Below are 111,312 nucleotides of genomic sequence, written 5' to 3'. Positions count from 1 at the left end.
GCGACTGGCAGAAAAGATGGAACAAGTGTCTTGACTCACAAGCGGACTATGTTGAAAAATAAATGTGGTTCATACCAATATTTTGTGTTTTTCTATGCAAGGCTCAAAACTTATTGACATCAACTCGTATGTATGTATGTACGTATGTATGTATGTATGTATGTATGTATGTATGTATGTATGTATGTATGTATGTATGTATGTATGTATGTATGTATGTATGTATGTATGTATGTATGTATGTATGTATGTGTATGTATGTGTGTGTGTGTGTGTGTGTGTGTGTGTGTATGGTTTGATTCAAACCTGAATCCTGTGTGGATGAGAGGAGATTACTCTTAACAAACATTTTGATGTGAACAACCCTCCAAATAATCTGTTCAATATATACATGTGCATGTGTGCGTGCGTGCTTGCGTGCGTGCGTTTGTGTGTGTGTGTGTGTGTGTTGAACAGATTATTTGGAGGTTTGTTCACATCAAAACGTTTAGTAAGAGTCATCACCCTTCATCCACACTGGATTCAGGCTTGTTAATATGGTGTTGTCTGTTCTGAGAAATATCTAGCATGGTAGTAGATAGTAGATACGTCACCCAGTCTTCATAGAAACTGTATTATTTCAGAACGCACGAAAGGACGAATGAATAATTGGCTGATATTTTTTATCCTCAAATGGTAAAGGAGAGTAATATCAGCGTCAATAATCAAAATATTCAGAAGCTATGTTAAACATCGACTACTTCTGGTTTCAAGTCTTCGAAGACTTGTTCAGCATGCTGAAATGCATGGTAATTATGACACAAAGACGTATTTTAGAAATATTTTATTGAAATATTGAAATATTATTCATACAGTTGAAGAACAAGAACTTAAATACGTTAAAACAAGTTCCAACATTGAGTAGAGAAGACAGAGGAGATCATTGTCGTGATTAACTAAATTTTTTAGACAGTGAACAACAAACCAGAAGTTTTATATAATGTTTTGAAAAAACAATAAATGACTCGAACACATTTGTGATGACATGAAAATGTATAAAATTAATCATCAACCAACAAAATAAATAATTGAAACAACGAAGAAGACTATCAAATGTAACGAGTGAAAACATCATGTAAGATATGATAAAACTGAAATTGGTCCGTAACACAAGACACGAAATGGTGATGTCAAAAAGTTTTCCTTGCAGATATATACTTACAATTGTACATAATAATTGATAACTAAAAATACGTTCCTAAACGAATATTATTGAAAGACAAGCTTTGTGTTTTGTCTACTTATGTAGCAAACAATATATTGTGTGATCATGGCTACGGTAGTGTGCATGTATCTCTTCATCGAGGAACAGGCCTTCACCTTAAAAACAAAAAGATGCCTACTGTCCGGCTGTTGCATGACAACATGTATCCTCGAGTAAGGAAGACACTAAGCACTGTTAATGCTGAGTAACCTTGAACAGGGGATCGCCAGGATGGCTAATATCACAGTGAAATGTTTAAAAGTATGTACAATTTTACTGTCAGAAAGACACTGACAAACTGAAATCACAAGATCTATTCATTACACTAAAACAGAACTCGAACGAACAGGTAAAATAGATTTTACTTGTATCCGATCACCGACAGACTAACAGGCAAAAATGTCTCACACATTTTGAGTGTATCTGTGTGTACCTGCGCTTGTTTGTCTGTGTGTGTGTGCGTGCGTGTACGCGCGCGCGTGTTTGTGTGTGTATGTGTTTGTGTGTGTGTGTTTGTGTGTGTACACATGCTTACAAGTGATACCTTTTATACTGCCGTTCAATAATGTTTTACAAGGTTGTCCCAAATATCTTGATACTGCAAGTGAGTGGCATGTTTTCGATTCTGTTACAGTATTTCAGCATCCCAACTTAATGTAGTTGAAAAGACCGACGTGAAGCAGATATCAGATCTTTCTCTTTTTAATATGCCCACGATCCCTGTTATGGTAAAACCCAGAACTCTCTTCAGGACAAACTGGGAATAGAACCCACATGGGTGTGCCCAAGGGCCACAACTCTTCATAGCTGAATGTGCTTGAGAACACAAATGGCTCACACTTAGATGGCAATACTTTATGTAACTGGTGCCAATATGACAGTAAAAATCTATACATTCTGAAAAGAAATGGTTGGTTTAGAAACACAAGCATATTTTTGTAGGGTGTTTTGACATCATGACATAAAACAACTGCATTAATATCCTTCATTAACAGCGTACCTTCATTAACTATGAACAAGGATAGGTGGGAGTGAAGTAACAACGTATTCGTGTTCCATTTGCATTCACACGTGGATGTACGTAACGCATATATTTATAAACTGATGCATGGTATCATTTAAGAAAACTTTTCGGCCATATTTAACCAACATTTAACTTTGTTTCGAATAGAGTAATGACATACAGTTTTTATAATCGATGTCAGAAACTGATTTGAAATATGAACACGTTTTTGTGTTAGGAACTTAAGAAATAAAAACATCCGTCACTGCAAATTTGAAGACAGACTTTGCTTTTAAAAATCAGCCTGTACTTCACATAGAATATAAAGTGTACAGAACCATTAAAGGATTTGTGAAGCAGATAAAAATTGTCTGTACAATGACTGATTCGCAACGACGAAAGTCGAAAGGCTGATTACACTTTTTCATCACCTCGTTTGCACAGACAGGCTGCAATGATGATCCCGATTATCTGAAAAGAATGACGTGCAAAGGTTGAACATCATTATTACTTGTCATTATTTTCTTATTTTAATCATGAATAATTAGTAATAACAATAGAAATAAACTTTAAGTTTGCTGTGATACAGGAAAATGACATAGTGCAGAGATTTTCCAGGGCGTAATCATCCATATATAGACGAACAATTTAGGTCAGATAAGTCTGTCACGGCAACATGCAGTGAATAGACTCGAATGGCATGTGCTTTAAACTATATTCTAGTTACAGTCGATGGCAGTTGCGGCCATGAAAATATATCCAGTTATCCGATGTTCGAGACATCGAGTTAAACTTTGCTTATAGGGACCGTAAATGTCTATCGAGATATCCGAAAAAATCGAGACATCCATATCGAGCTAAAAGAGATTGAATGATGATACATTATGAAGGATATTCCGGGACCGAGATGTTACATCGAGACAACGAGTTATAAGAGCCCCACACAACTGTGCTCGACTGCGTGTCAACCACCAGAAGTGTGGCTGGCGTTATACGTTCGGTGCGCTGGAGAAACCAGCCAGGAAGGGTGGGTTTTACGCCGCACTCAGCAATATTCCAACTATATGGCGGCAGTCTGTAAATAATCGAGTGGGTCTGGACCAAACAATCCAGTGATCAACAACATGAGCATCGATCTGCGCAGTTGGTAACCGATGACGTGTCAAACAAGTCATACTTATCATGAGTCAAAAAATTACCTCGTTGACAATGACTTAAAGTATGAAGAGCATAGTGGTTTCAAAATTCAAAGATAGTCAAGGTGACCTGAATGACGATGATTCCAAATGCATACATTAAGAGCTCAATTTTCGTAGAATTCAACGATAACTATTATATAACTTCGATTACGTAAGATTACATAAAGGGAGCAGTGCTGCCAAACTACAAAGATGCTTACTGCATCCTGAATGACTTCGAGAACTCCTATTTTCCTGAACAGTGATGGTTTCAAACACGAACAGAGCAGTGGTGTTAGAATTGGTGGTGTTACTTACCGTGATCTCATTAACAATCAACACCTCGAATGTGAACAGCGTGGGGCTTTTAGAATTAAAAATAATACCGTAGATGCAAACTGTACATTACTGTCAAAATTCTGTGACCTGAAAGAACCCAGTGTTGTGAAAACACCACGATTCTTACGGTGATGACTCCTGCTTAGATCCGGGTTAGAACTGGTCTTCAGCAACCCATGCTTGTCGGAAAAGGCGACTAACGGGATCGGGTGGTCAGGCTTGCTGACTTGGTTCACCCTTGTCATCGTGTCCCAGTTGCTTAAAACGATGCTCATGGTGTTGCTCTCTGGTTTGTGTGGTCCAGACTCGTTTAATTACAACCCGCTGTCCTCCAGCTGAAATATTGCTACGGACGGCGTTAAACAACAACCAACCAACCAACGACGGTTTCAGATAAGAAAGAACGACGTGCTGGAAGAACAGAGAATACTCTCGGCGACGACAATTACGAGTGGCTAAAATATAACAGAACGCAGAACACCAAGAGCACAATACTTACCGAGACCGCCATTACGATTGCCTCAAATATGAAGAGCGCATCGCTGTACTCATGCACCTTGTCCTTCAGAAGTGCAAAGCATCCCTTAAAGATAATAAATTTAATCGAATTAATTTCATGCTGATGCGGTATTCCGCACCTCAGTTCAAAATGAATGAGATTGTAACGAATCGACAGAGAAAACGAAGTGTCTTTTTGATTCCGGTCCTTTTTTTGTATTTCTTTGTTTCGGTAAGTTTTAAAGTGTGTTTGGTTATGAATATTTGTGGTGGCTTTGAGTTCGTGAGTGAGTTTAGTGTTACGCCGCACTCAGCAATATTCCAGCTATATGGTGACGCTCTGAAAATAATCGACTCTGGAGCAGAGAATCCAGTGACCAACAGCATGATCATCGATCTGTGCATTTGGGAACCGATGACATGTGTCAACCAAGTCAGCGAGCCTGACCACCCGATCCCGTTAGTCGCCTCTTACGACAAGCATAGTCGCCTCTCATGCAAGCATGGGTTGTTGAAGACCTATTCTACCCCGGACCTTCACGGGTCTTGAGTTCGTTGTAAGCATACCTCACTGCACATTAATACAGATTTTAACACTTTATGCATATGCTGGACTGGAGACTGGCCCATACGTACTTCATATATACATACTGGAAATGTAGATATGTACGTTGACATATGTGGAATAAGTATCCCTGTTCTGTATGCCGACAAGTCTTTATATATACACTATTTGACCCTCGAATTTATCTTTTGGGTGAGGGGGTTAGTCAGTGAGTTTAGGTTTACGCCCGAGTCAGCAATATTCCAGCTATACAATTGTGGTCTGTAAATAATCAAGTCTGGACCAGACAATGATGAACATCATAAGCATCGTTGTACCCAAATGGTACATGGTGATATGTGCCAACCAAGTCAGCGAGCTTGACCTCTTGATCACTTTAGTCGCTTCTTACGACAAGCATTGACTGCTGAAGATCCGGATCGTCACGGGTGTTTTACCTTTTGGTGCGTAGATTTGCAGTTGTTTTTGGAGTTTGCAGCCATTCCGCTAGTGGAATTTGGAGTTGTCGCCATTCCGCTAGTGGAATTTGGAGTTGTCGCCATTCCGTTGGATGAAGTTGTCATTCCACCCACGCAACAACTCGCCGGCACCTGAAATGTCAGTATGCTGTTTTAAAGTAGTGCTAAGGCTGGATGCCTTATTTTAGTGAATTTACCTGTTACGTTCTATCAAAGTCGTATGCTGAAATTGTACCTCCAACAGTTCGGAGGTTCCAAATACAATTTCAATGCATTTACAAAAAAGATTTCGTCAAGCATTTAGCTTGCTAACTTCAACACATTCCGTGTACCCATAGAATTAACTCATTTGAAAAAAATGCAGTGAATTCTGCATGTATACATAGTACATACCATTTCGAAATCCGTGTAATTGGCGACACCACAGCATTTGAACTGTTCAAGAACAATTAGGAGCATGTGTCAGAGAAGATAAATACTCTTCACGAGACTGAAAACGTTCCCCCTCTCCCCTCACGCACACACACACACTCTCTCTCTCTCTGAATTTTGACTTAAGTTTGAGTTTTTACTCAAATTTGAGTAAACACAGGAAACTTCATTTAACAGAAAGAACACAAATCAATATTAAACTCAAAGACAGTAGACAATTTCAGTTTGGTAGATAGATTAATTAAATTTGTATGGGCTTTTTATTTTAAAAAGTGAAAGAAAGGAATCGGACCCGTTTCTTCAGCATGACGAGAGAACACGTTAATCGCCGTACCATTGACGACGATGGCATGTAAGCTGTGATTTGTTTCTATTATAGATATGAAAGGAAAATGAATGAAAAAACCCCAACAAATTATACATACATCTGTGTCTGTGTGTCATATATCTTTACCGTTTTTTGAAGGTAGTCCCACGACTGTGTGAACTTGCCATCGCTGGATGTGTTCAGGTTCTTATATTCTGTCTGAACCTTATCTGTCAGGTTTCTTTGGAAAGTGTTGACGTCATCAATCTGACAACACGTAGACAACGGAACATGAGCTCATTCCGCAAGACAACATGATTGAGGGACATATTTTGACAATGAATTCCTCATTGTTTAGGGGTAAAAGGTTTAGACAAGAAGTAGGCATCCCCTTGGTTATAGATGATGTTCCCATTCTTTCGAATATGTTTCTTCACGTCCATGAATCAGAATGCCTTCTGGGTTTGGCAGTTGACACCACCGTACTTTGGCCAAGAAGTTAAGTTCGTGCGTGATATATATCGATGACTTAATATCATTCAATTACCACCAAACAATCATTTGCCTTTCAATGATTTACCCGCCTGATATTCATATTTCGTAAAATTCATATCACTCGCGTGGTATTCATATTTAGATCTATGCATAACGTTTCAGACTGACAAAAAGTCGTCCACAAATCTGTAAGTCAAAAGAGCAGATTTTCAATATTTTCATTTCATGTTGGGCAATATATTAGTCACTACAACCTTTGGTGTTTCTCAGCTTGTCATGTACAACGAAGTATGTTTCGTTTACGAGGATTTGTAAGTGTTACTCAGTTGTGCGACCAAGGTTACAACAATAAAGCTTTCAAACGAAATTTACCTTAGACATTTCCTTGTTATCCTTGTTATTTCAAGTGTCTTTTCAAACACGGATAAGCTTGGATTTTTTTCTCGTTATTTAGAGTTTTGTAATTAAACTTGAACGAATAAGTGTATAATCGAAACAACGAACATATAAATAAAGTAACGAGATAAAAACTCGAAATGACTGGAAATTAATTCAAATAACTGGAAACATTAAACAGATCGCATTCAAGCCAGAAAACTGTTTATAGTTTATGGCATTATCCATGTTATCAGATTTCATCAAATACGCAACTGTCCCGGGTGGCGACAGTATGAAGGTCAGACGTACCCGCACAACCATTATGATTGTGATAGCTAAGGCCGCTATTTCGCCGATGACGATTATCACGGAAAAGCAGATGTACTGAAACATAAATAGTACACAATCATGATACGATTCGGTTTTTATACTGAATATTTGATATTGAATAATTGTTTGTTTTATCTGTTTGCTGTATAACGCCGCCGTCAGCAGTATTTTGGCCAAATGGCGACGGTCTGTAAATAATCGAGTTTGGACCAGATATCCCAATGATCAACATCATGAGCATCGACGAACGCAATGGGAGTACCATGAGATGTGGCACCAAGTCAGCGAGTCTGACCACTCGATCCCCTTAGCCGCTTCTAGTTAGACAAGTTGCTGTTAGTTAGACATGCATTGGTTGCTGCACGCCAACGCTTACCAGGCCATATTGGTTTTACAATTAAACCAACAGGTTCACTCTGTACTACAGTTCTAAATGTATGCCGTGAAATCAACGTCACAGTGGGAACCAAACCGACACCTGTGCCCCATGCCATCGGCATCGCTTCCTTTGTATACTGGATACACCAACTGCAGTGTGTGCGGAGGTTTGTAGAATACCAAAAGACGTTAAATGACGGTATTTTTTATTATTCCTGGAAGCCAGACCCCCCAAATGGTAAAAATGTTGTGCAGTTATGGCGAACGAATGGGGCGTGTTTTTTTCACAATCAGGAAATTTAGCTTCGACTGAAAGCCAGTTGTTATTAGCTATCGTGCTTGAGTACAATGCAGGGGCCCTTTTAAGGTTCAGCAATGGTAATATTGTAAATATTTGAATGAAAGATCATCTTTAATAGAAATGCATTTTGACGAGGAAAATATGTGTTAAACTTTACAATTAAAGTGTAGTTATGTTACTATTTTCTAATTCAGTTATATCATTTGAAGATCATGTATGCATTGGTGTTCATAATTATGCAGGACTTTAATATAAAAAAAAATATGCAGGATAATTTCCGCTCCATGCGTTGCAAAATGTATGGAAGAATACAGTTGACTACAGTCGACTTGATAATGTTTGTTTGAGTCAGGTCACTTACTATTTTAGGACCGATGAAGACGGTCATTCACGTGAGCCAATTCCACGATGTACTATTATCAGATCATTAACTCTCGGTTTGACCGACAAGGTAGTCACGAGGCATACTGCAATCGATAAATGATCGGCAGTTAGTCTTCTAGTACCTACTGCTGTCAATGCGCAAAATCGAACTCATCTGCCAATGTCTATACCAACTGAATAGATGATAATGATTAAATGTAACTTGATAAGTCTCTGTCTGACGTACGACATGTTGAGATATTGGTGACATACATTGTCTTGTCTATAGTAGTGACCCTGACTATGCATATATTCATAAACCATATTCACAGGCCAGCAAATGTGTTGGATGCCTTCCCTTGCGCTGAGATCGATACTCACAGCGTCATGACCGTGTTATGTGTAACAGGTGTGTACACATCGATATCATTTGATATTACTGAAACTAGGGCCTGTATGTTTCGAGGAACCTCATAGAAGAAGCACAGTATTTTTGTAAATATTATCCAGTAGTATCTTTGTGTTGTCCATAAAAGTGGTCACTTAATGTTTTGTATTCAAAGCAAAACGTTTCTATCGTAAAAAATCTTCATCAAATATTCCTCTGTAATAAAGTTACAAATAAGTTTTAGCTGAATCTTCCTTCTTCAGCTTCATGTCTGTAATGTAATGTCCAATGTACAGGAATGTGTGGCTGCAATAGGTTGACCGTGTTGATCGTGTTGACCGTGTACTTCAGCATGTGAATGTGGACCTGAAACATGTTCCCATTATCTCGACAATGTTAGCATTGACTAACATGTCAACTGGGAATACACTATGCCTATTAAGAACAATAGGTACAGATTATAATGAAGGAAATGTTGCTTGCATTATTATGACTTGACTAACTCGCCATCCATTGATGAGCAAAGAGAGATGTCTAGAAAAACAGAATTAAACATTTAAGAGCTTTGTGTTATATTGTGTGACTGTAATACCCACACAGTATCGTCGGTATATTTGGTATCGTTGATGCGATGTAAAGCATGGAAATGTTAACGTTGAAGAGAAATACTTGAAAAAAATAGTTAGGGATATATGCACATTTTGAAATCTTGAATAATGATCTATATATTCATTGACACACTGATAAAATATCAATCATGAAAAGACCAATATGCATACCTTATTTTGTCCAGTATATTATGTAACATTTTTACGATCTCAGGACAAAGTACCAACCTTTATTTCCTTATAATGTTGTGCCAATCAAACGTAAATATGACGTTCACGTGATATAGTTAAATTAAAAAAAACATAATTTGGGTAAACGTACCTTTAATTTGTAATCTTTAAGTTATATTTTGCTCATCAAATGCACTTTTATAAAATTTACATTTTCCATAACCTAAATAGTTTTGCGTTGAGCACATGTACAACACTATTGTCCCACATTTATTGGACATTCTAAATCTACTGTTTTGAAAAAAAAAAATCGGTTAATCCAAAACAGTGTTATTAGAATAGACCATCCGGTTATCGATTACAATTTTACCACAATTGAAATTAACGGTTGCGCTTTACAAGGGTCCCTGCACTGCAGTCAAGTACGGTAGCTGATGACAACCGGATTTATCACAGTCATATCATTCGTGATTGTGGAAAATCATATCCCATTCGGTCACCAGAGGTGCACCACATATTCACCTTTGGGGATGAGGTTTGTAGACCATTCTAGGCCATGAGCCAGACCATGTGATATCCTGTGTCACGGACAAATCTTACGGGCGTGGACGTTGTTGACAGTAACTCACTTGAACGTAGTTCACCGTTGGGCCAATTCGGTGAAGTAGGTTGGAAGTTGAACTAGTAAACCGTGGTTTCATCGCAGTGGCATGTTACCACGGTTAATATGTTACGTTAATATGTCTGACTACGCTTAACAAAGATCAAATACGGTCCACTGTGCTCCGTCTCTTCATCCCCCACTACGGTCTACTCTGGTCTACTAACGTTCATCCCCCACTACGGTCTACTCTGGTCTACTACGTTCATCACCCACTCTGGTCTACTCTGGTTTACCATGTTTATCACCCACTATGATCTACTCTGGTCTACTAACGTTCATTACCCACTACGGTCTACTCTGGTTTACTACGTTCATCCCCCACTACTATCTACTCCGGTCTACTACGTTCATCCCACACCACAGTCTCCTCCGGTCTACTATGTTCATCACCCACTACGGTCTACTCTGGTCATCCCCCACTACGGTCTACGCTGGTCTACGACGTTCATCCCCCACTACGGTCTACTCCAGTTTACTATGTTCATCCCCCACTAAGGTCTACTGTGGTCTCCTATATTCATCCCCTACTACGGTCTACTCCGGTCTACTCCGGTCATCCCCCACTACGGTCTACTCCGGTCTACTACGTTCATCACCCACTACGGTCTACTCTGGTCTACTACTTCATCACCCCCTACGATCTACTCCGACCGGTTTACTATGTTCATCACCCACTTCGGTCTACTCCTGTCTATACAGTTTGTACCCACATCTACGGTCTACTTCGTCAAATTGCCTTACCCGAAGATGATAACGCCAATAACCAAACTTTACCCACCCCATTCAACCATGTGATCCTTAGTTTAGTCCAATATTGTTGGAAGATATTTTGAAAAAAAACCCCAAACGTTATCCTTACTTAGGTACGATTGTTACAATATTCAGTGCATTCAAATTAGTATTTTACCTACCAGTCCCAGCAAGCACTTGCTCTTAGTCGCAGCTCCAACACAACCACAGCAGCAGACAAGCAATACGAAAGCACCAAAGCCAATGATGACCCAGGCACCATTGGTGAGGTAGTGTGCTCCATCGTCTATCTCCACTAGCTTTATTAGTTCAGAAGCATCAGGTTCAACCTTGAGATAGATTCCCAAAGCTAACGTGGCCAGGCCAAAAACCTGAACAAATGTGAAAATTTCAGGAATTCAGTCATACATTCTTCAAATGTAAATGCACATGAATAGGTTAAGAAAAACTCCCAAAACGCCCATACTTTCTCTCGATGAACGCCGGGAATCACAATGTAGCTATATATTTACCAACATTGCAAGTAATATATTCTACTGTTAAGTGTTGAATAACAAGGACACTTCTGCATTGCTTACCATTATAAATTCAATATATAAGTTGATGTCCTAATGTACTTACCGAAAAGACGACATTGAAGAAGATGAAGAGACAACTGAATGTCTTTTCACAACAGTTAAACGCCATGTTTATCGACTGAAAAGAAGAGAACATCACATCAGAGTGTGTGTACAGCTTGTTCAGTTGACCTGAGCTACTCTACATATGTATGCCCCCGTGGGTCAATTGGCTTTAACGGCAGGTCGAGTTAACTTCATTAAATAGTGGAACAGGGAATGTTAAACGACTATCTTGTCATGGCTGTTCGGCAATGTTGACAATCAACTGACAAAGGTGCACGCCTTAACCATAATAGACCTAATTAGTTATGACACGGACACGCAGTGCATTAGTATTCACTTGTTCAGGTCAAGGTGTAGCCTTGAACAAGGTGTAGCCTTGAACAAAGACGCAACGTGGTCACAACGACGGACAGTATACAAATAAAGTGCCCTTTTCAATGAGTGAGTGAGTTGGGATTTACACCGGCTTTAGCAATATTCCAGCAATATCACGGCGGAAACTCCAAAAATGGGCTCCAGACATTATGCCAGTGTGGAGAATCGAACTGGGGCTCAGAAAAATATACCATAGTCTAGAACTAATATTTATTGACACCGAGTGTTCATAAACTAAATACGTGTTCAGACGAAGGTCGGGGCAACATGACACGTCACCAATACACTTTCAGTACTCTCATGGCAAAACATATTTCTGTAAAATGCACAAACAAATCAATTTTGATTCCAACAAACAACGGTACGCTCCCCAGTATGGAATTGAAGTACACTGGCCCAAAAAAGAAACGCATAGGTGAAAATCCAATGTTATGAGAGATGATTTATTAACTTAAATTGCACAAAAAGTTATGGAACTTGAGCAATGATAATTCACACGGGTATTAACAAATGTGTGTCAAGACATATACAATTCACAGTGGTATTAAGCGTCTCTATTTTCCATGGCATAGTGAGAAAGTCAGTATCTGGTGTGACCACCACGGGCATCAATCACTGCTCTGCATCGCCTGGGCATTGACTGTATAAGACGTCGTATCCGCCTTTGTGGGATTCTTCTCCACTCATCTCGCAACGCATTCACCAACTGTAGACGTGTCTGTGGCTGCGGCTGTCGACGTCGTAACCGTTTACCCAATTGGTCCCATAAATGTTCAATTGGGTTCAAATCCGGCGATTTTGAGGGCCATGGAAGAACTGTAATGTTGTTGTTGGCAAGAAAATCCGTGGTAATGCGTGCTGTGTGCGATCTTGCATTGTCGTGCTGGAAAATTTCCCTTCTAGCGTCAATTGTAGGAACAACATGACGGTTCAGAATTTCATCCCGGTAGCGTACAGCATTGAGATTCCCTTGCACATGCACCAACTGTGTCCTGCCGTTCATAGATATGCTTCCCCACATCATTACACCTCCACCACCGTGTCTGTTGACCTCACGAACGCACTGTCGAGCATATCTCTCATTTCGACGTCTGTAAACACGCATCCTTCCATCATGTCTGTACAGCAGAAAACGTGACTCATCGCTGAACCAGATCCTCCTCCAATTCAAGAGGTTCCATGCCCGAACGTTCCTGCACCACTGAAGACGTGCACGACGGTGATGGGTATGCAGAACAGGTCCTGCATGAGGTCGCATAGGTCGAATTCCATGCTCTCTTAGGCGATACCTGATGGTTTGTGGAGAGACTCTACGCAGCCCAGGAACGTGATCAGCGGTATACGTAGCAGTGACGGCCCGATTACGCAGATGAAGCACCCGGATGTAGCGGTCTTGTGCTGGAGTTGTCACCCTTGGTCTCCCACTCCTTGGACGGTCTCTGGTCGAGTTGTGTTGCGTGTATCGTTGCCAGAGACGGGAAATCGTGCTCTGCCTCACATTCAGACGTCTGGCAACTGATGACTGACTTTCCCCAGCTTCCAGACGTCCAATGGCTCTATTTCTGTTTTCTTCATTTAACCTTGGCATTTTTCGCGTCGCATAGAAAGAAATATGAAGAATGAATCGCAACAGGACCTGTCCCCTTTTATAGCCATCATAATCAAGATTGAGATCCTGCATTTGCACGTGCATAATGCTTTCAGATTTTCCCACGTGCAGATTATACAAAGCGTTTTCAAGGTGCTGTGGTGTGGCGAATAATCACCAGAGGTTGTGTTTGTTTGTCTGTTTTGGTTGTATTGACTATAAAAACACTTAATATTTACATTAATTGTCATTCCATTCCATATTTTCCGAAACAATCTACTTTAAAAATGAGATTTCAGCTATGCGTTTCTTTTTTGGGTCAGTGTACATTGTAGACCCATGGATATCCGGGGTTAGAATATATCTTCCACATGCAATGTTTGTTGAAGCCTAATGGGGTCTGGTGTGACTCATGTTGCTCACCACTGGATTGTCTTACCCAGACTCGATTATTTACACCCTGCAGCCATATCGCTAGAATATTTTTGAGCGCGACATTATACAACAAACAAACAGATACATTATGGAAAATATTTCCAGTCTGAAACCTGACGCCTACGGGATGAGGCATCTCGCCGAGCACACATATCACAGTTTGCATAATTTAGACGAGTGACGAGCGAGTTTAGTTTTACGCCACTTTTAGTAACACTACGCCTCTGGACACCAGAAATGGGCGTTCATATATTGAATCTATTTTGGGAATCGAACATGTGACTTCGGCATGACGAGCGAACGCTTTAACCAGCTGGCCTCCACATACTGGTTATTTGCTGTAGATTGATGATGGCGAAACAAGCTGTGATTTGTTTGTACTATAATTGTGATGACAAAGGTTTATGACAAATAAACAGTGCAGAAATATCTGACCCTTTGAAAAGGCACATGCACATGTAGGTTTTATCGGTGTGATGGAGGAAAACTGTCCCTTCATATGTTATAAGAGGCGAAGTAGGGTGGTCATGCTCGCTGGCGTGGTTAATGCATGTCATCGTATCACAGCTGTGCAGATTGAGGACGAAAATGTCAATCGCTGGGGTGTTTTGTTATGACTCAACTATTGACAGACCACCGCCATATAGCTTGAAATGTATTGAGTCCGCCATCCATCCATCCACCCATCCATCCATCCGTCCGTCCGTCCGTCCATCCACTTCCATCCATTCACCATCTGTCCATATTCGCTCATCCACCCACCTTCCATCAATTCACATCCGCACATCCATTCATCCGCACATCAATCCGCATCCATCCATTCATTCAACGAACCAACTAACCAGCAAACCAACCTACCAGCCAACATTATGTTCACCCATCCATCCACATCCACCCATTCATTCATCCATCCAATTCACCCATCCATCCATCCATCATCCAACCAGCCATCATCCATTCATCCATCCAACAACCATCCATCCTTCCGTCCATCCATCCACTGGCCCAGAGCCAGCCAGTCAATATGCCATGCAACCAACACACTGTGATATTACAATGATCAAACACGAAATAAAATATACAGGGCAAACGACAAGCATGAAAGTCATCATTCCAAATAATATTTCTCTGCCTCACGTCAGTCTGTACACCTAAACACGATTGAAAACACTTCTGTCATAACACATCTGTGTGACAAGTCTTGGTAGATTGTTGTGTAACAATTAGGGTAATATTTATGTCCTCCCCCGAAGAATACATCCGCAATTACAATTCAAAGGTAGTCATTCGTAAATGGTATTTTCATTTCAAATGCTAAAATTAATGTGACCATAAACAATAATCACGAATAACGTTACCATCCACAAATGACTATCCCGCAAGCTTAAAGTTTGAGAGATTATTAACACTGTAATCTTGCAGGCAGTAAACACTATTAAACTTTCCCATTCGGTGTCATTGATAACACATTGACCACAGTCATTGATAACATCTGCTCCTGTATAAATAATATAGCACTGAATCAATATTTTGCGACAATTGGTTTAATGCGGCTTTTCGACAAGAATGATCACATCAATAATATCTAGTGTATACTTGTATTTATCTACGTCATACGTCCATTATGCAAAAACGCCTGAATAAACGCATAAAGCGAACAAAGATAGCCAGACAGGCGGCGGTAACTGTCCTTGTGCCAGACAACTGGTTCTGAAATGTTTAATAGGACGAATTATCTGCATTTGGGGACCTAAAGCAACTCTATTGGGGTTGCAGACTGAATGTTCTTGTCAACCAATGATTCCCTTTGCATTCGTAACTATCATATTTAGCGTTCCTTCATCATGCTCGTATTGTCAGTATTCTTTCCATGAACATTTTTATTTTGAATATTACGGTTTAATATTTTATATGAAATACCAGATAAATTAAGGTCTATACGCGCGTTTGATATTTTGGCATCGACGTGAACGCGTTTATGATTGTCTATACTAGACAGTTGTATTGAGCTATACATCTCATAATGCTGATAATTACTGTGCTGTGTTGTTCAAATCATGATGACAGTCCATTAATATTCGAAAATCGAATTCCATATAACCTAATTTCATGACCTAATTTCACTCTGAACGAATGTAGATACGATAATATCTGCAATGCAAGTACCAGTGTAACCAATTTAAATGTGAGGATTCATAATACTTTGCAAACGAAATATTTTGTTCTGGAAATGCAAAAAAGATCGGTAAAAAATTAGATGTCCTCATGGTGTGTAGCTTCACGAAATACACCCGGAAACATTTATCATGATGGCCATAAATATATTAATTCATTTTGCTTCCACGCGAAACATTTGAGACATCTATCATAGGCGCATTATGGTGTAAAGAGGTCTTGTCTGTGCTAACATACACTACTATCATTCATTGGTTATTTCTACGTTATCAGATCCACAGTGTATTTATCCACTGTACCTGTCCGGGAAAATATTTCACGGAAAAAGTGGTATCAAAAAACACCCATTTATCAGGAAAGAGTATTCACTCAACAAAGTCCGTTTGACGTAAATGTATATGAACATTTTCCTTCCACCGAGAAGATTTGACTACGCTGGGCCTGGTTGCAAAAACATTCATTATTGCACTTTAATAATCTCAACCTTGCCTTTAAATACACCGCTCCGTAGGATAATGTGTGTAACATGGATATAAATGTACAAGGGTGTGTTATATGAACTGCAGATACACGTTTCTTTACAAATTCATGGGTGAACTTTTGATTATGACTGTGCCAGACATGAGATGAACAAATCAGTGTCAACACTTTTTTCGTTCAAAAGAATTCGTTTTGAGGAATGAATATGGCTTCCAAGAATGAATGACTAAATTTATTCATGTCTGTTTAAACCAAGTTATCATTTGCGATACATTTCCACATTCTTGAAAAGTCCTTGCATGGGAATGGCTAGTTTGAAATAACAGCGTTCTGACATGTGAAGCCGAGTTCACATTTTCAGCTTCGTCCTGGGCTTGTAGGATAATGCGAACCCTTTCAGTAATGTATATAATGACCTACCCCTCTAATTGATAATGCCTGACGATTGGAATATCTATAAACGATACGTTCACTAGAATTTCGATCTTACCTGTTTTGTGCTTCCAGTATATTCCGTTCTCTGGCAGCAGGTATTAATACTTGCGCACGACTGTGGATGTTAAGTAGAGCGCAATAGCTTTATAGAGCGGTTTCACCACATATGTCGTCATGGTATATTGCAGGGCGTGTATGAACCATCACGATATTAAGCGAGGTAGGATATATAATGTTGACTAATCAATAATCAGCTGTTCATGAACAGAGCAAATATGACAATTGTGTAAAATAAATCAATAACATGCTTTCAGTTGAATATTACAGGAGACGTCGATGCCCTATAGGGAAAACAGCTATTTTTTCCTAATGTATTCAGTAATGTAAACATTATATTTAAATGTTATCACTGTAACCATTTGCAAAGGATTTAGATATTTGTGAGGTTTGTCATGAAATTGTTTAGGGAATGGTTAGGGAAATATTATACTTTTTCATAAAAGATTGTCATGAAAAAGTGTTTACACATTTCTTTAACATGTACGCCATGAAGGAAAGTTGTTTTTACCTGAACAGATTCAGTAAATAGCTACCAAAAGGATGGGGTGGTGAGTTGGGGTTAGGGGTTTGGGTGTTTGAATCTTAATTCATGTGCCGTACATTGTATAGAATGATAATGGATCATATTAAGAATTTTTGCTCGAAATATTTTATTGTGAACATGTCTAGCACGACCCATTTACAATAAATTACGATTGAAACAATAATTTACGACTGAACCACGATTATTCTTCATGGAGATGTCAACTATATCCCACACAAGAACGCCCACGCACATTTCTTTAGTGTGTGTATTTGTATGTGTTTGTGCCGGGAAATGAGGGACCATTCTGTCTTCATTATCTAAAAGAAGACAATTAGTACTATTTTGTTACACAGTTTTAAGTACAGAGATCATATTGTTTCCATAGTTATGTATATATGTATATCTACAAACGCTCACGTCCTTAGTGACAATAGAAACTTCATGTTAAACTGAGCGACTTATAATCAAAGTCACTCTGTGTTCTGCGACGGTGTTGAAGCATAAAATTAATATAGGACCTACCTTCCAACAAAGTGGTTTCCGGAAGTCTTTAAACGAATATATATAAAGTCAGAAAATCTGTCTAATTATAAATTAAATAATAGCACATAGGTATATTAATTTACTTGCTCCTGGTGTGTACAAATATTGCCATCTAGTGAAGAGTTCTGCAGAACCGTGTGCACTCATTTCATATTACAACTTTTAAGTGATCCGGTATGCTTGATGATCTTGGGAGGCACTCATGAACAGTTGACACAGGTACTTTAAGGTTAATGTTTCTTTTGTGTGATAATGTATAGGCAGTCATTTTGTGAGGAACCGTGCTGTCTACACATACAGTAGAAGCTGTCAAAACCGACATCTATCCAATCCGAAGAGTTGTCAACACCAGCATAAAATGTCAGTTCCGTCAATGGCATGTACATTTATCATCAGCGCTGCAATCTGGCATGTTGTCTTAACCGGATCATTTTTTCAGTCCCGATGAGTGCCGGTTTAGACAGCTTCCACTTTAGTACATCCCAAAGTGGTTCCTGTAATGGATACAATATACACCATCATATGAATGTTACACTCACTCACTCACTCACTCAGTGTTTGGGTACAATAAACAATTTATATATTGTTATCCCTTTTCTTACAGGAATGGGTTTCACAGACATGATGTAGTGGATAAAATGTAAACTCTCTCTCTCTCTCTCTCTCTCTCTGTCTCTCTCGCTCTCACACACACACACACACACACACAAGCCGGTTTGATCAGTAATAACAGATATATAGTATAAACCTTTTTATTTTTGTCACACATATTTGAATTCTCACACATGTGTTACTTTTGCTGGTTGTGTGTTTTACTAAGCATTGTATGTGTTGTATTTGCAGGATGATGCAGAGTGTGTGTGACGACGAGGGCGGCAACGATGTAGTGCCAGTCATCAACCAGGACTCGTCTCATTCACCTCCAGGCATCTAAAGCAGAACAAAAACCATGTTTGCCGTTGTGGACTGGTTCAACTTGGTTATATATTGGTTTCTCAGTGTGGCAAATCAAATGTCTGAACTCAGGTCCTGCGTCATATGTACCAGTTCTGCCTGTTCAGTATGAGGGCAACAGGAGCTTCATGATTTTGAGGGAATTGAAATGTCTTTGCTTATGAGATCGTTACTGTGTAAGTGTGTTAAGACACATTAAAGTAGCTTCAAATCTGCTTAATAAATACCATAGCAAGTATCTTATATTTGCATGAGGAGACCTCATGTCTTCGCATGCATTTAAGTTTGATATAACGTTTTGATATAACGCTTTTTCCATATTCACACAGAAGTTGTGTTCTCACATGTTGAAGATTCCCACTTGATGCACCTTCTCGTGCACGCACCCACCCAAACCGTGGTGACAGACACACATTCACAATTGCTTCTGACTATAGACAGACTATAGAAGTAAATATTGTCCCCAATGGAACAGCACAAAGCTAAGCTTGTCATATAATATGAGCCGAAAGATGGTTTGTTAGTTTCAACGTACATAAACTTACATATTTGGGATTTTACTTTCTTAGAAAAGTACAAATTGTAGTACTTTTTGGGGTTGAGATCCATCCGGGAAACGAACCCGCACCCTCAGAATCAGGCACTTAATCGCCAGCACACAACGTCACCCACCTAGCCCGCTCATCCACCGTGACAAACGGTAATCTAGACTGCGTACTTTGTGTACCCCTCTGATAGGTGTAAATTGGCACGGCTCCCGAAAGCTATGATTGTAATCATACAGAAGCCTACATTACCCAGTATCCAACGGAAACTAGTTATCTTTGCTAGGAATGGTTAAGCAAACTAAAAGCAAAATCCCATCTGTGGTTTAAGTTGTGGAAACATGACGGAAACCAAGACTTATTAGTTTCAGTTGTGGAAACTATGCGGAAACCGGTAGTTTCTGGATACTGAAACCTAGCGGAACATAAGGTTTTTTGCTGTGACAAACACAGACAGAAAGAGGGATACGGAGACACACATGCATACAATGTATACGTATGTATGCCTACCTGTCTGTGTAAGCAGACGATGCTTTAGACACTAACTTGGGGACGAAAAGGGATATTCAAAAGGAGGGATTATCAAAGAACAATACAGCAGGGCTGTATTTGATGACAATAATTACAACAAGAACAGACTATGGTAAAGATTTATTTGGAGAAAGTTTATCCTCGTAACATTACTTCGCGATGCAGCCGAAAGACGTATCTCAAGAGAGGATGTTTGTGAGAAATAAATATTGTTAACACCAACCCGGGCATTGTGATGGACGAAAGAGATTCATACTCAGGGTGGATTTGGGATTCGAAGACTCGACCATTAACTTTATGATCCCCAGGAATGCATTCTGTTATTATTGGTTTCATTTCTGTCGGCATGTTCTTGTTTGTAAAATAAACGTTTCATTATGTACAATGATATGCAAATTTCCACATCGGTGTATAAAAATAGATACAAAGACGTAAGATAAATACGATTTTCCAATACAGAAATCAAGCAAATTCAAACAAATCAAACAGTGGCAATGAAAATAATATTTCCCTATTTAAACAATGTTTCTGTGTGCAAAATAATGAATGTGCAGGTTGTCCAGCTTGACCTGAGCTACTCTACATATGCATGACCTGGGAGGTCAAATGGTACAAATGGCTGGTCAAGTTAATTTCATGAAATAGGGGAGCAAAGAATGGTGTTATTGTTGCATTATTCCGAAACATGCATACGTGGATTCGTTACAGTTCCGGAAGACAACTCTTCTGAAAAAACCCCAATAATTTCATGTCTTAATTGAATTTTGTTTTACAGTCATAAGCTATGTAGTTTGTTTTACTAACTTTAGTCAGTTACTTTCAGAATCCGATTCACTGCTTCTTCTCGCTGCTTAAACGCCCGAATAGGAAACATTAAACCATTGTTTAAAGAGAGTTTAGACATTACTGTCGATTTCTCGACACAGAGATATCAAACGGAGACCTTGAATTGACTGTTCGAACATGTTGACAATCACATGACAAATGCACTCCCCTTCACAATAATAGACCCAACCAGTTGTAACACGGTCTCGCAATGCATTAGTATTCACTAGATCAGGTTACGATAAATAACCTGTAATTGTGTGTGATCTAATTTCAACAAGAATAATACAATGAACCACGTGAATTCACAATTTACAATAATGCCTAAAGTAAGAGTTATATAAGCTGTACGCGGATGTAGACAGCATGCAGACCGGTTTTGAGGTATATCCATCTAGAAACTGCTAAAAGGTATTGGCTTTGCACGTATATTCACAAATGATCTCGAAAACACATACTAATCTTTGGTCTCACATGTGTGTGTGTATGTGTGTGTGTGTGTGTGTGTGTGTGTGTGTGTGTGTGTGTGTGTAAACATTATATTCGTCGTACGGAAATCCTTGCCCAATGAATAGAAACCTGAAAGTAACGTGGAAAGCGTCACGAGCTTATATCACCTCACACATGCTATATCACTCCATGCCACGTCGTATTCCACCATAACGTCATATCACTTAATACACGTTATACCACGTCATGTTACGTCGTACTACGTCATAACGTCATATCACGCCATACACGTTATATCACGTCATATCACGTCCTATCACATCACGTGACATCGTGTCACGTCATATCACGTCATATGTCAGCGTTGCTGTTTCTGCAGAGACACGCAGCAATAGTGATACCGATTATCTGAAAAAAAGAACAAAACCAAAAGAGTTACACTGTGTAACCAACTTCTTTGCAATGGTTTAAAATTCACTTATTAGGGACTGAGCAGATATTGTTTCATTAACGCCGCTCTCAGCAAAATTCCAAGCATATGGCGGCGATCTGTAAATAATCAAGTTTGGAAATATCAAAGATCAAACATCATGAGCGTCGATCCATATAGTGGTATACTATGGCATGCATTAAATATGTACGTATTCAAGGACATGTATTCTTCCCTTTTACCGTATACGTGTTCCAGTTGTCACTTTATGAATAACTAACAAGGTCCAGGTTTTTTCGTGGGTGATAGATATACTCGCATTATTTTTAATACATCACGATGATGCCTCGTTGGATCGCAGCAAACTTGAAGTGCGGCGTTGAAGGATAGTCACTTACATACGCATCGGTAACAGACATTTCCAAAGCTGCGAAAGCGTTGACTTGTGTGTTCTTGGAAAAGATGTCCACAGATACTTACTGTGACGGCAATGATGACTGCCTCCACGATGAGGAGCACCACACTGTACTGCTCAATAGTAGCCTTCAGCTTCTTGAAACACCCCTGTCAGATTCAAAACCATCCTGTTATGGAATATTTGAGTAACTTGCCACAGTGTCGACAATGTAAGTTCAATAATATATGTATGGTGACACCGAGACCTTTGAAATTACAGTACTCCATCTCTTACGAGTTAGTGATTGAGTATGCTCCAGCAACATCACGAAGGGGACACCAGAAACGGGCTTCACACTTTGTACCAGTGTGGGGAATCGAACTGCGATCTTTGGCGTGACACTTTGACTATCCCACAGTAAGCTACCCCACAGCCCCCGCCTCGGACGAAGTGACGTTTCAATATTCCTATTGATGACTAGAAGAAACAAATGCAGAATTGTCAGTTGAGCTTGTACAAAGCTGTACGGATTTATTCATCGTCTTAGTACAGAAAGACCTCAAACGTCTGTGTTCTTGTCGACCCATCAACCCAGTGACGAAAGCTGAATACAATCAGCTGCTTCAAAGGGAGGCAACTCTGTATGGCGAGTCCCTCAGTATGACTGTCACACACACCAAACATCAATTCTCCACACCGAAAATGACTGCTTCAACCAAAATACGTTCTACTGACATCAGTGTACTCTAAACACATGATTCCAACAAGATCAGTATCTGCGGGACTGACATCCAACTAGTGGTGCTTCTGTGGGCGGTGGATATCTCCTTCATAATGTAGCCTTAAAGTGTATATGCTTTGCAATGTAGTTGACAGTGTGTATATGCTTTTTAACGTTAGTAAATGTGTAGCTGATAGTTTACGTATGTTTTATCTCCAGTGTGAGACACAATTGATATATGGTCTTAAAACTTCATAACGTGTTTGCAAGTGCGAACATCTTTCATAACCGTTTGTTAGTGTACAATAATTACTATACACATAGTATGCTTTATATGGTGTTCCAGAAGGTCATATCAATTATCATTATGTTGTCGATATAATGTATGATCCTTACTATCGGTTGGACAGTGTCTAGAGGCTTCGCGACGTGTTTGCTATTGTGCACTTTCTTCATGTTTTACGAAGTACGAAGGCATATATGCCGGTTTAGTTAATATATTCCAATATCTTACCTGGGTATTCAAATATTCACTTTTAGTGCTCTTTGTCTGTGAATCCTTCATGCACTGGTCCTTGTTTTTAGGCACAGGGTCTTCTGGATTTCTATCTCCTTTCAATACGCAGCAGGTTATGGGTACGTTCTCCTGAAATGTAAGGATGGCAATTCTTGTCAACCAACCCGATCGCTGGTGACCTGTGGTAGGTTAAAAGACCGTTGACCTAGGCATCTAAACATTTGTGACTCAAGACCAGGCACAGACTTATTTCTTGCAGATGAGCAAAAGTAGATCTAAATTGGACTGTTCCATTCCAACAATATTAATAGGCATTGTCTATTCAGCATCACATCCTTTTTGTTACAACGGACGGAGACGGAGTATAATACAGACAGCATATGGAAATAGTTATTTAAACATTTTATTTGTGTACATTGGATGATAGAATGAAATGGCTGAAGTGGTGTTGTAACATGTCATTGACTAGTGAGTGTAGGATAGAAGAGGGAGGGCTCTCGTTATTACGTTTGAAATTTTGAACAAACATAATCTGAACTGAAATATACTGGACAAATATAGTTAGGGATATTTGTAAATTTTGAAATTATGAATAATGGTGTATTTCTTCATTATTCCTGTTAAAATATCAGTCATAAAAATACCAATATCCCTAGTTTATTTTGTGCAGTATATATAACATTTCTGTAAAGCCGTATGCCACCGGTGATATATTTATGATTCATTTCTTCATATTTCGTAATTCTGCATGTACAATCATGAATCGTGGATCGTGGATCGTGGATCGTGGATCTTTGGGTTAAGCGTTTTAGATTCCATCAATATCAGCTGACGTCTATGTGAAGTATTAAGCAATCAACACATGCTCAAGCCTAACGCAAATCAACAGCTCTCCTGTGATATGTTCTGATAAGGAACAGAGAACGCGATATATTGATCGTGACATAAGTTAGCACAGCTGCGGAAGCGATGACAATACAATTGCACTTTAAACCAGCCATGTCACAGAAGGTACAACAGCCATGCAAGACTTACCTCAGTGTTATTCGCGAAGACTGGCCAGTAGTCTGTGTGGTTGGAAACCCCACAACAGCCGAACTATAAAGACAAAAAATGTGAAAACGCATTAACGAATTAAAGTCAAAGGAGGACTGCCGAAGACCTTTTCTTGGTAGGAACATGGGCAGATCAACAATCCATTCCACTTGAGTACGACGGGACAAAATCGGCCAACACTTTTGTTGTTGTAATGGGTATTTTGGAACTAAACATTAGCAGGAAAAGAACAAATGGGATATTCAGTGAGGAGTGGGATATACGGCCCTTCAATGAATATACATGCAGGATATATCCATATCTGTATATCAAAACGATCAAAGCAGCATGGACTAAAGATGATTTCACTATTTGCGTTCTTGAAGACAAAGTGTGCTCAGGTGGACACCACAGGCAATGTCTGAATGCCTGAATGCAAAGAACATACCGTGACCTGAGCATAATCCCACGGCACTGTGATCATCGTTCTGTCTTTCTTGTATTTGTTCTGCAAGGTTTTGGTCAGTGCGTCTTCAAACTGCTTCACGTCTTCAGACTCGAAACACATAAAGTAGCATGCATCAAGTATATTCGTCATCATCTCCAATGATTCAAAGAAAGTTGATCTTTGATTTATTCATCTGTAAATTAGCGCTACAAGACACTTTACATAATGATCTCTGATAATCATCAAGATCATCTTGAAAACATTGGAACAGAGGTACAAGGATAGGAAATACCTGTCAAAAGGAGACTTATTTAACCAGACTATTCATTCAGACATTACTATTTAATCATGCAGTGTCAGCGTAGTGCGATGAAGTCAGAGAGTGTATTGGATGGCTCATGAATCTTTAGATACACGTATGTCTGGAAGGAAATGCAATTTTCTACAATGCCAATCATCATCACTCAATTCATCACATCATTCAATTACGATTTTCTTTTGCCATACCTGCACGACGAACATAATTGTGACAACAAAGGCTCCGACTTCTCCGATCACAATGATTACAGAAAATATGATGTACTGAAATAAAACACATGTTAATGATACGATTCCGAACAAAAAAGACAAATGTAACAACGATAAACCTGTATCAACTAGGCTGACGGACCACGAAAAATTAAGAAAATGAAATGTGGTTTGTACAGAAATCTTTGTGTAGTCGTGGCTTCATATTTCTTCACAGCTGCATCACAAAAGATGTAAGTTTAGCTTTTTTTGTTCGGCCTGAAGAATTTGGAACATATCACCAACAGAAATTGGCAATGTGTCGATTCGTACTGTTGCTTAGACTCCCGAAGTACCAATGTGTATTATGGCTGACCATTACCCTGGCTCGGAAATGGGTGTATGTTAAGGTGATTCAGTATCATTGGTTTAGTTTCAAAGAGGCGACAGGGTAAGTTGCTGTGAGCCATCATCTATGTTGGGTTACTAGAGTGTCAAGCTGTGTTACCGCCGATCATTAATTATCATTGCTGTGGACAATTACCCTTCTAATAGGTTGGGCTTATTCGGAGTAACTTGAAATTTCACAATTTGTAAGAGATACTAGTTTCAGGTTATAGTTGTGTGATGATGATTAACAAACTATGAGCTCTTTATAAGCTCATGTGAGGTATGGCAGCAGATCCACCACAACATTTGTCGTAGAGGGTTAGTACATGGTACATGGGAATATGTCACATGTAATCGATTTCGTAATTTCCACGACCAAACACGTGCCCTTCAGCATGGCAATGTACGTGACACTTTGGATCGTCGTATGAACCCCACATTGTAGAAACCTGTTTGAGGTCAATTGACTGAATGCTCTTGTTGACCTGTGACCACCCGGGGTCGGTGTCAACATTTCTGGTGAGTTGGTGTTAGTGATTATGGTGTTGGTGATATAGCAATATTCCAACTATATCACCAGAAATGGGCTTCACACAAAGTACCCAACGTGACGAGCGAACGCTTTAACCACTAGGCTGGTCCAACGCGCCTCGATATATCTGGTTTGTTGGTACATATTTCGCAGCTTGCTATACAAACACTAAAATTAAGAACGTAATGACAAACATATCTGTCTGTATCCTGTTTGGCTACAGCCCACAGCCTCTTCATGCGTTGCAGATGCCCCATCGTTAGTAAGAACATGAATGAAATCGAGAAGATCACGAAAGAATAGAAGAATAAGGTTCAGTGAGAGAAACCTTTCGAACTTTCTTGAAGGTGTCACCACATGGAGCAGACTTTGAATGCGAGCAATTAGGACTTTGAGGATGTGGGTTTGAATTGTGGATGGGACTCAACCCATGAAAAGCACTAAAATCTGTACTTACGGAGAAAATGAAATCCTATGTAAAACATATGTTACATTTGACCACTTTTAAATTACATCGCGTAGTCATATGCTTGTTTTGATACCTGATATAAACACTGATACCCAGCGATCCCGAACTCGATGCAATAGTACATCACGTCATTCACGTCTTTAGAAGATGACCTCATAATTAATTTTGATCTTTGTGTCATCCGTAGTGGTACGAACAGAAAGCCATTTGTATCCGTTACATAAACACGTACGATTACGGTTTGACATGAAAACAGTTCCACGTATCTTCCGTACACGCAGTCGTGTTCACTGTCGTGGACCGTGGACCATAATGTTTCCTGAATAGGGGTGATTCGGTAGCAGAATGGTGAAAGCGTTGGCTCGTCACATCGTAGACCGGTTCGATGTCTTACAAAGCCCATTTATGGTGTTCCCTGGAATATTGTTACAATCAGCATAAATCACCCTTTCACATTTGAATGCATCATTGTCAACGTGTAGAACTAATAAGAAAACCGTTCCATTTCTTACCAATCCCAGTAACCACCTGTTCCTGGCAGCAGCCCCGACACACCCGAAGAAGCAGACCAGCAACACAAATGCCCCGAAGCCAATGATGATCCAGGCACTGTTGGTAAGATAGTACCCCTCTTGCTCTAATTCAACGAGATTCAGGAGTTGTGCCGTTGGTGGGTGAACTTTTAAAAAGATTCCAAATCCAATTGTGGTCATTCCCACAATCTGGAAACAGAGACAAGATCCAAAGTTACTTTTTTGCAACATTGATTACTTTAGAGGTTGGGTTTGATGTAATTTGAGAGAGCAAAGGTTTTAAAAAGTGTTTTCGCCTCGTGTGCCGATTAAATGGGTTTGGAGTGTTTCCATTAGCGAGATAAATAAATAGTAACGTTTTAACTCGATCCTGGACTATTCTAGCAGAGAAAGGTTTAACTTCCGTTTTGGTTTCGAAACAATCACGTTTCCAGAAAAAAGGCTGCTATTGCCTAACCAGAACTCATATAATAGGTTTAGGGAATATATACTCCTACTGTTTCAGGCAAAATATCAATAATACATGCGGGATGTGTTCAATTGTAGGGTGAAGTTGTCAGGAAATGTGAGATAAAATGACACGAACTTACCGCAAAGACAACATTGAAGAAGATGAAAAGGCAACTGAAGGTCTTTCCGCAGCAGCCGTACCCCATCTTTGTTACATGTACAGAAACGGTGGGTCGTAATGCTGGTTCAGCTGCCATGAAAGAAGTATTAAATATTAGACTCCGGCCAACGGCGCCATAGTGAGCGAATGGTAGCGATCATTTTGATTGACTATGGTAAGGACTACGGAAAGGACGTTCTTCCAAACTATATCTGAGCCAAAGATTAAATAGCGAGCGTGTTTCTATGAGATGTGTAACAACAATAACTATTGATATCTCTTAATATTTTGTGACTTGGATCGTTGATCGTACAACAGTACTTGCAAAGGTTCCGTTAATTATATTTTTTTTAGTCACGATGTTTCCGAAATATTGACGACTCACTCACTCCGTTAACTATTAACCAGACATGTTTTGTTTTTTTTCACAAATATGACAATTACCATATGAGACAAAGGCATGTTTGTCTTATTAACATGAATAACTGGCATCAATCTCAATATTCCTTCTTATCCGTAACTGTACATAGAATAGAAAGGAAAAAAGTCATGTTTTCTGGAGTGTTTAAATCAGACCCTCAAAGGCATGATAATGAATCACTATGACATAGTGACGACACCCGCTGTTCACCAGTATGTGCTATACTGGTATATATGTATTTCCTATCCCGTCAGTGGCACCCTCCGGAGCAAAATCCCAAAATAGAAATCCGGATCGAAACAGTTACAGACAGCAACGAGGCGGAAAATTTTCATGAGCGTTCTTAAATCACAACATGTTATTGTGCTCGTGTTATTGAGACACGCCTATGGCCTCGTCACAAAGCCATTAATTGAGTGCATGCTACATATTCGAATGTTTCTGTGATCAAGTATATGCTAATGCATAACAATGATTAAACCAACATTATAAGAGGATACGTTTATCTATTTGCTGTACGCAAAACCTCTTTTTATGAACACAAATATACATTACCAGGAAATATTTTTTTTACGGTAATGTGGGTAATAGAACCCGAAAGAACGTTTTAACCACTAGGTTACCCAACCGCCCTCTAAAACGACTGAAGATAAAATATATAAACAAGAAAAAACTTACCTGTTTTATTTATACCCTCGGGATGCCTAAACCCTCCGTCACATATACTTCTGTAGACTGAATAGTTTCCGAGGAATTCTGGGTAAAGCAACAATCATTTATACATCCCTGTTGAGCTGACGCATATGTCATTCATAGCGTAATGGTATAAACAAGGAAAAGATAAGTGAGACTTGCTGAACTACTTCCTTATTTTCCCTTGAATTGTGTCAACATTTTAAACTTGAATAGTTAAGAATATTGTCACTCAATATCTGCTTCGTTGGGCAGGGGGTTTCCCGACGACTCATACTCTTTTATCAGCAGTCAAGTGATACAATAAAATCTGATATCACGTAGTTCATCGCTAATATGTTATGACAAATGACCCACCTTAGAGTTCTGTAATTTATCAATGACCCTTCAAAAGACACATTTCCCGAGAGGTATCGTTTAGACTGTTGACTGTTGTTTGCTTATACATCTCCGTCAGAGATTCATACTTAAGATCCGGTTAGATCCGTTTGGAACTGGTGTATAGAAACCCATGCTTATCGTAAGAGGCGACGGAAGAGAGTGAGTGAGTGAGTTTAGTTTTACGCCGCACTCAGCAATATTCCAGCTATATGGCGGCGGTCTGTAAAATAATCGAGTCTGGACCAGACAATCCAATGATCAACAACATGAGCATCGATCTGCGCAATTGGGAACCGATGACATGTGTCAACCAAGTCAGCAAGCCTGACCACCCGATCCCGTTAGTCACCTCTTACAAACAAGCATAGTCGCCTGTTATGGCAAGCATGGGTTGCTGAAGGCCTTCACGGGTAGGCGACTAAAGATATCGGGTGGTCAATCTTGCTGACTTGGTTTATACATGTCATCGTATCCCAGTTGCCTAGATCGATGCTCATGATGTTGATCACCGCCTTGTCGGGTTCTGACTCGATTACTTACTGACCACAAGCATATAGCTGGCATATTGTTGAGTACAACGTTATGCAGGAAGGAAAACGCATTCACACTAAACACTTTGTACATATGGACACTAAACTTGCGACTCGATGGTTTGGCTGATTCTATACAATGGTGCGGGTAATCAGTGAACATTCTGCAGTCGACGCCGTTCACCACACAGCGATACGGTTTTATGGGCGTAGGGAAATACACCCCAAATCTCAGTGTGAACGGTGATTTAGGTTGGAGACCCCCAGTGGTGAGACAGTGGACAGCAGTAACCAGAATATACACGGTTGGTCAACATGAACGAAAGAAGGGGCAATATGAAGCTGAGAACTACCTCACTAACCCTTAACCCACATCACATAGAACCGCTGGTGTGGGGTAACGCGACAGAAGGTTTAAACAGGGCGAACAGGAGAACCTGCATTTTAACCATGGATGTTGTTTTAATTGTGTCAGAATTATAGAATATGAAATGCACGTTTTACTCACCTGTCCCTTATTCGACACCGTTAGGTCTAAATAATTTCTCCACTGCTGTAGCAAGCTGGAGGGTTTTGAAAGTTTATCTTCACGCGAACAGGTTTATGCTTTTCTTAGAAACCCGTTCCTGACCTTCAATAGAACCAAGGGCTGCAATAATAATTCTTAATATACGTCGTGATATTTTATACAAATAACGTGTATATGTATGTATATTTTGAATCTTTTATATCATATTTGTGTGTATTTTATGTGCAATAGTATCTGACATTAATCGCTCAGTGATTGGCTGTCTAAACTTAGGCGGCGGGTCTTTTGATCATGCCATCGACAAAAACTACACAAATACTCGAGGAGACGCACACGGCGCGGTGGGTGTCGGTGGGCGTGGTTGGCGAGCTGTCTGAGCCAGGCTACTAATCCAGCGAGCTTGGAGGTACTGGGATCGAGCCCACCTGTGACCGGGTGTGAGTCAACTTTGTGTGTAGACTCTTTCAGTGTTGTCACAATCCCCAGTGCACAGTTAAAAGAACCCACGAATCCGTTGGTAGATGTACAGGTGGTGACCAGGCGAATACGTGCAAACACCTAGTTGCGTTTACAGCAACGTGCAGTAAACATGGACAAAGTACTGTGACTATCTGTCCCAGTCCACCCAGCTGTGAATGCGATGGTAAAGCCACATTAACTTGGTGCGCCTGGTGGCTGCAAGAGTTGTATGATCCCCAGGGAGTTGAGATTGAAAATATTATGTGTCGTTGTGATGGACATCGAATGAGCGAGGGGAAAAACTGGATATTGCCGCTATACAAATATCGAGTAGCATAAGTGTAAACCTACAGTGTGGACGGTTTGGATGTGAAATGAATGCCTGTTGACACAATACCTATTGTGTTTGCAGCAGAAATAACTGAATCACAGTCAGCGAAATATATAGTATATTTCTACTTCCCGAATGTAAGTTTCCTCATGAACAGTACAGTGCAAGCGTATTTGTTACTCGACATTTTATTGACGTGGAGTCATATAATTCCTATTTTTATACTTGATGTGTGTTTAGTGTCCCTATTCACCGGGCTCAGATGGTCCGTTTATGGAATGTATTGCACCTGTCACACGATCTGTAGAAGTGTTGAATGGCACCTGTCTCTGGTAAAAAGAACACTTCATATGTGAACCTGTCCTTTGATTACATGATCTCCACATGTGTTGAATGCCTCATGTCCCTGATCATACGATCCCCTAAGGGGTTAAATATCCCCTAACCCCAGATTATTCGATCTGTACACGACTGTTCAGGTTGAATGTCCCCTGTCCCTGATTACACGACCTCAACATCTGTTGAATGTCACGTAACACTTTTTTCTGTGTTGTTTTGTCCCATTCGCCGATTGGATTGATCTTTACATAAGTTGAATTGCATCCCAACATTTACAACTTTGCATTATATATTTTCACCTACATAATTCGCTTTCATACACATTTATAGTATATATCTAGAGAGAAACTATTGTCTGAACTTCAAGCTTTTGTTAGACGTGGCGTGACGCATGTGTATGGGTTACACACCAACGACTTTAGAAAGTAAGTTACCAGTGGAGCAATCGATTGTCTGTCAATGCACATACAATGTCAGAACTTTGTGTGTGAGAAACTCTAACACGTACAGAGTTATTCCCCTTAGAATGTTCGACCAAATTCAATTTGACTCTTCGAAGAGACAATTCACTGAGTTTACACTTTGGGCATTTGTATGGATAACGCATTTATCTTACCTAACACCGCGGGAATTTAATTAATTTAGTTAATTTTGAATTGTTTGAAGCATGGGTATCGGATCGTGCACAACAAAGTACTGAATGAGTTGCCATTGGCAGCGGGGTGTACTGCAATGTACCTCGCCTATAAGCGTGAGGTAAGATACACACACACACAGACACACAGACACAGACACAGACACACAGACACACACACAGACACACACAGACACAGACACACACACATTAACACGTTCACATCCATCCATCCATCAATACATACATACATACATACATACATACATACATACATACATACATACATACATACATACATACATACATACATACATACATACATACATACATACATACATACATGCTAAAATATATCCATCTATATGATGTTACGCTTTCACACGTTAACTAACCTAAAGCAGCTTCGTGAACTCTCCGTAATAGAATTAAAAGCATACAAAGCATTTCCATTCACCCTTATAAAATAACAAACAAACAAAAAACGACAGAAAAAACCCAAAGAAGATGCAATTGTAATTAGTGTTAACTAAATCCATAGGCACACAATGAGTGATCCGAATGTAATGGTAAGCAAAAAGGTAGTGGAGATTTTTTTTATATACATGCAGGCAATAGATTCACTACATTGTCCCATTGGCGCTGATTGTCACTTCCACGTCCTCTCAAAACACTGGCATGGAAGCTGCTTTTAGAACTGGGAACAATATAACATGAATTGGTAAGCCGATATCTTGGGACGTGTTTGAGGGTCGTAAGAATAATTTCCACACAGTGTTGATCGTTTTATAAACCAGTTATCAACTTGATATTTTGATTTTGCACATTTTCATGCCAAGTAAATCAAACACCCCTCCCCCCAACTTCCCACCCCTTGAGTTCGTTATAACCGAAGTTTACTGTACTGTAGTTTCTGTATTTGCTGTTTGAAGGTCCGGGGTAGAATAGGTCTTCAGCAATCCATGCTTGCCATAAAAGGCGACTACGCTTGTCGTAACAGGCGACTAACAAGATCGGGTGGTCAGGCTCACTAACTTCGTTGACACATAAATACAGGTGTTATAGATGTTACAGCTATATGTTATATAGATGCTATAGATATATGTTATAGATGTTATAGATATATGTTATAGATGTTATAGGTATATATATGCCGTAGGGATTTTATATTTATACCAAGTACATAATAATTCATATATTTTTAAAATCACTACGACATATATATATACCTATAACATCTATAACATATATCTATACCATCTATATAACATATATCTACAACATCTCTATAACATATATCTATAACATCTATATAACATATATCTATAACATCTATAACACCTGTATATCTAAAACATCTAAGTCATCACTACGATATTTCCCACTGCGCAGATCTATGCTGCTGATGTTGATCACCGGGTTGTCTGGTCCAGACTCGATTATTTACAGACCATGCTGTCAACAGTGAGAGCATGGACACGATCGTGGACATGAAGTCCAATAATGATGTATACATGATACGTTATACAAGTCACAAGCACACCGTGTAAGAAACATATTTTATTTGTAAATATAAAAACACTATATACACGTGTGTTTTATAGACGTAAATGTTATATATAGGAAATAGAGCTCTAGAATATTCCCCGAAGCCGTGTTCAGCGTTTTGTGTCACGAAAGCATTTGCATAGTAAGGAAACGATACAACCAAGTTCTGCTTGGGAAATATTTCTGCGACTTCATTGAATTTGATCGAATTATGTTTGTCTTTGCATATGAATACAAGGTACCAGAAACCGAAGATTGGTGTTTTTGACAATATTAATCATTACAAAACTATTAATCTTAAAATCATTTTCAAAATAAATAAGATACAATTCACAAAGGTTTCAAAACCGTAATGAGCAAACCATCTTCATGCAATAAAGTCCACAAGATCTAATTTATGAGTATTTGCAGAATAGAAACGATAACGTAAAAATAAAATGTGCATAAAACACATAACATATATTTTGTTTAAATATTGTAACATTCATGTGATTCGGTCAAGGAAAAAATAGAATTTATCTTCAAATGTTTCTAAAAATAATTAATGTAGCATAATGTAAATAAAACAAGCAATAAAACACAAAACAATTCATACAAGTACATATACAAGTACACGTGTGAACATATTGTTCCGTTGGAAATGTGATAATAATGTGATGTTGCAAATGTTGATTATACGATAAGCTTAAGGTACCGTTAAAAATAAGTTACAGTTTTGAAATGAGTGGCTTTGTGAAATTACGAAAATATCGCCTACATAAACGAATTGTACATAAGAGTCTGTAGTTCAAGAAATGTCTGTTTTTGTGTAAATAAATACAATTGGATCTACAAATAGAATTGGCTGACGCTAATATATGAATTGTATTTTCGAAGAGAATAGGTTTACTAGATACAAAAAATATAATCAATAAAATTCTTGTGATGTCCCATATCAATTCTCACTGTCATTCAATAGTTTCGCATCATGGACATACCTGCAGTTAGCGCGGCGTGTGCATTCTCAAACATAAACAGGTGAAATTTATTCAACTATAGCTGTTCTTCTGAAATATAGTGGAGAGTTTCATAGTATTTCTACATCGTTCTGTGTCGTTTAAGTACCTCGTACTTCAACTGAAAACCTTCATTTCTTGTTCATGGTTGGAAACGTATTGAACATCCATCGAGATAATTGAAGACAGGACCAAGTTCAATGAAGTTCGTGGCCCGTCCCTCAGCTACCTCTTGGCGAGACGCAGTATGTTACATTGTGTGAGATGTTGTCGACACAAATATATTGTGTCTACGAAAGTGATTTGAAGAGATCAGACCTTTTCTTCTTCTCTTCTGCAGATACACGCAGCAATAATGATCCCAATTATCTGAAAAGAATAGTTATGAACAGAATGTTTATTACACACATCTTCTGGATATCGGTTTAAAACATGTATTGTGTAACCATTTGAAAGTTACAAATTTTGTGTAGTCAACCTAGGCTATTCAACGATAGTGACGCCACAATGCCGAACTTCCTAGTGTCACCTCGATGTTTAAAATTAACATTGTAACTCCATACAAGCAGTTCTTTACCAACAATACCAACCAAACGAAATATTATGTTTGTGGATAACTGAAATTCAATGCTGGTGTCCTGGGGATAGGTATTTGTTTCAACTCAGTATATTTAGTTGTTTATTTTCATCGATAAAGTAGTCGTATCAGAGTATCTCCCTTTTGTGTTGTTTACATATTGCATCGCCTGCTTGAGTTTTCCTCATGGATCGCACACTTTTGTGTAGAATAAATGGATCATAAAACGAGTGGGTGTTAAATATGAAAATATTCCAAACGAAATATTTTAAGACGTTTTGATTTATTCACCCGCTTTATAAATCAAAACGTTTACAAATATCTGGTTTGAATACTAAGTTCTTCCATATTCCACTCATTTTGAAATCCACTCATTTTGAAATCTCTATTTCTTTCATGCACAGCACTATTCACATGGGTGGTTTTGTATCAAAATGTAAATGCGTAATGTAGATAAATGAGACAAATCCCAGACAGTGAATGCCCATCTATGGTACAGGCCGCGTGAAAATGTGGTTTCGTCCTTCTGTTATTGCCTTCACCGTGCTTATTGTTTTGACTCCAACCACTGTACGACCAAAACGTGTAGAGGAGTCATGGAAACTTGAAATCGCTAAATTCCCCGTCACCCTAGATACGAAAGGTAATGACTAAGAAAGTTACGGACCTCGCTTGGGAAATGGCATGTCTCCATCTCAAGTACCATGGTATAAGACTCCCAGTTCTTCTCACTACCGTAATTGCTATCGCCAAATCCTTCTGATGTGATTGGAAGATTACTTTTGTTTCCTGTCAGAAACACGCACCTTGTGACATTCTCGGTAATCTAGAAAGATGCCACTCTCAGTAATGTTCTTATAGGGCTCGACATGGCAGCACTTGGAGGAATACCATTTTGTGTTTGGTCTGCGTCTAAAGGGGAGCATAATGTCTTAACCGGTAAACCTAACCTGACATACTGTGCCAGGAATCACCGGAACCCTCTTGCAATGTGTACTTACTTCTGAATGAGTGAGTGAGTTTAGTTTTATGCCGAACTCAGCAATGTTCCAACTACATGGCGGCGGTCTATAAATATTCGAGTCTGGACCTGACAATCCAGTGATCTACAACATGAGCGTCGATCTGCGCAAGTGGAAACCGATAATATGTGTCAACTAAGTCAGCGAGCCTGATCCCGTTGGTCGCCTCTTACGACAAACCTGGGCTACAAAAGGCCACTGTTCTAGCCCGGACCTCCATGGGTGAACTTCCGCATGATAAATTAATAAAGATTGTTGTGTAGATAATACATGCACTACAGGCACTATATATATATGTGTATGTGTGTGTGTGTGTGTGTGTGTGTGTGTGTGTGTGTGTGTGTGTGTGTGTGTGTGTGTGTGTGTGTGTACTTACCGTGATGGCAATGACGACTGCCTCAACAATGAGAAGCACAATGCCGTAATCATCCACCGTTTGCCTCAACAACTGGAAGCAGCCCTGTAATGATCATAGAGATGTTAGTATCGACACTCTAAACACATCGCTGTGCAGAGCAATATCAGTAAAATGTCCCAGAAAGATATTATCTTCGAATTCCACAACGATTCACCCAACTTAGGTCTCTAGCTTTTAAGACACCATTCATTGTTCTTGCGTTCTGAGAAATTAGTAAACGCTTGAGTGAGTGAGTGAGATGGGTTTTGCGCCGCCTTTAGCAATATCGAGGGTAAGAGATCCCTACTGTACATCTGAACTTGTACTATGTGAGTGAGTAGGTGAGTTTAGTTGCATTCCGCATTTAGCATTATTCCAACAATATGGGACATCAAGAACGACCTTCACACCTTGTATGACGAGGCGTGCATATGCACATTCGCTCATTTTGTTCTATCTGTAGTAAATGGTGGATGTGTTGTTTCGTTCACAGAGACCATGACACAAATCAACGTTGCCCACGGGAGTCAATGGATCGGTGACCGTGCTTTTTGCAGGGATGTACGTAGCATCAATCAAGTTTCTACCGAAAAGAATCTCTAAAGATGTCTTACCCTCACATGAAGATGATCACTTTTCTCCAGGCCCATTTTCCTTGAGTCTGCCATGCAGGCACCTCTGTTCACTGGCATTGGGTCATCCGGGTCTTTATCTCCTCCCAGCTTACAGCAGGTAACTGGTACCTTCTCCTGAAAAAAAACATGGGAACGAAACATATTACGTCTGTCGTATGTGCCCGTAGCTGATTTAACCGTGAAGGCTACTAACAGGACCAGGTAGATGATCGGTGATCGCACCCCAACAACGTGGATCCATGCGTCTTTTCCAGATTCGAATATTTACAGACCGCCTTCATATAGCAGGAATACTGCTGTATGCTGCATAAAACTAAAGTCACTCAGTGTATATATTTTCATAATTTGTTATATCATTATATATTTGAGAAAATAGAGTTATAAAACATATTGCCGTTACATAGACATGGCGACATTTTGATAATGTAAGGCATTATGGTTGTGACCAAAGGAGGCAGCATAAATTCTGTTAGCCTGTCCTATGATTGTCTTCCACAATTTACCAGAGCAGTAACTCCTGCACTGAATTCAAATGGAATGATTATGATTTATGTACAACATGTAAACATGATTCCTATTTACTCATACAATAAGAAGGGTCACCAACCTGTCCAAAAAATTCGTGAGGTACAAGCAAAGAGGTTATCCATAAGATTTGTTTTGTATTACCTTACTATTTGATATATCCCCAATACCAAGGGGTATATTTATATTTAAAAAATGGGGGAAATATTTTAATATTTTTGCAATGCTTTAATATTCAAGCCTTCACATGTTCCAAATCCAAACTCCATGTTTGATTTTGGTGCATCCACGCGTTGGTGTCTCATTGCTCAAACAGCATGGCACACGCGCTGTGTAAGAAAACCGAAAAACAAAAACCAAAAGCAGTAATTCAGCTTGCTCTCAACGACTTACGATAGAGTTATTCACGTAGACAGGGGCATAGTCACTGTAGTTGGAAACGGCACAGCATTCAAACTGTAAAGGACAAAAGTACGGACTGTAAATACAACTTTCAAACATCATACGGCGGTAAATGAGGAAGAGGTACGCGAGCGCGTTACGATGGAATAATTGGTCCAAAATTTGACTGATGTTATTCACGAGACATGAATTCAACCAGGAAGAAGGAAACAAATTAAAAGCTTATGTTACTCATTCACATTATGATTACTTGAACCTACTACTGGAACCTCAATCTTTGTTTGTGTAAGAAATGTGACAAACAGAATATGTCATTATCTGACAGACACTGTTCAACGTGACCTCTACACATCCAAATACCATTAACAAAGATTGATCTGTGATCCAAAGTCATATATCGTGCTGTAGCTGAAAATGCCCCTGACAACTCAGGATGATCTCACCGTTGCCTGAACGTAGTCCCAGGGTTGTGTGTACTTGGTTCTTCCAGGTCGGTACTCTTTGGCCAAGGTTTTCGCTATGAAGCTTTGGAATGCGTTTACGTCATCGACCTGAGATGAACGACGTTACCTATAAATCTTGGGTTAACATTTTTGCAGTTTATAGTCTAAACTGACACAAGCGGACACAGATGCATGGGACACATACATACATACATACGTACGTACGTACGTACGTACGTACGTACGTACGTACGTACGTACGTACGTACATACATGCAATGCATCCATCCGTCATTCTAACTACACACGTTGACACGTTCACATACATACATACATACATACATACATACATACATACATACATACATACATACATACATACATACATACATACATACATACATACATACATACATACATACATACATACATGCAATGCATCCATCCGTCATTCTAACTACACACGTTAACACGTTCACATACATACATACACACATACATACATACATACATGCATGCATACATACATACATACATACATACATACATACATACACACACATACATACATACAGACAGACAGGCATACATACATACATACATACACACACATACATACATACAGACAGACAGGCATACAGACATACATACATACATACATACATACATACATACATACACACACACACACAGACATACATACATACATACATACATACATACATACATACATACATACATACATACACACACATACATACATACAGACAGACAGGCATACATACATACATACATACACACACATACATACATACAGACAGACAGGCATACAGACATACATACATACATACATACATACATACATGCATACATACATACATACATACATACATACACACACACATACATACAGACAGACGGACAGACATACAGACATACATACAGACATACAGACATACATACAGACATACAGGCATATGTTAAAATATATCCATCATGTTAAGTAACCTAAAGCAGCTTTGCATTTGAATTAAATTGACACGCTGTCTCTAATGGAGGATGTTTGCAACACATACCCGTACAACGAACAAGATAGTCACAACAAAAGCTCCTATTTCTCCGATGACGATGATGACAGCAAAGATGATGTACTGAAACATAACACATATACCATTATCATCAGATGAGGGACATGGAAATTATCATCTCACCACGTCCAGCATGATCATCTTGCCACATGAGTGATAGGTTACTTGTTTGAGGTACCACTTTTAACATATCTCTCTTACAGCAGGTACGTGAGTATTATATACCCACACATTATTTCTAATATTCTTCTAAGTCGAAGTTTAATATTTTTATGATTGCCAGCGAGTGTACTCTAATTAAGAATCTTGCAACAAATATTGATCGCACAATGTCAGTGCGTTGAACACGAATTTGAACTTCAATTTCTGTAAGGCATTTAGAAGCTGTATGATGAAGAGGAACACTTTCTTTGATAAGACAGCTTCATTATTACAAACGAATTATTACGTGTTATTACAGACGTGATGTTGGGTGTAGATCTTAACACCGTTGTCACGCAAAGTGTTCTTCTTAAATAGCAGCATCTGATCGACTTGAAACATATCTATATATGTAGGTACACGTTGACGTTAACGTACATTAAGGAATATAGAACTGAATTAACTTGATATTTGACCAGAGACCATATAATAGATATATTATATGGGCTCTGATTTGACGCATCAAAACAGTCACCAGATCTGCTGATGTCTCATTAGTTAATTCCAAGTTAATACCACAGGGTGAACTATGAACTTGAATATGAATATATACGGACCAAGCTTTTGCTTGGCAACAACGCTATTTGTATACTTTTATGTATTGTACACTTGTATGATAATGCATAAGTTATTGCGTTATAACTTGTAACTCGTTTCAGATATTCTTTACGGTAGTCAAACACCATGTGCTATTATGACACATGTAACATTATTCTCTCTTTACTGAATATGTTAATGTGCAATATTTGCAGACAAAGCTCTTTTCTTCGTACCAATCCCAGCATGCACTTGTTCCTGGCAGCAGCTCCGACACATCCACAGAAACCGACCAGCAACACAAGAGCACCAAAGCCAATGATGATCCAGGCACTGTTGGCGACGTACACGGATGTATTCTCACCAAGTTCAACAAGGTCTAGCAGTTTGGCAGTTGATGGGTGAACCTTCAGGAAGATTCCGAACCCAACAGTCGCTAAACCGACAATCTGTAAAATGAAATGTTGGCAAGTAAGAGAGAAAACAGAGCTGTTGAGTACAACATTTCTGGAATATGACACCTGACCTAACAAGTATTATGTCGAGGATATCGCACCAGAAGATAAGAAACACCCGTTGTGGAGTTACAGACATAATCCTGCTGATAATATCAATCAAGTATTTCAACAAAAAATATTGTTGTTGACACTTCAGAACTTGATAGTGAGTGAGTGAGTTAATATTTAACGTCACATCGGCAATATCTCAGCATTATCGTGACGAAAACAATTCATATGAGAAAAATGAAAACATTTTGAAGAATGAAACCTGTCACGATAGACAGTAAACTACTAGGTTATCACAGATATGGGTATGAAGCTAGCATGGAACCGTAAAACATTCTAGTAATTAAAGTAGACAATGCAACATAAAACACGGGCTATAGATCGCCAACAACTGAAGGTAAATCACCATACTAAGGACCATAGGGACTTGCAGTACCTTTGCTACCCGCATGGACTCAGAACTTGATACGTTTTCGACACTGAGCTGAGCCAAAAACTCCAAGGCGTCATGCATAGTTTGGGACACGTGTTTTCGTGAAAATTACGCTTATTTTATCAAACAAACATCCTCAAGTAAATTGGAATGCCATTTACGTGAATGCTAGGTCAAAGGAGACGAATTCCATGAAGATACAGATTGTTCAATACATTGAGTACAACGTTTTGGTTTAAAACCTAAAACAGTTATCAACCAAGTAGCCATCAGTTTCCAATACACCAAATTTTGAATTTCGTTTAAAGAAAATATTTTTGAACTTACCGAAAATATGACATTGAAGAAGATGAACAAACAAGTGAAGGTCTTCCCACAACAGCCTAGCGCCATTTTGGTGAGCTGTAATCATGACAAAAATATACATAACACATCACTGTATCCTGAAAAGAATAATATAAAGTGTTTAAAAGCTTTAAAAGCCGACGAGCCGGGTTCAATTCCCCACATGGGTACAATGCGTGAACGCCATTTCAGTTGTCTCCCACTGCGATATTTCCTGGAATATTTACTAAAAGCGACGTAAAACCAAACTCACTGTCCCACTTTATAAAAGCATTTCTTATACTGTACGTGTAATATCCAACACATAAACGCGTAAAGGTCGTAGATATTGAAGTGCAGTAGTAATAGACTTGGAAAGAGTGACCTAGTTCGGCACATGAATGTTTCTTAAATGCAATGTTGTCGCCAGGTCAACCATTCAGTGTTAAGCTGATTGTCATTTAAATTTTAAATTTTATAGACATCCTCATTAACAAACAAACCAAAACATAATGTTCAGCGTTACTATACAAAGGTACATTTGTGGGATGAAGGCCTGATAGCGACGTGAGTCAGAAGGCAGTCTCTGTAAAGCAGGACGTACAGCTGATAGGGCACGGCCACCTCCGAACTGGGCGTGAATGTGCTGTAAAGGTTTTGTGCAGTCTTATGAGTTCATCTAAAGCCTATTTGGATCGGATGTGGCAAGCTGCACTCGGAATATCCCCCTTTATGCTGTTCCTGTATACCTTAAGAACCCATTAGTGTCACATCGAATATAATAGAGACAACGTGCTGGTGATTGTTTGTTCAAAAACAGCTTTTTCTTGACGAAATATGCGATAAATGTCACTCTTGTGCTCGCTCAAGCAGCTGGTTGCTGTAGCAACGCAATATGAGTATTGCTGGTTGGACCTAAGTACCACTTAAGAACATATAAAAGTACAGTCAAATTATCGCCTACGCCCATGACCTGAAATGCTTATTCAGCTAAAGTTCTTTGAATAGTCGTTTTGCAAGGTAAAAGTGTAGTGTATGCAACTGTTGTTTGAAATGTGTTGGTTTGTCCAAAGGCGACAAATCCGCACATGTAAGTATTATCTTTGAATTGGATAACATACAAAACCTGCAAATAGCTTTCCAAAATTTGACAAAAATACTACTTGCAAACCAGAGATGGCGTGACTCTTTACAGTCATGGCACCAATAGCGTATAACATATGCTTAATATGACAGTACAATTAGTCATTATATTAGGTAGCAGTAGGGGTAGCTTAGTAGTTAAAGCGCTCACTTGGCACTATGAAAATCCGGGTTTGATTTCACACATGAGCAAAACTTACATAGCCCGTTCCTTATATCACTGGAGTATAACCAAAAAGGCGTAAAACCATATTCACTCAGTCATTATTGTATAAGCTATTGTTGATGACAAACTACCACCATTATCTTCCTGGTTGGACGCTGTAGTCGTCTTGTACTGATCTTCCTAATAATATACATGATACCTTCGTATCATTATTTGCTACAGCCATTGTTGGCTTAGCAAGATTGCTAAGAAATCGTAGGCTGAACGACTGCAAAGGAATTCTGACTAAAACCAACTCGTGTCTTAACAGGTGTCAAATATATCAGCAAATACTCCATACAGCAATTGGAACAAAAGGTATGGCATCTGAAATATGTGACTGATTTCGCAATTCGACCTTCGAAAGACCTGTTATACCATCTGACACAAACGTAAAGAAATTCACATCTGGACATTCGAGACGCATCTTATCCTATCCGACACAGACGTAAATGATTTCACGATAGGACAATCGAAACACCTGTTACACCATCTGATAAAGACATAAATGATTTCACAATAGGACATTCGGAACACCTGTTACACCATCTGATACAGACGTAAATGATTTCACAATAGGACATTCGGAACACCTGTTACACCATCTGATACAGACGTAAATGATTTCACAATAGGACATTCGGAACACCTGTTATACCATCTGATACAGACGTAAATGATTTCACAATAGGACATTCGAACCACCTGTTACACCATCTGATAGAAATGTCAATGTTTTCACAATACGAATTTGAAACACGTACGTCTTACCAGTGAGTCCCCTTGACACTGAGACAGGGGTGAAACTTTAAAAGGGTTATATAAATGGTAAGAACATATATTGGTAATACCTGTGTATTATACTGACGAGTTGTTTGAACCAAAGACAACAGATGATCGTCTCAGACTCTCCAGAAACAATGAATTTACTGATGAAGAAGAGCGAAAGGATATTCTATATTCTATATTCCTCGTCGCAGTGTGTAAACACGATAAATAAATATTAAGTCACATGTACTCAGCATATGCACACACAAGACTTCCTGGGATGGATAGCTTGGCATTATGTGTACCTGAACGAAATTCTTTAACAGGAAATCATACAATTATGATCATATGTATATGATAGTTCTCCCTGCAGAGTATACAGGAGTTTCAAGGCATTAGAAGGCCAAACCAAGCCCAAACATGTCCTCAAAATTCGATATTCACTGATTTGTTTACCAGTTTTTCTGTATGTGTATTTGCGTATAAAGTTTCTTTTGTATAATGCGATTACAATAAACGAAAAGTCTGTGTTTGATTTACACTTGAGTTAAAGTTGTTTTTTATGGAAATTATGATTGGGAAATTGCAGTGCTAACAGATGATAAATCAGTGAACTGACGTATGATTTGACTAAACCCTTTGCTGTTGAAAGAGTCAAATGTACTGTTTCTTCTATGGCATAATCACGTTTATGAATCACTAAGTAGTGTTGACTAGTAGTGACTGTCACGATAACGGGTGGCATATCCAACCCCCATTCGGGACTCGTCAATAACACAAGCCACATCTTTTGTTCCCTGAAAACACACAGGAACACATGTGGCTAGTGGACATTCTTGACGGCATGAGAAATCATTTTTACGTCATGGATGTTTTAAATCTGGAAATGTATCCGATGTATGTACAACAAAACGTTTTGAAACTTTTCTATTGTATAACATAATCAATGAACTTCGATGTACAAATACTACGACGCTCGTTGTATATTCGCAGAAAGTGTTTCATCATAAATTGTGAACTGGAGCAATATTTGACGCGAAGTTGACATGCATTCTTTCAATTTTCCAAAGTGCTTTGTGAAAGGGGGTCTTGGTCAACTTCACAGACGTTGCAAGTCTGTTAACGACTCATATGAAATAACCGATGTATCCAAACATGTATCTATGTGTGAGCATAAATAATGTTTCAAACAAAGCCCTGAACGTTAAAATGTATAATATGTATTATATAGATCACCGACTCTCGCCCCCAAGGTAATATACAATGTATACCACATTTTCTGTATGATATCAACATCTACAATGCATAAATGTACACACGAACAGTAGTCCATATTGATTCCATGGCGACTGTTTGCTATACATGCTTGGTATATTCAAACACAGCACAAAACACCTTTATCTAAATATAAAACGACGGTCTGTTTCATAGGACACCATATGCCCGCAAGGCACAGATCTGTTCAGTCTTTACCTTTTGTAAATATTGAACTGGTGTGATCCATATGTAAATAGGTCACCAGCACGTTCGGCTAACGCAGGTCATCGTCTTTAGGTACAGTAACATGAGTTCAATGTTACCACTACACTGTATAAACCCGAACTGATATACTGTATGAATAATACACAAAAACACACTAAGAGTGAAATGAAAGTGGTATGAAATGGAAAGTAGTAGTTATTAAAATGATAATTTATTGTTATGATATAATACATGATCATAAAGTAAAATGAATCCGTCATATTGATGGGATATCTGAGTGTGAGAGTGAGTGAGTTAGTATTTATAGTCACTTTGGCAATATATCAGGCACATCGCGACCAAACGAAGCTATAGACAAAAAATAATTTAAAAGTAGTTCATAAAACAAAAAATGAAAAAATGTTGCCAACGATAGGCAGTAACACAAGTAGAATATCACAGATAGCAATGTAAGTGTCGAAAATAAATCTAAAGTAAGTTAACCATAGAAGACAATATTAAAATATGATATAAGGGCAGGCTATTGATCGCCAACAACAGAAGGTAAATCACCATACTAATGACGATGGGAAATCTGTTTATCGACAACATGAAGTGAGCTGAACATTGAAGTACAATTACAATACATTACAAGCACTTGGTGAAGTTTCCCTCATTCTTGTGAATGGTATAACTTGCTCATTAATTTTTATCGGTATGATTTGATAACAGATATATTACAAATGGCCCTAAGGGTAATAAAGTGCAAAACAAGCCTTTATGAATACTTGATGGTCTGATATTGTGGAGGAGTATTCTGACCAAAACACCTGTACACAGAGGACTCATGTTATAACCGACAACGCCCTTGCGTTACTGATGTTACACACCCATATATAATGAGTACATATTGTGTGACGGAACACGCCCGTGCCTCCCCCGCTTACGTACAATAATGGTGTCCGCGAACACATATCAAATTCAAGTAAACAACGTTTGTATCTATATAGAGTATTGAATGTATCATTCAGTTGGGATGTTCCGGCTTAAAGTTGACAACGACGACTTTTATTGCTTTGAAACCATCCACAACCATTGGCACGGCTGGCATTCTGTTGACTAAAGATCACTATCGAGGCATCTCCAGTGCCTCTTTAAATATATGAATGTGGATTTGATTTTCTTGGAGAGTACAAACTATAGTTCCTTCTAAGCACAACAAAGTTAACTATCATTTTACTATCTCATCCTACCGGGTAACCATTCGCCGGTGGGTAAAGATAAATTTATTCTTAAGCGTAGTAACTGAGGAGACACAACGTCTGTAAAGAACAGGCTTCACAGTTGTCTAATTCAGTTCAAATTCACATGAAGGCTGCCATGTATTTTGCAGAACATCTGGTCTCCAGGACGGTCTTTGTCATCCGTTTACACTGGACTAATCATAACTCCACACATCCTGGGTATCTTGTATCCTCGAACCCATTGTGCTGTAAGTACTTTTCTCTTTTTATGTATCCAATCAAGGTCGGGACTACACTTTAGCTATGGCGTAAAGTATGAGTTGGCTCAAGTAAATAATATTATTGTTTTGCCTTTATAAACACTACTCAAATGGTGGCGCGGGAATAAAAGAAAACGCCCTTCTTCGTCTCACGTTTCTGTTCTATAAAGATGGTGCATGTATCCGGATAAACCCACAAGTTATTTTGGTATCCACGTCGTCGCTTTCACTTGGACATGATCATGGGTCATTCCTAGATTCTACTCAACGGGAAAGGTGAAGGTATAATACACCTGTATCGGGGATAAAAATACGAATAACAGAAAATAATTAATGAATATGGCATCACCAATCGTCTCCTTTCAATCATTGAAGAGCTGAGTACTGAATAGGGTGTATCCTAGGTATATATGGGCCTGTCTGTTAAATAAATAAACATCGACCACAGGAAAATGTACGTGAACTCACATTGACACTGACTCTCGAATTCAGTCACGTCACTCCCTTGGGATGAAAGGAAGAATAGCAGATATTGCGCAATGTGTTAGTGGTTTCTTTACGGTGTGTAAACATTCAGCTTGTTGACTCAATACTTGCTACTTGACGTGGACCTAATAGTAGTTCCTGATGCAAATTCCAGTATCCATGTCTCTCGTTTGATCTGACTTAACACCACAGTATCATACAATAATGCTGTTACATGCAAACTATCTACTTCATACTTTATTTACTATGTAGTAAATATCATCAAGATAATATTTCAATAGTTACTGAATTCTGAAAATGATTAGAAACATTATGATATAACATTGTATTCAGCTTGGTTTGACATGGGCTAAAACAAACTTCAGAATAGTTGTGCTTTCACTGGAATATGCTTAAAATAACTTCAGTTTTGAATATATACCTGTAAAACCTTACAAACATGCTCATAGACGTGACGTAATGTTGGCAGAGCTTGGAATAAAGTTTCTAACGAGGTTAGCCGAAATATCAAAGCCATACTCTACAATATGGAGAGGATGCATCTTGTTTGGTCTGATTAACGATTAATATGAGAAATATCCAACAGATATATCCTGATGTAAGTGTGAGTGAGTGAATATAGTTTTGAGCCGCACTCAGCAATATTCCAGCTATATGGCGGTGGTCTGTAAATAATCGAGTCTGGACCAGACAATACAGTAATTAACAGCATGGGCATCGATCTGCGCAATTGGGAACCGATGACACGTGTCAACCAAGTTAGCGAGTCTGACCACCCGATCCCGTTCGTCGCCTTTCACGACAAGCATAGTCGCCTTTTATTGCATGCGTGGGTTGCTGAAGACCTCGTCTACCCCGGAACTTCAGGGGACTGGTGTAAGTTTTCTTATCACTTCACGAGTGAGTTTAGTGTCTGGCAATAGTCAATCAATTTCACGGCCTGGACACAAGAAATGCACTTGTGTGGGGAATCGAACCCGACTTCACGACGTGACGAGCAAACGCTTTAACCCCTAGACTACCCCACCACCCGTTTATGAAATATCATCTTTATATGACAGTGATTTATAAACAGAACCATACGTTATGTTCGGAATGGCGTGATCTGCTTTAGTAGATATTTCATGTGAATATCAAATATACAGAAACGATTAGGCTGCTCTGAAATATACAAATATTTCACGCTTTGACGCATCTGCTTGTCAATTACTAGACAAGAATGCGACTAAATAAGTGCCTCAAAATCAGTCAAGTGGGCCTGCAGACTTTATACAATGATATGTGTAACATTAGCTTCTGTGTATTGACTTCCACAACAAATCAACTAATCCCTCATGGATCATTGTGGGATTACACTCATCTGAAGAAACACGTCACGGATGTGACCCGTCAGTGACATAACTACATTTGAATCTGGACATGAACTGAACTGATCTGATTGCACCACATCAACCTCCCAACCATTGTTTGTGGGAGCTACGCCAGAATCAATGATCGAAAATCGATCACGTATTCGGCTTAAGGATATTGTTATCGATATTTGACGTGCAGCACTTGGACGACGGTCTTCAGGATACCCAGTCAAGCCTTGCGACTATTTCCTTATACACCCGAGGGACATTAGCGTTTTTTTTATTTATATCGCAGAGGATATTTTAAAAACGAAAATGTATCAACATATTTAGGTTAATATTGGCACACCCGGGTGAATCAAGACACATTGTACGGATTGCATGGCGAAAGGATCAACACACACTTCCTGGTTGATATTTCCAATGAAGAATGCAAATAAACTCATCTATTATTACAGATGTTTGGTTGCTGTAGTTCAACACATATTATTCACTGTTTATATTTCTCATAAAGAATACAAATTAACTCATGAAAGGGCGGATGGAATTTTGTCTGCGTGCCCATCTCGTATACGATGATATGGCAAATGAAATGTATACAATTTACCCAATAAGGTTACGTGAAAAGATAATCAACGATATGTGACAGATCAACACATGTATTTACTGGTAGATGATCGAAGAATTGTATTCCTGGTAAAATCAGTCTGCTGCAAAATTTTAACTGACATCCTCCATATGCACATGAATAGTGTTTGGTGTGATTACTTACCTCGAAAGATTAGCTTATAATGCCGTGAAAATATCTGTTTGTCTGTGTGTCTGTCTGACTGAAAGACGAGCCTCCTTTTAGACAAATATGTGTCTGGGAATGGTCTTGGTTAACGACGTACTGCTTGTTGAACTAGGTCGCGTTAACGCTGTAATAACGTGGATGTGTGATAAATGGAGAACGAACATAATGATAAGGTAGAAAGTGACAACACAAGCTATTTCTGACCTGATCCCTGTAATGATACAGCCAGTTGTGGAAAAACATCATGACACAATTACGTCCGGAATTTAATTGTTCCAGTACTTTATTCCTCGTTGGTTTCGGAACCGTTGATAATGTATCTTAAGTATAAGGTTATCTTTTATAATGATAACTTAGATGATGCTGCGTGATGTTTGTTCGACACGGTTACCTGACGAAATGTGTCTCAACACATCACTTATCTCTGCTCATGCTTTTGGAATGTTGTATATAATAGGCGGTCGTTGAGTACAACGGCCAAAGTAGCGATACTATATGACGTATTTTAACTTCTATCCTCGGACATTTTTTTCCAATTTGTCGAATTACGAGTGTCCGGTACTCATAATACTCACGCGGTTCGCAACATCTTCTGTCTTCAATGATTTTAGTCATCCATTCAAGTAATTGTCACCACTATTTGTCTCTTACACGTAAATAGGAATGTGAAAAGAAGTTATTTCGTGGCGTTGGTCAACATACACGTACACACGCTGTAGTGCGTGTATAGACAAAGTCATGTTTCACAGGGACACTTAAATACGCTCGAACTTGCTTTAAGGTGGCACACATCCGGACTGAAGAAATGATCCAGTTTAGACAGCGTGCCAGATTGTAGAGATGATGCTAAATGTACAAGACACGGAAGGGGCTGAGATTTTATGCCGCTGTTGACAACTTGTCGGAATGGACAGCTGCCGGTTTTGGCAACTCCCACTGAATATACATAGAGAAATTAATAAACACATTTATGCATACATAGAAACACCTTGATGTATTCATGTACATAGATAGACGAATCATTGCGTCCACAGACACCTCATGCTGTTGATCACTGGATACTCTGGACCAGACTCGATTATTTAGAGCTCGCCGCCATATAGCGGGAGTATTGCTGAGTGCGCCGTAAATCTACACTCACTCACATTGAGTACACATTGAGACGCTTTAATGTATAAATAGACAGTCGAATAAATATATACATCGACACATTAATGTATATATTGAGACGCCTTAATGTATACTTAGATATTCGAATTAATGTATACATCTACACATTAATGTATACACTGAGACGCCTTAATGTACACTTAGATATTCGAATTGATGTATGCAGAGACACATTAATGAATACATTGAGACACCTGAATGTATACTTAGATAACGTAGACATGTGTAAACACACACATGTTTACAAATATTGGCAGGTTAATCTATACGCGGAAACATTTATGTATACCTAAGTAAACTGACACATTGATGTACACACACACACGCACGCACGCACGCACGCACACACACACACACACGCGCATATTTATGTAATGAATTTATAGATACATGAATGCATACACACTTGTACACATACAGTGTGGAATAATTTGGACATATCCGTGTCAACATACCTGATAGTATAAGGAAGTACAGCATAAATCCTAACGAAAACACTCTATTGTTTATTGTGCTCAATAATCATGCCTCGTGGGTATAGATTTATCCTCGTGAGGGTTTTACTACAATCATTCCAGTTCACCGATACTGTGATTGAATTGAATGCGTCAGTACAGTACGTGCTCAGTCTGCTCTACTCATATGAGTGATTATCACTATTGTGTTCCGGGATTAATTGACATGCCATGCGAGGAACTTCTCGTTGTCCTAATCATGATTTCTCCCAAGATTAAATCAGAATCTAGTGCTTGTGAGGCTTAGGCAGGGTTGATCCGTCACAATGCAGGTATGTCAGAGCTGTTTGGGCAGCCAGATGTTTGATCAACCATAACACATGTATGTCTCAGTTGTTTGATCAGTCATATCACATGTATATTCCAGCCGTTTGATCGGACTTAATTCCTGTATGTCCCACCGGATAGATCAGTGAATTATATATATCCTACCAGCTGGATCTGCCATTATACATATATATCACAGCCATTATACACATATACCGCAGGCAGCTGTTGGATCATACATTATACATGCACTTTGAAGCTGTGTATTCAGCTATTATACATGTATGTCGCAGCTGTTAGGTGAGCTATTAACATGTATGTCCCATCAGCTGGATCAGCCATTATACCTGCATGTTAGAACTCTTGGATCAGTCATTACACACGTACGTCACACCTGTTGGATCAGCCATTACACATTTATGTGGCAACTGTTTGATCAGCCATTATACATGCACGTCTCAAACCTTGTATCAGCCATTATACATGCACGTCTCAAACCTTGTATCAGCCATTATATATGCACGTTGCAGCTGTTGGATCTGCTATTATATATGTATGTCGCAACTGTGGGATCAGTATTGGTATCTGTGTAAAAGCACGACATTATATTTAAGCTAAGAGTATGTACCTATGTATCTACGTAAAGGTACATGCATATGGACACATACGCAAACGCACGCACACACACGTACCTTATCACAAACGAGGACCAAAATCTGTAATGAGGCATATATCACATATTTATCTAACATTTAGTTAGCTAGTTATACGTCTGTCTGTCTGTCTGTCTGTCTGTCTGTCTGTCTGTCTGTCTGTGTATACAGTTCTGGGGTCAAGATCTAGAATTCATTCAGACGGTATGGTCACAGTAGTTTTGGACATTACAACATGTATGTATGTTTGAAATCAGGGAAGACAGCCTGATTATATGTCCACTTGTCTGTGTGGAATATGTACACCATACTACCTGATCAAATTATACATGTACAGTGATAACAACCGCACCAAAGCTTTGCCGTAGTGTCAGAATGAAGACTGGATTAAGAGCATACATGATACGTAAAACAAGGAGAGTAGGAGTAGAAAATCACACATGCTCGATCATCTCACAAAACGTCGATTCCCCTTACGAAGGGGCAAGGAAAACCCAGAAACTTTCTACATACGATATAAAGAAGTTGGCAGCCACAATATATTTGTCTTACACTCGAAAACCATCTTCTATATGCCTCTCTGTAATCAGTAGACCAATTAAAACTACAATGACAGAGAGAATCTTACCTAGGCCTTTAGGTAAACTATCCTGGTTATAGCGTGTACAGAGGATCCGCTCACAGCCCAGTAGGATAGCTCAGCTGCTTTCCACCCTATCTACATCCAGCAGTTGGGAGGCGGAGCATCACATCCGTCAAACCGGTTATATCGGTCGACTGGTCATGCAAGACGGGTAGAGAAAGTGTCATGAATACATGGCCTCTCTGCTGCATATGTCACGCTCTATTTTGGAGATATGACTGCAGTTTATTCACACTGCCAGGTTTCTTCTGTATTTATGGTTCTGGCAATGAGTAAAATATCTGAGCAGGAAAATGAGGAATGTATGTGTCTGTGTGTGTCTGCATGCATGTATATATGCATGTATGTGTGTGTAATGTGGTATGTATGTATGTATGTATGTATGTATGTATGTATGTATGTATGTATGTATGTATGTATGTGTAATGTGGAAATGTGGTATGTATGTATGTATGTATGTATGTATGTATGTACGTACGTACGTACGTACGTACGTACGTATGTTTGTATGTATGGATGGATGGATGTGAACATGTTAATGTGTGTAGATACATGTATGTACAAAACATCTCCACTACCTTTTTGTTTACCATTACATTCGGATCACTCATTGTGCCTATTGATTTAGTTAACGCTAATTACAATTGCATGTTCGTTTTTTTCTGTTTTTTGTTTGTTTGTTATTTTATAAGGGTGAATGGAAATGCTTTGTACCGACTAACAAAATGTTAGCATACTCCATTCTACACACTATGAATGAACACTAATTGGTGAATGCATCAGTACGAGAGAGCACATGTCAGTACAGGAGAATATATTACTGTACAAAACTGATACACTGATTGCCATACACAAGCTGGAGACAACATCTTTTATGTATAAATATATTAATACCTGAAAACACATGAAAGTCACGAGATGCATAAGTATAGAGGTGTTTAAAAGGCATTTAGAAGTTGAACGAGCATGAATACATGAAATGTCTTACGGACAACCTTTTGCTTAAGCTGAGGTTTGCCCCTTCATTCACCCAATGCATACGAGACAATGCATACGAGACAATTATGATTCCAAATTGACATTGCAGCAAGCGAAATCTTTAACCACTGGGCTGCAGCCGTAAAAGTAGCAGTGGTAGGGGTAAGGGTAGCCCGATTCAGGCCCGAATGTGGAGTGATCACGTGTTAATGCACCACTGTCAGCCAGTGACCATAATAGATGTTCAAGGCAACAGAAAGAGAGACTAACTCATCATTTATAGCAAAGGTTCCATATGAAAGGACAAACTGCTAAAATTCCACAGTGTGTGCAAGACCTATTACAGAACAGGTTTTGGTATAACGGGGAGATTACCACATCCCCTGTTTACACGTGAACATGCTGCAGCCTGCTTTAAACGAGACTCACAAACCAAGAACAAACTGACACATTAAGCTAAAGACGGTGTATGGATCACTGCGGGATTGTGACAAACGGAATAACAGGGCAGAGTTGGGCGTGTAAGGGTTTGCCAGTGAAGTCATGCTCTGATTCTGCCGGCATTTCCAGTCGGGTAGGTCACGTCTCGAGTATAATGGGTCGTACATTCAACCGGTTTGGTCACAACGTCGACCATGTATAACACGGGTGGATTCTAGGATTTGAATGGGATTCTGTGGGTGTGTTCTACCAAAGCTCGGGCCGATCCTCTTGCTGCTGTTGAAGGACGTAACAAGCTTAAGGGATGGGGTTCACAGATACTGTATGTATATGTAAGACACTAGTACATGGACGTTCTCTCCCATCGTCTTACGTCGTCCATTTATACTAAAGTCGTCTCACTATCTGTATGATAAATAAATATATAAACAAACAAATAAATAAATGAATGAATGAATGAATGAATAAACAAACGAATGAATGAATAAATAAAGAAATAAAATAAAATAAAATAAATAAAGTGAGTAAATGAACGGCTGCATAACAATAAATATATGAGCCTGACATTAAATCAAGCGTTGACCATAATACCTGAATGACTGCCAACCTTATCTGTGTAGTCAGTGCACATTGCAATCTGATCAGTGAAACACATTTTATGAACAGCTGTTTATGGAACGTAATATGGCCGGACGTGTCGTTTATAACCACTATGGTCAATTTATGGATGGGACACCTGACGGGCGGTCGTACAACATTGTTATGATATAAGAAACTATGTAAACACTTCCATAGCATTCGGGCAATCAGTGTCGCCTTCAGCAATTCGAATGTATCAACCCCGAATGGATTGCGCATACTCTCGATGTGTTATATTCTAATATAGAACACACAAGATAACAAACTTTCCGTGTTCCGGAAGTTCGAGGAAGCCAACTGAAACATTAAACAGGAGTCAAAAGTTTCTTATAAATACGAAAGGCTACTAAATCAAATAATTTCTTACCCGGTGTTCCTTCGCTGGGTTGTGTTGACAAGGAGCTGTAGGCTAGTGGGGAACGTCGTGCAGCTTGGATCGATACAAGACGTATATATTATTCATGCAAGAATTATCAGCCAGAGTGGTGTTGACAGGGAACGCCTTACTCGGTTAAGCCAAGGTAAACCCACGTTTCGCTGAGAACCGGTTGCACAATACTTTTTTGTGGCATGTTAGAGTTAGCTCCCTTTAATAATTGTTCCTCTCGGTGTACTGTGGCATGACTGGTTTACACACATCTGATGGAGTAATGACTGGGTTACCGCGATTGCTGATGTGAATCAGCAATAATTATAACATGCATTACAAACGTCTGACCCTTTTAGCTATGACTGAAGTTAACGGGGAATCAGTGGGCTCACATGCTTTTGTATGAATGTAAGTATAGAAGTACGTAGACACATTTGTATAACACCAGAGTTGTAAACATATAAATAGGCCTACTGTTATACAGCTAGTGCCGGAGTGTAAACCTGTGGTATTTTCACATCAAGTAGTTTAGATTAATGCCCCTTGAGCTACTGGCATGTCTCTAAACGTTGATTCTATTATGACTTCAGTAAATAGAATTGGCTTGTAATTGGCTAATCAAAGTCATTCGGAGGTATATAATCAAATTATATACCTCTGATTTTACAACACCGTGTGATTTTTGTAAATCTTAATAGCGAGGCTATGGTAGAATGGGGATAAAGGTACTGTGTTGGAAAATCAGAGGCATTTAACGATATTATAACAGCTCTAAATCTTTCATTTAAAATCAAATTTAGAGCTACTTTAATTTCGTTACATACGTCTTAGTTAGGTTCCAATACAGTATGTTTATCTCAACCTGGTACGGATCTTCAGATCTTCTTGCTTGTAGAATTTGATTAACGGGATTGGGTGGTCAGATTTGCTGAAAAGTTTGACACATGTTATCGTATCTCAGCTGCGTTGATCGATGCTCATGCCGTTGATCACTGGATTGTCTGATCAAGACTCGATGACCCACAGATGACCGTCACATGGCTGGAATATTACTGAGAGCGGCGTTTAACATCAAACAAACAGTATCGCAGTCACTCTCTTATCTGACCCCGGCCCTTTACAAGTATCATCGTGCACCTTTAATGGTGGTGAAAAGTTATTATATTCTTTGATCATAATTGTACAATCGAGTCTGTTTTTAGCAGAGGTTTCTTATAGATGCCGATGATTGTTTTTGGTTCTTATTTACTACTATCCAAAAGAGGAATGTCTTCATTTTCCCACCTCACCGTGGTACTTGTTGTATCTTAATTAAGTTCTGCGTTATTTGGTGACCGCGCTTTGGTCTGCCCTAACAGATTTTCGAGTTTCCACGATGAAGGATAGGCAAGCTAGACTGGATGAGTTACCTCCCTTGATAAGGTGTACGATTACGTTTGCTTCGAACACTTATGGTCTTTTATTCTGACATCTCTCCTGTAGTTCCTGCAAGGAATTTAGATGTTGGACAAACATGAATGTAGGACATGTTTTTGATTGATAACATCTTCCTATTAGTATTTATACGATGTTTCAGAGCTACATCTTGTGAAGGAAGCAAGAAATAGCTCTGAAACGTCGTATAAAGAATAACAAGTTGTTATCCATAGAAAAACGTGTCATATATAAAGCATCTCTCCCAGTCACCAGTGTTTTCTATCTGATTTCAAACTGAACATATGTGTGACGTCTTGAGAGTGTACCCCGTCCGTGCATGTTGCAAACACTATAATCCCCCTTTGAAATGTTATACAGCTAATTTGATTATATTTCCATGCAAACCACAACTGTCTTTAATAAATAATTTCGACACTCAAGACAAGGTCTGTTGGGCTATTTCGTGGTATTCGGGGTCAGTAAATCAGATCAGAGACATCTGGTATGATATTAATAATTTGGAACATTACAAACTTTTGGTGGTGATTGGTGTATTTTCCGGACGCTTCACAGTGACAAATAAGGTAATATCAGGTGTCTTTTGCTAATGTGCATGCACGCGCCTGTGTGTCTGTCTGTCCGTGCGTGCATAAATGTGTATGTCTGTATGTAAGTAAGTATATCTATGCACATCTGTGAGCGTGAGTGCACATCTATGTGTATATGCACGTGCATGTGTGTGTGCGTGTGCGTGTGCGTGTGCGTGTGCGTGATAAATATACATTGCGTGCATTGAATATGGCAGTGACCTTGATTTATTTTGTAGAACAACCTGTCAAAAATAGAACGCTATTTTATACTAATGAAAGATCACCATTTTAATTCAAGACACTCGCATTGAACAGATCATATATCTGGATACAATACCGCTTTGGATGAGTGAGTGAGTGAGTTAAAGTTTAAACTCACTTGGGCAATACTTCAGCCATATAGTCACTAAAATGGTAAATACGTTTGAATTATATTTGATAAAATTTGGACAATACAATACGAAAACAGACTATAGATCGCCAGCAACTGAAGGTAGATCACCACACTAGGGACCATGGAGCTTTAGATGAAGAACCGAGGATATCTCCATGACAGGTGTTCTCTCAGCTACCTTCCATCCAGTCTAGATGAATTAGTGAATGTGAGTGAGTTCATATTGAACGTCACATCGGCAATAATTAAGCCGACAAAACGAGATTGTACTGTGTACACATATAAATATGTGTGTACTTGCTAGGAAACCTGTCAGATAAAGGACAGTTAAACGACTCGAAGATCAAAAGCCGATTTGAGTTCAGTGTAAAATGCTAAAACATTTCAAAACAATACAATATACAATCGATCTATCTATAGATCTATATCAGCAACTGAAGATAGATTACCATAATATGGACAATAGGGACTTACAGGACATTTGCTTCTTCAATGGACCCTAGCTGGATCTACATGAATTGAGCATAGTATCTTGGTCCAATCTGACTTGACCTGAAGCGATTTGGATTCACTTCTTTTCCTCCTCGATCCCTTCAAGTCACCAAGGAAATGCATGATGTTTAAGTGATTGGGTGATTGAGTGAGTGATTGAGTGAGTGTGTGAGTGTGTGTGTTCATATTTAAGGTCACTTCGCCAGTATTTCAGTCATATCGTGACGAGAACCTTCTACACTGAAATGGAATGTATCAGTATTATGAAAACCTGTTAACAAAGGACAACAATTATATCAAAGTTAGCATTAAAGCTAGCGTGAAAAGTTAAAACTAACGTTATGATATGGACAATACAGTATAAAACGTATTCTCGATCTCCAACAACTAAACCTAGATCACCATATTAGGGACCGTGGGCACTTACAGCACCTTTGCTACCTGTATGGACCTTAGTTGGATTTACACCATCCCTTTAGCCGCTGGCGAGTATACGGAATGCTAGCTAAAATCGAAATACCAAAAATACTTTGTGTATAAAGCCTGTTAAGTTTACATTGACTTGAAAGCTTTGGGACTTACCTAAACTCTCAGGGGGACAATAATTTTACAATACTTCAACCCCCCTTTGAGGGTACAGCCACTAACAATTCTTTTTACTAATCTATGCTACCAGTCAATAAAAATCCATCTATCTACAGAACAATGAAATCAATTTCCTTTAAAAAAAATAAATAAAAAAAATAAAACAAGAAACGAAACAAAACAAAAAAGAACAAAAACAAAAACAAAAACAAAAACAAAAGCAAAAACAAAGCTCAACAATAATTAAATGAGCACTAACTGTGTCATAAAGATCCGTATCTGTTTACAGTAAAATACTTGTCCCTTAGACTTTATCTTGTATGACCAATACTACATTCTCGCAAAATAACCTCTTCAAATCTGGACTGACAACCCAAGTAGAGTTTTATTTCATGTAGACTAAGTTTATTTATACCTGTTTGGGTGCCCCGCTTCTTTTGCATCAGATCGCGGGTGTAAGCTCTAATGCTAGCTTTGTAGTCAGAATAGGGAATAAGGAGTGATGTCACAGATTTGTTGAGTGCTGCCTTGGTAGCAAGATCGACCACTGTATTCCCAAGAATGCCAAGGTGGCTGGGTAACCATCACAAGACGATGTCGTATTAGCCAGTAGCAAGATCATTATACAATTCAATAATTTCTATTAGTGAGTTCAATATTTTCTATTAAAAGTGGATTATTTTTTAGTTTTTATCCGCCTGAAGGAAAGAAAGAGAGTCTGAATAGATTATATATTGTTTATGTTTAGGGTGTCTTTGAATATATCTAAAAGCCGGTAATATGGCGTTTGCTTCAGCTCTGAAATTAGAGCTGTTATCTGGTAATCTAGAAGATATTGTTCTGGATCCAATAACCGTGACACAAACCACTGTGCCACCGTCCTTGGACCCATCTGTAAATAAGGACTGATAATTGCTCTATTTATATTTTATTTCATTATATATCTGTTTATATTGTAATTCATTAGCTTCTGTCTTTTAGAACGTATTTTCCAGCTCTTGCAACAGCAAGAAATGGCTTAATTCAAAACAATTACACACAGCATGATGTTTATTAACAAGAGCGTTTTGAACAAACGCACTAGGTGATTCACAGCACTTTTTTACGGAAACCACCCTCTATATTAGTTATAAGGTTATTGTTTTTTCCAGGTACCAAACAAGTGGATTATTTATCACTCATTCCATGGTTTTGCAAACACAGCTAGAGCTAGTTAGTTAAAGTGGTCTGTAATTGGACAGATCCGTGATCACGTCCAGGTTTGGGTATTTATCACTACTATAGCGTCCAAATATCAGCAAAATTTCCCTGAAGTCCAAATATATACAAAAGCTTCTCTAGACAGAACTCCGGTAAGTGCTTTAGGAGTTGATAATGTATGTTGTCAGATCCTGTAGCAGTATCATGAGCTTGATCAAGAGCAGTATGGAGAATTTGTTTTGCACGGTTAAAATTGAAAACACTTAAAATACAACAGAAACACACAGAATACAAGAGACAACACATACAAAACAAGAGGTACACATACATAAGGACACAAAACACCCATTCATATGTCAAGCAGTGCTAAAACAGCTAGCAACAACGTCCAGTATATGAGGTAAGGATAAATGTGAATGCATAATAGCACATTTAAGAATCAGAGCTGTATACAGGCGACATTAAAAAGAAAAAGAAGATTTTGCAGAGGAGCATTAGCACTAAAAGTATTTATATAACAGTTTGAAACTAGTGATCAAGTATTGTAAAGTGATTAACAACATTAAAATAACTCATTTAAAACACTGATGCTTGCTGGGATGAAAGAATTTCGAGCCCTGTTTGTTCTGAATATCGGCGTACGCAGTCGACGGCCAGAAGGAAGAAGTTGAAATTTCGGAGATAGGACATGAGTTCTGCCATTTATAATTGTACGTGCTTTCTTTCGAAGTTGCTACTTCAAATAGTGCCGATATCTTGCATTTTTAAGTCCAGAAATTTTACTTGCTGAGTTAACAATTTTGGAAAGTTTACATCGATTTTGAGCAGACAGGCCCCCATACCAGCAATGTACACTGAAAACTAAAATACTTTGAATAAAAGACTGATAGAACAATGACAATATGGTTGTGTCAATCTTAAAATAACGAAGACGACGTAAGAAGTATAGCCGCTTTAGCCCTTTCTTGTGTATGTAGTCAGTGTTGCAGTTCCAGGTGAGCTTAGAATCTATCACTGTGCCAAGATACTTATATTCCTCAACTCTATCTATTGTTTCGTTTATCAATGGCAATTGGCAGTAATTCACTTTTACTTTTCCGAAAATCAATAATCATCTCTTTCGTTTTCTTAGTTCCACACCATAGGTGTCCGAGAATTTATTTTGGATACATAATTTTGCCAAGATTGGTGTTTGTTCTGTTTAAAAGTACGCCGCGCCTTAGCATTTAAAATTTATCTAAATTATGCACCATAGGGTGGCGACAGAAATAATGTTCTGCCTTTTTCCCTTGCCTTCTAGCTTGTGAAATCCCAAATATGACATATGTTGCATTTGACCACTTTCTAAATGGCATCGAGTAATCATAGCTTGAATATCGCTTTCATGAAATGCTGAAGACGGAGAGATATAAAGAGAGCATAGTGAAAACGTTGCATGTAAAGCATGTAAAGTAATTCTCACGGCAACAGCCTGCAAATTAGTAATAAGTGAAACAGGGCTATGGATAACGTTATGTTTGCCTAGGATGGAAGATTCTCCAGTAGCCCTATCAACCGGAGGTGAAAAGCAATGATATGCATTAAAATAACGCAAGTCAAATGTATAATCTGTCTTTTTTACATATGTCCTCTGGAGACAGAAGGTGTACAATCTTGGACTTATACCTGTGTATCATTCAAATTAGTCCTCAGTCCTCTGCAGCATCGTTCTTAGTTCTAGCTATGTGTTGTTTATCAGCTGTGGATTGAGACGTTGAGCATGATTGAGATGATGATTTATGATCAGAAGAAGACTTTGATGTACCAGGAAGTGATTCCTCAGTCTGAGATGATCTCTTCATCAGTTTCTTTGCCCCAGAAAAAAGGATATTTTGGGTATGTTTTATTTCTATTTTGTTATATTTTGTTAATTGTATGTTTTTGTCCAAATTGCACACTGTTTCGAAAAAGATAAATTTCAGTTGGTGCATTTCTTAAAATTGCTATCACAACCTTCTGTTGTGTGTGTCTTCCCACCACAACAAACAATGTGCAGGTAGTAACAACGTATCCATATTTCTGGCATTTAAAAAACCTGAGCGGGTTAACTTGGGTGTTACAGTAACCTGCCTTCGCGAATAGGTGTTTGTTTGGAAAGTTGCATTGTTTTTTTGGGTTGGGAAATGCTTTACATAAAGAACACCTTGATCTCTCATTTCTGATGCTATGTCAAGTTCAGACATAGCAACAAACAATCGATCACGATCTGTCACGATACCTTGAGCAGAGACCGTGACCGGAATGCCCACAAACGATTCAATACTCATCAGATTGGTTACTTGTGTTTTTTCCCCGCACTCAACTAGCAGCGCACCCGAATGTGAGCGTCTTATGTTCTTAACATCCCAGCACTACTTTGACTACCCTTAGATACAGCAAAAGGGTTAAACTTAAATGGTGTCTTGTCAGGAGTTTCGGTCACAACGACACGTAGCCAATACTCAATCGATAGAGACGGTCTGTGGTCAGTATGAGCGGGGTTAATTTCAAGGTGACGTTTACATTTTTTAGGGAGTGGGGTAGGGGGAGAGGGGGGTTCATAAGCCATGGATAGTGTAATATGGTTAAATATCCGAGCTCTCCACCCACCACGAAGTATCACAAGGACAATGCTGAAAACAAGTGAGTCTCCAACTTGCAGCACAAAGGATACTCGGATGATAATACTCCAGCAGGAGCTTTAAAAGACTGTAGGCAAAGTTTAGAACATAAAATACCTTGAAGTCTACAACGTTTTCGATGAACAATAAGGACAAGACCAAAATTCCAAATCATATTTGTGCAATGATTGATATGTTATAATCCACGCACAGGGCTTGGCATGACCAGCCGATAGGTTGAACCGGGCCCATTCAACCACCCTGTAGGTGAAGTCAAGGGTCAAAGTGGTGTGTTGGGCAATAGGAGCACGGTTGCCGTCCCTCAACCACCAGGATCCCCTCCTCCACGGACACAGGGTCGCAACACGTGGGAAACGGGTTGGTGGACGGAATATGCCCCCGGGCCAGCACGTAGCGTTATCCAGCGCCCATCACGAGGAGGTGACTCACCACGGGTGTCACATGATGCTTGAATTTCATTATCCATAAATATATGCTACAAACAAAAAGATAGTCATATACACACTTAACAGTCAGGAGGTCACTAATACTCTAGGATAAACGCAACTCGAAACGACATGTTGGAACATGCAGTTAAGCAACCAATCCCACATGCATTAGTTTGTTGTGTTTGGGTGTTTGAATCAAACATGGTGCTGACGAGTCTCGGCAAACCTTGTTTTTCTCTGATTTTGACAATGTTTCATTTCACTTAAACGAATGTTGAATCGGTTGCTTCACTGCATGTTTTATCATGTCGTTTAAAGTGCCCATTGAGCACAAAAAGTTGCATTTACTTTAGGGTATAAATCACCTTATCACGTTTACGTTTATATATTATCAAATTTCAGGGTGTACCTTTTGCTTGTCGTATATCATAGTAGCACTGCTTGAGTGGTTTTTTTAAATTCTGAATCAGTAATACTTTCATGAATGATGCGTTCATTTGTAGCAGCCACATGCCGTTCAATCTCTGGTTTGGAGGAGCACGTAAATATGGTTTTACGTTGAGTCTAGCATTATTCCATCATTATTCCAGCATTATTCTGGAAATTTGAAATTCATCCATGGACGGACTCGAATTCGAACGGACTCGTGTTTATCTTAGCCAACCCCATGGTTCAGTGGCCTAAAGGAAACCTTTACTAAAACATGTATAATATTATGTATACAAAGACAAGTAACTTAAAACACGCCATTCACTATGCATAATTTCCTGGCCGAAACTAATTTTGTTTTAAAACTCACGTTCCACAGGGGAACACCCAGTTCCGGTTCTGTGCTATTTGTGCTTTTCCGTTCCAATGTCAGTTTGCTTGCAGGATATCTCCCCCGCAACGCAAATATGCTATATCCCAAACCTCAAATACACTGGAACGATAATATGTCTTTCATGAGAAGATGACACACGTTCATTGCAACATCCGTGAATGTTCTTAGTCCAGATCTTAATCTTCGCTCAAGCAGCCATCCAGTGCATTGTAAAATTATTCCAACCTTATCAGAAATTATACTGTTTTTCGTGTGGGATATACAATATTCAACGACTTGATATTGTAAAGTAGGTGATTAATTGTCACATCACCACGATTGACAAAATTGTTTGTATATTTTTTTCAAGTACAGGAAACACTACCTCTCCTTATGACATAAAAAGATTACCTTGTTATATTTCATGTTTACATTAAACTGTATCAAGCCATTCGAATGACAAGTACAAGGTTAGATCGATTGTCGTTTAATGTAGCTGACGGTCCGTGTATATAAACTTGCCTTCCACTTTTTGTTTTCACCGGGACTGATAAGAAACGACGCGCGTGTACGTATGAGTAGCAATACAGGGGGTCTGATTGTGAAGGCGGTGAGGTGTGTTATCTGACAATTTGTCAACTCCATAAACACTGCGCATGCTCATATCAGTCCACGTTGCGAAAAAAACACAGAGGAAGTACAAATGAGTTTGATTTGATTGCTGACATCCGTTCAAAATGATGCTTAAGGTCGTGTTGTTGTGGTTGTTCGTTGCCGGGAAGGAATGTAAAGCAAGTGGTAAGTATTTACTGTATCACTGTTTTGTTTACCGTTATCAGTCATTGTCATTGTTACGTATAGAAAACTCTTTGTTGCCTTGTATTTGGCGTACGACGAAAGCTTTGTGTAATTGATGTTTTGTAAGTTTGTATACACTTGTAAATATGTGCAGGAATAATTGTGGAAGCCTCACATAGGCATGATGAACGCTGACACAATGCTATTTCAAACGTAAGATATGTTAGATTAGAGGTTGTGAAAGCTGCGGTGGCTGAGTGGGTTAAATAGCTTACTGTTTGTGGTGTGGATTATGTGCCTGACTCTAACAGTGTGGGCTCGAATCGTGGATTGATTCAACCAAACAAACATATTAGAATTTGAACCTTCTGAAAAATTGTAGCTCCGAAATAAATTGATATGTTTCTGACGCATATACATTGGAGGTATATGCTGACTGGTGTGTTGGACGTGAAATGACAAACACAAAGACCTGTCCTACTCAGACGGAACTTAGAATTGAAACAGCGTTAATGCCACCGGTACATTTTTTAGCTTTAGTTTTAGATTTTAAGTGACATTTACACGTATATAATTGTTCTTGTACATCATTCACCATAATACTACTTTATATGTATATCACTAATAGTATGTGAAACACTTTACGTCAGATATGCACGTGTAAAAAGCATTATGCATCTGCAGAGCCGTTGTGAAAATTATAAAATGTCCATATTTGTAGATACACACATTGTCTTGTATGTCTAATGCGTTCATATGATTCGGCACTGTATAGAATGTGAGATACAATCAACGAAGAAACCTGTTATAAAACCATTGGGTCTAAATTTGAAACAACAACTTTACAATTTGACCCGATATTTCATTTGAAGCTGCCATTATGCGCCTGCCTTTACGTCAAGGAGGCGACATCATAAGAGGACAGGATATCACAGAAGTGGAATACGCCTTTCTAAAACGAAAGAAATCACAGCACGCACGATCAATAGACAGTGTTTTCTCCAACATGTCAATCTCATTTCTTATCTGTAATTCAATAACGGGCGAGGCCCACGTGGATTAAGTTAGCGATTCATACGTGAACTGGAGGTTTAATATTAAATCCTCAAGGAAAACTTGCTTCAATCTACAAACCAACTGATAAGCTCGATATTACTTGGCTTCCCAGTGCATGTCGGTTTTCTGATTTGAACGGGATATTAATCCACATTTGATTAATTTATAATGGCAAATGTTTAAAGTTCTTGAAAGGCATTTGAAAACTGGACGAACATGAAAACATGACAAATTTTATAGATGATAATAAAAACTAAAAAGAAATTGTTGTCCATAAAACAAGTCATGTCATGTCCTATATTTATTTCTTTTACATACTTAAATTTGGCATTTAATCATAATCCTGTTTATGCATTACTTGATAAGAATGATAAGAATGATTGATCATTTGTTGAATATATATCTTTTTCCAATGTTTAAATGCGCACTGTGAGTGTGTAAATATTGTTTTACGTTGTTTGTAGCAATATTCCACCAACATCACGGCGGGGGACACCAGAAAAGGGCGTCACACATTGTTCATTTGTACCCATGTGGGAAATCGAATCCCGGCGTGACGAGCGAAAGTTTTGGCCCTAGGCCACCACGTGGGGCACATTATGAACGTTAACGTAGTCCACCCTATTTGCTCTGGGTGTTTCATTTCATGTGCTTACCCCCTTGTAATACAAACATTTCTACCTTGTAAGACCATTCCCACGATTCTCTCAACGATTTTCTAACCTAGGGAATAGGGATACGTCTCTGCCTTAACGGTAAGATGTGCTCTAAACTAAAGGATACAACTCTTGTCTTACCGGTAAGATGTGCTCTAAACTAAAGGTTACAACTCTGTCTTACCGGTAAGATGTGCTCTAAACTAAAGGATACAACTCTTGTCTTACCGGTAAGATGTGCTCTAAACTAAAGGATACAACTCTTGTCTTACCGGTAAGATGTGCTCTAAACTAAAGGTTACAACTCTGTCTTACCGGTAAGATGTGCTCTAAACTAAAGGATACAACTCTTGTCTTACCGGTAAGATGTGCTCTAAACTAAAGGATACAACTCTTGTCTTACCGGTAAGATGTGCTCTAAACTAAAGGATACAACTCTTGTCTTACCGGTAAGATGTGCTCTAAACTAAAGGATACATCTCTTGTCTTACCGGTAAAATGTGCTCTAACCTAAAGGATACAACTCTGTCTTACCGGTAAGATGTGCTACGGTAAGATGTGCTCTAACCTAAAGGATACAACTCTGTCTTACCGGTAATTAGACAGTTTTGTGTTCGGTGACCCGAATTCTGAGGTACAAAGTACACTATTAAATATCTTGTCAGGTGCTTGTAACATAGTATTTAGGTGTCTCATAATCATGTAAAATATATCATTTAAACAACAAATAAATATAAATACGAGATAAAGCAACGTAAGATTGTATCCTAAAAAGGAGTTATAGAGAGGTTTCCTCAACGTCCCTCTTTGTGATTATAGATGACACGCTACGCTGAACACGACCCTACTGGAGACTAACTGACCCTGATTCCTGCACGTGATACCGAATGGGTTATTTATATCAGTATGCCGAAAAAAATGTTTGGTGTCGTTTCTTTTGGATATTAGTCTATATCATACAATGTAGAATGTAGTTTTCTTACACATCTCCTTCAGAGACAAATCCAAATGACAATGTGTTTATAAGTGACTAGCATATTTCAACGCCTTTTGACATGACCCGACCGGGGATCGACCCCACGAAATTCCGCTCGCCGGGTGGACGCTCTACCCACTACATCACGAATGTAAAACGTAAACCAACATATCTAAGCAGACATCTAGACCATAAGATCAAAGTAAATGAGCTTTGATTTGTTACGTTTGCCTCTAACATGTCAATACTTTATATAAATAATTACTTTAGTTAGTTCATGTATAGTCTGTATACAGCCGGTCGTTTACACAAAGCAGAAAACGAGTGAGAGGCTTTCCCTTGACGTTGTAGAAGTAGCTATCGTACGTCCGTTAACTTTAAACCAATCGAGTGACATGTTTCAACGATACGTGTGAAGCTATCTGGACGTTATCACCAGATATTGGAATGTAATTACGTCACTTGACATAAGTACCAGACACAATAACGAAATTTAGGCGTGGTCTGTTTAGTCGGACAGGAAATGTCGCATGAGTTAATATCTAGTCGCACGTTACTTACTCGAGGATGTTTGGTATTGATGTTCGTTGATCGTCAAATATTGTCTGTTTTAACAGTTAAGTGGTTTTCAGAGCTTATGTCAGATGACCTCAGTTTTAGGTTATCAAGTTCGTCTGACGACGTTTGGCTTCATAGTATCTCGCATGCTGGGCCACTAGAGTCAGATCTGGGAGGGGGACTAGTCTGATTTGTTTGTTTGCTGTTCAGTGCGGCACTTAATTTAAAGTATGTCATTATTGTACTTCCTTACTTTTAAAATGCCACCCAAAGACGTTAAACGGCGCTTTCAGTAATATTCCAGCTACACAGAGGCGGTCTGTAAATAAACAAGTCTGATTCAGACAATTCAGTGATCAAGGTCATGAACAGCGTTCCACGCAAAACAGGAATACGATGACATGTGCCACGGAGCTTGACCCCCCAATCCAGTAAGTCGAATTTTACAAGTATGGGTGGCTGATGTTTAGGTCTAACTCGGATCATCTCAGGCGAAGCCCGGCTGAACGTAGCTTTCAAACTTATTATACATCAATATTGACTTGCATGAAATGATGTTTTTCCACGCTCCGGTCCTCGGTGGTACTTTTGCTTGTTGATTTGTACCATTTCAATATCTGTTCCTTACGTTACGAAAATACCCAACGTGGTATGGGAATTTTAAATTTAAGGAAACGATAAAATATGGATGATGCTATATGCTGTATATGAAAATGTATCATACAGAGCTTTCATCCATTTGTCATCCGTGCACATATGCATTGTCTAGAAGCAGCAGCATACATCACTGAAGCCTTGATAACTTCACACAGGTACAACAGGATCAACTTGACCTGATCAAGTGAACACCCATGCATTGTGTGAGCATGTCATAACTGGTTGGGTCTTCTATTGTGAAGGGATGCCCCAGTGTCAGTTGATTGTCAACATGTCCGAACAGCCTACAAGGTTGTTGTGTGACTTCTCAGTGTCGTGCAATCTTCAGCGATGTCCAGTCTTTCTCTAAAAAGATACAAGATCGCTGAATATTTTGTATGCAGGCTTCGCACTATCGCAGCGTTAATACCATCCTCTGCTCTTCTATTGAATGAAGTTTACTCGACCTCATTTGACCTCCCAGTCATGCGCATATAGAGTATCTCTGGTCAAGATGAAAACGACCACCGTCCTTCCACTGTCGTTTTGGCTACACATACAGTTGGCTATACATATGAAGAATACATCTTAGCAATAAACGCATACAAGTACTGATCATTGACTGTCGAATCCGTTATTCCTCACCTATGATCTTTTGGGGGCATGTTTATGAGCATGACTTTTGATTGCGAGAATGAAGTCTTCAGTTGCATGAACCAACTTTGAGAGTTCGAGACATAAGGTTAAATTTATACCTATAAGAGCAGCTGGGAATTACACAAATGTAGTTCGAGACATCAAGGTAAAAAACAATGATTAATAAATGTATGGGAATCGACAGGAACCGAGGAATGAGTTCGTCTCAAACGAGTTCAAGACATTGGGGTTCCATCGATGGTCTGACCTTATGAAATGGAACCCATACAGATTAATGATCTAATATACCGTTTCTTCCTTGGTTTGCAGCGCCTGACAGCACACCAGCTGTAAGTATTCTTGACAAGTATTTAGTTACATTAACTTCGGTGTAACTGACTTGAAACTCACAGTGACAAAGTTCAATACCATTTTGGACTCTCCTGCAAACTAAAACTTGAGTATTGTACTGTCGATCCAAATGGTGGTAAATGGCTGACTAGAACCCGGAGTGAATGGTCTTAAAACAGGTAAGGTACGCAACTCTACACATCAACCTTTGACATCAATGACCATTGTCTGTTGGGCATTGTCTTGAATCTTGAATTCGTTCCACTTTGCTTATTGTTTCAGCTAACAGCATGTAATGAGAGACTGCAACAAGTGCCCGATCACACTGCATGTCTCCAGCCATCACCTGTTGTCAAAAAATCAGGTATGTCGAAGTAGAGGCCGTTTATTTTGTGGTTTGTTGTTTAACGTTGCACTCACCAATACCCCAGTGGTATGGGGTGTACATATATAGTGTATACATGATTCTTTTATACTCGCATTGTTTGTTCTCATGATCTGGTTTATGATTTCAACCTTTCCCAACGGTTTGTGTGACCACGGCAGGACATTCTGAACGGCAAGACATTCTGATTGTGTCTGCACGGCAGGATATTCTGATTGTGTCTGCACGGCAGGATATTCTGATTGTGTCTGCACGGCAGGATATTCTGATTGTGTTTGAATGATGCTGCTATGGCTGCGCTTTTGGGAACTGTAACTCTGACACTCAACATGGTGTCCGATTTTCGTAGATCGATGCTCATGCTATTGTTCAAAGAACTGGCTAGCCCAGTAGCTGAAATATTGCTGAGTGTTAAACAGCCAACCTTATGACGAGTATCATTTAGTCGTGTGAGATGAATAACACTGAAGCAAGAAACAAAGATCTATTCTACTACTTCTTACCACTGGATTCATTTCAGGTGTGAGTGAAGATGACAAGAAAGTCATTATCGACGAACACAACCGATACAGAAGCGGAGTGCAACCGCCGGCTACCAATATGCTCAAAGTGGTATGTAAGCGTCAGTGTACGCATCCATTACAAATACAAAAGAGTGTTTTAAGTAAATGTTAAGCGACCATTTTTGCAGCATATAGCTAAAATGTGCCTAGATATTCAGATTTCACAAATAAATACCTGTCTATGTTGCGGTATCATCTTGATAGCGCACAGAAATACCAAAAACGAATTTTTCATAAGAAATCATCCAACGTCGAAAGATCAATTCAGATTACACCATGATCACGTGTTAGGAACACTCGTATACTCAACGAGACTTGTAGAGTAAGAGTGAGTGAGTGAGTTAATACTTAACGTCACATCGGCAATATCTCAGCCATATCGTGACGAGAACATTCAACAATGAAAATGAGCATATATAAATCATAAAAACCCGTCAACGAAGGACAGTAAAACAGCTAGAATATCACAATTTCAATTAAAACTAGCATGGAAAGTTAAAACTAATAGCACTATTTAGACAATACAATATAAAAACAGACTATAGATCGCCAACAACAGAAGGTAGATCACCACACTAGGAACCATGGGTCCCTAGTTGGATTTACACCATCCCTTCAGCTGCTGGCGATTGTATGAAAAGTTAGCCGAAATTAAAAGAACATGAATGCTACGATTAAAATCCTGGTAGACTTAAATTTACCGTGAATGTTTGTGGACTTACGTACCCTCTCAGGAGGACAATAATTTTACAATACTTCAACCCCCTTTGAGGGTACAGCCACCAACAATTCAAGTTACTAATTCAAACTACCAATCATTAAAATGCATCTATTTACACAACATAATTTTCAAAATTCCACCAAAAAATCAATTTCTTTTAACAAACCAATGATTAAATGACACCTAACAGTGCTAAAAAGGTCCTTGATAGTTTTGACATTGAAAAATTTATCCCTTGTGATGGAGAATTCAACACAGTCAAGCAGAATATGCTTGACCGTGACTCGCTCATCACAAGGGATACAAAACGGAGGATCCTCACCTTTTAAAAGGTATGCATGAGTGTATCTTGTATGGCCAATACGACATCGTCGCAAAATGACTTCTTCAAATCTGGACTGGCAACCCAAGTATGTATAACCAATGTAGGGTTTTATTTCATGTAGTTTATTTATACCTACTTGGGTGTCCCACTTCTTCTGCATCAGATCACGAGTGTAAGCTCTAATGCTAGCTTTGTAGTCAGAATAAGGAATACGAAGTGGTGTCACAGATTTGTTGAGTGCTGCCTTAGCAGCAAGATCGGCCATTGCGTTACCGGAAATGCCAAGGTGGCTGGGTAACCAACAGAAGACGTTTTCGTACTGGCCAGTAGCAAGATCATTATATAATTCAATAATTTCAATTAAAAGTGGATGTTTACAAGAAAGATTTTTAATCGCCTGAAGGCAAGAAAGAGAGTCGGAATAGATTATATATTGTTTATGTTTATGGCGTCTTTGAATATATTTAAGAGCTGTTAATATGGCGTTAGCCTCAGCGGTAAAAATAGAACTGTTGTCTGGTAATCTAGAAGATATTGTTCTGGATCCAATGACAGTGGCACAAGCTACTGCGCCACCGTCCTTGGACCCATCTGTAAATAAGGATTTATAACTGCTATATTTATGTTTCAGTTCATTATATTCTTGTTTATACTGTAATTCATTAGTTTCTGATTTTTTAAATGTGGTCAGTGTTAGGTCCACTTGGGGCCTAACCAACTGCCAAGGAGGAGAAGAGAGAAGACGGGAAGGAGCTATATTTTCCATCTCAATGCCGGCAGCAGCAAGAAATGGTTTAATTCTGAAACCAAGAGGCGGTACAAGCGAAGATTTCATATTGTATAAGTCCTCACACAGAGGACTGAAAACACAGTTATATGCAGGGTTTGACTCACTGGAATATAATTTTGTTACATACTGTAAAGCTAATTTGATACGTCGCTGCTCAAGAGATGGCTCATCGGCCTCAACGTACAGGCTGTCAACAGGTGAAGTTCGAAAGGAGCCAAGACAAAGTCTTAGACCTTGATGGTGAACAGAATCTAAAAGTTTCAGGTTGCTTTTACAGGCTCCACCATATACAATGGAGCCATAATCAAGTTTTGACCGGATCAGTGATCGATAAAGTTGCAGGAGGGTAGCTTGGTCCCCTCCCCATTTAGAATTTGAAACGACTTTCAACAAGTCAAGTGCCTTCAGACATTTAGTTTTGAGGGATTTGATATGTGGTAGAAACGTTAAATGTGAGTCAAAAATTAATCCCAAGAACTTGGCCTCCTTTACAACTTTGATGGGAGTGCCATCTAGAGATAGTTCTGGGTCCTTATGTGGCTTATATGTTCTGCAAAAATGTATACAATTAGTTTTGGACTTCGAAAATTTGAAGCCGTTTTCAAGACACCATTTATTTATTTTGTTTAAACACAACTGCAGCTGCCGTTCAATAGTATGCATATTTTTACCTCGGCAAGAAATATTAAAATCATCCACGAAAAGCGATCCATCAATTGAATCGTTTAAAACTTTTGATAAACTGTTGATCTTGATGCTAAAAAGAGTGACACATAAAATACTGCCTTGTGGAACACCCTGATCCTGATTGTAATGATCAGACAGGGTAGAACCCACACGGACCTGGAATTGTCTGTCATTTAAAAAGTTGGCAATAAATTGAGGCAAACGACTTCGCAAACCAAAGTCATGTAAATCCCTCAAAATACCATGTTTCCAGGTTGTGTCATATGCTTTTTCAAGATCAAAAAAGATAGACACAGCATGTTGTTTATTAATTAGTTTAACAAATGATTCCAGTCGCACTAAGTGATCGACAGTACTTCTGTTTTTACGGAAACCACACTGTATATCTGTGATAAGATTATTTGTTTCCAAGTACCAAACAAGTCGATTATTTATCATGCGTTCCATGGTCTTGCAAACACAGCTAGTTAGTGAAATAGGTCGATAATTGGACGGATCCGTATGATCACGTCCAGGTTTAGGTATTGGTACTACTATGGCGTCACGCCATGACGGAGGAAAGTTACCCGATGTCCAAATATCATCAAAAATATTGAGAAGAGTTTCTAGGCAGGATTCCGGTAAGTGCTTCAGGAGTTGATAATGTATGTTATCAGCTCCAGTAGCAGTGTCATGAGCTCAATCAAGAGCAGTATGGAGTTCATGAATAGAAAACGTTTCATTATAATCTTCCCCATTATCAGAATTGAAATTAATAGTTTTCTTTTCTTCTTGTTTTTGATATTGCTGGAATTTTGGTACATAATTTGAAGAGGAAGAGTGTTTAGCAAGGGTTTCACCTAGTTTATTAGCAATATCTGATTTATCAGTAAGCAATTGATCTCCATGTTTAAGATGATGGACAGTAGATTTAGTACCTTTACCTTTGATTTTCTGGACCATGTTCCATACCTTGGACATGGGTGTCCGAGAATTTATTTTGGACAAATACTTTTGCCAAGATTGGCGTTTGTTTTGTTTAAAAGTACGCCGTGCTTTAGCATTTAAAATTTTATATTTATTTAAATTATGCACCATAGGATGGCGACGGAAATAATGTTCAGCTTTCTTCCTTGCCTTCCTAGCTTGTTTGCACTAATCGTTGAACCATGGTTTTCTTATGTGTGGAACTACAGAGGAATTTGGTATACACTCATCAGCTATGGAATTCAATTCATCAGAAAAAGATTTAATAGCATCGGGAACGTCAATAAAACGTTCAGGTTTAAGTTTTTCAGCACACAGTGTTTCATATAAAGCCCAGTTAGCCTTTTTAAAATTTCGTCTTGATGATGGAGGAACATCGGATGGAGTTACAGCTTTTAACATAGTAGGAAAATGGTCACTTCCACAGAGGTCATCGTGGACTGACCATTCGAATTCATTAAGTAGTTCTGAATTTGTGAGTGACAAGTCAAGAGCAGAATAGGTCCCTGTACCAGGATGTAAATATGTGTTGGAACCATCATTATAAATACATAAATCATTGTCAGAACAAAAGTCAGAACAATTTCCCTTTAGTGTTTGTAGTTACACTACCCCAGAGTGGGTTGTGCCCATTTAAATCTCCCATTATAATACAGGGCTTCGGGAGCTGATCATATAGAGTTTGAAGATCAGTTCTGGCAAACGTCGAAGACGGAGAAATATAAAGAGAGCATAGCGTAAACGCTACATGTAACGTAATTCTCACTGCAACAGCCTGCATATTAGTATTAAGTGAAACAGGGCTTTGAACAACGTTTTGTTTGACTAGAATGGATGATCCGCCAGTGGCCCGATCACCCGGAGGTGCAAAAGAATGATATGCATTAAACTGACGAAAATTAAATGTATCTGTTTGTTTTAAATATGTCTCTTGGAGACATATTGCTGAAGGTATAAAATCTTGGACTAATAGCTGTAATTCATGTAAATTAGTCCTCAATCCTCTGCAGTTCCACTGTACAATATTACTAGAATAAACTATCTTTTGGGGGGATTTATTGGGGATCTACCCTGCAAACGGAGGGCGACAAGCTATGTGCCCTAGAATGGACGTTTTCAGAAACGCCCATATCTTCAAGAGACCCATATTTATTAAACAATTGAACTTTATTTTGTGACCCTTTAGGAGGTCTACCACTTTGTTGTTTTGAAGCATCAGGCTTTGGCTTTGGTTTACTTTTCACCGTTTGTTGATCATCAGCTGTTGATTGAGACTTTGAATGTGACTGAGATGATGATGATTTGTGATCAGAAGACGACTTTGAGGTACTAGGAAGTGATTCCTCAGTCTGTGATGATATTGCAGGGTACAAAGGCCGTGGAGAATCACAATTTACCCAAGTCAAGGTAGTTTGGCAGCCTGTGGTTGATGTTGTTTTAGAGCTAGAACCCGATGATGGTTTTGCTATTGTAGCATAACTTTCTGGAAGATCAGATCTCTTTACCAGTTTTTTGGTCTCGGAAAAAGAGATATTGTGTGTGAATTTTATTTTATTGATCTCCATTTGTTCTTTCCAAATTGGACACTGTTTAGAAAATGAAGAATGATCGCCTGAGCAATTGGTGCATTTTTTATAATCACTGCCACAATCTTCTGTTGTGAGTTGAAAAGCGCTTGACGTAGAGTACACCTTGATCCTTCATTTCAGAACCTATATCAAGTTCCGACATATCGTCAAAGAATCGGTCGCGATCTCTAACGATACCTTTGCTGGAGTTCAAGGTTTTGTGTGCAGAGACCGTGACTTGAATGCCCACGAAAGATTTGATGTTCAGCAAATTAGTTGATTGTTGCTTTTTCCCGCACCCTACTAGTAGGCCACCTGAACGTAAGCGTCTAATGTTCTTCACGTCCCCTGCAATACCCTGAATGCCCTTGGATACATCAAAGGGGTTCAACTTCAACGGTGTCTTGTCAGGAGTCTCAATCACGATGAAACGCGACCAATACTCAATCGATGCAGACGGTCTGTGGTCACTATCAACAGGGTCAATATCAAGTGGACGTTTTGTTTTTTTGGTTGGGTTTTCATAAGCCATGGTTAGTGTAAATGGTTCATCATCCGAGCTCCCCACCCACCACGGAGTATCACAAGGACAATGCTAAAAACAAGCGGGCCTCCAGCTTGCAGCACCAAGGATACCCGGATGATATACTCCAGCAGAAGAATTAAAAGATTAATAATTCCACCAGATTGGCCCATGAGCCATCGCCTTCTGGCATAGGACTCTAGGCAAATTACAGAACAACATATTTCAAAATCAAAAATGTTTTAGATAATAAAACCAAGTCCAAATTTTCAAATGTGTGCATTGATAAATATAAAAAATACTCCATGCACAGGGCTTGGCATGACCAGCCGATTGGTCGAACCGGGCCCATTCGACCGCCCGTCTAGGCGAAGTCAGATCCAAAGTGGTGTATTGAGCAACAGGAACACGGTTACAGGTCCCTATTGCCCTCAACCACCGGGATCCCCTCCTCCGCCGACACAGGGACGCAACCCACGGCAAACGGGTTGGTGGACCAAATATTCCCCCGGGTCCACTACGGGGGTGGCGGCGAGCTCTTAGCATTACCCAGCACCCACCACGAGGAGGTGGCTCTCCACGGGTGCCTGTAGAGTAAGAGCATGAACGTGCAATCTGTCGGTATGAGTAAGTTTTTAAAAGTGGAATTGCATATTGTTGATGGGTATGTTGCACGGAATAGACACAGTTATGAAAATGGAACACAGTGAAAACTATGAAACATACAAGAACTAAGCCAATAGGGAAAGTGAACCTAACCTCACGCTCAAACGTAGTCATTAGTGTGGGGACAGTGAATCCGTGGACATAAAATGGTCTAATCCTCGTGCAAATGAATTGTACACACACAGTGACTGAGCGAGTGGGTTTAGTTTTACGCCGCCTTTAGCAATATTCCAGCAATATCGCGACGGGGGATACCGGAAAGGGTTTCACACAGTGTACTCATGTGGGCAATCAAACCCCACTACTCCTGTGCACTTGAGAAATGTGAAATGAGTTGTATGTTTATTACCAGGGTGTCATAAAGGTAATTACGTTCAGTATACCTGTGACGAACTATTAGTTTGATCTGCTGGGTAAAACGTGTCTTTATCATGGATGATTACGTAGAGCTTGTGCAGTATATACAGAGTAACGAAAATAACGGAACATTTAGAGGCACGCAAGAAAGTGCGCCTTATTATTAAGCCCAAATGGTAATTTCTGCCTTTTTCTGGCAAGTAAAATCGGGTGTTATGTTACAGTACTGGAACGAGGAGCTGGCGCTTATAGCTCAGGCATGGGCCAGCAACTGCAAGGTGGAGCACGACGCCATGAGTCACAGAAACATCCCCGGTACGCTACATTTAATGATGAAATACATAAATACAATAAACATTTTAACATTTCAACATACCGTATCAGTGTACAAAATGATTTGATGAGAACTACCCCGACATGTTTGTATTTTGTCTTAATCATGATTTGTAGTGTATCAGCACAGAACTTTCACCTAAAATAGCAATTACTAGACGACATATCACACGAGCTTTCCTTCACGGTGTTAATATTAACCTAAACGTCATATACCTTTCGAAGCGGCGTTAAAATAATTGATTACTGATCAACACAATACAGTCCGTTTGGTTCAAAAGCGGATTGACAGACCGCAATTTAACTGGAAAACATACAATACTCAGTGAAATGCACACCTGGTTGTTCTTCTCTTTGCATTCCTCCTTCGTAAGAAATAGCAGTCTGATGTTTTGATTATGATCAGCGTTTCAGTATTGTATGCTTATTAGTTGTCGAGTTCGATTGCGATTCCTCGGTCCGTTATTTTAGCCTAACGGACTATACATGCACGTGTCTAATGGTATTAGGAGTGTACCAGATTGGCCAGAATTGGGCAAAGGACTATCCCCACTGGTCAGATTCTATAGCAGCGTGGCACTCGGAGGTCAAAGACTTTACGTACAACGGAAGTAACGTACCAGACAAAGTGGGGCATTATACGCAGGTAAGACAGGTTTATGTACATATTCGCAGCAAGGTGGGTGAGAATGAGTATGGTTTTATGCCGCTTTTAGCAATATTCAAGCAATGTCACGGGGCACCAGAAATGAGCTTCACCCATTGTACCAATATGGGGAATCGAACCTTGGCCTTAGTCATGACAAGCGACAGCTTTAAGCACTAGGCTACCCCGCCGCCTCACGTAGCAAGGGTAACGTAAAACATTACATCTGTACATATTTGCAGTAGAAAGCTTTGCCGCTTCTGTTCATGGTAACGTGAGTTGAAATTAACATTATGCAGCAAAGTGTGTGAAAGACGAAATGTGTTTGTTTGTGCTTTTGTTTGCGTGTGGGAGACAGTGCGTGTGAACGTATGTGATGTGGGATGTTTGCGAGTGTGCGTGCGTGCGTGCGCGTGCGCGCGTGTGTGTCTATGTTGGTGCTTGAGTTTGTGTGTCAGTAAAAGAATGATACAGTATTTTTTTTCCAATTTTGGACAAGTGCTAATAAATCTACCTTTCCATCGCAAGTAATTGTCGATCTCTCGCTTTTTGAATTTGGTTTGTCACTGAAGTGTATTTAATATACACCCAAGTACAGAAAGATAATCTATGTATATCATTTTACGGTGGATTTGGTATAAAGCTTCTTGCAATTTCACATATTGTTTCTACTGCATTAGAACTCTGTCCAGACATACTGGAACAGCTAAGTATCGGAGAATGCACAACAGGCAAACGTATTCGAAATCGGATGAAGTCTGTTAAAATACGCAAGTAAAATTCCACATGAACTATCTGCCCTATCGAAGAGACCAATTTAAATACTTCCAGTTATCCGAGTTTCGACCTAACCGGAAATTATTGATATAAGAAGGAATACACTTGGAGACAAGTATGGCACATCAAAGTTCGACTCTGCCGTTTCTTACTATGTCTATTTACAGCTTGTATGGGCCGACACTACCAGAGTTGGATGTGGATTCGCAAAGTGCAACACTACGCTGTTTTATGTCTGCAACTATGCTCCTGCGTAAGTATATCATAACGGAACATTAGTAGTTAGGACAATGGTGCCAATATATTGTACCAAGATGCTTGAAGATCATGTCAACAGAGAACAAGATATGCAAATCATGCTGTTCAGTGTATTCAGAAGGATTCTGATCTCTGAGGGCTCATATTAGTAGAATTTGTAGTGTGTGAGTTCAGTTTTACGCCGCACTCCGCAATATAATTTTGTAAAATACTTAATCATGTATTTTCACCGATCTAACCAGAGGTGTCAATATCTTTCCCTACTTACACTGTCTGATTTTGAGGAAATATAACCTAACTTACTTGACTGGAGACAATACAAAGTTGCCATAGGACTATTTCACTGAAGGTGAATGTCATTATTAGGCAAAGCAGCTAAGGAGACATGACCTCCATGACATGTGCGATAGTAAAAGTATGTTCATATGAGTGAGTGAGTTAGGATTTTACGTCACATCGGCAATATTTCAGCCACATCGTGACTACAAACAAGTTACTATTTTACAATAAACACAGGTTAAATATTAAAAAAAAACTGTTAGCGAAGGACAGTAAAACAACTAGTTGATCACTGATTTCGGTTTAATTCTAGTTATTAACTCTAAAACACTTCTACTATAGATAAAGATACAATATGGAAACAGCCCATATGTTGCCAACAACCGGAAATCACCACGCCTTGGATAATGGGGTCTTACAGTACATGGACCCTAGCTTGATTTACACCATCCCTTCTGCTGTCAGCAATTTGGATAAATCTAGCCGTACATTAAAATGACATATATACTAAGATTACAAATAGTAGTATGTTTAAATTTTCTTTGCATGTGTTGGGACTTACGTACCCACACAATAATTATTTTCATGTGAAAGTATACATGGATATGAAAGACATTCACTGTGTTTGTTCTTATCCGTTTCAGAGGGAACAGAGGTGGATACAAGATACCATACAAGAAAGGAACACCTGCGGCCGAATGCAAACAAAAAGATAACAACCTCTGTGGTAGGCATTGTTTGGACATGGAACTTTCGCAGAATTTTCTTTTCTTGTCCACTCCCACTTTTGTCATGATAGCTATTTTGCCCTTTCCGCCAAATGGAATCAGATGTGACTTGTGATCATTGATTGATTGCCGTACTCAGCAATATTACAGCTATATGGCTGTGGTATGTAAATCATCGAGCCAGACAATCCAGTGAACAACAGCATGAGCACCGATCTACACAATGGGGACATTTGTCAACGCAATCAGCGAGCCTGACCACCCAATCCCTTTGGTCGCCTTTTACGAGAAGCATGAGCCGGGTCTTCATGGAATACAATAACGGATAGACTTGTGGCAGGATGGGTCTTTCTCGTATATCGGCAATATATATATAGTTTTCTTGAACTTTGTACACTAGCCAGACATGATCAGTAGTGTCTAGTTCAAGTAATTATGGCCGCAGTTTCTTAATGACGTCTGTGTCGGTTATGGCAAAAAATCGAAAACCGTTATCACAAAATGTGTTGCAAATGGGTATAATTTAATAACATAATAGCTATAGACACACGATGTATTAATTATAACACACTCTAGCCTCTGTCAATAAATTTTTAAGTTAATTCCACATTGAAGCACTGAAGTAGCCACAAACATCAGTACACAAAGGAACTGAGTGAGAAACCGTAAAGAAGAGACACAAAGAAATCTTATACAGTTAACAAATGTATTTCAAAATTAGCGCTGTCTACGAATCGACGTTTCCGTACGAATCGATGTCAACACCGACATAATGACAATGACATTACACAATAGCATAGCGGTAGAAAGAAAATCAGCTACTGACAAATACATTGGCAGAATATAAAAGAGGTTATAACAATAGAGACAGTGATAACAATATCCACCTACATGAAAACCAAGAGATGGGCAGGTTTATTAAGAGATACACTCTTTCATTTGGGGTTTGAAAATTCTGAGTTTCACAGTTTGTGGATAATCGTATTGGTTTTGTGAGCGAAATTTCACAAAGGGTTACTTATCCATAGAAATATGTCCCTTATACAGAATGGATCTATGACATAGGTACTGGAATGTGGAAGCGTCAGGTGTTTCCACATTTTAGCACATATACCATAGACCAATTGTAATAGCTTCCTAACGTAAGACAGGACTATATCTTCATACAATGGAAACGCGAGAAACAATTAACAAATAGATGTCAAGAAATGTAATTGCGCTTTCTCGATTCCGCCTCAGCTCAAACATGTTTATGTTTGAAAAAGGCAGATATCGTGTGCCCAAAGAAACATTTGACAATAAGTCCTGTCCTCTGTATCTAAATTATGTTCACGACGATTATCATATTCCTCCTTTGTCCGCAGTGTCAAGTCGTAAGTGCTGCCTATCAATTCATACTTTATGTCCAACCAATATTATTATGCGTGTATGAAAATATGTAATTGGATTAGATTATTTTTTTTAGTATTCATTACACAATGAAAACGATTTTATGAGATATGATTCGATACGATACGGTATGAAATGATATGATTTGACGTCTGGATCTCATTCATTCAACTATTTCAATGTCAAATCAATTAAGAATATTTCTAATAAACTAAATTATCATTTAATAATTGTTGGATACATTTTGAATAACATGTCTGTATGTAGAAAAATGTCATTTTATTAATTTTACAACAGCGATTGTTAGTGGCTATGCTTTCAAGGGGGTTAAAGTATCGTAAAATTATTGTCCCCCTGATTGGATACATAAGTCCCAGAACTTTCAGGGTAGAATCTTCACGTCCAAGTTTTTATACGTGGTATTTTTGTTATTTTAAATTTTGGCTAAATTGTCTTACAATCTCCAACGGCTGAGGGGATGGTGTAAATCCAGCTAGGCTTCATGCAGGTAGCAAAAGTAATGTAAGTCCCCATGGTCCCCAGTATGGTGATCTACCTTCAGTTGATGGTGATTTTTTGCCCGTGTATTACATTGTATTGTCTTCTCTCATTACAGTGCTTTAGTTTTACATGCTAGTGTTATGCTCATATCTGTGATAGTCTAGTATGTTACTGTCCATTATCGACAGGTTTTACTCTTCCAGATATTTTCATTTTATTAAGTGATTTATTATTTCTCGTCACGATATGGCCGTAATACTGCCGATGTGACGGTAAATATTAACTCACTCAGTCTTATTTATTCATCCATGGTACATTGTGTTTTACATGCTTCAGTTTTTTTAATATCCTGGATATTCAATACAAAACAATTGCATAAATGAACTAATGATAATTGGAGTGAGTGAGTGAGTGAGTGAGGGAATGAGTCAATATTTAAAGTCATATGGGCAATATCTCAGCCATATCGTGATGATAATTGGAATATTCTACTTCCAGATTGTGGAGGGAAGGCATGTGAAAATGGCGGCACGCTCAACAGAACATCTTGTGCCTGTACATGTATCATAGAAACCTTCTATGTTGGTGATGTGTGCAAACGTAAGTATCTTTCAGTAGTTTTTGCATGTCTAACACCTTGGGCTGTGTTTGGTAAACGCCGCTCGCGTCAATATTCCAGATGTGCTTCGACAAACAAAATACTCAGAATGTCTTGAAATGTAAACACAATGTGAAACTCGACAACCCTCTAGGCCAGGTGGTGGCCAAAGCCTGGTTTGTCTGCTTCTCGTTGTTTATCGCCGCGCTCAGCATTGTTCCATCTGTGCGAATACCATCTGTAAATGACTGGATCAAACTGGACCAGAAAGTCCAGAGATTGGCATCCTGAGTATCGGTCATGATTGCAATTAGGAAGCAATGATATGCACGGTTACCTTTTAGTTTCCTTAGGCGCCTCTTACATGTACGACAATCCGGAAATGTAGTCGAACCTTTCCCGGTTTCCTGGCGAGTTTCACATGACGGGATTTGGCTCTAATTGAATATACAAAATGACAGGCATATACTAACTACATGTATACAGTACAAAAAACTGCTTGAATCATGATGATCCCAATCAGAGATAGGTCGTGGTGTAGCGATATAAATGCCAACGTTCCGGACAACAATGCAACAAATAGAGTTCAGAGAGCAATGTTGGACATGGACCAAACTTCAGAATCTCCTGGTAAAGCCAAGGGACGCAACTAATTACAATGAACTGCGATTATTTTGCCAGACAACGCGGTTCTCCATAACTTTTGCATAATTGTACAAATTATATAAACAACATTCTGTAGGGTATTGTCTAATAAAAGTGAAATTTTGAATTATATTCAGCATGTGTAGGTTGAAAATGTTGAATGCTCTTTGTCAGAATTAGTTTGCCAAATCCAACAACAATGCAACCTTCAACTGTGTAGCAGTTCTTGGAAATGTGCAATTGATATTGGAACTAAAAATTAAACTTTACTTCTCTGAAACGATGCATTATGGACCATAGTAAGAGAATATTGTATGAATAGACAGACAAGTGGAAACGCTCCTTGTCTAATAAAATGTAAGTTCTTCTCATGATTTGTTGTTTCTTGAAAGGTAAAATTAAAAGAAATATCATAATTATGATGAACAGTATAGAAATGAAAAGCAAAGTTAACATTAAACATATTCACCTATGTTTCAGTTGACTGCGAAGATGCAACTGTTAAAGAACCTGTCTATTGTAACCATACAGCTTACGTAGAGAAAAACTGTCAGATAATTGCAGATGTACCTGACCGCTGTCCAAAGATGTGCCACATGTGTCCATGTAAGTCAAACCTAACATATAAGACATCATTACGGAACCATAAAGACGGATACGGGTACCTGTGTACAGTGAGTGAGTGTGTTTAGGTTTACGCCGTAGTCAGCAATATTCCAGCCATATGGCGGCTGTCTGTAAATAATCGAATCTGGACCAGACAATCCAGTGATCAGGTGTCTGGACGTCGCCCACGAGTCACGGCACTGCAATAAGTGCGACAACTGTCGTCAGGTTTCAGACATCCCAACCCTTGTTACAGTGGGAGGGAAATGCAGTTAGAACACCGCCCGACTCCATGAGTTCCATAAACGATGAACCTCGGTGAAAACTGGAGAAAAAACACAGCTGTTAACATGCACGACGTGTGTACCAGCTCTTCAACATTTTAATGAGAAAAGTAAACGTTATGGATGTCAACTTCTTCATTGTTAACTTTGGTTATTTCGTTATTCACAAGAACTTGACATCCATACAGCTTGCTTTTCTTATGCATCCCGCTTCTAAGTGACTTTCAAAGATTTGAGCATTTATATGCATGATCCTGTTCATCATTGTTCAGCATAAGGATTGCAGTTGGTTACTCCAAGTTAGTAGGACAATTCATCTTCAATGTGACCAAATATATACATAACATACACCGAGTGCTTTAAGTGAATCTATTAATTGATGGATAGTATACTTGAACTGAGATCGTACTATACATCACTTCTTTGATGGGCATTTTAGAAGTTGTGGTGATGACGAATGATGACAGACTTTATGGAAACTTCTTTTATTCTGTGAAGCGTCGCCTTTTACGGAATAAAAGAAGCTGTATATCCATAAAAACAGTCACCATTCTGTGAAAGGCGACGCATCACCTGTGTCGAAACGTCGACCTTTACGGACGTTTATTCTAAACCGCCTTGTCTGTCTGTGGCATATTGTATCATGTCAGAACTTTTAAAAGTTGAACAAAGTTCGGCAAACACGTGCTCACAACATATGTTCCTTTTAGCTTAAGGTGGAATAACAGCTGCAGGCTCCTTAACATTCAGAAATCCGACGTACAATATGACACGATATGTAAGTAAATACGTGGACGCATTTGTCTCCATTGTGAAAATTTAGACGGCGACTACAGATACGACTATAAAGAAACGAAGCCAGCAACTACACCGAAACCTCCGAGAGTGTGTAAAGACAAGTTCAAGGTCCAACCTGACCACTCCGCCTGCCTCCAACCTTCAAAACAGCTCAACCAAACAGCAACAGGTAACTCCAAATGTTGTACACGTCAGTGATAGAATCGAATTTGCAACGGTAACATTTTGTACACATAAGGATAAACTGAGTTAGTGACAGCGCATAGTTTTAGCTCCTTTAGGTATTATTCAAGCAAGATCACAGCTGAGGACACCAAAAGTATGCTTCAAACATTGTACATATGTGGGGAATCGAACCAAGGTCTTCATTATGACGAGCGGACACTTAACTATTAGGCTATTGCACCACCTCTAAGGCTGATAGAAATGCTGCTTCGGAATGATGGGCTTCGTCAAGTCAAACGATGGCGATGAGCTTTCTCCATATACATACATGACATGGTGTGTGCCAACCTACCAGTTCATTACACAGACCATAAACGTACGAATCAAACATGACAAAGTGTAAACCTGATGAGCAACGGAAGACAGTTTGGTATTACTGTTAGGGAACGGTCGTGAGGTAATCACAGCATCTGGACCGGTGCTTTGAAGCATAACTGTACTTCCAAACAACAAAACCAGAAGCAAGTAAGACACACAGATGTGTCTCTGAAGGTTCCATCTTCCACACAGTACAGAAGGGTAAATATTGTTAATTTTAGTTTTACGTCGCTTTTAACACAGACGACAAAGGAATGGTTTTCACACATTTGCCCCAGCGAACGCTTTATCCAAGGCCACCTCGCCGCCCCACCGTAACTAGTTACACATGGTATGGTTTGTGTTATAATGTTATAAAGCTTTGTGCACGTCCGATGTCCTTGAACTGTCCTTATTGACTTATGCTTATGTATGTATTCTGTGAAATGGGATTGAGAGAATATGGGGCTGTCAAAGCACTTCCATAATGTATGCGACTTGTATTGTTCCACAATGAGTCCAGTCGGGGCAATCCATCGACGTGGATTGGCCGTTGCTTCCCTTGGGACTATTATGACAACAAAATTGCTCGTTCTTGACAAACACGTAACGATTTTTACTTTAAATCAACATAAATGCTTTTCAGCATATTAGCCATTGACAAGTATCTTCTGAATACATCCACCATATACTGTGAGGCAGACGCTTCAACCAACAAGCGTGTTTTTTCTTGACTGTATGGATTTTTTGAATGCTAAGATTCTCATCGTGAAGCGATAAATCTGAAAGATCTGTTTTCATTGTGAGGGAGAATTATCTGTATAATACATTGTAACCAAATAGTATGCAAAGTGAAGGACGGATTGATTGTTTATAATTGTGTTCTATTACATTTGTTTTCGATTTGCAAAAAATAATGCAAATGAATACATTTGATTATGAAAACCCCAACCCATTTGAAATTTAAACATTTTTTTTTACTTATAATGTCCATGTACACAGACTAGTTCTCGTCGCAACATGGCCGATATAATACGGAACGTAATTCAACGTATAATCAAACTCAAGTAACATTCAGACAAACATCGCCCATATACTTGACAGATATGGTTGTCCATACTATCAACCTCCTAGTATTTCACAGTCTTTATTGATTCAATTTGTAATGGATAGCATTCGTAAGTGAGTGAGTGAGTGAGTTAATATTTATCGTCACATCGGCAATATCTCAGCCATATCGTGACGAGAACATTTAATACTGAAATGAAATATATATATCTATTATAAAAACCTGTCAACAAGAGACAGTAAAACAACTAGAATATCACAGATGAGAATATAAAACTAGTAACTATACCTAAAACAATGTATTTATACAGGACAATACAAGATAAAAATGGGCTATAGATTGCTAACAACTGAAGGTAGATCACCATACTAGGGACCATGGGGACTTACAGTACCTTTGCTACCTGCATGGACCCTAGCTGGATTTACATCATCCCCTCAGCTGGCAGCAATTTGGGAAACCTAGCCATGCAAATAAAAAAGACACTTATGCTACGATTAAAAACATGAAAGTTTGAAATTACTTTGAATGTTTGTGGACTTACGTACCCTCTCAGGGGGACAATAGTTTTACAGTACTTCAACCCCCTTTGAGGATACAGCCACTAACAAGCACAGTTCTGAATTTAAACTTCCAATCATAAAATATTTATCTATTTACAATTCAGACAATAAATCTAATTCTTTTAAAAATGCAATGATTAAATGAGAGCTTGTGTTATTAAAAAGATCCTTCAGAGTCCGTGAATTAAAATACTGATCCCTTGTGATGGAATACTCGACACAGTCAAGCAGGATATGCTTGACTGTGATTCTTCCATCACACGGGATACAAAACGGAGGATCCTCACCTTTAAGCAAATATTTATGTGTATATCTTGTGTGGCCAATACGACATCGTCGCATGATGACCTCCTCAAATCTGGACTGACAACCCAAGTAGGTGTAACCAATATACGGTTTTATTTCATGTAATTTATTGATACCTACTTGAGTGTCCCACTTCTTCTGCATCAGATCACGGATATACGTTCTAATGCAAGCTTTGTAATCTGAATATGGAAGAAAAAGTGGTGTCACAGATTTGTTGAGTGCCGCCTTGGCAGCAAGATCGGCCATCACATTTCCAGAAATACCTACGTGACTGGGTAACCAACAAAAGACGATGTCGTATTGGCCAGTAGCAAGAGTGTTATACAGTTCAATAATTTCAATTAAAAGCGGATGTTTACAAGAAATGTTTTTAATAGCCTGAAGACAAGAAAGAGAGTCGGAATATATTATATACTGTTTACGTTTAGGGTGTCTTTGAATATATTTAAGAGCTGTTAATATGGCGTTAGCTTCTGCTGTAAAAATAGAACTATTATCTGGTAATCTAGAAGATATTGTTCTGGATCCAATGACAGTAGCACAAGCAACTGCACCACCGTCCTTGGACCCATCTGTAAATAAGGATTTGTAATTGTTATATGTATGTTTCAATTGATTATATTCTTGTTTATACTGTAATTCATTAGTTTCTGATTTTTTAAATGTAGTTAATGTTAGGTCAACCTGTGGCCTAACCAACTGCCATGGGGGAGAGGAAAGAAGACGGGAAGGAGCTATATTGTTCAGCTCAATACCAGCAGCAGCAATAAACGGCTTTATTCTGAGCCCAAGAGGTGGAACAAGTGAAGACTTTTTGCTATACAAATCCTCATAAAGGGGATTGAAGACACAGTTATATGCAGGGTTGGATTCGTTAGAGTATAGTTTTATGATATATTGTAAAGATAATTTGATACGGCGTTGTGCAAGAGATGGTTCATCGGCCTCAACGTAGAGACTGTCAATAGGTGAAGTTCTGAAGGACCCAAGACAAAGTCTTAGACCTTGGTGATGGACAGGATCAAGAAGTTTAAGACTGCTTTTGCAGGCTCCACCATAGACAATGGAGCCATAATCAAGTTTAGAACGAACGAGTGATCGATATAAATGGAGAAGGGTAGCTTGATCCCCTCCCCATTTTGAATTTGAAACCACTTTCAACAAGTCAAGAGCTTTCAGGCATTTACTTCTAAGTGATTTAATATGTGGTAAAAACGTTAAGTGTGAATCAAAGATTAGACCCAAGAATTTGGCTTCCTTCACAACTTTAATGGGCGTCCCATCTAGAGACAGTTCAGGGTCTTTATGGGGTTTGTATTTTCGACAAAAATGTATGCAGTTAGTTTTCGATTTAGAAAATTTAAAGCCGTTTTCAAGACACCATTTATTAATCCTGTTTAAACACAACTGCAATTGCCGTTCAATGGTATGCATATTTTTACCACGACAAGAAATATTAAAATCATCCACAAATAACGATCCATCAATTGAATCGTTTAAAACTTTAGATAAACTGTTGATCTTGATGCTAAAAAGAGTGATATAGCATTCGTAAAATGTTGGAATATTTATGTGTAAACGTAAGAAACGCAATTTTATTTGTTGATACTTTAATGACGCGAGTAATATTCTACGGTATTTATTGTTCATGTGCGTCCTTTAATTGGCTTCCGATTAAATAGTAATCTACATACATCTGCAATATTTCAACTGTCGGTAATCAGGACGATTATTCAAGTACGACATAAATGTAACACAAAAGCGAGTGTGCTTAAATGGAAACGCATTTCTTAATCAGCTGTTATGATCAGCTGTCTGTTTGTCAAATATGACTCGTTCTGTATAATTCTATGTCTTCATGACATCCACATCGCCTTTATAACGTTCAATGAATACCATTGTTTGTGCGTTTACAATGGACGTCTCAAGTAAATATGTAACTGGTCTCTTTCAGATTTGAATATTTCACCATCAGTTATAGGCCAGATATTAGATCAGCACAACATGTTCAGACGGAACGTAGCACCGGCAGCTAACAACATGATGAAATTGGTAAATGTATAGGTCAAGTGAAATTCTATAACTAGTTTACCATGTGTCAGATCGTTGATGTTCATCTAATATTGATAAGGCTGTTATATATCAGTATTTGGACAACCATTACAGACTTTGATTGTTTGCGATGTAGATACGTAGCAACTGTACTGCAAATAATCTTTCGTGATTGTAAATGTAAGTGTCAGCGTAACTAAAACGCATGAATTAAAATGCTGCAAATCTTGAAAGATTTAAAATTGCATAAACATCGGCAGTATTTCAGCCATATTGTGACTTTATCATGTTATATTATTGATAAAGGTTTATTGGGATAAGCACAATTATGTCAGAATTTGATGAACGTCTGAATCTCTTTTTGTTTGTTTGTGTGTGTGTGTGTGTGTGTGTGAGAGAGAGAGAGAGAGAGAGAGAGAGAGAGACTTGTCAAATTGCATGACCTCTCATGTATCGCTTCTCATGCCCATGCAGGTTTTAGTGAAATAATTATTTTTTTTCTAAAAGATAGCATTTAGCAATTTAGGTTTTTATTATTTTAGTCTTGGGATGCTGAAGTTGCCATGGTTGCACAAGCGTGGGCGGAGGCCTGTGTGGAAGGCCCGGACGAACCATCACATAGAACCATTCCCGGTACCTTATTCATTCAGAAACTTGTATATAACCTCACCAAAGGCAAGGTAAAGGAGGCAGGAAATTATGTCAAGAAAGTGTTTGTGGACAATAAGGTTCTTATGGGCACCTCCTTAGGTGATGAACGGAACACAGGTGTAGAGGCGCAATCGGGTAGGATGTATTACGTCAGTGGCATCCGTGTCGGGTTATGCATTATATTTACATGATTGTTCATTACACAGGTTACATGTTATAACGCCATTTCACTTTTACGACAATCGTACAAACATCTAAGCCGTACTAGCTAAGGACAGCGTCCTGTTTTTCATTCTTCCTTTTTATTGTTTTGTTTAAAAACAGTGTCATCATTTACATTTCAGGTCGATTCCGCCTAGGTCAAAACATTGTGGCTGGTGCTGAGAATTGGACAGATGCAATCAACAGTTGGGTGGACGCGGGAAAGGACTTCGTATATGGCAGCAGCGCGAACGCAGATAAAACAGCGCCCTATACGCAGGTTCGCAAAACATACTAAAACATTAAAAATAGGGATCATGAATATTTATGGGAAATCATATGGTCATTTCTAACAACAGAGTCACTATCTTAATCCCAAAATTCTCATGTTTGGTTGATATGTTCGTATCTATAAAGCAGTATACGTAACACAAGTCAAATAATGGAAAGTTGAGAGAACCGCGTTAAATCAGTTAGAATTGTTAAATGTGTGTACGTTTCAAAAGTTTCAACATGTTATCAGCATACAAACCGAAACCTCTGACACCAGGATCTGTCGTTTACAGTTGATGATGTTTGTCCATATATTGTCTTGGGTTGAATGTTTCCTGATAATGGTGGTGCATAGAGCTTAGTTACAAATCATTTGAAGTTAAGCAACGTTGAGCGCGGAGAGTCCTTGGATGGGTGGATCCTGCTTGGCAGCATGACAGCTTGATTAGAGTGGTTCTAGGATTTCAGTCATTCACCACAACGGAGCACATGAGATATGTGTGCTCTCACCTTCGGCATGCGAATTTCTTTAAACCTGACTCTGTTCACCCAGCAGCAAATGGGTACTCGGTGGGATAAATTCACGTGACTGTAACCCTCTAGCGCATCACATAGAGCTAGGGTTATCCGGGGTAATAATGTATCACTGCTTTGAACATGCACAAGTGTGTGGAAATAGGAGTTCTATGAATGACCATTATTGTCATTATAATGACCTTTGGTCTGTCACAATTATGTTTTTCTTCGAGCTTTACCTTCACCCTACAGAAAACCCCAAACGCTCTGTTTCACCGCAGCCGCTTTTCACACACTGGTCTGCCGAACTGTTATGATTTCAAAAGCAACTCTTTTACTCTTTCACTGACATCTGGGTGTGAAATTGTCCCCAACAGTCAAAAGTTGACGTAATGAGTCCATTGGTTTTTCATGTTGTTCAGCTCGTGTGGGCAGCGACGACACGGATTGGATGTGGTTTCGCGCTATGTAGCGGGAAATCGGTTTATGTTTGCAACTATGGACCAGGGTAAGAAATCAATCCTGTATGTTTTCCTTATCGAGAATGTCATTTCCTAACATATATTATTTAGAGTTCCTGATGAGTGTTTTCGAGTTTCCAAATGAACATCGATTTGCAAGGATAATGTAAGAGACAAACTCTCTCAGATTCTCAAAATGAATAAATACATTTCTACGAACTGTTTGAGAGGCATTCTAGAAGTTGTAAGTAATAAGAATGACAAGTTATGTACCATGAATAAAAGTAGGAGATGTTCCAGTTTGCGAGCATAAGTAATATAATACTTATCGATAGAGATGAAACATTTCCAAAGAGATGGAATATAGTGTCTCATATTTTTATCATTTTCTGTTCATCATCTCTCTCCTGTTTGACTTCACCATTTGCAGCTTATCAATCTTGTAAATCCAATATCCTCTACAATTTCGAAATGATACATATTATTATGGCATATAGATGAAAGCATGAAAACGGTGCAAGCCTCTGTACTGAAACGTCGCTGTTGAACAATCAAAATTTGATCATTGACCTATAACTTGCCATTCCTGTACATTTCCTTGATAAACATACAGTATTCATATCTACAACTGTCTGATATCCGTGTTTCTATTACAGTCTGATTTAGAATTACTGAAACTCCTTCATTTTAGTTTGACACTTGCAGAATTATCAGAAGTTTCTTACAGATACTGAAAATACTTTAAACTTCAATTTATGATCCATAGCTGCTGTCACGTTTTCATACTGATTCACTTACTCAAGTTCGTGATGCAGTAGGGGCGGCATAAAAGAATCTGCTTTTAGTGAGTAAGTGAGTTTAGGTTTACGCCCCACTCAGCAATATTCCAGTCTGTAAATAGACACGACAATCCTGTGATCAACAACATGAACATCGATCTACGCAATTGGGAACCGACGACATGTGTCTCCGAGTCTGACCACCCGATCCCATTAGTCGTCTCCCAGAAGCATGGGTTGGTGAAGATCAATTCTAACCTGCATCATCACGGGTGCAAAGTACTAGTTGTTATAGAATTATGTGCTTGTGTGTTTGTACAGCGGCAACACACGCATGGATAACAGTAAACCCTACGCTAATGGTACAACTTGCGGAGCATGCAGCAGTAAATGTACCGATGGACTCTGCGGTAAGCCGAAGTTATTTTTTATTCAAGAAGTTCTAGGTTACGTGGGCGAGTAAATTCTGTATCGAATGAGTGAGTGAATGAGTGAGTGAGTGAGTGAGTTTTACGCCGTACTCAGCAGTATTCCAGCTATATGGCGGCTGTCTGTCAGTGTTTCCTCCCGAGCGTTGTAGAAGGGCGCTGCGCCCTGCCGTTTTCTTCTGGCGCCTTGGCCCTTTTCGTGGTCTGGAGGAAACACTATCTGTAAATAATCGAGTCTGGGCCAGACAATCAAATGATCAGCAACTTGAGAATCGATCTGCGCAATTGGGAACCGATGACACGTGTCAACCAAGTCAGCGAGTCTGACCACCCGAATCCTTTAGTCACCTCTTACGACAAGCATAGTCGCCTTTTATGGCAAGCATGAGTTGCTGAAATCTATTCTACCCCGGACCTTCACGGATCAATTCTGTGTCATCATACCAAAATATATCTACACCATAAACAGCTGTCGTCAGTGGACCAGAAAACACCAGACTATCACAGATTTGTTTTAACACCAGCATGTCATACTAAAATCTATCACTATATAATGCAAAACATATACAGTATAAAAGACGGCAACAGATTAGAACTGAAGGAAGATCGCTACCGGCTCGGGTGACAGTGCTACAAAAAGCGCACATCCGACCGTATAGAATCATTGTAATGCAGTGGCGTTGGTATTCCGGGACCGCAATTGGAAAATATAGTCGGTCCTGTGTCCAAATATGGTGCCCAATCCAGACCTGAATGCATACATGGACTAGTATGGCGCTAGATATACCTGTTTTAAGGAGTAGTCAAACACTGTTCACTGACGTCCAACCACGGAAACCCGTGAATGAGTAGAGGTGCCACAGTTTATTAAATTGACGGCATGGGACAAAAGAAATTGACTTCATACTTCACAAACGCTTTTAGAAACAAGGCTATCCCACCGCCTTCGATTTTATCAGAACAAAGGCCACAATAATGAAAAGAAGCTTAAGCTTTTAATAAGTATGGTATGCACTTTTTGAAATATGTTCGTAGAACTGCTGGTAAATATATATTCAACCATTCGCTTTATTGTCTAATCCTGTATGCCATGTTGACAATTTCTTACGAAGAACAACCGTGATCTTCATTCCAGACTGTGGCGACAAGTATTGTGAAAATGATGGGATTTTAAATCCATCCACATGCACATGTTCCTGCAAAACGGACTTCTATCAACAACCAGGATGCTCTTGTAAGTATTATGATGGTGACCTCTGATATTAGAGAATACTAATGATTGAAAAGAAATATCCTGCATAATTAACCTCGGTATATAAGTGAAATCTGAATGAAAGCCTCCATTAAGCAATATGTGGTATCCTAATGTGTGTGTTCCGCATGATGATCGTAACATCTTGAGATCTAGCTGTGTAAGCTATGGCAGTTATGATTTTAATGTCCCCATTAGTAATCATTATCATCGGTAATTTGACGCCAACAGATTGTACTAGGTATCATGTATTAGAGGTAATAGCCTGCGAGACGCATATAGGAAGTCTCTAAAGTTCACGATCCATTATATCAGAGCTTCGTTCATATTTTAAAACGATAATTTGCATGTCCGATACTGATACCTTAGAAATTCACCTACACTTGATGCACACATTGCTTGTTTATTCCCAGTGTCCTGTAATGACGTCAAAGAGCCAGTTTTCTGTACCAAAGAGATCTTTCCTGAAGCTGCCTGCGATAGTAATCCCCTGGCCCAAGTCTTTTGTCCAAACCTATGTAATGTATGCCCATGTAAGTGTTTAATTATCCATTATTCACGCACGCTGGTGAAACACGCTGGTGAAACGAATGCATGCATTATTAATGTTTGCTGGGACATACCACAATTGTATCCACAAGTCTAAACGATACAACTGTGTCAGAACAAAATGAGGTATTTACATTCCATTGTTTCCGAAGTAATTGTATCTGCATGCCTAGTAATACAATTTATAGTCAAATTTCATTGTGTTTGTAGTACGGTTGCTAAATTTTCATGATTTTCGTAATACACGATTCTGCAAGTCTCAAAAGTACATCTGTTTAGGAGTGAACGAGCGAGTGAGTTAGTGATGACTTACAGTCACATTTTCAGTATTTCAGCCATATAGTGACTAAGACAAGTTCACCATATATGCATGTAAATATGCCTTAAACATATTGTATTCATGAAAGTGAACACACATTACTGCTTATGTTGACACCGCTCCGAACAGGTAAATAATAAAATGCCTGTCAAAGAATGACAATAAAAACAACTAGAATATCAATTATGAACATACAAATGAATAAAAATTATGTGAATCTATAGACATTGAAATATAAAAACAGGCTGGCCACTGCCACCAACAGAACGCACAGTACATTTGCTACCTGCATGGACCCTACCTGGATTTACAACACCCCTTCAGAGGCTAGCAATTGTAGCCATTATTTTTTCAAAAATCCACAAATTCTAAGATTAAAGCTCTGGAAATGATACATGTGCGTTGAATGCTATAGTCTTAGTCTGGAGGACCAATTGAGTCTGAATAATAATTCTGTTGTTTTCGAAATATGTATCTGCATGTCTATAAAATACAACAGTTTTCTAAAAGAAGGTATTCAAATGTCTTTCTTTTCATATTACATCAATCTGCAAAAATACAAATTTCCGAAAAATAAAGTGTTCAAGTTTCACTATTTTTGCAATGCACGTGTTCACCGCATTTCTATAAAATTTAACGTAACTGTTTCCTAAGAACAAAGCATTAAAGATCATTGTTCATTTATTCAATTCGTATTCACCGCTATGCCTTCATCGAAAATGATAGTTTCTTCTTATTCATAATACAAATATATCATAGATGGAATGAGGTGAAGGTTGACAGGTTGCTTTCTGTCACTTTCGTCATCAGATAACGAGGGACATTTTTGTGTGTTCAGAGTTTATTAAATACACTAAATAAGAACATTGTGTCAATATGTTGCATTTGTCACTTCGTACACAAAACACATGAGAACAGTGTTTACATTTTATACTTGACAAAAATAGTCAGGTATATTTGTAAATTTTTAAATTATGAATAATGATGTATTTATTCATTGGTATGCTGGTAGAATATCAGTCATAAAAAGACTATTATCCCTAATACGTATTTCGTCCGGTATATTTGATACATTAGATCCAAAACAGTGAGAAGAGTGTTGATACATTACGTTTGATATCTGAGATACAGAGCTGTGAGAAGGTCGTTTGTACATTATACAAAAACACAGTGAGAAGAGAGTTAAACATGCTATTTGCTATTTCAGATACAAAGTGGTGAACACAATATGAATACATCGTGTTTGGCATTTCAGATGCAGACCCAAATTACTCCGATGTTGGTGTGACAGCGCCCCCTCCGACACGTCCCCCAGTCGAGCCCGCTTTTCCGTGCGGGCCGATCCAAGGTGCTGCACATCTGGATGCCCAGATAAAAACTGTAATCGTCAGTTTTGTAATTGCGGCCACGTCATTGTTTTGAGAACATAAACAATATGTGGCGCCACTGACATCTGTATTCAGTACCAAAAAGGAATCATCGTGAACTGACTTAATACTTATGTAATACATATATGATAATTATTTAATAGAATTTGGAAAATTAAATGATGATCTGTTATTTTGTTTTCATCAAGTGTTTAAAACGTATTTGTATAACTATTCTGTACCCCAAAGCGATGTCATTGAGTCGATTCATTTGGAGCTGGTCCCCTTACAGCATGTGATTGTGTGAGTATGGTTTTACGCCGTTTCCAGCAATATCAACACAGGGACAATCATACGTATCCTTCAAACATGGTTCGTAAGTGTGAAATCTAGGACTTTCAGCTTGACTAATGAACAATTTAACCTCTTGGCTACCCAACAGCACCTCATCCTGGTGGAGTATGTGGAGGTAATACAAGGGCCTATTTGGGTTATAATAGGGTGCAAAATAATTTATGGAGTCAGTGGGGTTTCCGTGTTTGGGGATACGGCAAAAGGGGAACTGGGAAGGTTTATTGATGTGGAGGAAGTCAGTTACATTCCAACGACACAATCTCTCCATCAACGGAGATGAAGGATAACTCAAGTGTATTTCACTCCATTATGTAAAACTAGCAGTCTTCAGTTGTTACTGCATTAATTCGTGAATCCTTATGAGACGTAAGTCTGAATGAATTGTAGAACACCGTCACATTCGCTGCGCATGGAATGCGTCAGCCCAAAGCCTAATTACCCTGTTATATGCACGTGTAGTAAAGCGTTGCAGAAACATGCTAATTACTCTTACAAACCTTGCATATCACAACCAATCGATAACAATCGATGTATGTAACAATGACTGTGAGAAACGTGAGAAACCGATTATAAGTGGTGTTATGTATGATGGAAAGAACAGTAATAAAATCAACAAAAAATTCAAGCACAAACACAAACGCTTGAATAATGCAACGCATATTTATCCGTCGATCATTACATTAACACAGATCGATGGTCAACGAGGTTTAATATTTTGTTACGGTTATTAGTTAGCCGGTATAAAAAATCCCATCAGAACCAGCAAAATATAACACTGACAAGTCTATAATATTCAGTAAGATGTATTGAGTAAAGATACAGTGATTCACAATAGAAGTTTCATGTACAATGCAACTGAGCTAAATCTAAAGTAACGGGTCACAAATAAGATATCAGTATGATATTGAGAGTAAGAAACAGTTATACTGAACGTTACAAGGCGAGCGGTCAGGCAGCCGTTATGTAGTTCAAGCGCTGACGAAGGCAAGCAGTTTGAGTGAGTGCGAGTGAGTTAATATTTAATATCTCTGCCATGTCGTGACGAGAACATTTAATACTGAAATGAACTGTATTTCTAATATAAAAAAGCTGTCAACGAACGAGAGTAAAAGAACTAGAATATCACAAATGGAATTAAAACTAGTGCGGAAAGTTAAAACTAATATCACTATTCGGACAATACAATATAAAGACGGGCTATAGATTGCCAACGACTGAAGGTAGATCACCATACTAGGGACCATGGGTGTCCCACTTCTGCTGCATCAGATCACGGATATAAGATCTAATGGTAGCTTTATAATCGGTGTATGGAATAAGAAGTGGTGTCACAGATTTGTTGAGTGCCGCCTTGGCAGCAAGATCGGCCATTCCGTTACCAGAAATGCCCACGTGGCTGGGTAACCAACAGAAGACGATGTCGTATTGGCCAGTAGCAAGTGTATTATACAATTCAATAATTTCAATTAAAAGTGGATGTTTACAAGAAATATTTTTAATAGCCTGAAGGCAAGAAAGAGAATCGGAATAGATTATATATTGTTTACGTTTAGGGTGTCTTTGAATATATTTAAGAGCTGTTAATATGGCGTTAGCTTCAGCTGTAAAAATAGAACTATTATCGGGTAATCTAGAAGATATTGTTCTGGATCCAATGACAGTGGCACAAGCCACTGCGCCACCGTCTTTGGATCCATCTGTAAATAAGGGTTTGTAATTGCTATATTTATGTTTTAATTGATGATATTCTTGTTTATATTGTAAGTCATTAGTTTCTGATTTTTTAAATGTAGTTAATGCTAGGTCAACTTGTGGCCTAACCAGTTGCCAAGGAGGAGAAGAAAGAAGACGGGAAGGCGATATACTTTCCAGCTCAATACCGGCAGAAGAAATAAATGGTTTAATTCTGTGCCCAAGAGGTGGAACAAGAGAAGACTTTTTGTTATACAAATCCTCATAAAGGGGATTGAACACACAGTTAAAGGCAGGGTTAGATTCATTAGAATATAATTTAGTAATATATTGTAAAGACAGTTTTATACGACGTTGAGTAAGAGATGGTTCATCGGCCTCAACGTAGAGACTATCAATAGGTGACGTTCTGAAAGACCCAAGACAAAGTCTTAAGCCTTGATGGTGGACGGAGTCAAGAAGTTTATGGTTGCTTTCGCAGGCTCCACCATATACGATGGAACCATAATCAAGTTTCGAACGCACGAATGATCGATATAGATGTAAGAGGGTTGCTTGATCCCCTCCCCACTTTGAGTTGGAAACAACTTTCAACAAGTCAAGAGCCTTCAGGCATTTAGTTTTAAGGGACTTAATATGAGGCAGAAATGTTAAGTGGGAGTCAAAGATTAGGCCCAAGAACTTGGCCTCCTTTACAACATTGATGGGAGTGCCATCTAGAGATAGTTCAGGGTCTTTATGTGGCTTATATGTTCTGCAAAAATGTATACAAATAGTTTTGGATTTAGAAAATTTAAAGCCGTTTTCAAGACACCATTTATTTATTTTGTTTAAACACAACTGCAGTTGCCGTTCAATAGTATGCATGTTTTTCCCACGACAAGAAATATTAAAATCATCCACAAATAACGATCCATCTATTGAATCGTTTAAAACTTTTGATAAACTATTTATCTTTATGCTAAAAAGTGTGACAGACAGAATATTGCCTTGTGGAACACCCTGATCCTGAGTGTAATGATCAGACAGGGTAGCACCCACTCGAACTTGAAACTGTCTATCATTTAAAAAGTTGGCTATAAATTGAGGTAAACAACCTCGCAAGCCAAAGTCATGTAAATCTCTTAAAATACCATATTTCCAGGTTGTGTCATATGCTTTTTCTAGATCAAAAAAGATAGACACAGCATGTTGTTTATTAATTAGTGCATTTTTAACAAATGATTCTAAACGCACTAAGTGATCAACAGTACTTCTTTTTTTGCGGAAACCACACTGTATATCTGTTATGAGATTATTTGTTTCCAAGTACCAAACAAGTCGATTATTTACACAGCTAGTTAATGAAATTGGACGATAATTAGATGGATCCGTATGATCACGTCCAGGTTTAGGTATTGGTACTACTATGGCGTCACGCCATGAAGGAGGAAAGTTACCCGATGTCCAAATACCATCAAAAATATTTAGGAGAGTTTCCTGACAGGATTCTGGTAAATGTTTCAGGAGTTGATAATGTATGTTATCAGCTCCTGTAGCAGTATCATGGGCTTGATCAAGTGCAGTATGGAGTTCATGAATAGAAAACGTTTCATTATAATCTTCCCCATTATCAGAATTGAAATTAATAGTTTTCTTTTCTTCTTGTTTTTGATATTGCTGGAATTTTGGTACATAATTTGAAGAGGAAGAATGTTTAGCAAGGGTTTCACCTAGTTTATTAGCAATATCTGATTTATCAGTAAGCAATTGATCTCCATGTTTAAGATGATGGACAGTAGATTTAGTACCTTTACCTTTAATTTTCTGGACCATGTTCCACACCTTGGACATGGGTGTCCGAGAGTTTATTTTAGATACATAATTTTGCCAAGATTGGCGTTTGTTCTGTTTAAAAAAACGCCGTGCTTTAGCATTTAAAATTTTAAATTTATTTAAATTATGCACCATAGGATGGCGACGGAAATAATGTTCTGCTTTTTTCCTTGCCTTCCTAGCTTGTTTGCACTCATCGTTGAACCATGGTTTTCGAATATGGGGAACTGCAGAGGAATTTGGTATACACTCATCAGCTATAGAGTTCAATTCATCAGAAAAGCATTTAATAGCATCAGGAACGTCAATAAAAAGTTCAGGTTTAAGTTTTTCAGCACACAGTGTTTCATATAAAGCCCAGTTAGCCTTTTTAAAATTCCGCCTTGATGATGGAGGAACATCAGTTGGAGTTACAGATTTTAGTACAGTAGGAAAATGGTCACTTCCACAGAGGTCATCGTGGACTGACCATTCAAATTCATTTAGTAGTTCTGAATTTGTGAGTGACAAGTCAAGAGCAGAATAAGTCCCTGTACCGGGGTGTAAATATGTGTTGGAACCATCATTATAAATACATAAATCATTGTCAGAACAAAAGTCCTCCAACAATTTACCTTTAGTGTTTGTAGTTACACTACCCCAGAGTGGGTTGTGCCCATTTAAGTCTCCCATTATAATACAGGGCTTCGGGAGCTGATCATATAGAGCTTGAAGATCAGTTTTGGCAAACGTCGAAGACGGTGAAATGTAAAGAGAGCATAGCGTAAACGCTACATGTAAAGTAATTCTCACAGCAACAGCCTGCATATTAGTATTAAGTGAAACAGGGCTTTGAATAACGTTTTGTCTGACTACAATGGATGATCCGCCAGTGGCCCGATCACCCGGAGGTGAAAAAGAATGATATGCATTATAATGACGAAGGTCAAATGTATCTGTTTGTTTTAAATATGTCTCCTGGAGACATATCGCTGAAGGTGTAAAATCTTGGACTAATAGCTGTAATTCATGTAAGTTAGTCCTCACTCCTCTGCAGTTCCACTGTACAACATTATTGGAATAAACTATCTTTTGGGGGGATTTATTGGGGATCTACCCCGCACTCTTTTGGAGGGCGACAAGCTATGTGCCCTAGAATGGACGTTTTCGGAAACATCCATATCTTCTAAGGATCCGAACTTATTAAAAAGTTGGATTTTGTTACTAGACCCTTTTGAGGCTCTTCCACTTTTACCCTTTTGTGAAGATTCACATCTGGATTTAAGCTTGTTTTTTTCAGTTTCTTTCACATTGGATTGAGACGTCCGTTTTGCATTTGTCTGAGATAATTTCTCCTGTGTACAAGGTACATCCTGAACACCCATGGGCTCAGGAAGTACGTCTGCCGTTTGAGTGGATGATTCAGGTAGCAGAGTCTGAGGAGTGTCAGTATTAATCCATGTTAAGTTGGTTTGACAGCAAACAGAAGACTTGATTACATTCACGGTTGGCGAAGGCGATGTTCTGGTAACAGAAGCATAAGTTTCTGATAAGTCTGATCTTTGGACAAGTTTTTTTGCATCTGCAAAGCTAATGTTTTGAGTATATTTGATTTTGTTGATTTCCAAGTTCCGCTTCCAAACTGGACAGTCTTTTGAGAAAGACGAGTGACTTCCGGCGCAGTTAACGCATTTCTCAAAGTTGTTGGTACAATCTTCTGTTGTAGGTGTCTGCTCACCACAGTGAGCACACGTGACAGACAATGTACAACTATTCACTCCATGTCCAAATTTCTGGCACTTAAAACACCTTAATGGGTTAGGAACATAGGTATCAACAGCGATGTTACAGTATCCAGCTTTCACAGATTTTGGAGCAGTTGGCGAGGAAAAAGAAAACAAATATGTGTTTGTTGGAACAGTTTCTTTATTTTTCCGGGTTGTAAACCTTTTGACATGCATGACACCTTGATCTTTCATCTCTGTCCCAATATCTAATTCCGTCATGTCCGCAAACAACTGATCACGATCTCGAATTATGCCTTTGCTAGTGTTGAGCGTCCTGTGAGCTGAGACTGATACGGGAATTCCTACCAACATTTCAGTTGTCATCAGGTTTGTAGCTTGCTGTCGTTTACTACATTCAATGAGAAGAGCTCCTGAGCGCAAGCGTCTAATATTTTTGACATCACCCGCAATGCCTTGAATAGCCTTCGATACTGCAAACGGGTTCAACTTTAGTGGTGTCTTATCATGAGTCTCGATCACTATAAAGCGTGGCCAGTAGTCAATTGATTGGGTCGGTCTGTGTTCATTATCATCTTCATCAGGGTCTAGTGGACGTTTTGCTTCTTTAATGGGGGTTTCGTAAGCCATAGTTGGTTTTAAACGGTTCATCATCCGAGCTCCCCACCCACCACGGAGTATCACAAGGGCAATGCTAAAAACAAGCGGGCCTCCAGCTTGCAGCACCAAGGATACCCGGATGATATAATCCAGTAGAAAAATCAAAGGATTAATATTTCCACCAGATTGGCCCATGAGCCACCGCCTTCTGGGCATACGACTCTAGGCAAAAACATATATAAAATGATGAATTTCAAATTACAATCTCCAAAGAGCCAAGCATGAAAAATCAAATTACCAGTTTCATAAATTTTGAGCATGAAATAGTTGTAGCTCAGGGCTTGGCGTGACCAGCCGATTGATAGAACTGGGCCAGTTCTACCACCCGTCTAGGTGAAGTAAGGGCCAAAGTGGTGTGTTGAGCAATAGGAACACTGATCCTGCTCCCATTGCCCTCAACCACCAGGATCCCCTCCTCCACCGACACAGGGCCGCAACCCACGGCAAACGGGTTGGTGGACCAAATATCGCCCCGGGTCCACTACGGGGGTGTCGGCGAGCTCTTGGCGTTACCCAGCACCCGCCACGAGGAGGTGGCTCGCCACGGGTGCCCTTAAGCTAAGCCTCACCTAAGATTTTGCTGACAGTTTCATGATCCAGTCCTAGCCAGAGTTTTAGCTATGCAAAAACAACCAAACTTAAAACAAATTTCGAGCTAAGCAGTTTTCAGACTAAAGACACTTTCATGATCCCGACGCCAGAAGGTACCAAGCCAAGGGAAGCGAGAACAATGAGAAGTCAGATAGTACAGTGTGTTGGGGATGCAAGCGAGGCGAGGTCCGCATATTTAGAGAGTGAGTGAGTTAAAGTTTTACATCGCATCGGCAATTTTACAGCCATATAGCGATGAAAACAAGGTTATCAATTTAAAATATCCGTCGACAAAGGACAGTAAAACTAACTAGATTATCACAGATATATTGATGTTAAAACTAGTCATGAAATCTAAAACTTTTAAACTAGAGAGGACGATACAGAGAATAAATACAGGATATAGGTCGCCAACAACTGACGGTAGGTCACCATACTAGGGACCATGGGGACTTACAGTACTTTTGCTACCTGCATGGACCCTAGCTGGATTTATATCATCCCTTCAGCTGCAGGCGATGAAGTGAATTTTAGCCAAAATTAAAATGACAGGGATACTACAATTAAAATAGACGGTCAAGTTAAATTACCTTTGAATGCCTTGGGACTTACGTACCTCCTCAAGAGGACAATAATTTTACTCTACTTCAACCCCCCCTTGAAGCATATTTAGAGATGCTTTATCTGAATCTTGCCAATTACATTGCTGTCAAAAGGGAGAGGAAATTCAACGATGTAACTAAATTGACTGGTTTTAAGAACACTACCATGTGTCTTGGCTGGAGTTCTGCTGTGAAATCCTTTGTTGTCCTCATGAGTCTTGCCATGCATCACCAGAGGATCATCGGATAAATGAATATGTGCAAACGTAAACACGAAGAGCCTCCACACTGACCAAACCCTGAGAGGAACAAGTGTGTCAGGCTCTGTTATCCGACATGATCCTTCTGGTAAGACTCTGGATATCATGTTTTGTCCAATGAACGTCTCCAAAGGAATGGGAGAATCATTTTGACCTAAGGCTTGTTTCGAGAATTCAGCTCGATAAGCAAGCCATTAAAGACTTGAGCAAATCAAGTAGGCGTTCAGGGAGATGACTGCAATCAAGATACATGTACATCAAAATCCATTCCTGAGGACAGGGTCGCAAGCATTCTTTGTAGTCAATCCAGTACATGTAGAGTTGGCAGTGATACGTTTCAGCACCTTCCAAAATCAATTTGTGTACAAGTTAATCCATGTAACCTTAACATTCATTCCGTGCTTCCCACTATATATTTTTGTCACAAGACGAGCAGTAAGATCGCACAAGGTTTGTCAAACCCAATATTTTATCCTCACAAACCCGGTTTTCGGACAGAGAAGAATACTTTGTTACCGCGTGGATGAACTCCAAAAACAATAATATTATTTCTCACATTTAGATGGTTCATGTAGGGATCAATTCAACACAATTCCCGATCTCCATCGAGATGGACAGCGTGGCCACCATTGTTCATCTTGGAGAAAGACGTTACCTATTTTCGGACACGTGACTAGTCCATGTGTTGGAGGGATTCCCTGACATGTACGACAATGTATGGAGCACGAAAGAATTCGGCGAACGTTAACAAACAAAACATGTCCAAATTCGAAGTTCTGACATGAAAATCACAACTCTAGAATCAGTAACATATTTCCTGTCGCTGACAATTCATCTGTCACTTTTCTTTCTGGTGTGACACCAGAATTCTGTATTTTGACGAACTGGCGTGCAAACCTGTAGGTGGAGCCAGTGTCTACAACTAGCTAGGGTGTGTACATTCCGCCCATTTCACAAAAATAAGTGAGACACAGTTTTTCACCTATACAAGAAGAAATAACTTGCACTGGCAACAATCTTTGTTGTCGTCATTGATCCCCGAGTCAAGAGTCGGAGTTGCATGTGTCAACTACTTGTGTTACGAGCTGATGATTCTGAAAATTGGGTTGAAGACAACTGAACTTCCTTGGCATACGGTTGATTGTCTTGGTTATCGTTCATTTTGTGGAAAGGCATCATCAGTTATTGCCCGTTCTCCGACTATTGCGCTAATAGCTTTCTGCTCTTTAGTAGGTTTGGGGTCACAACAAATTGTTCCATCATTTCTTGTAAAGATGCTGAAATTGTTGACGTTCCGCGTGATGTAGAACTAGCCTGATTTTTGTCCCTGCTTTTCTCGGTATCTTCGGTGGTCAGAAATGGTCCGCATTAAATGAGACTTCCTGACAATGTTCTTGTTAAATGGCCAGAATCCACATTTTCTAAACGAAGTTTGCAGATGTGCTTCTGTAAGATCCGCTGAATACTCCTTGCTTTAACGCTTTGCAGTCTAAAACGAAAAACGTATTTTCTTGCAGGTATTTAGGTCTAATATTACAATAAATCCTCGCATATAATCAAATGCCAATTCCTTTAATTTTCATTCACTCAACAACACAGAGGCATGTGACACCATCATACAAGATCAGAAGTGGCTTCTCGGCAGTAGGTTGAACGCTGATCCTCAGGAAATGTTCAGAAATATACTGTCTAAAGATTTTGCTTTTGGATCATCCAGAATCACGGACAGTCCCTGCTGTACCAGGAGAACAACCCTTTTAGAAATGTTCGTCCCGCATTCAGTGACCTGTGGAGATGAAGTAACGAGGTATTACTGTAGTAGGTATTAGATCTTGACAGAGACACTGGATTTTAAATGATCTGGGCTTCCACACTGTTACTTCAGGCCACCTATTTAAAAACCCATAAAACGGGTGACGTGACAGTGGATCGTTATCATCTTTCTATCCCAAGCTGACCTGAAGATGTAATGCAATAGTTGCAACATTTTGCCGGAGTGACACTGGAGGTGTTACCTTGCGAGTTGCATCACCTTTACGTTTGAGTTGCCGGTGTTAGAATGCTTTTCCTTATTTCTGAAGAGTATATTTTCGTTTTGTAAATTTGTTCTTCCTTTTCCATTAATGTTTTCTCCGAACCTTTCGGTTTGCCTAAAGGGAATCAACACTTGGGAGAAGTACATTTTCTTTCGTTGTCTTGTATTGTGATTTTGATTTCTTCCAAATTCATCTTCGCCTTTTAGACATGGAGTTCCCTAATGATCTTAAATTAAGGTATAAATCAATCCAGTTTCTGCAAGTTGTCATAGAAACCGGACTTTGTTTTGTCTTTTCTTCTTATCATAAGATTTTTTTCATTCAAAACTGTGTGAAGTTCGTCCAAAGTTCGAGCGGCAGAATAGACAGAAAAATAACTTCTTGTAACAGGTCTGCAGAAAAAGAAAAGAAAAAGAAGAAAAAGAAGAGAGAAATAATATATATATATTTTTGAAAAAAGACACGTTTTAGTTGTTTAAGGGCCTCTGGCCTTGTAAGGTAAATCACAAATTTCCTAAGAATGGAGTTGAACTAAATGAAAAACAAGATTTTCGGAAATATTTTAACACATGGTAAACATTTCGGGGCCAACTGGCTCTATGCCGGAAGAGTTTGCATCACGAGAGGGACAGAAGTTGACACGGACGTCCATTAGGGGGTTTGAGTCTGCTGCCACTGGAGCATTCTGCTCATGCAAAGTTTCCTGGCGGAGTGGGTATTGCAGTTTTTACTCCGTCAGGTAAGCATACTCTGGCATGGTATTGTCACACTGTAGCTAAGGCGACTTGCTATTGACGCACGGATTTCTACACCATCCTGTCGCTTTGGCACTCCGGTTGTATGGTTTTGGATAATTTAGAGGGTCTGTACATAATAGGAGTCTGGACCAGACAATTCAGTGATCAACAACATGAGCATCGACCAGTGAAATTTGGAACCGATAACGTGTCAATCACGTCAGCGAGATTGACCACCTGATCCCGTTAGTCGCCTTTTCCGACAAGGATAGTCGCCTTCCATGGCAAGCATGGGTTGCTGAAGGCATATTCTACCCCGTACCTTCACGGGTCTGGTAAGTTTAAATTTGCTTCAAATGTTTTGGAACTTACGTACCCTGTTAGGAGGACAATATTTTTTGAATACTTCAACCCCCTTTGAGGATACAGCCAATAACAAACTCAGTTCCTAATCTAAACTACCAATAATAAAATATTTATTTATTTACAAATCATTTGACAAATCTGATTCTTTCTAAAATGCAATAATTGAATGAGAACTCATATTATTAAAAAGATCGTTTATAGTTTGAAATAAGTACGCCTTGTGATGTAATGTTTAACGCAGTCAAGCAAGACATGCGACCGTAATTTTATCTTCACATGGGATACAAAACGGAGGATCTTCACTTTTAAACAAATATCCATGTGTATATCTTGTCTGGCCAATGCGAGATCGTCCCATGATGACCTCCTCAAATTTAGAGTGACAACCCAAGTAGGTGTAATAAATGTAGGGTCATATAACATCATGTAATTTATTAGTACCTGCTTGAGTGTCCCACTTCTGCATCAGATCATGGATGTAAGAGCTAATGACTGCTTTATAATCTGAGCGTAGAGTAAGAAGTGGTGTCACAGATTTGTTGAGTGTTGCCCCAGCAGCAATATCTGCCATTGTATTCCCAGAAATTGGCCAGTAGCAAGATCAAGATACCGCTGTTATCCGGTAATCTAGTCCCTAGAAGTTATTGTTCTGGAACCAATGACAGTGGCACAAGCTACTGCGCCACTATCCCTGGACCCATCTGTAAATAATGTCTGCTATATTTACTTTCTAGTTCTTAATTTATTATATTCCTATTTTTTTATTTAATACATTAATTTCAGATCATTTATATGCAGTGTATGTTAGTTCAACATGTGGCCTAACCAACTGCTAAGAATGAGAAGGAAGAAGGCGGGAAGGGGATATATTTTCCAGCTCAGTATAAGCAGAAGAAATAAATGGTTGAATTCCGTGCCCTTGAGGCGGAACAAGAGAATATGTTTTGTTGTATAAATCCTCATCAAGGGGATTGAAGACACCGTTATAGGCTGGGTTAGATTCATCAGAGCGTAATTTGGTAATGTATTGCAAAGACAATTTTATACGGCGTTGTGTAAAAGATGCTTCATCGTCCTCATCGTAGAGACTGTCAACATGAGAGGTGCTATAGGACCCAAGACAAAGTCTTAGAACTTGGTGGTGGACAGAATCTGTTTTAGGTTTCTGTTGCAGGCTCCACCATAGACGATGGAGCGAGCCATAATCAAGTTTCAGCCAGTTTATTTGCAATATCTGATTTCTGATGATGGACACTAGATTTGGTACCTTTACAGACAGCAGGCTTAGGTTTAGGTTTAACTTTAACAATTTGTCGGCTTTCGATTGAGACTTTGAGTGTGACTGAGACGATGATTTGTGATCAAAAGAAGATGTGGGTGTACTAGCAAGTAATTCTTCAGTATGAGATGATATAGCAGGGTGTAAAAGCTGTGGAGAGTCTGTGTGGTGTCTTCTCACTACAGAGAGCACACACAACAGACAATGTGCAAGTAGTCACACCCTGGCCTAATTTCTGGAATTTAGAACTCCTGAGAGGGTTGGGGATGCAGATGTCAACTTGGATGTTATAGTAACCTACCTCCAGTTATTTCGTAGCATTTGGAGATGAAAACAAAAACAGATAAGTATTCGTTTTGAAGGTGAGATTGCTGTGTCGGATTGAAAAGCGCTTTACATGAAGCACACCTTGATCTTTCATTTATGATACTAAGTCCCGACATATCAGCAAACAATCGATCACCATCTCTGACAATACCTGTTACTTGTGACCTGAATGACCACAAAAGATTCAAATCTCACCAGGCTGGTTGATTGTTGTTTTTCCCGCACTCACCTTGCAGCACACCCGAACGCAAGCGTTTATTGTCCTAAATATCCCCAGCAATACCTTGATTACTGTTAGATATTACCTTCAACTTTGTCTTCTCAGGAATCTCAATCACAAGGAAACGAGGCCAATACCCACTCGATAGAGACGGTTTGTGGTCAGTATCAGCCGGAGCAATTTCGAGCATCATCCGATCTCCCCACCCACGGCGGAGTATCACAAGGACAATGTTAATAACACGCAGGTCTCCGGCTTGCAGCATCAAGGATACTTGGATTATATACCCCAGGAGAAAAATAAAAGTTTACTTCCGTCTTCTGGGTATAAGACTCTAGGCAAATTACAGAAGTGAAATACAAAATCTTAAGCCAAGTCATCTCACAAAACATTTTACAGGGTGTCCGAAATTGTGTATCAAAATATACAATCATATACAGGGCTTGGCATTGCCAGTCGATTGGCTAAACCAGACCCACTCAACCCCCCATCCAGGCAAAGTCAGGGCCAAAGTGGTGTGTTGAGCAACACACCAGGATTCCCCCCCCTCCATCGAAACGTGGCCGAAACCAACGGCAAACGGGTTGGTGCATGCATGGACTCCAATGAATCTGTTCTCAGTGAAAGACACCCTGGTTACCGACATGGCAATGCACTTTTTGCACCAGACAAATTCCACTCATTAAGTTCTTGCCACTGTTGACCTCGGTCATAATTATTTGACTCCACTGCCATCCGATTGCCAACTAAAAGAGGGTATTGTATTACGATGACTAGGTTACATGTCAGAGAGTTCTCGTCACTGTTGATTTCCGTCATAATCTATAATTTTTCAACTCAAACTTTTCCCCATTACCAGGTAATAGAGGGAATTGTTTTACCATGACTGGGTTACATGTCTAACAGCTCTTGTCACTGTTGACTTGCTTCAACTTGATCACCAACTAATAGAGGTCATTGCTCGTTTCGTTTCCCACAACTCTTTCAGTGTTCCTCCTTAATAATTCAAACGTCTAAGACTTGACAAGGCCATCCAGACCCGAGGGTCTGATCCAGACACTCAGGCCTGTCAACGCCAACAAGCGATGCAGATACATGCTTCTAGTCAACCTAACCTTTGTTTTGCAAATATCTCCTTTTGATATTCGTGTAAATGGCAAAGTGTTTACATGCATTATATATGTGTCTTCATTTTTCTCGTGACTTAAAAGGAACCTGTTTTTATACATGCTTACCTCACCTGTCATACATTACACACAGTTGAACCAAACAGTTGATCAAAACATTGACGATAACATAATGATAGTTACATAGGTAACTTTTTAATAGCCGATTATTGTGACATTTAATGTTGTTTCCTGTTCATGTTAACACGTGTACATTAAAACGAATAGCAAAGGAGATATTATTTTAAGCATCCAGTCACAATTGTTAGGCTGACATACTGTAACTGGATGAATGGACAACGCTGCGCTCCCTCCATGTATTTGTCGACGTAATTCACTGGAACACATTTAACATATTTTTGAAAGTTCACCTACCAGTCTTTATATAGGCGAGTGTATCTCAGGCTGAAAACGTGCCACTTTATCTGCATTGTTTGCATTTTATATTTCTGAGACCCAATGCATTTTAAAATCTGATCAAAGCTAAGGGTACTCTAAGGGCATTTTGTACATCTTTCTGCCATAATTTAGTATGAAATGCATAACATAAATTGTGTTTTAACAAAATTGTTTTTGGGTGAAATACACGTTTTGTTTGCAGGCCAGCTGCCTTGATTGTTATCAACTACATATTTATTTATTATGCAGATCCTCTCTGGCAGCACAATGGCAAAGAAACCCATCAAAACTTTAATATGATCATCTGAAGTTCCTGGCTGAGTTTCTCTAACAAGAACCTAGTCAAATCCTGTCTTCCATGTTAGATCCATTGCAACTCGTTGTAGTGTGTGTTCGCTATTGACATCTGTGGTTGAGGATCTGGAATCAATATGCAACTTCAAATACTTATTTATTTATAAACTAGGACAAACAGCTGACAATAAGGAATCTTACGTTTGTTACAGAAAGGAAAGGGCCGGTAGCAACAAAACAGAACCAGACTCCCCTTTGAGGTTTCGACCTCAGAGTCCCGAGACAAAATTACATTTTTGACATGTTGGAAGTTTACGAGTAACAGAGACGGCAAGATAGTTTCATACATGATAATATCTCTATTCTATCATGACGCGTCATTTCACTAGACAGTGAGTAAGTTGACTTTTGCGCCGTTTTTAGCAATATTTCAGCAATTCAACGACTAGGGACACCGGAAATGGACTTCAGTCATTCGAACTATGTGAGGAGTCAAACCTATATCTTCGACGTGGCGAGCAAAAGCTT

At 39.0% G+C, this 111,312-nt stretch overlaps 4 protein-coding genes across 5 annotated transcripts; 1 reads left to right on the top strand and 3 right to left on the bottom strand.

Moving 5' to 3' along the window:
- Positions 1-810: 810 nt before the first annotated feature.
- LOC137261482 (CD82 antigen-like) lies at positions 811-17,144 on the bottom strand. The gene is made up of 9 exons (XM_067799237.1): positions 17,016-17,144; positions 11,471-11,545; positions 11,011-11,220; positions 7,206-7,280; positions 6,171-6,290; positions 5,678-5,719; positions 5,264-5,416; positions 4,263-4,346; positions 811-2,717 (listed from the first exon to the last, which is right to left on the bottom strand). Exons 2-9 carry the CDS (start codon positions 11,534-11,536, stop codon positions 2,661-2,663), a joined length of 807 nt encoding a protein of 268 aa, XP_067655338.1. The 5' UTR covers positions 11,537-11,545; positions 17,016-17,144; the 3' UTR covers positions 811-2,660.
- A 3,080-nt stretch (positions 17,145-20,224) lies between these two features.
- Positions 20,225-29,202, bottom strand: LOC137261260 (CD82 antigen-like). Its single transcript, XM_067798983.1, has 9 exons — positions 29,083-29,202; positions 27,964-28,073; positions 27,353-27,562; positions 25,450-25,524; positions 24,943-25,050; positions 24,495-24,557; positions 23,457-23,588; positions 22,305-22,388; positions 20,225-21,802 (listed from the first exon to the last, which is right to left on the bottom strand). Exons 2-9 carry the CDS (start codon positions 28,027-28,029, stop codon positions 21,746-21,748), a joined length of 795 nt encoding a protein of 264 aa, XP_067655084.1. The 5' UTR covers positions 28,030-28,073; positions 29,083-29,202; the 3' UTR covers positions 20,225-21,745.
- A 4,645-nt stretch (positions 29,203-33,847) lies between these two features.
- Positions 33,848-55,519, bottom strand: LOC137260926 (CD82 antigen-like). Of its 2 annotated transcripts, none has more exons than XM_067798482.1 (9): positions 55,322-55,519; positions 41,937-42,011; positions 40,907-41,119; positions 39,921-39,995; positions 38,845-38,952; positions 38,393-38,455; positions 37,454-37,588; positions 36,819-36,902; positions 33,848-35,212 (listed from the first exon to the last, which is right to left on the bottom strand). In XM_067798482.1, exons 2-9 carry the CDS (start codon positions 42,000-42,002, stop codon positions 35,156-35,158), a joined length of 801 nt encoding a protein of 266 aa, XP_067654583.1. In that variant the 5' UTR covers positions 42,003-42,011; positions 55,322-55,519; the 3' UTR covers positions 33,848-35,155. The 2 variants fall into 2 exon arrangements, with proteins under 2 accessions (XP_067654583.1, XP_067654584.1); XM_067798483.1 differs by lacking the exon at positions 55,322-55,519 and adding an exon at positions 52,882-52,993.
- An 8,906-nt stretch (positions 55,520-64,425) lies between these two features.
- LOC137262263 (uncharacterized) lies at positions 64,426-97,248 on the top strand. The gene is made up of 19 exons (XM_067800070.1): positions 64,426-64,689; positions 69,538-69,557; positions 69,841-69,922; positions 70,464-70,555; positions 77,334-77,424; positions 77,952-78,088; positions 79,033-79,118; positions 80,047-80,129; positions 82,519-82,620; positions 83,744-83,869; positions 84,977-85,120; positions 89,369-89,466; positions 90,009-90,099; positions 90,462-90,598; positions 91,530-91,615; positions 92,669-92,757; positions 93,911-94,009; positions 94,441-94,560; positions 96,151-97,248. Exons 1-19 carry the CDS (start codon positions 64,629-64,631, stop codon positions 96,315-96,317), a joined length of 1,911 nt encoding a protein of 636 aa, XP_067656171.1. The 5' UTR covers positions 64,426-64,628; the 3' UTR covers positions 96,318-97,248.
- Positions 97,249-111,312: the final 14,064 nt, after the last annotated feature.

Source organism: Haliotis asinina, chromosome 14 (assembly GCF_037392515.1).
Source record: "Haliotis asinina isolate JCU_RB_2024 chromosome 14, JCU_Hal_asi_v2, whole genome shotgun sequence".
Classification (NCBI taxonomy): Eukaryota; Metazoa; Mollusca; class Gastropoda; order Lepetellida; family Haliotidae; genus Haliotis; species Haliotis asinina.
Note: the sequence above shows the minus strand (reverse complement) of the source record. Positions and strands in the feature narration are given on the sequence as shown.

What these genes read in the sequence shown, in the direction of transcription:
- LOC137261482 (XM_067799237.1), bottom strand. Translation starts at nt 11,536, where the DNA reads ATGGCGTTTAACTGTTGTGAAAAGACATTCAGTTGTCTCTTCATCTTC. An exon ending in GCAAGTGCTTGCTGGGACTG is followed by an intron (nt 7,281 to 11,010) that starts GTAGGTAAAATA and finishes TTTATGTTTCAG; the next exon opens with TACATCTGCTTTTCCGTGAT. An exon ending in GGGACTACCTTCAAAAAACG is followed by an intron (nt 5,720 to 6,170) that starts GTAAAGATATAT and finishes GTTCTTGAACAG; the next exon opens with TTCAAATGCTGTGGTGTCGC.
- LOC137261260 (XM_067798983.1), bottom strand. Translation starts at nt 28,029, where the DNA reads ATGGGGTACGGCTGCTGCGGAAAGACCTTCAGTTGCCTTTTCATCTTC. An exon ending in TCTTCGCGAATAACACTGAG is followed by an intron (nt 23,589 to 24,494) that starts GTAAGTCTTGCA and finishes CTTACATTTCAG; the next exon opens with GAGAACGTACCCATAACCTG. An exon ending in GTGAATATTTGAATACCCAG is followed by an intron (nt 22,389 to 23,456) that starts GTAAGATATTGG and finishes TGAATCTGACAG; the next exon opens with GGGTGTTTCAAGAAGCTGAA.
- LOC137260926 (XM_067798482.1), bottom strand. Translation starts at nt 42,002, where the DNA reads ATGGCGCTAGGCTGTTGTGGGAAGACCTTCACTTGTTTGTTCATCTTC. An exon ending in GGGACTACGTTCAGGCAACG is followed by an intron (nt 38,456 to 38,844) that starts GTGAGATCATCC and finishes TGTCCTTTACAG; the next exon opens with TTTGAATGCTGTGCCGTTTC. An exon ending in CAGTCGTCATTGCCATCACG is followed by an intron (nt 35,213 to 36,818) that starts GTAAGTACACAC and finishes TATTCTTTTCAG; the next exon opens with ATAATTGGGATCATTATTGC.
- LOC137262263 (XM_067800070.1), top strand. Translation starts at nt 64,629, where the DNA reads ATGATGCTTAAGGTCGTGTTGTTGTGGTTGTTCGTTGCCGGGAAGGAA. An exon ending in GAGTCACAGAAACATCCCCG is followed by an intron (nt 77,425 to 77,951) that starts GTACGCTACATT and finishes TAATGGTATTAG; the next exon opens with GAGTGTACCAGATTGGCCAG. An exon ending in AAAAGATAACAACCTCTGTG is followed by an intron (nt 80,130 to 82,518) that starts GTAGGCATTGTT and finishes TTCTACTTCCAG; the next exon opens with ATTGTGGAGGGAAGGCATGT.